General features: G+C 40.2%; 2 protein-coding genes across 4 annotated transcripts; both read left to right on the forward strand.

The window, feature by feature from the left end:
• The first annotated feature begins 7,373 nt into the window (after positions 1 to 7,373).
• On the forward strand, positions 7,374 to 63,705 carry ATP2B1 (ATPase plasma membrane Ca2+ transporting 1). Of its 3 annotated transcripts, none has more exons than XM_063133810.1 (22): positions 7,374 to 7,479; positions 18,806 to 19,238; positions 22,994 to 23,191; positions 29,168 to 29,422; positions 29,501 to 29,626; positions 35,279 to 35,422; positions 36,868 to 36,906; positions 38,428 to 38,583; positions 40,104 to 40,318; positions 41,322 to 41,564; positions 42,804 to 43,045; positions 44,586 to 44,823; positions 45,853 to 46,032; positions 47,067 to 47,154; positions 47,376 to 47,482; positions 50,377 to 50,568; positions 50,778 to 50,991; positions 51,175 to 51,386; positions 53,726 to 53,833; positions 54,274 to 54,456; positions 54,693 to 54,851; positions 60,641 to 63,705. In XM_063133810.1, the coding sequence occupies exons 2-22, from the start codon at positions 19,034 to 19,036 to the stop codon at positions 60,956 to 60,958; spliced, it is 3,822 nt and encodes a 1,273-aa protein (XP_062989880.1). In that variant the 5' UTR covers positions 7,374 to 7,479; positions 18,806 to 19,033; the 3' UTR covers positions 60,959 to 63,705. The 3 variants fall into 3 exon arrangements, with proteins under 3 accessions (XP_062989880.1, XP_062989881.1, XP_062989882.1); XM_063133811.1 differs by having other exon boundaries at positions 54,765 to 54,851; XM_063133812.1 differs by lacking the exon at positions 54,693 to 54,851.
• Positions 63,706 to 77,990: 14,285 nt separating this feature from the next.
• On the forward strand, positions 77,991 to 117,856 carry POC1B (POC1 centriolar protein B). The gene is made up of 12 exons (XM_063134701.1): positions 77,991 to 78,125; positions 79,779 to 79,863; positions 81,904 to 82,075; positions 82,795 to 82,974; positions 84,172 to 84,279; positions 84,690 to 84,805; positions 91,911 to 92,044; positions 95,732 to 95,800; positions 96,308 to 96,460; positions 98,814 to 98,906; positions 115,903 to 116,145; positions 117,611 to 117,856. Exons 1-12 carry the CDS (start codon positions 78,111 to 78,113, stop codon positions 117,707 to 117,709), a joined length of 1,467 nt encoding a protein of 488 aa, XP_062990771.1. The 5' UTR covers positions 77,991 to 78,110; the 3' UTR covers positions 117,710 to 117,856.
• The last annotated feature ends 26,323 nt before the right edge of the window (positions 117,857 to 144,179 follow it).

A 144,179-nucleotide genomic window follows, 5' to 3' on the forward strand; every position in this document is an offset into this window, starting at 1 on the left:
ATGGACTAGTAGTATAAAGACTTACATCTAGAAGCTACATCTTGAGGTTGAATTCATAGCCCATTTTAAAGTTCAGCGCATTCTGCATGGTGAGGATAGCTGGTAAATGAGGTAGCGGACTGCAAGAAATGGTTATTACAACAAATACTTTGAGGATTCAGAGATCCAATAGTATTATTGCATATTAGGATACAAGAATTGCCTTTATGATTCAGCATTTTTTCTTGAGCAGTCTTCCCCAACCTGCCCTCCAGAAATTGGTCGTGCTAGCTGGAGCAGATAGGAATTGAAGTGCAGAACATCTGGAGGGTAGCAGATCATCCAAGGCTGGTCTTGAGCAATAGCCAGAAGCTACAAGGGGGTTCACAAGGAAGCATGAAAATAAAGCTGCCCTCTGCCTATGCTACTGGGTTCTACTTTTTAGATTATAAGTTCTGACATTATCCTTCCCCAAACTGGTCCCCTGTAGATGTGTGGGTACAGCAACTTCCATCATCCCTATGATTGGCCATGATTGCTAGGGATCATGAGAGTTGTAGTCCAACACATCAGGAGGGTTGCAGGTAGGCTGTTTCATATCTATGCTCAATAAAACAATCCTTCATTTTGAGGGGAAAATATTTTGTTTGTCATAAGCCTGCTGTTGATTTTCCTGGATGACTCAGTGTTCTAGTGTGAAGGCAAAAATAGTTTTTCTCAACAAAGTTGACAATTTTAAAAAAAGTTCCACCCCCTCTGACTGTTCTAAACATAAGCCCTAATGTCTAAAGCAGTGGTTCCCAAAGTGGGAGGTACTGCCCCCTTGGGGGCGGTGGGATTGCATAGGGAAGTATTAAGAGGCAAAGGGACGGCAGGGGGGCGCTAACAGAAAAAGGGGCAGCAGGGGGGCACTCGAGGTGGTCTCTCCAGAAGGTCCTAAAACCCAGGGACCGAGCAGGAAAGGGTGGCAAATTCAGCTGCTCTCCCCACACCACTCCTGCTCAGGAAGGACTTTCTCACTCACGCAGCCGCTCTCTCCTCCTATCTCAAGCCCACAGCGGCCCCACCAGAAGTAGGGGGTGGAGGAAGCACCCACAGGAGGCAGCAGAGCAGGAAACAGCGGCGAATTCAGCTGCTCTGCCCACTCTTCTCCTGCCTAGGAGGGCCCAGGGCTTCTTTCCTGCTGGAGCCACCACCACCTGCTCCCCCCCTCGGCCAGAGCTGCTCCCTCCTACAAGCTGCCCCGGCAGACTTCTTGCGATAGTTGCTGCACAAGGTGGGAGCAGCAGCCCTGCGGCGAAGAGGAAGGAGCATGTGAAGGACAGAGGGCGGCAGAGCAGCTGCCAAGAACGGTGGGGAGCAGGACTGCTTGTGCTGCTGCAAGTAATCACCAGGTTCCCTTCCCCAGTCAGGAGTTGTAGGTTGGGCCATCTCCCCTCTGAGCTGCTGCCCTCCTGTCCTAATCAGTCCGGCAGCTATTGTGAAGCTTGGGGGAGGGGGGGTTGGGGAGAGAGAGAGAGAGAAATGCTGTGTGTCTCTGTGTGTGTTCCCACCACCCAAAAAATCTGGATTACAATAGGATTGGGAGAGAAAAGAAAAGGGGGAGGGAGAGAGAATTGCAATTCCCCAGGTCCTTCCTGGCTAAAGAAGATTCAGCAGCACCTTTTTCCAGAATGCTTGCTGAAACAATTCCTATCTGCCCTTGCTTATTTCAGGGTGTCCAACCCCTAGCACAATCCTAAGTATGTCTACTCAGAAGTAAGCCCACTGAGATCAATAGAACTTACTCTGAGGTAAATGTGCATAGGATTCAGCCTGAAAATGAAGAGAGGATGAAGAAAAGACAGGAGAAAATGAATTGTAGAAATAGAATAGCAAGGTAACTGTGGGATATTTAACCATATTTAAAGACAATAAGTATAGTAAAATTAGTGCCCCTCAACTTCACGTCCCAGCCAGGTTTTCCATAGGAAAACTCTGTACCAGGTGGCAGATAATTATTTTTAAATTTTAATTAAAATACATTATCTTTTCCTATAACAAAATGGTGCTTACTCCTAAGTAAGTGTGTTCCATGAAGAAGGAAATCCTATTTGATTCCTGTATTCATGCTAGTGTGACATGATAAAGGCACAATTTTATGCATGTTTAGACAGAAAAAAGTCCTTCAACTCCTAGAATCCCCTCTAAATGGGAAGCACCTGCCCCAAGCTTGCCGTGGGAGGGAAAAGAGAGCGAATGCCTCTGTTTTCAACCAGCATGGCGGGGCACACCAATTGGATTTTGAATAAAGCATTCAATTAATTGTTACTGTTTTGAATTTTATTGTTATTATCTTCCTTAGTGGGTCGTTGAAAGCTGCTATTCTGAATAATGATTTTTATAGTGTAGGGTAGGGGGTGCTGGGCATGAGTTTGTGGAACCAAGGGGGCGGTGACCTGAAAAAGTTTGGGAACCACTGATCTAAAGCCTTTCTTCTTTCTTAATTTTAGATGCTTTCTTTTTTAATATAATATTTGAGAAGGAATGACTCTTACTGTTCAGTGACATAATAAATGTGGCTGCATCATAAATTTATATAATGGCATCGTACATATTTTTTATCCCTTTTAATGACCACTGAATTGTAATTTTTACAGTTGCAGCCTCTGCAGAGTTCTTCCTCTGATCACCCTAACATCTTTCTTGGGTGGCTTTACAAAATTTAAATCCTATGACTGTTTATTAATTTTTGTCCCAGCATCATCACTCCACATGTTGAAGTCTCTACTTTCTAGTTTCAGTTGTGCGTTTTGTATTATTAAATTTGTTCTCTTGTGTGCTTTAGATATAAGTCAGAAAGATAAGAATCTAAAATAGTCAAGTTTGCAGATGATAGTTGTCCCTGCTGAATTAGCTGCTTTTAATGATTCACTGGTTTTAAACATTTGAATTAGTTCTATGTATTTTATGGTGTTTTTATTTGTGTTGTACCCCATCTCGATCCAGAGGGAGAGGCGAGTAACAAATAAATAAATAAATTATTATTATTATTATTATTATTATTATTATTATTATTATTATTATTCATAAGATTACAGATCCCTTTGGGACACAGCTTATTTCAGGTGAAACTAGGTCTCCCTGTCTTCTTAACCACTGATCTATCAGAGGACGTCCAATGGCAGTTAAGTTGCCTTAGGAAAATTAAAGTAAATTATGCTTCCTCACTAACTCATAACTTCTTGTTGATACTCTCCTAAGTTATGTAATGTACTTGAAATTCTAAAACATTAGTGAGGCATGACTGTTCAGCAGAAGCCATGTTGATTCCTTTCTTGTGTATAATAACATACAAGGAAACCCAGTGGATCAGACCAAAGGTCCATACTGTCCATAATCCTTTTCCTTGCAGTTATCAAGAAGCTTTTGGGATGCATGACAATTATTCTTCTCCCAATATTCCCAGCATTGGATGATGTTACCTAGCATTCAGGAGCATTCTGTTTCTGAAATGAAGTTCTGTTTAACTATTCAGGCCAATAGGTATAGCTTGCCCTTCATTTTCATGCCCTTTTAAAGCTGTCTGAGCTAGTGACAATTCCCATATCTTGTGGCAACACATTCATAAGTTATGCATTTTGTAGAAATGTAAACTTTCCAAAAACTATGAAGCCATGGGAAAAAAGTCCATCCAGCCTGCCCCGCCTCCCCGCCCCATTTTCTGGGGGGAAATTAGAATTTGGAGAAATAGAGTAATATATAATACTTATTTTCAAATGTTTTTTACAGATCTGAAGTCACTTCTTTACTTTAGGAACATGAAATGTATTATGTATAACTTTTGCTCATAAAATTATAATTAAAATTAAAAACATTTGAAAGTAAACTCAGGAAATTCATAATTATTGTCTAAATAAGCTATACTTTAAATTTTAATATACCAAACATGATAATGTTATGACCAAACCAATACACAATACATTTTTGGTTCCTGTTTTATGTCTGACCAGGGGAAACTTCAGCAAATAGTCGCTGAAATATCTGAATCATCCTAGAAGCAAGAAGAAGCAGATAGAGCTAGAGGCAGACAAAAGCTGGAGTGTTCCTGTTTAAGGAATTGGTTGAGGTGGAATTTAGGACAATATGGTCTGAAAGGAAAGCTATTTAGCTGAGGAGGATACCCCTACCTATTTAGAATGGTAACCGAGCATATTTAATTTAGGAACCTTTAAGCAATCCCAACCTGTTATTTGAAGTGACATTTTATTTCCAATTTTAAATAGTTTTCCTTAATAAACATCTTAATTTTATTCATTTTCAAAGGTTGTTTCTAGCGGTGATGTCGAGCCAATGCTCACATCACAGGAACCAGGCTATTGAGTTCCTTTTAGTATAGAGAGTTTCCTTTGCTGAGAGATGTTAAAGATTGTATACCTAAGGCAGTATTTCCTAATGGTGAGGTCTAACTGGGAACTTTATTAGCCAGTTTTTTTCCATGTTGGCAGGGAGGGGGAAGGGGATCGGATCTCTGACACACCTTTTGAGGTCAGAGCGCTGTTTCTGAACTCGGAGAGAGGATTCTGAACAGTCCTAAGACCCCATTAGATTACGACCCTAAATGTCCATCAGGAAAAGTTGCATTAGGGCGATAATTTTAATAAGGACTTGAAGAAATAATTTTGCTACTAATCTTAATAGTGAAATATATATATATATATATATATATATATATATATATATTTATTTCCCCCTCCATGATTTCAAAATTACCAGAAAATTTACATATTTAGTCTTGCATAAGTCGTCCTACTATATTTTTAGAAATCATTTTTGGGGAGTAAAGACCTTATCTTAAATATTTTATTCATTATTCTAAAGGATAATATTTCTTTATCCCAAGTTGTTCATTTTCTCCACATTTTTTAAATAAACAACAAAGAAAACTTGTGTTGTATTCTCATTTTTTTTCTGGTCTTGACATCTCTAGCATTGTGCAGAATAGTACATTCCTTTTATATGTCCTAAATCTACCGCTAGTTAATTTTCACCAGTCAGTCTATAGGCTAGAGCAGACAGAATGCATCTGAGCACTTGGTGGAAGCAGTCCTAAAGGCTGATACTTTTATTACTATGGCTAAATGCCTTTAATTACATCTGTGCAAGATGTACATATGCTAGAGATTAAGGTTACAAGTGTACAACTTTATGCAGTTGCCAACTTTATGTAACTGCCTACTGCACTATTAATTAAATGAAACCTTGGGTCATTGTAACTATGGGTATAGCTAGACCAGCCAATATCCTGGGGATCGCCCCGGAATCATCCCTGTGCATTCACATGACGCACAGGGGATCCCGGAAACAGGGAGGGATGATCCCTCCATTCCCCTGGGATATTGGCCTGCCCTTTTTTTGCGTTTTTTCTGCGGTCTAGGGATGATCCCGAGACTGCGGAACATGTGGGTGGGCGTCGTGGGTTGTTCCGGCTCCTCGTGAGTCACTGCCCTGTGCCGAGAGCTGGGCACGGGGCAGTGGCACAGAGCTCCTCAGGAGATCTGTGCCCATTGGGGGTGGGGTGGGGGGAGAAGGGATTTTTTTTAAAAAAAACACCTTACTGTTTTTCTCTCAAGCACTCGTGCGTGCGCTCCGTCTCCTTTAAAAAAAATGACAGGTGCGACGTTCTCTTTCTCCTAGGATGTTGCACGCCATGTGTAGACAAGGGGGAAATCTCGCGATAATCGTATCGTGAGATCCTCCCTCCTCCATCGCGCTAGACCCGGTAGGTCTAGCCATAGCTTATGTTTTGGCTGGAGGACTCATGATTTTCATACACTGTAGGTTGGATTCATTTCTAAGCACATCCTCTTCATGCACTTGGTGAAGACCACTCTCTTTCCCCGACCTAAAAAATAAATCCTTTTGCTGATACAAAAGCATCCTAGAAGATATCTGTGCTACCTCCTACTGTTTTTTCAGAACCTGATAACTGGCATATATTCACAAAGATATGAAATATTAATGAGCTTAAATTTTGATCATGCTTTGGGAATATAGCTAAAGGTATCTCAACCAAGAACATGTATTAGCAAAAGCCTAATAGAGAAGCTGTATTCAAAATGAGATGAAGTGTTAGGTTGTCCCATTCTGCTAACTATGGTATGATTTTTCAATGGAGCTGGGAGAACCAGTGCTGTGTGACAGCACTTGTTCTCTTCCACATCTTAACCGATGAAAATTGTTTAGAAAGCCTTGTGCTGTAAGATCAACATTTATGTCCACTTATCGATAAAAAAAAAATCTAATCCTTCAAGCCTGATTGTGGCTCACTGTGCAGACTATCACAACAGTTAAATTCTACTCCCAGATGGGCCTCTTAGAGTGTTAGAACATTCCCAATTCCGATGACTTTGATTCTTGTTTCTAGGAGTACATGAAGTGCCATTAGCAGATGCTGTTCATTTTGCTTAACATATGCTTACAAGTTCCCATTTTCCCATCTTATCCAAACAGACTTTGGAAGACAATAGTCCTGTTGCACCGCTCCAATAACATTTCCATTTGAAATGCCAAATGCATGCAATGGCTAAATACCATTTCAAGTTGGCTTATGATCCCAACTTGTTCCAAACTGGTAATTGTAGTTGCCCTGTTCGGACAAAACAGGAAACTATGGTTGTGGTTAAGTCTGCGCTGCATTAAGCACATTGAAGGCAGGAGTTCCTGGTTGTTTATGTTTGGGCATATTTCATCAAGATATGATGGTTGAACTGGACCATTGAGTAGTGGCTACTGTTGGCACTTGAGCAGTGAAAAACATGGTCAATTGAGTTTTTTAAAAAAGCACTTTATTATTATTATTTATTTATTTATTTATTTATTTATTTATATAGCACCATCAATGTACATGGTGCTGTACAGATAACACAGTAAAAAGCAAGACCCTGCCGCATAGGCTTACAATCTAATAAAGTTGTAGTAAACAATGAGGAGGGAAAGAGAATGCAAACAGGCACAGGGAAGTATAAATAGGCACCGGGTAGGGTGAACCTAGAGGAGCCAGACCCACCTAGAAACTTTATCAACGCCATGCTAGATTAGACACCCATCATCCCTACAACAAGCCTGTCAACTCAGTGGTGGTCCTGACTCCTAAGCACTGTTTTCTGCTTCTTTATGAATGTTATGTTCGTATTTTGTCCACAGATATATGCAGTTATAGTATATTCCCAATAGAAAAAGCTTGGTTATATTTCTTAATGACTCCTGCAGGGTTGAATAGTCTTCACTCATGCCACTTATTGACATTGTAATCAGTATTTAAAGTAGTTGTCAGACAAGGGTGTTCTTGATTTCATGGAATATCTGACGTTATTTGACTGTGGTCAATTGACACTATTTGACAGATGGCCTGTGACCCAACCCTACTGGTGAATCTGTCAAGTCACTTGCTTGGAAGGAATTATTACTACTTCAGATGAGTGGCAAACTATTATGACTAGCTTAATGGAGAATTCTTGGGTAAGTAGGCATTAGAACTGGAAATATTGCAGCAAATAGCTGTTCGTAGAATCTACATGCATTTAAAGGCGTTTCCCCATAGCATGTTCTTGTTCAGCCTTGCAAATAAGTCTACAAAAAATATTAGTATGTGTCCCCATGGTGCTAATTTGTAAACAAATAAATGGCCTGACAACATCTTTCCTATCAGACAATATATCTCCTGTATGGAGATGCTGTGAAAGAGTTTTTGAGAGGAGAGGTGCATAAATGGTTTTTTTCAGTGATATGCATTGGAATTTTTTTTCTGGAAAAGGCAGAGTTGTAATTAACTTTTTTGAGTGACTATTCCAGGGAAGAGCACATTTATACACACAACTCTTGAAAATGTATGTTTGTTTCCAGTGCCTTCATTTTTTTCTTAAAATCTAATGTAAGGGAAGTATGTGCTATTGCGTTGCCATGTGTTAAATAATATACAAACATTTCCAAATGAAGTTTTGAATTTGTCTGAGTATAACATTTAAACTACACAGGAGCACTCTGTTAATCCCACCCCCCATGTCAGTTGCAATGTGATGGTTCACAGATCTGTGCAGTTTTTTGAGCTAATTGTATTTAAGTGTAGGCTTTCCTAAGATACTTTGGGAACCTTTTCTGGAGCTGGATGTTAATACTGTGTAGCTGAGTGTCAAACCCTAAATTATGAAATGAACTGGTGGAGTAGCTCAGCTCTTGAAAGGCTGTTTTTTGGGTGGGTGGGTGTTAAACTCGGGGGTGTTTGAAATCTTGTAACTTCTCATCTAGTTGTGATGGTGTATTGGTTCTAAGCTCACTACATCATATTATTAAACTTCATATTGGGTACACAAAGCTTGCCACATCTGTGTTGGTTGAGTTGCAGCATGTTGATATGGCAAGGATCTTGGTTAGCGGTATTGACCAAATGTAAAAGTGATTTGAATTATGGTTAGCTACTACAGGACTGAGGGAAATATGCCTTGTTGATGCGTATGTCTGAACTAGAAATGCAATTAATTATTCTTTTTAAGACATAAACACTTTATTTCTACATGAAAAGAGACCTAATTTAGTAGAAAAAATATGCATCTTAAATATGGTATTGTTAAAATACAGGATAGTACTAAGAGAGCTGGTGTAGTGGCTAAAGTGTTGGACTGGGAGTCAGGAGATCCGGGTTCTAGTCCCCACTCGGCCATGGAAGCTCACTGGGTGACTTTTAGCCAGTCACAGACTCTTAGCCCAACCTACCTCACAGGATTGTTGTTGTGAGGATAAAATGGAGTGGAGGATTATATATGTGTTAGGTATAGGCTTTGTATATTAACCTAGGTAGTAGTTAGATTTATTAGGAAATGCTTTGAGAATGTCAGATGTTCTTTGTAAGCAGTTCTCATGGGAGGAGCTGGTTCACTCTTTTGCTTCGGCTTTGAAGTAGCTGGTTCTTTGGGAACTTCAGAGTGTTTTGGAAAAGGTGGGGACACTCTTCGAAGTGGGTTGTAACATCTTGCCCTCTTGGCACATGGGCATGGTTTACAGGTCAGAGGACCTGTCTGTTAAGTGACTTTGAATAGGCCTTAAAGGATGGTGCAAAGCTGAAAAAGCTTTACTAGGTTTCATCTCTCAACGCAACACTTGACCTCCCTCTTGCTTTGGATTCTATCTCTGCTTGGGACTTTGAAAGCACTCTGCACATGGATGCTTTGCTATTTAGACTTTGGATATCTAAGAACTGTGCCATGAAAAGTAGTGAAGCTTTTCATAGACGTGGACTTGCATATGCTGTAGATTCTGTGTTTGTGCCCAGACTCAGATGGCAAGGAGTTCCCAGTCCTTAGCAGAAGGATGGGACTGCTGGGCCTGAAGCTTAACCTTTCCTGAAGTCATGGTAACGGTCAGCCCAGTAGTGGTAGGCTGAGACTGACAAGTTCGTGACGGATCTCTCTGCCCAGCTCTGGTGGCTCAGAGCAACCTTTCCTGGAACTTTGTTTTAGGAGATTGGCTATGTCCCTTTGAGGAGCCAGCATATGCGGTGTCTGGAGAAGCTCAAAGCTATTATTAGCATACCTTATTCACACACACACCTCCAATCCTTTGCCTAAAGCTTCCTAACCATCGTTCAGCTTTAAGTGTGTTTTGGAGACTCTGTAACCATTAAGCTTGTCTACCGTGTGATTTCCTCAATAAAAGAAGTGAGTGTCTCGTGTAAGCTTGCCAGCACGTGTGAATGCCAGAGGGAACAGGCAAGAACACGACAGTATGCCCCCCTTGGTTTCCTTGAAGGAAAAAAAGGCGGGATATAAATGCAATTAATAATAATAATAATAATAATAATAATAATAATAATCCCCGATTTGTATGTAACAGCAGTAAATTGTGGGTTAATTTGCTCATTAATTAATTAACCTAAGATTTTCTGGGGTTGCATGTTGCCATCATTTTGAATATGCAATCTCCAATCAGGTTATTCCATGATCTGCTTATCTGGACGCTATTAAACAACCCACAATTAACTTAAGTTAGTTCTTTACTGTGGTTGTTTAATCCATGATTAACTCATTAACCCATGATTAACTCATAGTGTCGAGGTTTGCATGTAACCTGCAATCGGAGTTGCGTATTGAAAATGGTGGTGGCATGCCAATTAGCCATGATGTGCCACCATGATGTGCTAGTGGGCTCACAGACAACTTCTAGATTATTCTAAGACAACCTTCCCCTTCCTTCTATATCCTTTGGGATTCCAAGCCACGGCACTAAGGTAGGCTGCAAGGCAAAGCCTTGAGCATCCTTTGTGTGTCCTCTTTCCTTCTCCAAACTTCCTCTCCAGTGTTAGACGAGAAGCACTGACTTGAATGAACATGAATTCCTATAACTCGCATCAGAATAATTCCAAGAGCTGATGTATTGGCCCCACAACTAAGGTAAATTGACTAGTTTCTTTCCTGATGTCATAATGCACTGTCAACCCAGCCCTGAGATGTATGATTTTGGGAGACAGTAGCATTGTCACTTAAGTGATGTTGAGTTTATCTCATCCTTCTCTCCTGCATCCCCACCCAGTGTTAGGATTTTGGGTGTATATGAGAAAATAGTCCTGAGCCACTCATCGTCAACTTCAGTATTCTTCCCTCCCCACCTTTTTTTTTAAACAACTGCTCATCAATGCCAACAACTCTGGACCCAATGTGCTTTGTTACCCTAGTTTGTTTCTGCCAGTAATACAGGTCTCCTGGAAAATTTCCTGATGCCCCTTATAAATTAAGATCTGATTTTAGCATGTTTGATTTGTATTTAACAAAGTACATCATGTGAGAATTTATATAGCATATTATATTACATATATAAGGTTTCTTCCCCCCCCCCCCCAAAAAAAATACCCCTGAAGTAGTTGAACTGAAATATTTGCAGTGGGCTTCAGTATTTTTTACCATAAATAGAGGTATTCTAATTTGCAAGTAAAGCTCTGATTTTCTTTAAAGGCATAGCAGCTCAATAGCATACGCTCTTTCCCTTACATTGGTTATGTTTTAGGAGAGGAAAGCACTGAATATAAGTACACAGAATGAGCAATGCTAATTATATATACATGGAATATTGATTTGACTAGTTACAACTTTGAAACAACACAGTTTAATTAGCATTGTATCCATTATGTTTGTAATTAACTTCAAAGAAATACATCTTTAGAAATGCTATGATTTTCTGCAGAAAATTTTCCACTTCCAGAGAATTTTCCATTCCGCATCGCTTCCTATCAAGGATTTATAAACAGAACATAAGGCAGCTTCAAGCTGAACTAAAATATCTTCCAACAGAATAGTTTTATAGCTCATACGGATGCTAATGCTTTTCCTACCACCACCAACTGAGCACAGGAGAAATTCCTGTACACTGACCTTGTAAGATAAGTAGATCCCACCTGCTTTAGTAAACTGAACTTTTGTTTGTTTGTTTCTATGGCCTAAGCTACTGTCTGAAGCCTAATAAATTATTGTTGTGGTTAAGGCAGTTTGAAGTACTTACCAAGAAATGAGGTACTCTGAGTAATGAGTATCTAGGCAGGGATGGGCAACTTTTTCATTCCCAAGGGCTGCATACAGTGCCAGGTGGTGGGTCGGAGCACACACATGTACACATAATGTGTGCACATCTCAGGATGCAGAGATGGGAAGGTTTAAGCCTACTCAACCCTGCCCGATAACATCAGAGGATGCGATCACTGGTGTGGGATGGGTTTATAGCCTCTCCCATCTCTGCATTGATCCCAAGCCAGATGGTTGCAATTGTGCCTGATGCAATCACTGCATCAGGATTGCTAGAATGAGGGTAGGATTAAAGCCTTCCCCCAGTGACCCCAATTAAGATCGCTGCTATTAGCAGTATGTAAACAGTGATGTGTTCCCTACTTCCTAGCTGATAGCTGATAAGCTAGATAGTGGGAAATATGGGTGGGGCAGCTTAAGACCCTGCAAGTTGCACAGAGAGCAACCAAGAGCCTTATGTGGGCCAAAAGTTGTCTATATGTGATCTAGGGCATGCTTTATAGATCAAGGTCACATGGGAACATGGGATCAGGGACTGGTGGGAGACTTACCCAGGCCTTGATGGTTTACACAGCCTTGATGGTTTAACTGTAGATAATTTGTCTGGCATCTCATCAAACTAAGCTGAAATGGTACTAGTGGGAGGTGGAAAAAAATTTTAGTGACAGGGTGGGGCGAACTAGTAACTAGGAAGGAATGCAAGTCCCTTTATGCCACACATATCCTTTCAATGAAGCAACAAAGACTTCAAAACATATCATGTTATAACATTTGTCAAAGCATGCTCTAGTTAAGGTGCATTTGACCTAAACAAAACTTTTTAGTTTGTAGGAGAGTGCCTTTCATTGCATCGTTCCTCGGACTTATATGTACACTGCCTCAGAATAATGGTCATTGCACACCTCCATGAATGTGTCTATTTCTTTAAAAAGTCATCTAAACAACTGGCCAATGCCATAACAAGGGAGTCATTGTCTAAAGCAGGAGTGGACAACTTGTGGCCCTTCAGTTGTTTTGCCCTACAACTCCCATCACCCCTAACCATCATAGCTCATACCAAGGGGAGTTGTAGGCCAAAACATCTGTAGGACCGTGAGTTGCTCATCCTTGGCTTAAAGATATACTGCATGAAATAGTCTTTTTTCCTGTTCTGAATCTATTGCCCATCAATTTCATTGGGAGTCCTCAGCACTATTACAATTTCAGAAATCTTTTTCATGAGACATCCCACAGTCTTTAGCTGCCACTTAAAATAAAACTGTACCAGTCTCTTCATGATTTGTTCATTGGAGTGGTTATGTAACTCATTTATTTGTCCATGTTCTTTGCATTCTTGCTGTCCCTCCCAAATAGGCTAAGAACTATACACAATATTCTTAATGTGGCTGTGGATCTATTATGGTATTGTACTTTCTGGTTTTCAGTTTCTTTCCAAATAATTCCCAACACTGGATTTGCCTCTTCCCTGCTGCAGCACCTTAAGCTGATGTTTCCATTTAACTTTTCACCAAAACCTCTTCCTTGGTAATCACAACAAAAATATTTTTTTCTCAAACTAGGTTTTTGTTTTTTTTGTTTTACTGAACTTTGCATCTTCTCCTACCACTTCATTTGCCCAGTAGCATTTTGGAGTTCTTCAGTCTCAAATTGCATCCTGTACAATTGGTGTCTTATTGGCTGTCCTGTTGTTCTTGCCAAATTATTTGGCCTGGAATATCCATATTCTATAGATCCTTTAATTCTTAGACTTTTAATTGATTAGGTTTATGCTTATTCTTGAGCAGTACTGCCAGTGTTACTACTTATTCTGGCCTTCCTTGTTATCAAAGAACTGCTATAGCTATGTCACTTTTCTACCTGGTTTCTGAGCTGGCTGTTAAATCTATATTATCTTGGTATCAAGAACTCAAATTCAATCATCTTTAGGGCCCTTTTGCTGGCATATAAACGCGCATTTTGTCGTAACAGTTACTGTGAAGCTCTGCCCTCTTTTGTATCTGGTAACTCTAGTATAGCTCATGCAAATTTAACTATTGTGATGAAGAGGGAATTTCACCAGGTGCTGCATGCATACAAATGACACCTGCTGAAATTCCCTTTTCTATACAGGAGCCCTGTCCTCCTTTTCATATGGTCACCCTAATCTGTATAAATAAGCTGAAATCCAAATAAATTAAAATTGATTGTAGTGATAGTGAAATAATTTGTAAGGGATATGGGAGTTGAATCTTAAAATCTCCTTTCTTAAATAACCTTATTTAGAAATTTGAGCATTTTAACCTATAAAGTTTTAACCTATAAAGCCCTACATGGCTTGGGATCACAATACCTGATGGAACGCCTCTCCCGACATGAACCTACCCGTACACTGCGCTCAACATCTAAGGTCCTCCTCCGAGTGCCTACTCCGAGGGAAGCTCGGAGGATGGCAACAAGGGAGTGGGACTTTTCAATGGTTGCCCCCCGACTGTGGAATGATCTCCCCGATGAGGCTCGCCTGGCGCCAACATTGTTATCTTTTCGGTGCCAGGTCAAGACTTTTCTCTTCTCCCAGGCATTTTAACAGCAAGATTGTAAGCCTATGCGGCAGGGTCTTGCTATTTACTGTTTGACTCTGTACAGCACCATGTACATTGATGGTGCTATATAAATAAATAATAATAATAATAATAACAACGTTAAGTTTGTTTTTAATGGACCCCAGAATTGTTGTTTTTAAATGGATACTGTTGTTTTTATACTGTTTTTTATGTTTTTGATGGTTTTTAAATTTAGTATACTTCTAATGTTTACCATTTTTAATTGTTGTAAACCGCCCAGAGAGCTTCGGCTGTGGGGCGGTATATAAATGTAATAAAATAAAATAAATAAATTTTAGAACTGTATTTAACACATGGAAATTGTTATTAATACATGGCGCTTTAGAGTACATGGTGCTTTAGAGTTCAAGAGGACAGGTCCCAGCGCCAGGGGGTTTACAATCCAAAATTCAACACAAAGGAAACAATGGAGGAAGAGGAGGGAAATGGAGGCAGGGTTAGACAGAGAAGCAATATGTGGCCATTTCAGTTGTGCTTGATTGGCTGAGTTCCAGTAGGGCATAGGAACGAGGAAGTTGTGTCAGACACTTCACAGAAAAAGTGGGTTTTGAAGAAGGGTTTGGAAGTAAGAAGTGGCATTGTGCAAGTGTTGTGGGGGGCATTTCCAATCATATAGGGCAGGGAAGTGCATCTGGAGAAATAAGCCATGGTAGCTTATTTCCCCTTCCATGATCTTACAAACCTGGTCAGTTTGAGATGACGGTGAAGCATCCAAGCAGAAATATCAGACAGGTTATTGGCAATGCTGGATTGAAGTGAGGGGGCAGTTCAGTGGTGGAGAGCTTGGGTGTACAGGTGGTATTGAAAGCCATGGGATTTGATATCACCAAAGGGCAATGTGTAGAGAGGGAGAAGAACAGTTCCCTGAGGGACCCCAACATTGAAAGGATGATTAGACAAGAGGAGAACCAACTGAGGGCAAAATCATAGAGATCCAAGTCATTAAGGAAATTGAAGAGAGACTGATGAACAGCATCAAAGGCAATGGAAAATTCAAGGACCAAATGGTGCCTTTCAGTCTTTTAAGGTGAAAAGATCGCCTTATCTCTAAACTAAATCAATGCCTTTACCAGATACATTGCATGAAGGAGGTTTTTTTTCTATATAAATGAAGAGCCAATTTGATCATTTCCCAAATAAGAATATTTACAATCTTCCAACATAGGTATAACATTTTCAGCTGATAAAAAATATGCTGCTCTAGTCTGCCCAGTATTGTTCAGGGCTTATTTCTACTTAATCAGTTATGGGCCTGCAAAATGTATTCAGTGGGATAAAGAGATGCAGGGCCTGCTTGTAAGAATGAAATTGTGTAAACTATACTGTAGGTTAAATTAACATAGTTTAGTTTTCAGATTTGCACCATTATTTGAGAAATATGAAGATGAAGTGACAATGGGAAACTTGATTTAAATCAGTTGTTTTTCTTGCTGATTTAAATTATTGCTTTAAATTGCCTTGATTTAAATCTCCATTTGGAGTTTGCAGTCTCTTGTTGACAACTTGCTCCCTCCCTGCAAAAACTGTTTTCTGTTCTACCACAATCATTAACCAAAAATGGGTTTGTAGGCTATAGCTGACAATTTTCACAGCTGCAGAGGCATTTACACCTTTGAAAAGTTTCACAAGCAGGAGCAGTTCATGCTTTAAAAATCATTCCCTAAATAGTAACCGTTTCTGAAGAAGTATAGTGAAATCTAACGTTGGAAACATTAATACAATTAAAATGCAAAGAGCAATCCTGGTGATGCAATCCCAGTGATGCTAGACTGTTACAAAAGATGCCCATAACTTTTGGATGGAGGACTCATTTCTTTTCCTAGGCAATGTGATCCAAACTCAAACTAGTTGTATGCAATCAAGAACAAGAAAGGCAGTGGAGAATGCTTTTATTCCATAACCTCCTCTCCTTTCTTCTCATTAAGAAGAAATTATACATTAAGTAATTTAAAAGAGATTGAATTCTCCCAATAATTGTCACTATTGCATCTCTGGGAAGTCCAAAGAAGGGCATGAAGATCACAATCCTACCCTAATATTACTCTCCAGCATCTGCACTCAGGAGTGTGCAATCTCTTTCTAGTTCTATTTTAAACACACACACAGCAAAAACAAACATAACTCATCTGGTTGTGTATAAACTTACCTTTTGCAATAAAGAATGTAAGCCTCTGCGGCAGGTTTTTGCTATTTTATTGTTTTACTCTGTGCTATTGTATAGCACTGATGGTGCTATAAAAATAAATAAATAAATAATAAAGAAGAGCTGCCAGTCTTTTTACAGTCTGCTATTCCAAAACAGTTTAAAGCAACTCTAGTCTCTCAAAATTCTTCTTCCTTTTTGGTATCCGCATGACCTCTGAGTTTATGAAGTATGGCTAGATCCCACTCTTTGAAATGCTATGCTCTCAATCTCAGAATTTGAAGAGCCCTCTTCAGGCATCTGCCTGAACATGCGAGATCTAAAAGTGCGTAGGGGACTTGGGGTGCACACTAGCCGTATCCCCCTCCATGTCTTTACACGTGGGGGCTTCTCTTCAGAGCTTCATGTGTTCAGCCTTTGGATACAGTGACAGGGCTTCTTACCTAGGTTTAGCCCTCATGAGTTCAGGTGAACACCTGAATAGAGCTAGTGAGTTTTCAGTAATTGACATATACAATCCTGATACTCACAAGCAAATGAAAGATTAAGACTTTATCACAGAAACTTTACTTTTTAAGAAGTTAATAGGAACATATCAGGATCCATACTTAATCTTTCTCCTAGGATATTAATCATCTTGAGTATACATTGCCAATATTCCCTTGTTAAAAGGACCACCAGCATTGAAGGAAATTGCCTTATACTCTCCCACATTTTATGAAGATATTTAACACCTCTTATTTTTATTTTTACAACTTCATTGCCATTTGGGACCAGTGCATCATCTTAAAGTGGGTTTCATGTAACAATGGGGCAGTGGTATATGTATTCACTTTTGCTAAGATGAGACCATTTTTCTGTAGTAATCGGGATCTTAAATTAACCACCTATTTAGCAACATATAGCTTTCCTTTAAGAGTAATAAGATCTGGTATACTTCAGGTAGTGCCCTCCTAGGGTTAGAGATGAAAATATATTCAAACAATATGTTCAAACAGAGTTTTTACCCTAATTACATTTGGATGTCTCCTTAACTGTCCTAGCAAACAGAATATTACAAAATGTGAATACTAAAAAAGGGTGGCCATAAACCTCCTATTTCTTGATAAAGTTGCTCAGTGACCCTCCTGTGTCTAACCTTCATGAAGGGTGATAATTAGGGATCCCACTATTGAAAATTACTTCAAAAGCCTTCTTTGTTCAAAGTACTGAAAGTATAGGTCAGTTTGCAGGAAATAGACTTCTTCTAAACTAATCCCATGATTTCCAAAAAAAACCTATCATCATAATTTTTACTGTCTTTAATCTGTCCCTGACAGGGCTTTTGGGACCATCCTTCTAAAGCTCTGTTCAGTCTGGATTCTCCTAAGTTTGCGTTTTCTCAAAACAAGTTAATAGTCAGCTAAGGTTATTAGCATGGAGATTTAATATTAAATGCATAACAGCCCCCACCTGTTTCTGTTTTTATGCATAGTATTGAAAGTAAGTCTGTAGCTTATCTCTACATATAAAGGTACTGAGCCTACATTGCCAGTGCTTAATCTGTTACTACTTTAAGTTTTATGACAGAAAACTAATGTTTGGTAAGATACTCATTTTAACAGCCAAAGTTCTCCCAAACCTGAAGAGATTGAATAGGGAAGATGTGGACAGGGAAGATGGGTCGATGGATTGTTTCAAACAGGGGAGGCAGTGCCATGCTTGAATGTAGTAGGGAAGAAGCCAGAATAAGTGAGAGGTTGATTATGTGGAGGAAAGAAAGGATAATGGTGGGATGATGGCAACCAGGAAACAGGAGGAGATAAAGAAATATGGGATATTGCTATTAATGATAAATTAACATGTAATATAAAAGACGAGGAATGATAAAAACAAATGATTTTGAGGGAATATGGAAACAGTTCCTAGAATTTGTCTTATCTAAGGGGAGTGGGAAAGCACCTCCAGAAGAAGCAATGAGATTTTGGAAACAGGAATAAAATCCCGTGGTGGGGGGTGCACTTTTATGTTAAGTATGATTATGTTAACCGAATAAGTTAGAACATATGTTACCAAATGATATATAACAACTTATGTATTATGTAGTATTGTGTTTTTTTTTACTGTACTGATGTATGTATTGTATTGAAGTATTGAATAAAATTATTTTTTAAAAAAAAGGAAACCAGAGGAGAGGGGATTAAGGAGATGCAGGGAGGGGTTAGATAAGGACAGAAGGGTAGTCAATTCAAGCGAGTTGGGGTAGAGGGAACTGTAGGAGGAAGGGCAATTGGTAGAGAAGAGTGTGGAAAGAGGAAGAGAGCAGAGCATATGGCTTTGATTTTAGTATTAAAGGAGACAAGATCTTGGATAGAGACCAAGGAGTGGGAGGCACAGGGCAAGCCTTAACAAAGCATCAAAGATAGAGAAGAGTGCCGTGGATCAGAGAGGTGAATAGTGCAACTAAGCCAGGTAGATGGCAGACAAGAAGGAGGATGTGGTACTTATGTGAGCAGTGCTGAATCTTGTTGCTATGACCTTTTTTCTTTTGTTTGCAGATTGTATTTCCTTTTCATCTGAAGTGGAATGAAGGAACCGACTATGGGACTGCACTCAAGATAACGTTCCTGGAAAGGGTGTCTAATGGCTCTCTTCTTTTTGGGTGGTTTATATCTGCACTTTTGATGGTTTTCATATCTAAAGGATTTATTTTCCGTTTGGAAATATTTTGCGGAGGAAATTGGTCCTCCCTGGAAACAACTTCCTCCTTTTGAACACTGTACATCATGGGAGACATGGCTAACAACTCGGTAGCATACAGTGGTGTGAAATACACTATAAAAGATTCTAATCATGGAGACTTTGGAATCACACTTGAAGAGCTTCGTGATCTTATGGAATTGCGTGCTGCAGATGCTTTGAGTAAAATACAAGAATGCTATGGAGACGTGTATGGAATCTGTACAAGATTGAAAACTTCTCCAAATGAAGGTAAGGATCATTGTTCATATATTCCAAGTACGGAAATGTGTGCTCATCTATATATTGTAAGCAATTCAGGACTGGGTAGATGTAATTATAGTTTCCCTGATTCTAATTGTGTAAGACAATCAGTTGACAATATTTTACTTGTCAATTGATGAGCCACTCGACCGGAAACCATAAATAAATAAATAAATAAAACTGTCAAAGTAAGAAATAAAATAGCTATATTTTGTTTGGGCTATCACTGGTCTCTAAAGTCAGCCTTATCAAGTTAATGTTTATTAAATATTATACTTAACACCCTCATTTTTGGTTAATCATGTGTTTCATATGGCTGTACTAGGATTACAGTCTTGGCTAAAGCTAGTTTCCTTGATGTATGATAATTTACAAGAAGTGTATGAAGTTATAAATGTTAGGCAACTTTTAAGGTGTCAATAAAAATAGAAATATATTTAAATATATATATATATATATAGAGAGAGAGAGAGAGAGAGAGAGAGAGAGAGAGAGAGAGAGAGAGATTGATTTATTCAAGAAACAGCTTTGTGTACGATTTTAAGGCCTTGTTTGTAAACTTGTATCAGAGGTTAGGATTTGATAGGTTGGTAGACACAGTGTAACAAATTATATTGGGTATTTAAGGTTGTGACAGGGCATGAATGTCTGACAACTTTACCAAAGAATGTAACTTGAATGGTTTGTGTCTGCTGTTTGAGACTTTAGAGACTAGTTATTGGAATGACACCAAGGGAATGTTGATGGGAGTTTCAAATCTATTCCCTTCAGCCTTGTTTCTGTGCTAACTTTACAAACAAAGTAAAATAAGTGAGCATGATACATATGGAGTGAATTTGGATACTACCACAAAGTTGATTTACTCTTCTAGATTTCTTTCCCTTTTCTAAAAATGTGAATTGCATTTAATAGAAGGACTGATATAAATATAAAGATTAAAAAACATAAACTGTCATCCACCTGAGACAAAGAAAAGGTGCTTGTCAGCTATACTTTTTGTTTACTACCACTCCTCAGTACTGCCTAACTCGTCTTTCATAGATTATAAAGTAATACTTGTGTCTGGTACCAATCATTCCTATTTATAATTGGTGGGATTTGCACTGACTTTGTAAATCTTGGCAATTGAGATTTGAAAAGAAACCAGCAAGTTTTCAATCAAAGCTTTCAGTGTTTGCACAAAATGGGCGACAGCACCCAATACTGTTACTTTAAGATCAGTTTGGGGTTATTCAGCCATAATATTTATTTTTGGAAGCCCAGTATTTATTAATTGCTGATATAGAAAACAAATACTCATCTGCAAGATGACACTTCCAGCAAATCCAGCATTTAGTTCTATAGTTCATTTGAGTTTCTTTCACCCAAGTCTTTTACCAACAGTATTTAAGGTGTATGCTACTTGCACAAGGTAGATAACATTCTTAAACTCATTGTTCACAGACTGACTGTTTTTTCTAAATCTGACTTGGGTTTGTGAGTTTGAAAATTTGCTAAAAAAAAACTTTTAGCCAGATACAATCCTGAATGATGGTTTTGATTTGGTGTGCAGTACTTGAGATTTTATTTATTTAAAATGTATATATTGCCTTCACTGAATTTGATTTCAGGGTGGTACTGTTTAGGTTACTCAAGACTGCTGGAAAGAAAAGGAAAATACAGAAGTTGTTAAGCCTCCCATATGCTTAATTCAAAGATCCATGATAGTTCTGCTTATCTGTCAGATGAGACTTTGGGAGATTTTTGTGGGGAGCAAAGAAAATGCTTCTAATGAGACCTTCCTTCTGTGATACTTGATAGAAAAGAGAAAAATCTTGTCATCTTGAAATGCACAGGCTCCGAGCTCTGCAGGCTAGTATCTGTTTTCAGGATCCGCCAGCATGCAGTGCTTGAGTATCTGCTAAATCTTTCATCTGAGTAGAAGGAATGTTGCGGTTATGGGATGGTAACCAGAAAGCAGAGAAGTGTTTCCTTTTCCCCTGCTGATAAAGGGGAAAGTAAATAAGTCCTTCAGGTAGCAGGAAAAAGCTAGTGGCAGTTACTGTTATGGTTTTTATATTTTTCTTATTTATTATTCCTTAGAATTGTGATACAGTACGCTATGAATGAATATCACCCCATTAAGATTAGTATGAAGAAGCAGGGTGATGTAGCCCTTTTCTCCACACAGCCTGTAGTGGAGGCTACAGGCACACTACACAGCCTCCACACCCTCATTAAGTTAGTGAGAAGACTTTCTAATACCTGTGCTCACTATTCCTGGAGAAAAGTGGGGCAGAACTTTTCTGTAGGGAAGTACTTCTTCACATAGTTAAATTATGGAATTCCCTACCACAGGTTGTAGTGATGGCCACCAATTTGGATGGCTTTAAAAGGGGGTTAGATAAATTCCTGCAGGAGAAGGCTAACAATGGCAGTAAGCCTATGTACACCAGTTGTTGGGGAACATGGGTGGGAGGGCGCTGTTGCACTTGTGTCCTGCCTCTGGGTTCTTGGACAACAGCTGGTTAGCCACTGTGTGAACAGAATGCTGGACTAGATGGACCCTTGGTGTGATCCAGCATGGCTCCTCTTCTGTTCTTATGCTTAACGTTGAAGTTTTGCTGTTGAAAGTAGATTAGAAATTATCAAGTTTGGTTGAGTTGTCCTGATAGAGAGAGACTGTTTCTATTTACTTGGTAACAAATGTTGAGATAGAAATATAGAAATACATATTCCTATAGAAATAGGCAGTATAGAAATATAAGATGTGTTTCAGCTGAAAAGGAATTTAAAATATATAAGAAGCTTCCAGCTGTCATTGGTGATGGTTTCTTAAAGTGAAGCACGTAACTTGCTTGTATATACCCCTCTTTAAATTTGGATAAGAGGGAGGTCTGGTTGTTGCTGATTGGTGCTGATTATGAAAGACCACAGACAGGAAGTTATGACAAGGTCTAAAAAGGGAGGAATTTAGGCTTGTTCCAGTTGATAACGTAGAAATAAATTAGAAAAACAAAATCTGGTTGGCTATGTGTCTGCTTGTGATAAGTTGCTAAGTGATACTTTCTCTACAAGAGGCAGATTACTCAATGGTGAATTGGGTGGATCCAGTTCTTCTCAGGGCTAGATACACATACTAATGTCATTTCCACCATCCTTCAAATAAAGGAGTACTCAAAGCCAATGCCTTGCATTTTACTGCACCTGGCATTTCTGTGCGTATGGCCCCTTAAAATGTACAGACTCTCATTCATGATATTCAGTATAAAGTTCTGCGTAGTCCTTGCTTTTGTTGCCACAATAATCAGGTTTCTGTGAAGACTATGAATAATTTAGCAAATTCTGGGATGGAAAAGGGAATGGAAGTGCTTCTTTTTAAAATGCTTGGTTTTCTTGGGAAGCTAAATGAGTACTTCTAAACTTGACAGAATAAGAATCCATGGGACAAACTCAAGGGAACAAGGCGTTTATTACATGAATAATACTGAGTAGCAGATGTCTGCATGTAGCTGTAGCCAACTTTTTTGTTGTTGCATTAGGAATATATACAAGTGAGTTCTTTCTGATGTCTCACAGGTCCACAACTTCCTAAAAGACATGGGATATAAAAGTACCTGATATAGCAACTGGGAATACAAAAACAGCAATTATGTAAGATAGGGTTTTCATAGTTACCCAATGCAAAGATTTGTATTTTTTGTTAGATCATGTGTATATAATGACAAACTTCTCTAAAACGAATTTCTCTTTCTAATATTTAGGCTTAAGTGGAAACCCAGCAGATATAGAGAGGAGAGCAGCTGTGTTTGGGAAGAACTTTATACCTCCTAAAAAGCCAAAAACATTTCTTCAGTTAGTATGGGAAGCACTGCAGGATGTTACATTAATTATATTAGAAATTGCAGCCATAGTATCATTGGGCCTTTCTTTTTACCAACCTCCAGGAGGGAATGAAGCATGTAAGTAAACAATCGGATTTTTTAAAATTCAATTCATGTGTATTCTGACATGTATGTCATGGTGTAGGTATTGGAATTGTATTAGGAAGCCATAAATTTGGAATTGTATTAGGAAGCCATCATTTGTTTGCATCCCTAACAAATTCATGGCACTGATTCATTTCCTGTGAAAGAAGCAGGAGAAGTGAAAGCAGAGCAATGTTAACTCCTTGCTAATATCTGTTGCTGACAGTGAAAAGCAAATAGTGGGATTAAACAAATCTGGTAAACATAAACCTGCCTAATGCATTAATATTGTATCAAGGCTGACGCAGTTATTTCAGTACTTGCCACACCTTTAAATATGCCATGGATGTACGCTAGGTGCTGTGTTCTGAGACTTGGGTCTGCCCATCAGAAAGGCTATAGCAAACACCAATTCACCATAATATGTCTGGGTTGACATGCTAGTGATTTGGTTCAAATCTGTCCTCTTGCCACTTTAAAGTAATACTCTTCTTTCCTAAATCCAATGCCTACACCTTCCTCTTTGCCTTAAGAGGTGGTTTGAAATATCCATTAAATTGGGCTGCCTAAGTAGCTAAAGTACTTTTCTGCTTTCTAAGCAGAGCCTTAAGTTTATGTATTGTTACGTTCTGAATGTAAATTTATTTGACATTTTTATTTATTACATTTATATCCCACCTTTTTTCCTCCAAGGAACCCAATTTGTATCCTGCCACCTACTCAGAGAGCCACAATAAAACATGAATACCCAAGAAACTAAATAAAACCACTATACAACATCAGAAATTTCAAATAACAAACAAAATAAGAACCTAAAATGCACATGACGTAACATAAAAGATTATGGTGCGGTGGGGAGGAGGAATAGCAGCATGTAACTTTCTAGCCTGCTCATTGGAGGTCAGAGGCTTTGTGGAGCAAAGCTAAAGAGGTTATCACCCTTCTCAAAAAGAATGCTTCTTTGGCAAGCTTCTGTGTAATACTGAGTGTTCTTTAATACTGCTAAAAAGGCCCTCTACTCATCCATTGGTCAGATCATAGAATCATAGAATAGCAGAGTTGGAAGGGGCCTACAAGGCCATCGAGTCCAACCCCCTGCTCAATGCAGGAATCCACCCTACAGCATACTTGACAGATGCTTGTCCAGCTGCCTCTTGAAGGCCTCTAGTGTGGGAGAGCGCACAACCTCCCTAGTTAACTGATTCCATTGTCGCACTGCTCTAATAGTCAGGAAGTTTTTCCTGATGTCCAGCTGGAATCTGGCTTCCTTTAACTTGAGCCCATTATTCCGTGTCCTGCACTCTGGGAGGATCGAGAAGAGATCCTGGCCCTCCTCTGTGTGACAACCTTTTAAGTATTTGAAGAGTACTATCATGTCTCCCCTCAATCTTCTCTTCTCCAGGCTAAACATGCCCAGTTCTTTCAGTCTCTCTTCATAGGGCTTTGTTTCCAGACCCCTGATCATCCTGGTTGCCCTCCTCTGAACACGCTCCAGCTTGTCTGCATCCTTCTTGAATTGTGGAGTCCAGAACTGGACGCAATACTCTAGATGAGGCCTAACCAGGGCCAAATAGAGGGGAACCAGTACCTCACGTGATTTGGAAGCTATACTTCTATTAATGCAGCCCAAAATAGCATTTGCCTTTCTTGCAGCCATATCGCGCTGTTGGCTCATATTCAGCTTGCACTCTACAACAATTCCAAGATCCTTCTTGTTTGTAGTATTGCTGAGCCAAGTATCCCCCATCTTGTAACTGTGCCTTTGGTTTCTATTTCCTAAATGTAGAACTTGGCATTTATCCCTATTAAATTTCATCCTGTTGTTTTCAGCCCAGCACTCCAGCCTATCAAGATCACTTTGAAGTTTGTTTCTGTCTTCCAGGGTATTAGCTATCCCACCCAATTTTGTGTTATTTGCAGATTTGATAAGCGTTCCCTGCACCTCCTCGTCCAAATCATTAATAAAAATGTTGAAGAACACTGGGCCCAGGACTGAGCCCTGCGGCACCCCACTCGTTGCCTCTCCCCAGTTTGAGAAGGTTCCATTGATAAGTACTCTGAGTCCGATTCTGTAGCCAACTGTGAATCCACCTAATAGTTGTTCCATCTAGCCCACTTTTAGCTAGTTTGTTAATCAGAATGTCATGGGGTACTTTGTCAAAAGCTTTGCTGAAGTCAAGATATATGACGTCCACAGCGTTCCCATGGTCCACAAGGGAGGTTACCTTATCAAAAAATGAGATCAAATTTGTTTGACAGGACTTGTTCTTGACAAATCCATGTTGGCTTCTAGTGATCACCGCATTGATTTCAAGGTGTTTACAGATTGACTTCTTTATAATCTGCTCCAGAAGTTTCCCAGGGATGGATGTCAGATTGACTGGTCTGTAGTTCCCATGTTCTTCCTTTTTGCCCTTTTTGCAGATAGGGACAGTTAGCCCTCCTCCAGTCATCCGGCACCTCACCCGTCTTCCATGATTTTGCAAAGATAATAGGCAAAGGTTCTGAGAGTTCTTCCGCTAGCTCCTTCATTACTCTAGGATGCAATTCATCGGGCCCTGGAGATTTGAACTCATTCAAGGAAATTAGGTGTTCTTTGACCATTTGTTTATCAATCTCAAACTGTAATCCTGTCCCCTCAACTTCTGCTTCATTTTTTCCAGGGTGGTCATAGACCCGTTTTTGGGAGAAGACTGAGGCAAAGTAGGAATTGAGCACTTCAGCCTTTTCTTTGTCATCTGTTATCAATTTGCCATCCTCATTAAGCAGTTGAACCACCATTTCTTTCCTCTGTCTTTTACTACTCATATATCTGAAGAAAGCCTTTTTATTGCTTTTAGCATCCCTCGCTAATCTCAGCTCATTCTGAGCTTTAGCCTTCCTGACGCCATTTCAGCACTTCTGCGCCACTTGTCTGTACTCTTCTTTTGTAGCCTGGCCTTCCTTCCACTTCCTATATGTATCCCTTTTTGTTTTCAGGTCATCTCTAAGCTTTTTGTGGAGCCACATTGGTTTCCTCTGTTGTCGTCTATCTTTTCTCCTTGTTGGAATTGTTTGTAACTGTGCCTTTAAAATTTCCTTTTTTAGAGTACATTGGTAATAGGACCTCCAGTAACAATTTTCGTGTGGGGGATAGGGAGAAAAAGCCTTCTTTTACCCCTGCTATCTTGAAAACCCAGTCACTATGGAATTTTGCAGAATGTCATAGGACTTGTAACAAGGCGTGCCCGGGCTGGACTTGATAGTCAAGCGCTAGATCTACAAGCCAGCTGTGAGATCCAGTCTCATCATGAAAGCATAACAATATTATATTAATTTATCAACACAGATAATGTCTGAAATTATGTAACTCAGACTTTACGTAGACTGTTCTTTTACTTTTAACAAGATATTAATTCCATAGCTTTTAACTGCCCTTTTTCTTTTCCAAAATTAAAACTGATTCCTTCTCCACCCCATACATTTTATATAACTTCAAATATTAAGAAGTCCAACATCTGGAGGGGCACATGTTTCCCCCCCCTCTCCCGCAGAATGCCCAGCTTGTCTTCCTCTATCTCCACACCTTTTGAATAACCTGAATCCTTATCATATTTATTTGCCAGAGAAGGCAGGGTTTATTACCATAACTACCATGATGAGTAGATTTGTCAAAGGTTTTCTAGCCTTACCAGGTGATCCACACTATGGTGACTGATGTAAAAGACTGCTGAGAAGTCCAGGAGAATCAAGAATCATAGCCTTCCTGTGTATCTCATGATGGAGGATATAGATCAGGATGGCTCAAATTGATTTCGGTTCCAGTACTGGGTCTGAAGATACAGATGAGAAGCATTTCTGTGTACCTACCAGTCTCCTATTGGGTAGAAAATAATACCTCAGTGGCAGAATGTGTGTGTACCCAAAATCTCCCTGAACCAGGCATACTTGCACTGGAAAAGGATAACACAAGGGATGTACTGGACATCAGTATTCCATGTGTTTTACAACAACCAGAGTTCTTTCCCACGTCATTCAAGAATTCTGTATGCATCCTATTGTAGGTAGTTGGAGGGTAAAAAAAAATACTCACACATTCTTCCAACTTCTCTTCTTCCCTCTACTTTCTTAGGAATCAGCTAGGTCAATTCATCTGGCTAGATAGGTCCAGTCTTTATGTTGAAACTCTCCTAAATAATAGGCTTAATTGGATTGACTTCTAGTGGTATAACATATTCATGGTGGGTATTGTGATGCAGCAGTTGAGAACTTAAACACATCTCTTTGGTACTCAGCTGATGATGGCCTTCTCTTTAACCTTGGCTTAAAACCATTATGGCCAGAATAAGAAAAAATGTAACTGGGCAGAAGCTCATCAGAAGCTATCTCAATACAATGGAATAATTTAATTAAAAACATATCAAGCCATTCCTTTACTCTCAGAACACTGCCTTCTGTTCAGCTATGGGCTTGACTGTTCAAGAAGAAGCTTCTTATCAATCTCATTCCCTTAATTTTAAAATAAGATGGGCACATGCAACAATGTTCACATCAGCATTACTTCGTCATCATAGCTTCCTTACCTATGTTGTTAAATACCAGCTTCTGTTGCTGGTGTTCTTGCTTGCAGTTGCTTTTCAATTTGAGGGGATGAAATCCCTAACATCCATCAGAACTGGAGTCATCAAATTCTGGGGGAAAATTCTTGTGAATTTATCTAGAATGTGAATAGAAAAAAACTTCAAGTTTAGGAATATTGGTTTGCAGCTGGCAAGAACTTGACAACACTCATTCATATATAAAAGTTTTCTGTTTACATCTCTGAAACGAGAAAATAATGACTACTTGCTCCCTTTCCCTATCTCCAGACCTATGCAGACTCCAGCACAAATAACAAGAAGAGAGATTGCAAGGTGGCTACCTGACCTTTTCTTAGCATCCCTTTGCCAAACCTGTACTAGCTTAGTGCACTTATAACCCACGTATGCTAGTCAAAGAAGGAAGGTGAGGCAACTCTAGGCACTGGACAAAACTATTTGCTTTCCGTAGCTGCTTCTCCCTCACCGCCTGAGAGTTTCAAGAAGAAAGGGAGATTGAGGGGCCTTCCTCCAAACACCCCCCAACTCTAGACACACACACTTGCCTTGTTTACTGTTGCATTTAATCTGAATAACCATATAGCAATTGTAACATAATGATATGCTAATGATAACCTTCTAAGGAATGGTACATAATATGAAAACCAATTGAAGTTCTCTTAAAACAAGGATGTTTTTTATGGTTCACATTTGTATACAGCCCCATTCATAAGTTTGAGCAAAATCTCGATCTTGAATAAGCAAGCATACTCTTGATTTGGAGACATAAGGCATGTCTAGATGAGGACTTCTCCCGGGAATCGCCTTGGAATCATCCCTGTGCGTCCACATGACGCACAGGGGATCCCGGGGGCAGGGAGGGATGATCCCTCCCTTTCCCCGGGATAACCAGGACGGCTTCAATCCCGACTTTTCCCGCTGTCTCGGGATCGTCCCGAAGCCGCGGGACATGCGGGCAGCTGTCCTGGTTTCGTCCTGGCTCCTCGTGAGGAACCGGACATGGGGCACAGAGCTCTTCAGGAGCTCCATGCCCACCGGGGGTTGGAGGGGGAGCGGGGACTTTTAAAAACAAAACAAAAACAAAGCCTACCTGTATCACTAGAGCGTTCGTGCACTCATTTTCTATAAAATCCCCCCCCCCCCCGAAATGGTGGGCGCGGCGTCCTCTTCCTTCTGAGACGTCGCGTGCAGCGTGTGGCCTGAGGGGAAGGATCTCGCGATCACCATATCACGAGATCCTGCCCCTCCCCTCCCTAGGTCTAGACATGCCCATAGTCAATGTAATTGGGTAACATTTGTAACTGAAGTTTGAATGATTGCTGTTTCCTGACTAATACAGAAGCAACATTAAAGTTTGAATTTGGAGTGCTGATTATTTGTTTACTTCCTGCAGTATGTGGAACAGTATCAGCTGGAGAAGAAGAAGAAGAAGGAGAAACAGGCTGGATTGAAGGAGCTGCAATCCTCCTGTCTGTCGTTTGTGTGGTATTAGTTACAGCTTTCAATGACTGGAGTAAAGAGAAACAATTTAGGGGGTTGCAAAGCCGCATTGAACAAGAACAGAAGTTTACTGTCATCAGGGGTGGCCAAGTCATCCAGATTCCTATAGCTGACATAGTTGTTGGTGATATTGCACAAGTAAAATATGGTAAATATACCCAATTATTTTATTGGCATCTCTGCTAATTTATTGTGTTATATTAAAAGTAGTTTTTGGCTTCTTTAGGTGACCTTTTACCAGCAGATGGTGTACTTATACAAGGAAATGACCTCAAAATTGATGAAAGCTCACTGACTGGAGAATCTGATCATGTTAAGAAAACGTTGGATCGCGATCCTATGTTGCTCTCAGGTGGGTGATCAAATGATAGCTAAGAGCTGAGCATGAGGTACTTTGGAAACTGGACAAAGTTTCCTACTTCTAGAACTAGGTTATGTGAAACATTGTCTTTCCAGGTGACAGTGTGCTAAGATCTAGTGCTCTTATTTATTATGTATTATGCTTTTAACCTCCTCGGGTCCAAAAGCTGGGTCTTAACACAGGTAGAATTTCATACATACAGGCATCCTTTAATGTAATTAGTTTAAGCAAGTGTGCGTAGCTGCAGTGTCTTCATTTCCCATAAGATTAAACAGTGCTCCCAGAGAAGTTTTATTAGAAACTGGGAATATTGGTGCAGTAGCTCTCTGAATTTTTGCCTTTCTAGCCAATACACATTAATGAATGGTTTAGTACCTCAGCAGTGAAATAAGTAATGAAATTACTCAAAGGTAAAGTGAAATATGTAGTAAAAACTACAAAAGTACTGTAAAATGCTCCAGTCTACATTAACTGTATGAATAGCTGTCTATTGCCTAGCACTGAACTTCACTGACTCTGCAGATTATGCTGTTTTTGAATTGTAATTTGCTTTTGAGCATATAATTCACTACCAGATGTAGTAGAATTGCACTTCCATGAACAGCAACTTAACAAGAGGAACCTGCTACAAAACATTGCAATGTGTTCTCACCTCCTAATAGGAGGATGCAAGCTAGCTGTGCCCTGCTTCAGTAGGCCATTTCATCTCCCCATGTTTTCCATTTTCCTCCCAAATAAAATTCAATATTCAATGGCTACTGAGCATGGTTAGTACTCACTGAGCTGTTTCTGTGAGTTTTTGCACCTTTAGATGCCTGTCTCCCATTTTGTTGTGTTACATTTCTACAAACCTTAGGGTTCCTGTGAACATGTTGATAATCTCTGTTTTCTAAGTGACTCTGTTTTGGTTTCACTCACCACCTGTGTTTGCTATTAGAGGGAGTGATGAAACTATGTAGTAACATATTGCCCTGATTCATGGCATTGTTTTTACAAACCATAAGAAATAGAACGGATCGTATTGAAACACCACGCTTAGTAATCTCATCTTGTCTGGGGCTTGTTTGTATGCCATCACAATTGGCGATCCAGGTGTTTTTCATGGCCTTAGGGCATGTCTATACCTTAAGGGTGTAGAGGGAGGGAAGAGGAGGATTGCGGATTTACCTGCTTCCATGATCCTCCCCCAGTGTCCAAACAGCAGTGCCACGTCCTGGAAGTAAGGAGGGATGTTGAGACCGCCATTTTTTTTCTGTCAGCAGAAGAAGAGCTACATGAACGTGTGGCAAAAGAGAAGTTTAAAAAACAACCCCATGCCCAAACCACCCCCACCCCCATTCCTGGGATGTCAAAATTGCTGCACCCCCACCCCCGAAGGGCATGGAGTCCCCCCCCCCCCCCCGAACAGCTCTGTGCCTGGCTCCGCTACTCGTGGGGAGGAAGGGAGAAGGCGGGATGGGTGTCCATGCCAACTGTGGGCCTAGGGATGAATGCACAGGAATGACCTAAGGACGACCCCGGGAAAAAGGGCTGGTGCACACATGCCATAGTATTTGACTAGAAACTCAGTTTTGCTCCAAATATTTTTATTTATTTATTTATTTTTATATAAAAATATATAAGCCTGATTGCAATAATTATATGTTAGCTCAGATCCTTCTAGAAGTCACTTTAATATATTGAAGTCAGCAGGGCCACACTTTTTGGTTAATCACAGAAATGCATTTTTGCTTCAATTTTAATTGTGTGTTCAACCAATTTGTTTAGCTCTGCACACAGTAGCACTCTTACTTTCTCTGACTTTGGTTAACCATTCCTCTATCTTTGAACACCTGATAGTCTCTACGTACCATGTTACCAACTCACTTTTCTGTAGTTTATTTTGTTCTTTCTATGCCAGCACAGTTTGTCCAGGACCATGTCTATTTTCCCGCTCTCTCTGTACACCTTCCAGTTTTCTTTCCGTGTTTGCGCCTTTTCTTCTTGGACAGTCCCCCATCTCTCAAATACAAAAAATAATAGTTGAGGAATGGTTCCAGACTCACATTCTTGAAAGAATGTGGTCAGGAAGCATAATAAGCACATGCTTGATTTTTCCTCCACAGGTATTTTTTTAGTGGTGCTCCTCCAAGAAGATATTAGAGCACATTTTCACTGCCTGCATGTATGGAGTATATTATAGTATTTGAACCTCAAAGTTACCAAAGTGGTAATGACCTGATTTAAGTCAAAGTCACCTTGATGGGAAGCTCTGTGTATCCATTTCAGTCTAGAAATACTGTGTGCATGGTACAGGGTGGATAATACAGTGCGCGCATACCCAATTTACACCATATACATTGGTAAGCAAACAAGCTGGTACCCAACCATATATAGCTAGCTGCTTACTTTGCATGAACATGTGACTCTCCTTTTAACTGTTCCACATGAATTTAGGTATAGTGGTTCTATAATGCCACCAAATAGAAGTTGATTGACTGCAACACTGAGCACTGTTATTGCACCCTATTTTCAAGGTCTGCTGAACACCATTATATTGGTCTGTTCTCTCATTAAGGCTCAATACTGCAGACCCAAACTTCATCTAAACAAAGCATAACCACTAAAACCAGAAAAGCTGACATCCAAGATTAAAGCCAGGTTTTAGCTGCTGTATTCTCCTAGGACATTTGATTACCTCAGGTGCATTGACCAGGACTAGCCATCAAATGGAAGTCTGTGAGAATGCGAAAGAATAGAGATGTGAAGGCCCAGAAAAAAACTCAAAAATTGTGGGGGCAGGGGAAACCAGGAGGTTACCATATTTTTCTGAAGATCGTTTTTGGTTTTTTCCCCAAAAATTTGAAAAATTGAACATCTTCGGATTATGAAATATTTTCTTTTAGAATGTAAGACACAGTATTTATATATTGTGACCCAGGTTTTAACTCCCTTAAAATGATTTCTAAAAAACAATGCAATAAGAACACTTCTATGGAAAGACTAGAGATGTAAAATGTCTGGAAATAATGAAGCCTTGGGGAAAAATATTTCTTTAATCATAAGGACATAAGAGGCATTCTGATTCAGACCAAGAGTCCATCTAGTCTAGCATTCTGTTCACACAGTGGCCAAACAGCTATCAACTGGAACCCACAAGCAGGACATGATTGTAACAGCACCTTCCTGCCCATGGTCCCCCGCAACAGGTGTACAAAGGCTTACTGACTCTGCTACTGGAGGTAGCACATAGCTATCAGAACTAATAAGGCTCCCAGAATAATTATTTTTTTCATTCCTAATTGAAATTGTTGATCTTATTTATATTTTGCTGATACACATTTATACACATTTTCCGAACACGTGAGCGGAGTCACCAAATGTGCATTCTTGACAGCGTGTGTTTTGTCTGAAAGACTCCTGTGTTTCTGACGCTATAGTAGTCATTTAATGTAGTTCTAATCTATTCAGACAATAATTACACATTTACTGAGTTTACTTTTAAAAGTTTTAAAATTTAATTTTATGAGCAAACTAAGTTATACATTAAGTAACTTCAGGAGAGAAAGGCTATGTTATGTTCCTAAAGCAGCCCTCCCAATCTGGTGGCCTCCAGATGTTTTGGAATACAGTGCCCAGCTTTCCTGCCTCTGAGGCTGATGGGAACTGAAGTCCAAAATATCTGAAGGGCACCAGGTTGGGAAAGGCTTACAGCATCAATGTGATTTTAGATCTGTAAAGAGCACAATAAAATAAGTATTGCTTATTTTTCAATTTCCCCCAAAATTCTTTTTCTTTTTTCTGAAAGAACCTGGGCAGGGGTGGAGTGGATTTTTTTATGACCTCAAAATTTCTGGAAATTTTATCTCTCTATAAAAGAGGGAGGACCTAGATGAGCCACCATCTCTGCGACCCTTCTACTAGAAGCAGATAGAACCTGAAAGCACTAAAACAGTGCAGGTGTATGTCGATCTCATCTGCTGCCAATCCCTCATTATCAAGCTGCCAGAAGATTTTCCAGGCCTAGCACGTTAATCCTGAATCTGCATAAATCCTTGAACAGGGCCAGCTTGTGCTCTGTTCTGTGTCCAAGCTGGAAAGTCAGCTGAGTCTAGTGTATATAGTGCAGGGTTATTACCAGTTCAGCAACCTTTTTTCTGAGGTGGTGGAGGAGATAGGGTAGAAAATGATTGAGTTTCACAGTATCTCAAAATTATAGAATGCTCTGTGTACATTTTTGCAATGTTGTGTTAGACAAACCTATCCTTGTAGAGTTACTTAGGATAATTAAAATTAATTTCACTGGAGATGTTTGCCCATACACAGGGTAGATCTGTCTTCCTGCAGTGGTAGGAAAGAATACTTGCTTATTCCACAGTTCTGGTGACTTATACTATCAAGCTGCGACTGTTTCTGTAACTTAAAATAAGCTCCAGCTATGTTAGGAGACTGTGAAAATCTTCTGTACCATGTTTGAGGTATGAGCTATGAGCAAAGCACTTGTCCCAGTTCATGACCAGCTAGTGTGTCACCATGCAGGTAATTACAGTTTGGGGAAGTGCACTCACAGAAAGCATTTATATTACTGGGTTCTAGTCCTGTTTGGCCATGAAGGCCAGGGCCACTGCTGCAGTCATATAGGAATAGTGTGTATTGGGGAAGCATGCATGCATGTGTCTTATAAAAGAAACAAATATTATACTTACAAAGTGTGCAAGATCTGACCCACTTCCATTCCCATAGTGTACCTCTTCAACAGTCTGCTCCCAGTATGACTTTCTCTCGACTAGGCTGACATACAAGGAGACTGGATGAAGGATAAATGATTGGGGCAAGGCTGCATGAATGTAAAAGGCCAGGCATTCTGTTCTTGTGCTCTCCTTTACTCTTAAAATTGCACCTCTTTCTCCCCCATCCCCCAGTTAGGCAATGGATGACCGCTAGCTGAAAGTTGGCAGTTGCACAATCCTCAGATACTGTTTTACTGGTTGTGAATTGGCTCAAACTATCTGAGGGCATAGCTAGACAGGGCTTTATCCCGGGGCAATCCCTGGGATCGTCCCTGTGTATTCACATGATGCACAGGGGATCCTGGGATCAGACAGGGATGATCCCTCCCTTGCCCTGAGATATGGCCCTACATTTTAGGCCCGCTTTTTCCACGGTCTCGGGATGACCCCAAGACTGCAGAAAGTGTGGCCCACCGTCACGGTTGTCCCGGCTCCTTGAGGTTACTCAGAAGCTCTGCGCCCATCAGGGGTGGGGTGGGGGGAGCGGGATTTTTTTTTAAAAAAAATAAAAAAACCACTTACCTTTTGCATATGAGCACTCGTGCGCTGCTTCCTCTTTTTTAAAAAAATGGCAGGTGCAACGTCCTCTCTCTCTGAGGTCGTCGCACACCATGTGCAAACAGAGGGGGAGATCTCATGATAAAAAAAATTGTGAAATCTTCACCCATCCGTCGTATTAGACCGGTAGGTTTAGCTAAGGCCCCAGTATTCTAAAATTCTTTGTTTATATTTTCTGAATATCCATTAATGATCAAACCATGGTGCATATTATAATAATAGTAATAACTTTAATTGTGAAGGAATTGTGCAATTGTAGCAAGTTTTCCCAGTATAAACTGTAAAATTCACAAATATGAATACTTTTGCATTTTAGGTACGCATGTAATGGAAGGTTCTGGAAGAATGGTAGTTACTGCTGTAGGTATAAATTCTCAAACTGGAATTATCTTTACCTTGCTTGGTGCTGGAGGTGATGATGAAGAAGAAAAGAAAGAAAAAGAGAAAAAGGACAAGAAAAGTAAGCACATAAAAGTTTACAAACCTGAAAATATTTGGACAGTCCTTAGAAGCATGTTTTGTAGCTAGATTGTCCTTTATAGAAAGTCTCCATGTGTTGTTGCTGATAATGCAAAATGACTACATGGCAATCACGCTTCTTCCTTCAGCTGTCCAAGATAAGTTTGAAAATGGAATCATAAACTCTTCTATCTCAGTTATTTCATGTTAACCTTCCAGATCATTGTGAGCTGACAGTTCACTAGTCACTTCAGTACAATCAGTTTCACTCAAGTACTCTTAACAGTATAACCAGGATAGTATGTGTTGTGTGAAGTCTGACACATAAAAGGAAACTCATCAGAATATAGTATGCAAGAGGCAGCAGCTTAAAGAATAAACCCTGGAACATGTTTCTTATCTGTGAAGTAAGGCCATATTTTTCCGGGTAAACATACCTGGGATCTTTGACAGGATTCAGATTTTTGCTGAGCATTAAATATTACTTGGGCTTTACCGTCATAGCCAGCCAAAATGTGTGCTTGCCATGACCTTGCCTTCTACTACAGAGGGAGGAGCAGGATCTTATTTGATATTGTGCTGAGCTCCAGGCCCAGCATGACTGGAGGATGAACCCCTTGCCCCCTCCCTAACTATGAACTGGGGAGGGAGCTGGAGACTCAATAACAAAATAGCAAAGTTTCTTGCTGCTTTCTTATGTCTCCAAAAGTGAGTGCAAGGGGAGGGAGAAACTTGTCTTCTTCCAGGAGACCCCGTGCGCTTCCAAGACTCAAACTAGTAGCAACAGTATTGTTCATTTTAACCTAATAGATGCAAGATTGGAGTGAGACGTGAGGAGGATTCGAGGTTTGTGCACTCATGGCTGTACTTAGTCTGTCAGGGTAAACCAGTAAAAAGACAAGCTGAAGCATTCTGTTTGAAGAACTACAGCTGTAAGAGGAGCTTTCCTGTGTCCATCTGTCTGCCTCCCTCTCTCCTTCTCCCTCACACACAGTTTCTCATGTGAAACCAATTGCTTCCTAGCTCCTGTCTCCTACGAGTCCCTCCCAAAAGCCTCATTGCTTCTGAACACTTGGAACACCCTTACAATATTAGAATAAACCTGTAATGCTTTAAAGAGCGAACTAAGCCTAAGCATTTAACATGTCATTCAAAATACTGATCTATTCATTAGCTCTGAAGTCCAGAAAAGTATTAATTCCACTAGACTGTTCTAAACTGCTCTGAAAGAGCTTTGTGGAGCTTGATCTATCACAGCAACACACACATACAGACTTTGCAATTACAAGAAAAGTTATAAAAAGTAACTCTCCATGTTGTTAATATAACAGGGCCCTTTAGCTTGTATATAGATAAACAAGATATTGAATAGAAGATCTCATTATCCAAATCTAAAGTGACTTTTGCGCCTGTATTTCTAAATCAATCACTGTTTTTTGTTTGCAGGTAAAAAACAAGATGGTGCTATTGAAAATCGTAACAAAGGTAACTAACAGTACTTATTTTGTTAACTTTGATTTTTGAGTATGCTAGGTTTGGTGTAACATTCAAGCAAAACTTGTGCTTCACATTTTTAAACCATATCATACATAATCTTAGTTCTCACAATCTGATGTTAGGACAGCTACCTAGATTTCGATTAAATATAAAGAAAAAATCCTGACAGTAAGGTCTGTACAACAGTGCAACAGTCTTCCTACAGAGAATGTGGGTTCTCCATCTCTGGAGGTTCTTAAGAAGAGCCTGGACAGCCACCTCTGGTTGGCTTAATTGGTTTTCCTGCACATTGCAGAGGGTTGGACTAGATGATCCTTGTGGTCCCTTTCAGCTCCACAATTCTATGATTCTATGACACTAATATAGATGAACAGAGTGTACTCTTTAGCCTAGTTACGAGTGAGTATAGAACAGAGGCTCATGTGCTCTCCTGTCCCCGTCCCCCCTATATTACTTATTAGAACCAATCCTGCCCCACAACATAACTGTTCTAAAGCTTTTAATCAGTATCAATATTAGTGTTTGATCAGCCTGATTGTCTGTCGAGTACCGTGGGTTAGGAAGTGAACAACCAACCCAGCATAGCATATTTTTGGGGTGACTTACAATGACGTGCAAATTCATCCATTGCATTCTGGGTGACTGGCATAAAAAGTACTTGTCAAGATGACCTAATTGGTATCAAAAGAAAAAAATGCTGAGTTACAGCCCTTTCACTTGGGCCAAAGAATTATTTGAGTATAAAAGGTGTGAGACTGTAGTATTTCAGGTCAAATTTTAAGAAGGCGTTATCTTCTCAAAAGTATGATTCAGAATCAATCTTATACCACTTAAAAAGTATATGTATAAGGGTTTTGCGGTTGTTGTTGTTTTAAGAAATGCTTAATAGCAATAAGTTAATGTAGACTGTGAGCCCTAATTTATGGTTCAGTAGATAATATTAGCTGTGAGGTAATTTCTACACAAAAAGTTATAAGTATGTGCTGACTTTAAAATGAGTGGACCTTATTAGAAGCTCACCAGGCCAGTGTACCTGTCAGCTGAATGGCCTATTCAAAGTTGAATGGGAACCTTGGTAATTAGAATAAGATTTCTCCTTTTTAAGCTATTAGGGTGAGAAGTCTTAAGAACAAGAATGTTTAGATAATACCATTTCCTGTTAAGCTGTTAAAATCTAAAAATTCTTAGCACTGTTTAACAAGAAATGTTTTTATTTTATGCAAGATATATTTTTATGTAATGCTTTGAGAAAACATTTCTAATAAAAATTTAAAATGAATTAAAATATTCTCCCTTACTAATTATTGTTGGTACTTAACCAAAATTGAATTGTTCAGAATAATTTTTGGTGTTTGCTTTTCTTGACGTATATTAATCAGCTATAAATTAATATAAATTAATATCAGCTATAGATTAACGGGCAGGCAAAGGTTTCTTAACTACTCAAACTAGCTTGAAAACACTCAGCAAAGAACAAATCCGTAACAGGGTGTGTTTTGGTAAACTTAGCAAAAGCTCAAGATGGTGCGGCCATGGAAATGCAGCCCCTGAAAAGTGAAGATGGTGCTGATGGAGACGACAAAAAAAGAAACAATATGCCCAAGAAAGAGAAATCGGTTCTGCAAGGAAAACTCACTAAGTTAGCAGTTCAGATTGGCAAAGCAGGTATGGCTTTTTTATTTTATGGGCCTGAACAGAATACAATTAGTTGAAATGGCTTGTTTTAATTGTGGATTGCCACTACTGTGCTAGAGAGAATGCAACTGTCTAATTAGAGTAAATGTATAGTGCTTATTTGATTGGCAATGTTAAGCTGAATGGAATGTTGCAGCAATAAGTGTTAGCACCTTTGCTTCAATTAGGTTTTATTTAAAATACCTAATCCTCTCTTTTTCACAAGCTGAATTCAAGATGGCTTACGTAAGAGCACATCATATAATAAGTAAAAAATAGGGTAGAATATTTTTTGTCCCTGGCACCTGGGAAAGTGCCTCTAGACCCATAGTTGTCTGCCTTCTCTTTGATTGGCATTTGTACTTTGCCCTGTGCCATTTTCCAGATCTGCTCTTAAATATTACTTAAAGCTGGATCCCTCTCCATAATGCTTACCATTTTTCACCACATTGTTTGTCATTTCTATATATTCTGTATATCAGAGGAACAAATATATTCTGTTCGTTCCTCTGATTCTTCCTATGAGATATGTTAAGTTCTGCTTCCTCTTCCGTGTTCTTAGTTAGTTGCATTGATAGCTCTTGTGCTCATTCTTACTATCAATTGTTTGAAAATTTGATAGAATACTTAAGTGCCCTGCTGGAACAGACTGAAGGCCTCTCTAGTCCAGCATTCTATTTCTCACAGTGATCAACCTGATGCCTGTGGGTGAGCCCAAAAGCAAGACATGAGGTCAACAGCACTCTACATCTCATGTTCCCCAGCAACTGATACTCAGAGGCACATACTGCCTCTGTTACTGGAGGTAGTATATAGCCATCATGACTGTAGTGGCCATAGGAGTTATAGTCCAAAATTATCTGTAGCACACCAGGTTGGGGAAGGAGGCTTTATATTTAAAAGTCTGAAACATATTAGGGAGTTCCTCCAGTCCCCTGATCACTTTGGTTACCCTTTGCCGCATCTTTTTTAGCTCTATAAGATCCTTTTTGAGCTGCAGCAACCAGAACTGTATTCCAGGTAGGCTTGTGCCCTAGATTTGCATACAGACATTACGATACTAACTTTTATTACTGATGTAAAACATGTAATTTGCCTTTTTCAAAGCTGCTATACACTGGGTCAGTGTTTTCATTAAGCAATCCACCAACAACCCAAAATCTTTTTCCTGGTCAATCATCGTCAACTCAAAAATCATATGTGTATGATTTTTGTCCCACTTTTCACTTACTGTGAACTGCATTTACCATTTTATTGTCCATTCACCCAATTTGGGGATAAACGTTTGAACCTCTTCAGAAATTTTATCATCCTGAATAATTTAGTGTCATCGGCAAAACTGGAGACTTCACTGCTCACCTGTAAGTCCAGATCATTCATGAACCCTTGGGCAACTTGTGAAGCATTCAGTTGTAAATGTTTAATCAAACATGACTTTCAAATATATATTTGAGACTTATTTTTTAATCTGTATAATAAAGGATTAACTGGTTCTTTTCTCTTAATAAAAGGATTGCTGATGTCTGCAGTCACAGTCATCATTCTTGTATTGTATTTTGTAATTGATACCTTCTGGGTCCAGCAACGTCCTTGGCTTACTGAATGCACACCGATATATATTCAGTACTTTGTGAAGTTCTTTATCATTGGTGTTACTGTCCTGGTTGTGGCAGTTCCAGAGGGTCTTCCACTTGCAGTCACTATCTCTCTGGCTTACTCTGTAAAGGTATGTGTGAGAAATGCTTCTGTACACTGCTACATTACATGCCGTAGATACTTCATGTTCATAGACATTTTTCCTAAGCAAACTGCACTTTGGTGAAATCTATAGTAAGAGATAAGTTAAATGAATGGCTTGTTCTGTAAGTGCTTAAAAGCCATAATCTATGTTTACAAACAAGCAGCACCTCTAAAGTGTAAAGACATTTAATCAGGGGTGAGGAATCTTGTTCTTGCCAAAGCCCATGTTCTCTTGAGAATAGTCTGGCAAGGGGCTACATGCCAGCGAAAACACAGACTTTCTTCCACCATTCTGTCTTGTACACTCCCTACCATTATTATTATTATTATTATTATTATTATTATTATTATTTACATTTCTATAGCGCCCCATAGCTGAAGCTCTCTGGGCGGTTTACGTAAAATTAAAAACAGTTAAAAACAAATCCTGTTCACTGTTAAGTTGCAATAACTTACATGAATACATCCTACTGCTTGATGTTATGCTTGTTTGGGATTTATTTATCAATTTTCTATACCACCAAATTGCCAAAACTCTCTAAGTGGTTCATAAAAACCTAGGGCAGCATCCAACAGGGTGCAACTGCTAATGTAAACTGCAATGCGCTAGTGCAATGCCAATAGTGTTAGCAGGCATGCTGATTTCCCCAACTAACTGGCACACTGCTAGCTAATGCTATTGCAATTGGATTAGACTAGTTTTCACTAGGGTAACGTAATTTTTGTTAGCCGTTGCACCCCATTGGATATTGCCCCAACGCTAAAAGCAGCGTTATTGATTATTGATAAAATAATAATATAAAAATTAAAACAGAACAAAAACCAGCCACAGAGAAAAATCTAAAAACTAGGGATCTAACTTGAAGCTTAGATAAGAGATTTTCATTGTTGTCTTTATCTAGGAACCTGAACTTGGACATACACTGTGACAAGTAAATCCTAAAAATGCTTTAATACTGTTCAGTCTGAGTTTGTTTGTCTTTTTATAGAAAATGATGAAAGATAATAACTTGGTCAGACATCTGGATGCTTGTGAAACAATGGGAAATGCAACAGCCATTTGCTCAGATAAAACAGGAACACTGACAATGAACAGAATGACAGTAGTCCAGGCTTACATAAGTGAAAAACACTATAAAAAAATTCCAGAGCCACAAGTTATTCCTGAGAAAACTTTGTCATACCTTGTAACAGGAATCTCTGTTAATTCTGCTTATACTTCCAAAATCCTGGTAAGTGTCCATTGGCAAAAATATGCCTTAAAGCTGAACAGATGTGGCATGTTTCAGCTGAAGTTAAGCATTTTAGTATAATATTGGTTTTAGGGGCAGTGGTAAGCACATGCTTAACATCTTTCCCTTTGAAATCAGTGAGCCTTCTAAGTGCTTAACTTTAGTTGAGTTGTTTAAATTCAACAAGTTCTATAAAATCATTTTAAAATGTATGTTCTAATCAAGTAATATATACATATTACTGAAATGTTACTAAGTTTATGGGGAAACCTTACTGTAACTAATGCTAATAATATTGGACTGTTCTTTCTTGGTTATATAATTCATTGAAAATTGGCTTTTAAAATCTAAAAAGGCTAGTTATGCTTTTTTGAGTTCTAATGCATTTTGAGTTTCATACAATTATAATATGTTTCCTAGAACATGATAATGCTCGGTTCTGGCTGAAGTAGCGATAATGGATACTCTAACTGTGCCTTGACTTAATTCATGGCTTGGTACACTATTCACTTATTGAAAGATGCAAACTAATGTAGATGATTCTTTCCAAGAGCCACAAAGTTTAGAGATTCAGATTCTTAGAATGTAAATGAACAAAGGAGCTTGTGTTACTCTGATTGGCAAGAACAGCGAAATATGCAAAAACTGCCTTAGCTGATTCACCAAGCCAAACATCAGCCATGCTTGGTCACCTACTGAAGGCTCAACCACCCCTCAGTTTTTGCAGTCCCAGGTAGGCAGACAAAAACAGGTTTATTGAGCAGCTGATGGGCATGGTTAGTGAATTAAGTTTGTCTTGGTGTATCACATTATGCAGGCCTGCACAATTGCAAAACAGCAGTTCTATTTATTCAGGGGCATGATTACAAATGGCAATATCCTGTAACAAAATCACTTTGCTGAGTCTCCATTTAGGGAGGGGGGACCTCTTCATGCAAACAAAAAGGAATGTAAGAATTGCTCTTACTAAAAATATATATATATATATATATATATATATATATATATATATACACACACACGTATGTATTTAACATTCGATTGAATGTACTTTGCTTAATTTTAGTTAAGTGATCCATGGGAATTGCATGTTCTTTGAGGAGGTGAATAAGCTAAAATGAACATATAATTTCAGCACATAGCTTGTAAATCTTTGGGGTATGAATTTGGAGATGCTTAAATTCAAACTGCTTTGCTTGAACTGAAGCAAATTCTTTAAAGGGTTATTCTGTCTTTCAGCCTCCAGAAAAGGAAGGTGGTTTGCCCCGCCATGTTGGTAATAAAACTGAATGTGCCTTGCTGGGACTGCTTCTGGATTTGAAACGAGATTATCAAGATGTTAGAAATGAAATCCCAGAAGAGGCACTCTACAAAGTCTACACCTTCAACTCTGTTAGAAAATCTATGAGTACTGTGTTAAAGAACTCTGATGGCAGTTTCCGGATATTCAGCAAGGGTGCCTCGGAGATAGTACTTAAAAAGCAAGTTAGCTTTTGTACTTGTGGTCTCTGTCACGTAACAGTTTGATTCGATTCCTGAAATGGTACCTGGCATTTAAACACTGTGTTTATTTCTTCTCAGTAGTTCTTAGAACTAGCTAATTTAGAAATCTTCCCCACAAGGGATTGGAATCGGCATTACAACAAGTCTGTATTAGCATTGATGAAGCTGAACAAGCTTTTAGTGAATACAAGGGGCGGAATTCAATGGGGCGCTTCCGCCTTTGCTGATTCCCTTATGCACCGCCAGTTTGCATCCCAAAGCAGGACCCACACTTGTGCAACAAAGATTTAGCACTTCCAGAGCAACCGGAAATAAGTGAAAACGCTCAGTTCTGAAACACGCAGGTTGGCACAGCTCGCATAAGGGAGCCCTGCCGAGCTCTCCCAATCAGGAAACGAGCATTTCCATTCATTTCAGGGCTTCCCCTCAGAAGCGCTAAATCTCTGTTGTGCAAGTGGTGGGTTCTGCTTGCACAGTATAATTGGCGGGGCCCACTACTTGCACAGCCATCAGTGGGGCCCAGAGAGCTTTGTCTATGGGGCGGTATATAAAATAAATAAATAAATAAAGAGAATCAGCAGAAGTATTTAACTTGCATTAGTCAACATGAACGCTTTGCATAATATAATGCAGTGAATACTTATTGCTATATAATCTTCCTTTTTAACTTAGCTACCTAATAATGGAAACAGCTAAGTTTTCACTGGTATTTTTCCCCTCTAACAGTTTGCGTTATTTTCCTATTGAATGACTATAGTCTCGCTGAATGCGTTCTCTTCATGCTTTTCGAATGCAGAACTGGGTTGTTAGTGAGATATAAACAGTTGAGTTTGCATGGGTTGGAAGATTGTTTATGTAGCAGTGTTCTCCAAACTTATAGTGTGTACTTGTAGAATCTTACAGTTCACTCAGTTTATTGCAAACAGTATGCCAGTTCAGCTCCTGTACAGTTTCCTTATTGCTGTATCTTGTTTTGTGGAGACATGTAGTGTTAGCTATAGGCATGAAATTCTTGTACAGATATGAAAATACATTTTGAAGATCTGCTAAGTATTGTCTTATTACAAAAGTCTGACAAACAATGCATATGAGTTACCTTCATTCCTCCCAGGCCATGTTATGCTGGCAAAGGGGTGATGGGGAGTGGACTCCTCAGAGGTGTACCTAGAACATGGTAGTGACCCATAAGCCATATGATAAAATGAATCCTAGATCACCCACTTCTGTGGCTTCCCTTGCCTTCCCCCGCCCTCCTATCATCATCAAGCACTAGCACAAAAAAGTTTCCATACTGGAGAATGGGAGGGAAGCTGCTGTTACTTATAGTAGAGTTGGAAGGGCCCTATAAGGCCATCAAGTCCAACCCCACAGTCTTGTGTGATGGGGGCAGGCGTCTGTATCGAAATGCCATGAAACTTAGCAAGTCTCCATGTTAATGCTTGAGAAGACTGCCTTTGATCCAGAGGAATTTCATTGGGGGTCTTCTGAATCTTGAAGTTTATTATATTTTGCTTTCAGGTGCTTCAAGATACTAAGTGCAAATGGTGAACCAAAAGTATTTAGACCAAGGGACCGTGATGATATTGTAAAAACTGTGATTGAGCCTATGGCCTCAGAGGGTCTCAGAACCATCTGTCTGGCATTCAGAGACTTCCCAGCTGGAGAACCTGAGCCAGAATGGGACAATGAAAATGACATTGTCACTGGTCTTACATGCATTGCTATTGTAGGCATTGAAGATCCTGTGAGGCATGAGGTAAGGGGAAACTCTTTCTTCAAGTATACCTTTGAACATTCTTTGCTAAACTCATCAGTTGTCTTTTCTGGACTGTCTGCCAAACTTGACTTTTAAAACAAATGTAGGCATACCAAGACTTGTTACTTTGCCTTTACAGTTAATGTTTAGATAATACTCAGGACCTAACGTAACCTGGCTAAAGAACAGTTCTCATTTTCATGTTGATTGTGAGTTAAAAATAACTCTACAAATAGTGTCATTTTTAGGGAAGGTTCACACACCATCACATTATGAGAGGTGATGTGGGTGTTCACATACATTTAAGAAAGTTCCTTCATGTCTGCTCCAGTGTAATAGATGTAGACATTAGAAGACTTTTTTTACAGTATTAAAAACTTTATAATGGATTGGAGAAACATTCCATAAAAAGGGTATATGCATTTAATCTAAAATTACTAAATGTTTTCAGAAAGAAAAGTTTTGTTTCTATTCTTCTGAACAAATCTTAAAGTCTAGTTCTCTCAAACAGCAGATGAGGTAGCAAACCTTGAGTCCCCATAAGCACTGTGAAGCAGTATGGTTCATACAAGTTTATTTATCACATCTCTGTATAAGAATTAGGCCTAGTCTCAATACTGTGACAAACTTTTTGTGAATCAGCTAAACAGTAACGTTGGGTCCCAGTCTGTTTTTGCCTAAGTCTCTTCTAAATGTGAGTCATCTAAACATTTATAATTGTGTTTAATGAGTTGATTCTCCTCTGATAAGCTATAGGAAAGGTAGTTAAACAAATAATAGTTGCAGCACATCTATAGATTAAAACATACATAGATTTACTTCATAATATCTACATTTTATCCCTAGTAACATGAATGTAAATTGATTTATAGAACTGTTAAGGCATACTGTATCAACTGAAATATAATTTCAGAGGGGAAGATAAATATATCTGGGGGAATCTCAGAATTATGAATAAAAAAATTGAGCATTTCCTTGTTGAAAGCTACAATAGCAATCTCTTATATAAACAGTTATTTTTCTTCTTAGGTACCAGATGCAATTAGAAAATGCCAGCGTGCTGGTATAACTGTACGTATGGTTACTGGTGATAATATTAACACTGCCCGTGCTATTGCTTTAAAATGTGGCATTTTGCATCCTGGTGAAGACTTCTTATGCCTAGAAGGCAAAGAATTCAATAGAAGAATACGTAATGAGAAAGGAGAGGTGAGTCTGGTTAATTAATAAATATTCTCATTTTGATTGTGAAAACTTAGTAACAAAACCAGGGGGGTGCTTTTTAATGCTTTTTAAAAACAAATGTTAAAATCTGATTTTTAAAAATTTAAATCAGGTTTTTAATTTTTTTTTTAATCCTCAGTAAAATCCTGTATTTCTCTCTCACTTAAAAAAATAATAATGTAGTTACAATTAACTCTAATTACAAACATGGTAAACCCTCTTTCACAGCCTGTAACAATGAATTAATAGCTCTGTCACATTTGCATTGAGCTATCTAACAACCAAATGGGCATTCATTTCAGTTCTTCCTTTCATGGCTTTGTCCAGCCTAATACCAGCTTTTGCTTTTTGAAAGTTTTAGGCTTTGTCATTGTTCAGTGGTTGAGCACTTGCTTTGCATGCAGATGGTCTGAAGTTCAATCCCTGCATCTCCAGGTAGGGCTCGGAAAGAATCCTGCCTGAAACCCTGGAGAGATGCTGCCAGTCAGTGTTGACAATACTGGGCTAGATGGACCAGTGGTCTGACTCAGTGTAAGGCTGCTTCCCGTGTTTCTCTGAATATAAAGTCATATGTGCAAAGACAGAGGCTGTGCTTATGTGATGGTGGCGCTAGACAAAGCAAGTGCAGATGGTTTTGATAGGACAGAGAGTCAATATAGGAAAGAACAGTTAGAGGCAGAGTGGAAAAGATCAGTAGAATGAATCGGGGGTGGTGGTGCAGGGAGCAAGCCGTTATTGTACAGGCATAGCTTCAGGTTCCTATATCACTCCATATTTTTGTTACAGAAAACTGACATGTCTTCCGGGTATGAGAAAGACCCTATCCTTGAATATACCCTCCTTGATGTTATAAAATGCTTTATTGTAAATTAACATGTCTTAATTATCAGATTTGCACTTCGCTAGAGAAATAGGAACTATCAGTGGCAAACTGGCTTTAAATTTTGTCTTGGTAATTTAAATTGCTTCGATTTAAATCAGCCTACCCTGTATGATACTAGTCTAAATTGTCTTTACAGATAGAACAGGAGCGAATAGACAAAATCTGGCCAAAACTCCGTGTGCTTGCAAGGTCTTCCCCTACTGACAAACACACTCTGGTAAAAGGTAAATAAGCATTCTTTTCTATTGGATAATAAAACAAAAGTTTTCTAGAAAATAATGGGCCAAACGGTTACTCAGTTGAATATGCTTTAGGAAAAAGAAAGAGACCATACCTTGTAATATAACATGAATATTGGGTTTACACCAAACTTCAGGTAACTCATAATTTTCAGTTGCAAATTTATATTTTGATGCTAATACAAATATTTGTGCTTTCATTTTAGGTATAATAGACAGCACTGTTTCAGAACAGAGGCAAGTTGTAGCTGTGACTGGTGATGGTACCAATGATGGCCCAGCATTGAAAAAAGCAGATGTTGGCTTCGCTATGGTGAGGGGGTTTAACTGCTGTCCTGACTGTTAAATTATATTGGGCCTCTTCAGACAACAGGCTAACCCTTTTGCAGCAAATGCTTACTGAGCATGTTTAAGCCATGGTTATGTGGCCACCATGGTGAGGAATGGTTCATCTGACACGCTAAGTCATGGTTCACACGACACACTAAGCCATAATGTTTAGCTCAAAGTGCTTAACCACCATGGCTTAGCATGTCACAAAAGATTTAATCTAATTCACACACAGCCTTGCAAAAGCAGCACTAAATTTAGTTCTCCTTGTTTCCAGTCTACCCTATTCTCAGATAACCATGGGAGAAATGCCTGACTAAAGATGATAGTCTAAATCAAATGTTCATATCAGAATTACATTTGTTTGCATGCAAGAATAAACAGGACTGCTGTTAAATTCCAGAATATTCAATGTTAGATGCTCAGATAGAAATACATCTTGAACCTTTGGCATATAGTGTTGTGATTTTTTTCTGAGAGAAAACATAGCGAAATATTTCTGCAGTTTCTTGCAAATAAATCTGATATCATATGCAAGACCATAGAACTATTAGTGTGGAGCAGGCAGAGGAAAGTTATGAAAGTATTCTTATTTGTTTTTATTTATTACATTTCTACACCACCCAGTAGCCAAAGCTTTCTGGTGTTATTCTGATTATAGGTTAGCTATTAAAATAGGGAGACTCATGAGCTGTGAAAAGCGATTAGCCATAGTAGAGCTTTATGGCAAAGGTACCAAAGGATTGTGTGTGGTGGGGAGGGGGGATAGGGAATTTGAAGAAAACTTTGGAGAGAGAAACTTTTTTCCTGCTATTTGTGTTAAAGAGGATTATATTGAACTTACTCTTATTATTTTAAACTAAAGTGTTGTAGGTTGTGAGATCCTATTGTAATTCATGCTAAATTGATACTCCTTTAGTGTACCTAATTCTTAGATCAGGTTTCGTTTCCTTACTTTTCCTTGTCACTGTGGAATTGTGACACCGCAACTAAGATGAGTGTAGACTATTTTATCTCTGTAGAATTTGGTGTCAGGTAGATCACTTACATGACACTGAACCTTGTATGCTTCTACGTATTTTTCTCTCTCTAATGTGGAGTCCATAACATTGATGCTTTTTCCAAAGAGTAGAAACCAGTCAGTCTAGTTACTCTTGTGGCAGGCTGAGCTGTAGGTAACTCCCATACCACTCTTAGGTAGCATTTTAAAGTCAGAGCTTCCTATTAGCGGAGTCCAGCTAGAGGAAAAAAAACCCAGCTGTGTTACTACTTACGATACCTAGATCATGCTTTCTGTTCTCAACAACTAAACATTGGGAACTTTTCAGGTAGCATAGATGTAGGCCATTTCTACACCTGCCTTTTTTCCAGGGATCGTCCTGGGATCATCCGTGTGCATGCAAACGACACACAGGGGATCCCAAGAACAGGCAGGGATGAGCCCTCCCTCCATTTTCCTGGGATAATCCTTAGGTGTAGAAAGGGCTGTAATCATTTAGCAACAGTAACTGGCTTATTTTCTTATCAGAATGATATATAAGAATGAGAACTTCCCAGAGAGATTCAGCTATTGGTTGGTATAAAAATCAATGAATTAAATAAATAAATAAATAAAATAATGAGCCAAGCGTCGATTCAAAAACATTCTGCCTTCCTATTCTAGAACCTGCAGGGTTGTATTAATGTGAACAGAACGTTCATCAGTTGTGCTATTGTGCCACCTAGTGCTGTCAAAGATCAGCTACTGCCTTTGTGGAACAAAAGAAGCTTGATGTCAAGCTTCTTTGTGATAAGCTAAAAATGTACAAATACTGATGAAGGCAAATAAATCTTTAAATGCACAGCTTCAGTACTTCTGTCATGTGGAAGTAATGTAATTGAAACGACTTTAACTAGTTTGTGTGCTATGCATCACCAGTATGGGAGCAGAGAAAATACATTATTATTATTATTATTATTTATTTATATAGCACCATCAATGTACATGGTGCTGTACAGATAACACAGTAAATAGCAAGACCCTGCCGCATAGGCTTACAATCTAATAAGTTGTAGTAAACAATAAAGAGGGAAGGAGAATGCAAACAGGCACAGGGAAGTGTAAACAGGCACCGGGTAGGGTGAAGCTAACAGTATAGAGTCAGAACAAACTCAATATTTGAAGGCTATAGGGAAAAGAAAAGTTTTTAGCTGAGTTTTAAAAGCAGTGATTGAGTTTGTAGTTCTCAAGTGTTCTGGAAGAGCGTTCCAGGCGTAAGGGGCAGCAGAAGAAAAAGGACGAAGCCGAGTAAGGGAAGTGGAGGTCCTTGGGCAGGCGAGAAGCATGGCATCAGAGGAGCGGAGAGCCCGAGCGGGGCGATAGTGTGAGATGAGAGAGGAGAGATAGGCAGGAGCTAGACCGTGAAGAGCATTGAAGGTCAGCAGGAGAAGTTTATATTATTATATACATCTAAGAATTGTAAGCTCTGTGCATTACCTTTGGATAAGTCCCATTTGAATTCAATAGGACTTCCACATGCATATGATTGCACTGCATGTTTACTGTGTATGTTAATACTAATCATTCACCAGTCTATTAGCTGCAGTCAGCCTTTATGTACAGTGGTTTAAAAACTAGATGTGTCAGAGTAGTGACCCTTTTTTAACATTTGAGGTTGTTTGAACTTGATGATCTCCACACACTTAGAAATGTTGCAGGTTGCTGGAGGAATGGCAATGCTTTCCGACTCCCCTGCCAGCCCCGAGCTGGCTATTAAATCTGTACTTTTTCAGCCTAGTAACTTTCTTATGGGCTTATTTACCACGTTGATATATAACTGGAATGTTGATGCCCATTGCTGTTCGTGTTGTGACTTTTGTTTTGCTCTCCTCTTTCAGGGTATTGCTGGAACTGACGTAGCTAAAGAAGCTTCTGATATTATCCTTACAGATGACAACTTCTCAAGCATTGTTAAAGCAGTTATGTGGGGACGAAATGTGTATGACAGTATCTCCAAATTCCTTCAGTTCCAGCTTACTGTCAATGTAGTAGCTGTAATTGTTGCTTTCACAGGAGCATGTATTACACAAGTAGGTATTGTGCACTCATTTTCAAGTAATGGGGTTGAAAATGTTCCTCTTACAACTCTGATGTAATAGTTATCTTTTAGAGCTATTTACCAGAAGTATGCTTAAAGCACAATATCAAACCTCAATAGAGAAAATATTTAACAACTGCATAAATGGTTGGTTTTTAGGATATTTGTGTTTATATATTAGGAAACATATCGTTTTTATAGGATTCTCCACTTAAAGCTGTTCAGATGTTATGGGTAAATCTCATAATGGACACACTGGCTTCGCTTGCTTTGGCGACGGAACCCCCTACGGAATCTCTCTTGCTGAGAAAACCTTATGGTAGAAATAAACCTCTCATCTCTCGGACGATGATGAAGAATATCCTGGGACATGCTGTCTATCAGCTTGTGGTTGTCTTTACACTCCTGTTTGCTGGTAAGAATACTAAATTTCTGTGCTTGGGCTTTTCGAAAGCTATTTGCTTTATTTTGGCTGCTTCTCAAATGGCTATTGTAGTCTTCTAATACAGCTCTTCAGTGTTGAGTGTTTTTGAAAATGCCTTACATGAGAATATGACTTTAGATGAGATACTGAGAGTAATTAATCTCTCCTTCACAGGTGAAAAAATCTTTGACATTGATAGTGGAAGAAATGCACCTCTTCATGCTCCCCCTTCAGAGCACTACACTATTGTATTTAATACGTTTGTGATGATGCAGCTTTTTAATGAAATAAATGCACGAAAAATTCATGGTGAAAGGAATGTATTTGAAGGAATTTTCAATAATGTAATATTCTGTACTATAGTCCTTGGCACATTTATTGTACAGGTGAGTAGACTATTTAACTTATTTGATACATTTTTTTCTTTCGCCTTTTTAGTGTCCAGTGCTTTACCTGGGTACCTATAGTCAGATCTAACATAGTATATAATTTGTCTGATGTCTTTAGAAAGGCTTTTAAATTTAGAGATTTTACTGATAAGGTATCTAACTGTCACATTTGTCCATTACTCTTATGTATTCACAAATCCAACATTAACAGCTTAATAACATTTTGTTCGGAGATTCTGAAGTCTTTCATGTGTGGCTTTAAAATGCATAGAGTAACTGTGTGCCAACTGAAATATGTGAGTGTTAATCTTGCTTCTAATATCACAGTTAAATAGACATTATATTTGCATGTTATACTAGAGTGTACTTGTGCCCTTTGAGCTTTTACTGATAGTGGCCAGGAACCAAATCATGTTTCAGGCTTAATAATTAGTCTCAGTTACCCATGTTTGTGATCATAAGGAGCATACTTAATATTCTAACATCACTTTATGAAGGTGATTGCTCACGGAACTACAGTGGTGACTCGATAGTAAAACAAAGTGAGCTAGTTTGGAGAAGTTAAAGAAAACAGGCTTGTATAATTGCAGGGCTCTAAAACATGTGATAAAATAATGGCTAAACAACTTATTGAATATGTGGGTGCAGATATTTGATGCAATTTAACCAACACCAGTTTTTAAAATCTATTGGGAGTTAAGTCTTTGTTTTAAAAGCCCTACAGCTGAGTCAGCTACTGCCATGTAACCTTTAAAAGTATTTTAAAAATTACTTGATGAAGGAGGGAAGGTTGAAAACCTTTAAATGATGGTATCCATGCTTTAGTAACATCCAGGGAACATCTCTCACTAGTACTGAAAAAAACTTTACTAGGTCCAGGTCTGTTCTTCGTGGTCTCTGTGCATCACACATATGGGCTCTGCGCCTGTGCGGTGCTCGTTTCGGAAACTTCTATAGCTGAGGCAAATGTTTTTGGCAGGAACCCCTCCTCCACCGTCCACTGCTCCCTTATCAATGTGCCCATGTATTGAGGTCATTTTCAAAGGCTTTTCTGCAGGTTCCCTGCCATTTAAAGCGGGGGGGGGGGTTATTAGAGAGCGCTTTCTCAGTGATGGCACCCCATTTGTGGCATTCCCTTCTTAAAGAGGCTCACCTGATGCCAATAATCTTATCATTTTGGCACCAGGTAATGACATTACACTATTCCCAGGCCTTTTAAGGTATGAATGGATTTTAATATATTAGCTTTTACGTGTATTTTATCACTGCCCTGGAAGTTCTGCTAACAGACAGTACAGACATATTATTTAAAAATAATTCTTACAGAATTTCTTTACCTGGTACTTTACTGAACTATTTGGTAACTGAACTATTTGGTAACCTTGAACTGGACACCTAAATTGCTAATTTCTAAATCCAGACAAAATGGAGGTGTTCTTAGCAGGTAGTTTGTCTGCCCAGTTGAGTTCAACCTGTCCTGGAGGGAGTTGCACTCCCCCTGAAAGATCAGCTACGCAGCTTGGGGATGTTCCTGGATCCATTTTTGTCATTTGAGGCAAAGGTGGCCTTGGTGTCTAGAAGTACTTTTAATCAATTTACGTTGATAAGCAGATACAAGTTGCAAACCTGTCTGGACAGAGATAGCCTGGTGGCAGTTACTCTGATAATCTCCTGGTTTGGTTACTGCAATGAAGTATGTGGGGCTATCTTTGAAGAGAGCTTGGAAATTTTAGTTAGTACAAAACAGAGCTGCTAAGCTATTAACTGGGACTGGTCAATATGGTCATGTGATGCTGATGCTTTGTCAGCTGCATTGACTTCCAGTCTGTTTCTAAGCCAAATTGAAAATGTTGGTTTTGACCTTTAAAACCCTAAATGGCTTGGGACCAGAATGTCGAAAGGAATATCTCCTTCAGGATGTTCTTGCTTCAACCTTTAGGTCATCTTCAGAGGCTCTCTGCTGGATTCCTCCACTGAAGGAAGTTGGGCAGGTGCTGGCTACAAGAGATAGGGCCTTCTCCGTTGTGGTGCCCCATTTATAGAATGCCCTCCCCAAGGAGGCTTGCCTGAAACCGACATTGTTACCCTTTTGGTCCCAAGTGAAGACCTTTCTTTTCTCCCAGCATTTTGGAGTTTGAGGGGGAGGGGCAGGTTCTGTGGCTATTTTTAGATGTTTTATTCTTGTGCTGTTTGTTTTGTATTGTACTTTATTCTTTCAGCTTTTGCAATCTGCCCAGAGAACATTTGTTGTGGGGCAGATGAAAATTGAAATGAATAAATAGCATTATTCTTAGAAGTCAACAAACTACTCATAATTTCTTTTCTTTTTTTAACAGATAGTTATTGTGCAATTTGGTGGGAAGCCTTTCAGTTGTTCAGAGCTTACGGTAGAACAATGGCTATGGTCAATTTTTCTAGGAATGGGAACACTTCTTTGGGGCCAGGTAAATCACACTTCTTGTGCAATTCATTTGCTGAATTTATCAATGTTTGTATTCCAAAAATGTATGTATGCTTCTGCACTCTGTAGGACTGTGGCTTTTTCCATTGTAAGTAACTTTGTCTGTGCTGTATTACTACTTTAAAATTTCAGAGAAATTTTGGAAAGGAAACATTTGACTCAATCCCTTTCTGCTGCTGCCTCTATTTCATCCAAATGTACGGCAGTATTTTGATAATGCCATCTGCCTTACTGCCCCATCACCATCAAAAAAACCCTTTAATCAACTACTGCTCTGCCTTGTTACAAAAGAACATTCAAAATAAATGTTTGAAAAATAAATCTGCATTTATCTAGAATCATTTGAATGAATTCCTCAATGTAGCTTACATCTTATACTTTGCTTTTAGAATCCTGTTAACATCTTCTTTGTCATGATTCTAGTTGATATCAACAATTCCAACCAGCCATTTGAAATTCCTTAAGGAAGCTGGCCATGGAACACAGAAGGAAGAGATTCCAGAAGAAGAGTTAGCAGAAGATGCAGAGGAGATTGATCATGCTGAAAGAGAACTACGGCGTGGTCAGATTTTGTGGTTTAGGGGCCTAAACAGAATACAAACTCAGGTATGGTCTTGGAAAAGGTAGGATGGTGAGGGTTGAGGGGGTTGTAAATCTTTGCATTGCTCTTGGTATTGGTTTGGGTGGTCATAAACTGTGTGACTGAACTCTTTTTAACATGGGGAAATGGATGGCTCTTTAATTCCTCAAATTCCTTCTTTACTTCATCTCTGAATTACGTCTCTTGTCTCTTTACCTGCTCTATAAAAGTGCCTTTTTTCTTTGCTTTTTATGTGTTATAGATGGGATGCTCCTTTCTCTTGTTCTCTCTCTCTCTTGCTGAGCAAGCTGTCACAATCTCTGATTCCTTGCAGATGGATGTAGTGAATGCTTTCCAGAGTGGAACTTCCATTCAGGGGGCTCTAAGGCGACAACCTTCCATCGCCAGCCAGCATCATGATGTAACAAATATTTCTACCCCTACACATGTAGTGTTTTCCTCTTCTTCTTCTACTACTACTACTACTACCACTACTGCTTCTACTACTGTGGGGTGTGAGTGTGTGTTCCTAAGTGCATGAAATTAACATTTCCTAATTCACACACCTAACGTTTCATTCTCTCCTTCAGTCCTTAAATTCATCGTTAAGGCTTTTCATAATTTTTCTCACCAAATTGAGTCCTCAACATCCTTTTTTCTTAGAGGGCTACAACATAGGTGGAACAGTTGCAACAATTATTTATAACGAAAGCTGTGAATCTGCACATATTGTGTGTGCCTTCATGCTTGCACAGAGGGGACTTTTTTGAAATCTTCAGAACTGACTGTTAAGATATTTGAGTATATGCCTTCAAGTAGAACTGTTTACAAGAAGATATACATTATAATTCAATGAAATGTTTAAAGCTGATCCAACATTAGATGGCGTTTAGATGTTTTCTAATGGGAAATAGCAAGCTTAAATTGTCATCTCAATGCAGTTTGGATATATTCAATGTAACCATTTCAATTTGCACATGGAACTTAAAAGTTCTTCAGTTGGACCTAATTCTGGCCTAAAACATGAGGGTGCTTACTTTTATTTGAGATTAAATTATTACTAAGCTTTTCCTATGCATGGGATTCCCTACAAAGTTACAGGAACTAGAAGTAACTACTTAGAATAGTTTAGTTTTAAGTTAAAATGTTTATTTCATTCCATTAGATGCATTTTTGTAAGTTCTCTTGGCGACACTATATGAAATATTGTTTATTTAAATCACTTCTCTCCTTCTAGCGCATTATTTTTCTACAAATTGATCCTTTTCTGTGCTAACCTCTTTAGAATTAGTAATACTTTTAAGCTGGAAAATACATAAATTAGTGTTATAAATACTTGTGGTAAAAAAGCTTGAATCCAACGAAATGGGAAACCCAAAAAGGATTCCAAAAAGCAATGGGGTAAGCCAAAGAGATGTTTTATTTCAGAAAAATAAATAGTTCCAACATGTTTTGGACCTCATGTAGGTCCTTTCTTCAGTGAAATCTATAGAACAATTCACAAAATTTGTATTGTAAAATTTAAACATGTCCCTGTTTTTTTTAAATGTATTTATACAACATAACTAAACACACATTTATTTATTTATTTATTTATTTATTTATTACATTTCTGTACCACCCAGTAGCTAAAGCTATCTGGGCGGTTCACAACCATTAAAACCATAAAACACAAAATGATAAAATACAATATAAAATTTTAAAACTGTGGTATAAAAATAAATAAAATTATTAACAACATAGAAGGTAGCAGCAGTGCAAAGATTTAAAATACATTGTCACATTAAAAAGAGAAACTGAAAAACTAAAATGCCTCGGAAAATAAGGTCAGCTCCAAAAAGAACACAATAGCAATGCAATTATTTGTCAAAACTAAGAATCTGATGAAAGGGAAGCTCAAAGTTCCAAACTATGTATAATCATATCTCATGAGTAAATAAACTTAATGTGACCAAATTTGATGCTTGCTCTTCTAACTCCAGCCTCCTGGACTGGGGGGAAAAACAAGCTTATATGAACCCTAATTGGAAACAGCTTTGTTTTAGAATAGCATTGCATGGTCAAGAGAATCATTAAGGCCAAAGGGAGTCATATAACTTGTCTCTATTGCTCAGAAAGATCTCTTACTCTATGGGATTTGTCTCCCCAAAGTTGTACCAATGCTGCTTCCACAGTTTGATGTTTAGTATTGTGAATATGGTCGCTTATTGAAATTTTGAGTAGGTAAAGTCTCTGTGTTTGTAAGCTAGAATCCTGTTATGTGTGTGAATACAATCTTTAGTCAATCTTAAAAAGTACTTAGAATTTGAAATTCTTGCTAAATAGGGAAGGTGCCTGACTATACTGGCACTATGACCTGAGAAATGTTTCATAGAAATATTGATTCTCAGAGAGAACTTGAGTTTCATGAAATGAGAGAGGTAAGAATGATAGAGATGGAACAAACCTTCAGGCCTGTTACAAAGTATTTTACTAGTTGTGTCTCTGTGAGCTTCTGCAACAAATGTCTTAAGGCTGTTGGCTTTGTAAGTCTTTGGATCCCAGTACCAGAGTTACATTTACTTGATTTTCAGTCTGCTAAAAATAAATAAACATCTAGCAAATAAAGTACATCAAATATTGGGCTAACATTACATATGTCTAATAGAAGGTGATCATGAGTTATATTCTCATTTATAGTGTCTATAACCATAAAAGTGTACAAATCAGCAACATTTTCTTTCTGGCTTCTTATGAATAGTCTGGTAAAAGTCTCCTTCCCATACATAAGATGTCTTCTTTTTTCCAATAGACCAGTCTTTGGCTCAGTTCAGACAACACATTAGTCAACACAGTGTGAAAACTCCACTCAACAGTTGAGTTTTTAGGAGGTACTTCCCACACACAGCAAGTTCTAACTCCACCATTGAGTGACTGTGGGCTACCGTGAAGTTGAGTAAAATCCATCATGACATTTGATTGACAGTTCCTCTGCCCTCTCCCCCCCCCCAGTCCTCCCGATGGTATCCCATCAATCATTGCTGCAAAAAAAGCCCAATCCCAGCAGCTCTACTAGAGCGGCACTTGCTCCTTTCGTCACTCTTGCTGCAGAACTCCGTAGCCAGTGGGAAAAGTCAACTCAAAGCAACGGAAAGCTCCACGGAGCCCTTCACACAACACAACGGTTGTGGAAGAACTCTCCTCTGCAGAGAATGGATATTCTGTGTGAAGTGTTTCCCCCCCCCCCAAAAAAAAATCCACCATTGCATGGAGTTTTCCCGCCAGACAACACATTTCTCAGTGGTGGAATAAAATCTCCACTGTGGAGTTCTAAAACCATCATTGAGAAACGTGTTGTCTGAACTGAGCCTTTAAGTCAATTGGGTGGACTGTTGGCATGCATATATTACTTATTTCTACATAAATACAAATGTGAATGCCCAGAATTTAAAACACAAACACATGCATGTGTGCACACACCCTTGATCACTGCTCTTAATTTATTGAAAGGTAATGTCTCTTTCTAACATAATATTCCGCAGTTTGCTTCTAAGTAGTAATAAAGTGCATTAGCTCAAGAAAAACGTTTTGATGTATTCAGCAGATCAAGGGTTTCCCTCCACCCCTGTAATAGCAAAGTTAATCTGTTGCAAATACAAATTGGAGTAACATTGGTGAAGGAACTCGTATGAGATTGCAGCAGTGCTCTGGACAGGCATATCACAAGATTAGAAAAATTGTAGTAGTACAAGAGGAAATTTGCACATGTCTGTTCCCTGGAACAAACTGATCTTGTGATTAAATCATGTAAGCACTGTATTGTACAAAGTGACTGTCAGATCTTGACTAGGAACCCAAGTAATCAAAGTGGTGAGATGACAACATTACTAAATCCTCTGTTAGATGGGAGTTATTCTGGATAAATATTATGCATATGCTTCCAGTTGAAACTGGCTAATCTAGCGTTTTATCAGTAATGATATTTTAATAAATGTCAAAATTACATATAACATACATGCAAGTAAAAATAACACTAAAGGGTTTGTTTTGCCAAAGCACTTCCTTACATTTTAAGGAATATCAGTTTCTACGCTTAAATATATTCAATAGTAATGATCAGACAATTTCTCCCCTCTAATGGGGTTCCTTAATGGAAACTATGCAAGTGGAATATTTGAGAAAAGAGGGTGAGAATGCATCAGGGGCCACTTGGAATAGGATCAGAATTTTACTTATTTATTTAATTTATATACCGCCCCATAGCCGAAGCTCTCTGGGCATTTTACAAAAGTTAAAAACAGTGAACGTTAAAAAGTATACAAAATTTAAAACCATCAAAAATATAAAAACAGCAGTATAAAACAACAGTATCCATTTAAACAACAACAGCTGTGGGGTCCATTAAAAAACAACAGCATACATTGTTAAATGCTGTTAAATGCCTGGGAGAAGAGAAAAGCCTTGACCTAGCGCCGAAAAGATAACAATGTTAGCGCCAGGCGAACCTCATCAGGGAGATCATTCCATAATTGGGGGGCCACCACTGAAAAGGCCCTCTCCCTTGTTGCCATCCTCTGAGCTTCCCTCGGAGTAGGCACCCAAAGGGGAGGACCTTAGATATTGAGCGCAGTGTACAGGTAGGTTCATGTCAGGAGAGGAGTTCCGTCATATATTGTGGTCCCAAGCCGTATAAGGTTTTATAGGTTAAAACCAGTATGTTGAATTTGGCTCGGCAACGTATAGGCAGCCAATACAAGCAGGCCAGAATCGGTGTTATGTGTTCGAACCTTTTGGTTCCAGTTATCCATCTGGCCGCTGCATTTTGCACAAGCTGCAGCTTCCGAACCATCTTCAAAGGCTGCCCCACATAGAGGGCATTGCAGTAATCTAATTTGGAGGTTACCAGAGCATGGACGACTGAAGCTAGGTTATCCCTATCCAGATAGGGGCATAGCTGGGCCACCAAACGGAGTTGGTAGAAGGAACTCCGTGCCACGGAGGCCAGCTGAGCCTCAAGTGACAGAGATGATTCTAGGAGAACCCCCAAGCTATGAACCTGCTCCTTCAGGGGGAGTACAACCCCATCCAGAACAGATTGAACACCCACCATCCAGCAAAATTCTTATCTGAAATGTAACAAGGGCACTAGAATGTTTAAGTTAGCATTAACTTCAGAATATTGTAATATGTTGACAGTATTAACTTCATTTGACCCACCGAGATGTACAAATTCTCAATTCTGTTGTTGAACTAGGCAAGTAGCCTGTTGACTATAGAAAACAAATGAGCTTATGCAAAAAATCTCAGAGGTTTTATATTGCCTTTTTCAGTTGATATTCAGAAAATAACTATACTGTTTTAAGGATATCAGGATTACAATCTGTATTTACAAAGTCACCGTCTGCATGTAAAATCTGTCTGCATAAGTCATGAATCAACTGTTGCATATGTTTTTTGTCTTCATTTGAGTGTGAGTATTTACATGTACATACAATGTAGTTAAAGTGGTTCTCTTCATAATGTGTAGGAGAACAAATTTTGTATTTTTATTTATTTAAGCATTTTTATGCCACCATTCAACCAAAAAAGGCTGTCACGGCAGCTTACAAAAGTATTTCTTGTGCAGGAGGTATTTTATTTTGTATCTCTTCTTGATCTTACAAATTACTTGATCTTACAAATTACTATGAGAGTGTTCTGTGTGGTATATACTCAAATACTTAAATTTGTAGAGCTATTTTTTTCCCATGATATTAGAAACAATGTCCAGCAATTTTAACACTGTTTATACTTGTTTGGGTTTTTCATAGTTGGATACATACATCCCTGCATTTGAAGACAGTAGTTCTCACTTTCAAAACTCCTGCCATCTTCAGTCTTCCAAAGTTCTAACATTTTACCCTGTTCATTAAATTGGAGAAGAGTTTTTCAGATTGGCTTAATTTTCTTTTTATCACTTGACCCATGATAATTTATAAGAGTAACATCAATTCAGTTTTGTAGGGCTTGGCATTTTTTCCAGTGCACTTGACATTTTCGTTCCTACTGTAGCCTGGCAATGCTCTACTGAAATGCTCTTCATTTTTTTTACAGTTTATTGCAAGTTCCACTGCATTACATACAAATTCAGTTCACTCATGTCTAGCTGTTTGTGGATTCAAACTCATAAAACCGTATTCCCCTTAAAATAACTTTGCTGTAGGTTAACAAGTATGCTTTTCATACTTGCAGATCCGAGTGGTGAATGCGTTTCGTAGTTCCTTATATGAAGGATTGGAAAAACCTGAGACACGAAGTTCAATCCACAATTTTATGACGCATCCGGAATTTAGAATAGAAGATTCTGAGACTCATATTCCCCTTATTGATGATACAGATGCTGAAGATGATGCTCCAACAAAACGCAACTCAACTCCTCTACCACCCTCTCCCAACAAAAATAACAATGCGGTTGACAGTGGAATTCATCTTACAACAGACTTAAGGAAGAAGTCTGCTACCTCTTCATCCCCAGGGAGCCCACTACATAGTTTGGAAACATCACTCTGATTGTAAGCCGAATGTTAACGCATTAGCTGCATTGTAAAGAAGCAAATTGAAACTGGGTCTCCTCACTCATTGTGATGGACAAGATGGTATTCTTGTCTTGGACTTCAACAAGAAGATACACTTGTACGAATGTAGATTTATTTTTTTAAAAAAAGCTTTCTGCCAGACTTGAGGATGCTTTTGGGGGTGGGTGGGAGTAATAATGAACTCTGACAGATAAACAGTAACTTGGCTTAAGTGACCTGTGGATCATCAGCTGTACTTAAGAATGGCCCTTAAGAATGTCTTAGCAGAGCTTTAGTTTCTCATTCCTTTTGAGGAGAGGGCTGGAATGGGCAAGGGAGCCCTGGATCACTGAATTGATAACTTTCATTTCTGCTGTTGGCTGTTAATAATTTGGATTATTTATGTTTATAAATGATACAGATCTGTTTACAAGGTTTGTAGATACTTTTTTGTTCCTGTTCATAGATGGGAAGCTTCCTTATAAATGATGCAGAAAAAAAATTAGTCCATCGAATACTGCTGTATTTTCAGGAAAGGGTGTTTCTATTGAAACTGTACTAAATTTTTGCCTGCAACTTACCTTGTTAAATATTGTAGATAAAAATTGCTACTACTAATAGCCAAATAGGTAACACTAATGCTTTGTAAAAACAAACAAAAAACAAACCATGAGCAGTGGTGTTCTAATGAAGTTATGGCCTCTGTCCTAATTAGTTTCTTAAACATTTACTACTTAATGGTTTTGAAACAACTGTAACATTTTTAAAAATTGAGAAACTTACTGAATAACTTCTGTTCAGAATTTAGTAGAGGATTGTTTAATGCAGGACAATGTGATGGAACTTGCTTGAAATACTTTTGTTATCTCAGGCAAAATGGATTAAATCAAAATACATCAGAACCTTAGTCCTTTCTGTTTTTGTGTAAACACAGTAGCTTATTGCTGTCCTGGTGAATTGTGAGTGGAGCTGTTTATTTTTCTGATCTTTCGTTATCCTTACAGCATGAGGGCTGTTGGCATTTGGAAAGTTATGAATAGGTAGCATACATGTTTTCTTTTTGTTTTGAAATTCATTTGTGTAAAAATAAATCAGCCCTTTTGTTAAAATAAACATGCAGCAATGATTTTTACAGGATTCAGCACCTTTACAAAGATTACTTTAATAGATTTTGGTGGCTTAGTGTAGAAGGGAAGTTAATAGAAGTTTTTTCTAACAATATTTGTTCTCATAGATGAAACAAATGAGACATGCAAATAGTTCAGGCTGTAAACTTTCTGAAGGTTAAAAGACAGTGGTTTAGGTTACCCTTGACTACTTCAAAAAAATAATAATTCAGTAGTTGGAAACGTAGTTAGGTGGAAAATATTGACTATCCTTTTAAGTAATCTTCTGGGGGCCAAAAACAGACCAGATAGCAAGAAACTGAATAACATACACTTGAGTCTTTGAAAACTGGAGATCTTTCTAAACAAACTTTTTTGTTACAGTCCATTCGTCCTTTTAGTATTTTTATGCCTCTAACATTTTCTCCTCCTCAAAGGTCTCGGATGCTTTTTCCCCCTTTTGCTGGCAGAGCCAAACAAAGGAAAAAGAATAAGTAGCTCAGTTAAGGAGTTTGATGAAAGCACAGCCGAGTGGAAAAGGGAAACTGCATCCTCAACAATAGCGCCATGTGTTCTGAGTCATGGCTGGAGGAGCCTAGGTTTCATTCTTCAGAATGATCTGTTGTTTTTATAATCCTCTTCTAAGAGCTGGACCCATAGGGAACCTGGCATGTAGAAGCTGTGAAGGTAGGCATTGACTTTCCCTAGCTGGAGGCATACAGTTCTGGGAAAGTTGGGTTAACAAGGGAGAAGAGAGAGAATGCACCATAAATGTATTGTGCAGAGCTAAATGTATCAAGAATGAGATGGCCGCACCTATGAGTGTTGGTTTGTCGTCTGGAGAGGTAATGCCTGAGTCAAACATGCATTGTCACAGTTAGATGTCATAATACAAACTTGAAAGTAAAATATTTAGGAGCATGGTGTTGAAATAACTCTCTTCAGTGGGCAATATATATCCGTTCTGCATTGTATCCCACTGCCAACCATTCACTGAGATTTCAGGGATTGTTTCCACCAGTCCGGAAAACCCACTCTTTATAATCACACTATACTTGTACTTAATATGGCAGTTATTCCCAAAGTTCCATCTTGTAACTGGAGAAGAAACATATTTTGGAACTAGGTAACACTCTTTGTAAGCAGGAGAAAAGTGTGCCTGTAAAACATGGATTAATGGAATGTAACTGTTGAACTATCTCAGCTATGTGAGGTTCATTGTAATAGTACATGTTACCTTTTTACCTTGCCATTTGAACAGAAACCCTTTTTTCCTTCTGTCTTAATGGTATTCATGACTACACTCTGCTGCCCACAATCTACTGTGAATTCTACATTTCAGACCTCTGGGGGAAATTTAACTGCAGACTTTGTGCACAAATTATCCTTTTTGACCCTGTTGACAGCAGTACAATACATTGAGTCTTAACAGCAAGTGTAAGTGTAATCTGAAATCAGGAATACTTGTTCAATAACTTTACTGTGAAAGCAAAATACCATGACATCATGTTAGCTATCAAAACAATCGTTATTGCTTTTCAGTTGCTGAGCCACGTATTTGCATTTGCTGGTTGTAAGGCTTACTTAGCTTGCTCAATGTAACTTAAATAAATAAATGTGCTGTTTATCTGTCTCTGGATGGGGACTGGAATTTTTGGAAGTATTTTACTTGAAATATATAACTTTATTCTAAATAAGCAGACTTCCCTGCATCTATTTCTTAATTGTTGTGTGTGATTTATGCTGTATTGGATAAAGAGGAATATTGTTTGTACTGAATTATCATTTTTTAGAGGTCTTACCCTAAATGTATGAAAGGTTGACTCAATATTGGTACCAAATTAACAGATGCTAAACAAAAATCAACAAGAAACTTCAACTTAGAATAGGTGCCCATATGAGGTGCCTAAATCTCATTGCTATGAAATTCACAATCAGTAATCCATTGTGAACTTCCGTCTTCAACTTCCACTCTGGTCCTGCTTGATTTATTGGTTTATTTACCCCAAAATGCAATTACTGTTGGATCCTTGTTTGCTATTGTTGATATTCCATAGTACTTTTGTCATGTTTCCCTTTTAGACTTCTCTTTGAAAAAGAATGTCCATACCTCCTAATGTCTGTATTTATTTATTTGATTTATAACCTGCCTTTCTACCAAGAAAAATGGCACTCAAGGCAGGTTTCTCTGCTTTCTCTGGTCCAAGTGTATACTGGACAGGGGGAAACCAAAACAAACATAACTGGAGTTGGAGCTAACTTCGTTCTACATAGTTCCCCTCAGTTTGCATTATCAAATTTGGAGGTTCATTAGACAAGAGTTTTATCACACGCTTGCTACTGCCCACTTACAGATATGCACGCATCCCTTAGATGACGGCATTTGCCTCCCATACGCCTCCTGCTCCTTGTTTTTCCGTTGCAAAATAGACCCCTTTTAATCCGACTTTTTTTTTTCAAACGGAATGTGCCACGATCTTCTGCTGTGTGCAGGGAAAGCAGCATGATAAAAACAGCTCCTGAATGGGCCATGTGGTCTTTATTTACTTCCCCTCTCTTCCCAGAGGGGAAAAAGGAAGTAATGAGGACTAAAGCAGGGGCAGAGAAGCGACGGTAAGGAAACACAATTTTCCCCATCTGATGATGCCTTTGGTCACATTAATGTTTAACTCTAGTTTCCAATATTGTGATCATGATATCGATGAAACTTAATTTCAGTTAGCAAGCTGGTATGCGCAGTATTAATCAGTAATAACTTCCCGTCTTTCCATGGGCTCATCTACACCAAGCAGGATATTCCACTATGAAAGCGGTACATAAAAGTCAAGAGCCACACTACTGCTTTATAGTGGTACTGAAGTGCACTGACAACTGTTGGGGTCCATGACACATCTACACCAAGCAGGATATAACACTATGAAAGTGATATGAAAGCTGTATATGGTATGTATCATGGGCCCCAACAGTTGTCAGTGCATTTCTATACTGCTATGAAGCAGTAGAGTGGCTCCTGCCTTGTATATACTGGTTTAATACCGCTTTCATACCGGTATATCCTGTAGATGAGCCCCATGATAGTGTGATTGTAGAGCAGTAAGATACCAAGAATGGAATTTCTGCCTAGTTGCAGTTAGGGGCAGAGAACCTTAAGCATCAGAATTATGGTAGGTGCTGTACTTAAGTTCTAGCCAGTCTTAGATATTTATGCTTATTCATACCTATGTGCAACAAGGCAAACAACCTCACTGTAGTATTTATATCTTCAAGGGCTAAACTAGTAATAGAATAAAGAAATCAAAATATTTTTAACTCCCTTATTCACACATTACTCATGAAGGAGAAGCAGGGCCTACTTTTAGATTTCTATGTTCTGAGTGCAGTTGTTCGAAAAGGAGCCTCAGCATGCAAGTGGCTGCTTGGTGTAGAAGTCCCCTGAGCTCAAGAAACCTGATTTGTGTGGGTGTCCTGATGGAGCCCCTTTATGTGAGCAGCTGCTTACGCATTGAGGCTCCTTTGCAAACAACTGTGCTCAACATGGGTGGGCTAAAAATGGCTCCACTCCTCCTTGAACATGGTATGGTCCTTCACATAAGTAATATATGAATAGGGCTCATATGACTACTACTTAGTAGCCACAAGCATCAGTTCAGGACATTGGGCCTAGTACGGTTTTGTATTAAACAAATTTTGTTCAAAACAACTAGGTTGTATGTTCAAGATGAGTGTCTGTCTTTGATACTGGCATGGTTTAATTTCTCTGAGCAGCTGGGGATTGTGTTTCCCTTTGTGAATAAGGCCTACAACCTAATTGTGTACATCAAGAACCAAGTGTAAATTAGTTCCAAAAAAAAAAAAAACCGGGGGGGGCGAAGAATGGGAGGGTGGGTGGCACGGGGGGAGGGCGGGTGCGAGCACACCGCCGCCGCCCGAGCAAGCAGCCAAGCGGCGCTTGCCCGGGCAATGCCCGGGATGGGGCGGCATTGCCCGGGCAAGCGCCGCTCGGCTGCTTGCTCGGGCGGCGAGCGGCACGATCGCACCCGCCCTCCCCCCGTGCCACCCACCCTCCCATCCTTTGCCCTCCCCTCTCTTCCTCCCCCCCGATGGGCACAGCGCTCCTATGAGTGCTGTGCCAGGTCCGCGGCTTTTCGCGGCTCCTCGCAAGCGAGGAGCCGCAAAAAGCCGCGGAAGTCGCTAGACGTTCCCCAGCTCCGGCCTGAGGCCGGAGCTGGGGAAAAAGCGCGCCATAAGCGACTTAGCTTATGGCGCGTTGAAGGAGGCCTCAGCGCGGCCTGCCTCCGGATTCCCCTGTGCGTCATCTGGACGCACAGCAGGGAAACCGGGTCAGAAGGCGCGCTAAGGCCTTGTCTAGTAAGGCCCAAGGAATCAGCAAACTCTGGGGAAACCCAAGATTGGAAATAGTACTAAGAACTTTTGGGGGAAAGGCCTAGGGGGCAAAGACACAACACAGATCAGTGATGACTAAACATGGTCAGTGGCCATGGAAACCTGATTGACTGGGAGGGCATGGAGTATCTTGGAAGAGGCTGTGAGCCTGATTGGCTGGCTGGAGCCTACACTGCAAAATTCTGTTGCAGATCTCTTGTAATTACTAAACACAATTAGAGTTCCCACTACAATTGCAACAGTATTTGAATTCAGGGTATCTTTTAACAAATAGACCAAAAGTGCTTGTGTTTAAACTTAATATACAAACGTATTTGGCTATTCCATTGTCAAATGATGATGTTTGTTTGAGCATAGCTATTGCTCTTTGATGTCTTACTAGAAATTATTCTTTTTATTTGATACTCCATCTTGAGATCTGTCACTTTTATTTTGTGTACTTTGCTATCCATAATTTTTAAATAAGTTGCCTTGAATTCTATATAATATTAAATTGCCTCATTTGGTCAGATGTTTATCTTTATTTTTATTTATTTTTTTAAAAAACTGATCTTTGTTAGGTTTCAGCTAAAATTGTCAGGTTTTGATTGTGTTTGGGTTAAATCCATGTTTATTATTGTCTGGCCGACTTAAGAAATAACTACTCTTCTCCAATTCTCTGAATCTTTTCTCACTTTAGTTGTATTCCTGTTTTCTAGAAACATTTTGGCGTTGCAAAATATTCTGTTTATTCAAATACTCCAGGCTTTGCAATACTTCCTTTGTAATCACTTTTAAATTAATCTTGTCCTTGGAAAGTACAGCCATTGGCCAGCCTTATTACATTTAGATGATGTACCTCCTCACTGAGCAAAATCAAGTCAATTTACAGCAGCTTGAACTGGTGTGTCCAGGTTTGGGCTAGTTCGCCAGTCTTAATTATTTGTGGACTAAACTCATGTCTGATTTGAGAAAAACTGGAAAAATTTGGAGAGTGTCGATGTAATATTCATATTTGAACAATAAGAGTACATCATACCACTAATTGCATTGTATTAAGGAGCTAGTATGAAATTGGATTTTCATGGGAATACTCATGGAGTATTTTTTTTATCTTGCTAAGAGTTACCACTGTACTGCTTTTAAACCTATATTCATTATCCTCAGCTTCTCCCCACTCTCCCATGGAAGGCAAGTGTTGGTCTTAACCAAGAAAATATTCTTGAAGAGAAAATGTGTAGTATAGGACACAGAAATCAACATCAACTTTCAAAGGAGTGGATGTGGATCTCTGCTAAAGACGTACAATTTCAGACATCTTTTGGCAATACTTATCAAAACTGAACTCGTTTTACTGATTTAACATAAAATGCATAATTTATAGCTTAGCATATGAAATGGTACCATTTTACATATTTCTGAAATTTACAGTGTAATTTATTTTATTTAATATTTTCAGGCTGACACCCCACCCCCACCCCACCCCGGTAGCTTACATAAAATAATCCTATGCATGTAAACTGCTGTTGGACAGAAAACCTGCTCTGGTTAGGGGAGTTTGCTCCCAGGGCATAGGATTGCAGTCTCAAAAGTACTGTTGCCTTATAGTACAATCCTAGACATCTTAGAATATCAAATAGTTTAAATAAATAAATAAATAAAATATGTCTATTCAGAAATAAACCTCACCAAGTTCAATGGGATGTAATTCAAGGTAAGTGTATATAGGATTGCAGCCTTAGTTTGCTACAGACAAAATGGCAAATATACACAATACTAGAGAGAAAGTGAGAGAGACTGCACCCTATGCTACCCAAGCACATGTATTTTCGCTGGTCAGAAATATAATAAATGTTGAAACTAAACCACAAATTGTGTAGTTAACAGAAATGTATTTGCACAGCCTTGTACAGTCACAATATTAAGAACTAGCACCATATTTAGATACGTTAAATTTTATAATGCTGAAAAAACCATTGAACTCTAGTATACACAGGGATTGTCATTCTCTAATGTAGATTGTTTTACACAAAAAATCTTCACACTACACATTTTGAGTGAGTAAAACCTTGCCTTTAAAGAGCGTTTCGCTCATTATGAAAGAGAAAATATTTCATAGGAGTTTTTTCAGGGTTCCCCAAAATTTCCAATTTTTTTCTGTTGGAAAAATGGGAGGTGGAAGTATTTGGGGAGAAAATTGGAAAAAAATGTGTGTTCTGAATTGTACAGGTTTTTTTTCAGGGCCATCACCCGCACTGTCCATTAGAAGATATTGGGCAGCATTCAAGTCACCATAGTGCTAATGTAAATTACATTGCACTAGCATAAGTGCTACACCAGTAGTGCTAGCTAACTCATTTAATGGAATTTCCTGGAAAACCAATCATGCCAGCTAATGCTGTGTTCTGTGAACACTTCACTTACAATTGTATTCTGAAATCAGAGGCCTGATGCTTAGATATACAGTTTTCTGGTTGGAAGTATATAGTCAGTGATCTGACCAGACAAGTTTTATAGGCATTGCCTCAGATACTGCTTTGTCTCTGTTACTCATCAGAAATCACAAGAGTAATCTGTCTGGCCTAGTCTGAGTTTGTCTACTGTCTTCACGCAGCCTAATTAGATATAGCACTGCGTTCTCCCTTCTGAGAACTTAGGGACTCCACCCATGTCTACTTCCTGTTAAGAGAGTGATATATCGTGCTGCATTTTGCATAGAAGAAGGCTGAGGGCATCTATGTGTCTGTAATGGAGAGGTATGCATGATGGGGTTGTTTCTATGCTATTATATTTTTATTTATGCTGTTATCCTCTGAGAGCACGTGTAACTGCCATCTTCCACCCTGGTATAGTAAAATAGGTTCATGAGTGAGTGTCTTGAATTTCCAAACTGTCCACTTGTTTAAAGCACTTCAAGGAGCTTTAGGCAAGCCCAAGAGTTTGTACATGCAGGGCTGTTCTTCTTTACTTTGAAAGGCATAAGATTAAGCAAAGCTAATCAGATCAAGGGACTATTTACTCCGGCATCCTGTTTCCAAATATGTCCAGCTGAATACTTCTGGAATGCCTTCAAGTAGAACATGAACACAACAACCCTCGCTCTACTGGGTTCCTAGCATCTGCTATAGCAGGGGTATTAAGCGTCTTTCAGCGAAGGGCCGAATGCAATTTCAGAGAAATTCTCAAGGGCCGCATTCCAGTGGTGGGTGGGAACAAAGGTAAAAGAGCCAAGGCCAAACTACCAGCACATTTCAGCTTAAAGCTGTTATTGCTAGTAACAGCCTTAAGAGATACATTTTAGAATGGAGGAAAATGGGACAAAACCCAGGAGACCACCAAAAGGGAGGAGTGGGCTATCTGAGGAAGCAGGTCAGATCTGGCCCCTAGGCCTGATGTTCGACACCCCTCTAAAAAGGTATGCTACTTCTGAACCTGAAAGTTCCATTTGGCTGCATTGGCTAATAGCTGTTGATTTTTATTCTCCATGAATTTGTCTAATTCCCCTTTAAAACTGTTCGACCTGATGGCTGTCTCCACGACTTGTAGCACTAAATTCCCTAATGCAATATATGAAGTACTTCTTTTTGTCTGTTTAGAACTTAATGCTAATCAGTTTCGTTGGGTGACACTCTATCCTAGTACCCTGACAAAAGAGAAAACGTATTCACTCCACATAACATCATAAATGGCATATCAGGTGCGAGATGGCAGGGTAATTCAGATCTGACTTCCTCTATGGCATGGGAACTGCTGTCTGAGACACATGCAGAAATAGGTTCTTCAATCTTTCGACTGCTATAGTGGGCATGCAAACTTGGTTTCATAGCTCTCTGGATTCTGGCCACAGTAGTCTTCCTCTGCTCTGGTTTTGTTTTCTTAAGTCCTTTCCTCATTGCACATTCTTACTCCCATTGAGGTACAGACCACCATTCTGCAAGCTTGTATTAGTAGAAACCTGTGACCCACCAAGCTAAATGGAGTTTGCCATTATGGCTCACCAGTGTCATCATAAACCTCCTTGGTTGGCTGCCTTTGTTAGGCTGTAATAAGGAAATGTTGTCAAGGTCCTGGCAGGTTACAGTGATAGAGGCAGGGAGAGATTTCATCTTGTCTAAGAATGTAATGTGCCAAGAGTTAAAGATGGCTTCTCTGCCAAAGGGTGGCAGCAGGTTGCTACATGCCAGATTTGCATTCCTTAATGGTGGACATCATGTGCTAGCAGACAAAGGGAAAAACTTTCAACCAATAGAGCATCAGCTGTAACCTATGACTTATTGAGATTGTGCACCTTAACTTGAAAATTGAATGTAACTTAACTTGCTAATCCAGAACTGACCAATAGAAAGGGTTAGAAAGAAACTAACACCCCTGTGTAATCAGAGCATATATATATACTGTAAGATTCCTTTGTCCGGGGTGCCTCCGTTTTGTAGAACCGGAGAGCACCCCCATTCTGCAGTATCGGAAGTAAATGGATTAAGAGCATTCTCCAGCCTTGTGTGTTTGATTGGCTACTAACGCGCCGGGGTAGCGAGCCTTTAACACCTGGTTGAGGGGTACATAGCAGTTAGGCTGCATTCTGCTTGGGAATCGAGCATGTGTTGTACAGGCCTGTACTAATATTTAAATTGTTTGGGGTGTGAGTGTGTGTCTGATCCTGAAGCTTTTTTGGAATTTCTGTATTTTGCAACCTCAGTTGCGCCACACTTCAGAAAAGAGTGTGATTAATATTTAGACCTTATTGTACCTCGTGTTAGAACCTCTCTATTTTGTTCCCCAGGCCACCTGTCCATTTGTGTTGATGTAGCTCATCCTTGTTCCATCTATTAGCAAGCTTGTTAATAGGCTGGTGTTTAATCTTATTTATTTTATTTAAAAATATTTTTAGGCTGCCTTTAAAGGTAATCAATATGAGCCAATCACTGATGTTTTCCTGATAGTTGCTAATGTAATATCCACCAAGCTGAAAGGAAGAGACAGATGAACTATTTTTGAATTCGTTGTTGTGGTTAAAATTTGGGAAGAAAGAGATTGAAGTGAATTTGTTGGAACTGAAGTGTTTTCAGCTGCAAGGACAGGCGCTGGGTATCGGCTGTAGGGCTAGCAGACTAGCTATTTGCTGTAGAAGTGCATCCAATATCTTCTACTTGTATATTTGTAAATAAAAGAAATATAAAGATGCCGTAAGTCTCCAGTGTGCTCTCATCCAAAGAAAATGAACCTCTGTAGCATTGGCTGTGGAAATTTCCCCATCTCACAAATATGATAGCATGTAAGATTACATAATCCAGGAAAACTATATTTTTTAAATACAGATTTTAATAAAAACAAAACTTGTATCCTTGTTTGAATCATGAGTGGACTGCTGAGATTTTTCATTGACTATTATAGTGGGCTCTAAAATAGTGAACAAATCTCTGTTCATAAGGAAGGCTATTGCATCTCTTCATAACTGAGCTGCATTTCTTTTTCCTGAACTTTTATTTTGCAGAAATCAATGAGTGTTGTGTATTTTGCAAGCCAAGTAAATCTTAATGTATCTGTATGTAAGGAATAGACATTATTCTTGAAATGCTGCAAACATTTACAAAATGTAGAAGTTGATCTGTTTTCATTATACAAGGATATTGTTTAATTGGTTTATTATCCAGAGTACTTAATTGCAAATGGTGGAAATCTATAGCAATAATGGCCTTTGAACACAGGTTCCTCTAGTTTCTTCATCATTATTTGGTATACCAGTATTGTGAATATGCAACAAATTACATCAGAAATGAATTACTAGTCTGCATCAAAAGCTATTAAAAGGTAGCTTCACCAAGAATGAAATCTGAAGTCTGAAAATGGTATGGCATTTTAAGATAGTGATTTGGCAGGGTTAGCTCAAATGCAGACAGAGAGAAGCAGGCAGGCAGGCAGGCAGATGTAGAACAACCAGGCTCCTGCTCCAGCTGGGTTAGGTTTATTTATTTTAAGTGTAGCTTACAAAATTGTGAACCACTTCAGCTCAAAAGTGGGATAAAAATCCAGTGGGTATGCTCGATACACACTTAAGCAGATCTGTCTGCATGTTTTCAATCTTTAGTATGGCTTTTCAGCTATTCAGCAGTTAACTGGCTCCCATTTTCTGATATAGAGTATATTTGACTTCATGAGACTTGTTTGAAACACTGGTCCTGGCCTTGCAAGTACAAATGTTAGCTTTGCTGAAAGGCAGGATACAAATATCTCAGATGCACATCTTGACTCATGCCCATGTAAGAACATAAGAAGAGCCATGCTGGATCAGAGCAAGGTTCCATCTAGTCTAGCACTCTGTTCACACAGTGGTCAACCAGCTGTCGATCTGGAACCCACAAGCAGGACGTGGTGCAACAGCCCATGTTACCAGCAACTGGTGCATATAGGCTTACTACCAGGCTAATTATTTTAGGGTTCAGTAGCTGGCATGTCAAGTGATACAAAGAAAGGGAAGTATTGATAGTGACAATTAAATCCCAGGTATCTGAACAAATGTGAATAAAGCAGAAGCTAGGTTGGATAGTAATGGTAGTTCTTCTAAACCCACCAAAACTTGGTGTGGTGAGGGTTTTTTCCTAAGCATTTGGATACTTAATAAGTTGCCTGTATTTCATTTTCAGAAATCTGAAATTTGCTAAAGCGAAGACATTCTGAGAACTACGAATAGATTATGAAAAGAGCATTAAGTTAGCTGTAATATGGACACTAGGTGGTGCACCTGAGCAAATTTCATTAGCATGTTGGTGTATAATTTTGCCTAAACTAACCAATTTAAGATACTACTTGAATAGCCATAGTGGCCACATTGCAACATGGTACTGTAATATGGATTTTTCCAGATAGAGATGTAGAGGGAAATGAACGGCACACTAGAAATACTCAACAGCTGTGACAGCCACCTGAATAAACACAGAAATTCAGGAACTTAAATCTGCAACAAACTTGGAAGCCAAGTGTCCCCATATGTGCTAAGGAAATGAAATGGGATCTAGTATCAGCCATAACATCAGGACCTTATTCACCTATTCATCTTCCAGTGTGATATTCCATCACCTAGCGACAATGCCCTTCTGTTTTATATAGGTTAAATAAGCCAATCTATGCAGAAAAATAAATGGACAGATTTAACATCAAAATTGGGACAATTTCACAACCTACTGTAAGAATTTCCCAGTCTCCCTGGGCACTCTGGTGCTGATCCAGAAGTCATCATTCTCCAAGCAAAGAACTTCAAAGGAACAGCTAGAAAGAATTGTAACACTAATAACAGTGTCCTTGTGAAGGGTTGCTGTGCTTGGCTTGTATACTTTTAAGCATCACATGAATTCTTGTATTTCATTGTGTTCTGGCAATGATGATGATTTTATGTAGCACCATCTACGTACAGAGTGCTTTACAGGTACGACAGATCCCCCTACCTCAAAGGGCTAAAATAGTCACAAGGAAACAACTGTGGAAGGGGAATGGATGCATGGGTAACAAGGAAAGAATATGAGATTATTTCAACAGCATGTAATTTGGCTTAGTTACAATAAGGACCTACCTATGTGTGTGACCTGCCAGCTGAGAACAACATCAAAATGGGCTCCATGAAAGTATGTGCCACAATAAATGTTAAGTCTTTATAATGTGCCACAGGAACTCCTTCTGGTTTAGAAATATTATGAAACACACTTAAACCTAGAGTCTGCTCAATATAGCGTAGATATTATTTGTTAATTTCTCTCCCAGTCCCATTGGCCTCAGGAGGAAATACAGCCATACATTCAAGACCTTATGCTGAATAATACAGTGGGAATTCCATGGTGGGAGTTTACATAAATTTTGCTACCTTCTAATTGCATGGAATACTGAAAAAACTGCCTGCTGAACTGCTTTCTCACTGTATCTTATATATGGAGCTGCTGAGAACAATCTTTTGAAGACTATCAAGACGCTTAATACAGGGTAATGAAAACTGGGAGTCATCTCATGCCTCCTAATTTTCACCTAAGAGTCAAGGTTCAATGTTATGGTTTGGAACACTATCAAAATTCCTAGTGGGTTGGATGTGAATGGGATGTTCTTGAACAGAACTACTGCATTTTGAAAACTTCTTGGATTAATACTGTTGTACACTGAATACTGTTATACATGGCTTGGAACCACAATACCTGATGGGACGCCTCTCCCGACATGTACACTATGCTCAACGTCTAAGGTCCTCCTCTGGGTACCTACTCCGAGGGAAGCTCAGAGGATGGCAACAAGGGAAAGGGCCTTTTCAGTGGTGGCCCCCAAATTCTGGAACTATCTCCCCAACAAGGCTTGCCTGGCACCAACATTGTTATCTTTTCAGCGCCAGGTCAAGACTTTTCTCTTCTCCCAGGCATTTAACAGCATATGTAGAGTTTTTATCTGACCCCAGAATAGTTGTTTTAAATGGATATTGTCTGGTTTTATGCTTTTTAAATTTTGTACATTGTTTTTTAATGTTCAATGTTGTAATGTTTGTAAAGTGCCCAGACAGCTTCGGTTATGGGGTGGAATCATCATCATCACCTGAATTTGTATGCTCTCTGGTGCCCTTTACTCATAAGGGGGGTTCCAAGCATCCTGACTTTCTCTGGACCCAGTCTAAGCACTGGACCACTCTGAGCAGCCTCCTTTTTTTTTTTTTTTTTTTTTAAGATTTCAGTACAGATGCAAAATGGAAGGTGAGAATATGGAGAAAGTGGGATAAATACCTCCCTAAATCATGCAGGAGGATTGTGGACAGTTTGTTTCCTCCAGATTTTGGTTTTCATGAAAGGGAAGCATATTTCATGGATATGTATGTCTCTTAATTCGGTGGAGAGTTGGAAGGTTGTTGTTTTTTACTTCAAGTGTTTTGTTCAGTATTAATGAACCAGCTCCCTTTTAAAATGTCAGATTTTAAAGTTGAAAACTTTACATTGAATTAGATTTTAACAGCAACAACAACACTCCTGAAAACTATGTTTATAATCAGGTGTGGTAAATTTCACTACTTGAGGATATTTACTAACATGCATACTTAGGGTTTCGGCTTCTTCGAATAAAAGACCTGGGAACTACAGATATAGATTTGGGGTATATTGCTAATATTATGGTTATTTTAAGTAGAAGACCATTTATTAAAATGTTTAAGTCCAGTTTTCCAATTGGCAAGACAGTCAAGGAGGCTAATAACAATTCAGTTCATTGGGCAGAACTAAACAAAAATAAAAAAGAGAAAGCAGAACTTGTCATGTCAAAATTATGCCTTAATGTTACCTGAAGCAAGGCTCAGTTGCTATCACTTTTTTATGATATCAAAATGCTTGTTCCTTCAGAAAACATGCTCCCCACAGTTGCCTCTACCAACTAATTTTGGAAAACGTGAGTTAATTATATATTATCAAATAATGGTGGGTAGAATTTGGAGAAGAGTGTTGCCTCCTTTTTTGCTAACACAGCTTCTGTTCCAGAAAACTCAGCAGTTGATTATTTTCTGTTCAATTTCTGCCTAACTTATAGTTGTAGATGATACACACTAGGTACTCTGCTTGGAGATATAAGTGTACTTGAACATAAAACAAAATAGGAAGCAATTCTTATACTAAGTCAATGGGTCACAATTGCAGTTTTTAAGCTAATTTCAGTTTTCAGCCAGCATGGATCAAGGTGGGTTCTTTTCTTTTCTTGTTTGGTACCTTTGCAGACAGCTGAAGTATTTATTGCGGGAGAAGGGAAGTCCATTTGGACAGTGATTTAATTCTAGACCAGCCTTTGATGGTCTCATAGGGGAGAGGCTCTCTTGATGGTAATATTACTTCAAAATGTGGTAAATCAGCCCTGCTATGTTTGCTGCTGTCCACATACACAGCCCTGATGCGCTTTCTGAGTAGGACCAAAGTCTTGCCCTGATACCACCACTGGGGAAGTCCCTGTACACAAGCTTTGTTTGTATTTGTTCTGTTTTTATTATTACTCTTAACTTTTTTTTCTGCACGGGGCAAATTGTTTTTGAGTGAGCCCAGAGAAATTATACTCTCCCTGCCTGTCTAGCAGCACAAAGTGGTGAAACTGAGACACTGCTTTACTACTTGCTAAGACAACCAAAAGTATTGTGTGATGTTAAAGATGAATAATTTTATTCTGGTGCCAGCTTTTGTGGACACCATCCCCTTGATCAGTTGCATGAAGAATTAAGTTGGCAAATCTATATAGTCATGCTTGGGAAGGGATGTTGATTGTAAACAGTGAGGTTAACTGGAATTGAAATGCAATGGTTCAAGTAATAACCACTGTTCCTAAGTTTTTGTATAGCCAATGGTGAGAGATCATGGGAGTTATAGGCCAAAACATCTGGAGGGCCACAGTCACCCTCCTCTGGTCGAAAACCCACCACATGTATCTAGATCTGCCAAGCTGAGGTAAATGTTTCATGCATGTGGTGGAGTAGCCAATATTTATTTATTTATTGCATTTCTATATTGCCCAATAGCTGAAGCTCTCTGGATGGTTCACAAAAGTTAAAATCATGGAAACAATTCAAAGTATAAAACAAACATCAGTATAAAAACACAGTATAAAAGCTGATGCCAGAATAAATATATTGGTCTTTAAAGTGCCATAAACAGGCTAACACAGGTATTTTATTTATAGTTATTTGCTTAAAATAAAAAGATAAAGGCATCAACGTGGGGAACAGTTCAAAACAATAAAAACGTAACACCTTGTTTTTTAAAAAGTTTAAAAACATTACAGCATTCCAACTTCATCGGGGATCTTAGGAGGGCTACTCCTCTGGAACCTACTATGGCAAGAAGTACAACCCGTGCCAGTTACCTACATCTACGTCCTTTGACCCCAGAGCGCTGGTTGCTTTTCCAGTCTGAAAAACACTTCTCTAGCAGAGAGAATTAAAAATTGCGTCTGAACGCTTTCCCGAGGCGCCAGTGGAATTTAGTAGGAGACATGATTACAGGCATTTCTGCAGTCGTTTTTCATAAGCATGCACAAGCCTATCTGCAGTGTGTGTGTAATCTAAATATTTTGTTCTTTATTGCTGAAATTCTATGCTATTTTAGTACTGTGCTTTCTTGTATTATTTTACAGTCCCCTGAAGAACAGTCTGAAAAGAGTTAGGCTTTTTTACAACGATTTGTTTGTTTGTTTGTTTGTTTGTTTTGGTTCCAGCATCTTGTGACGTTTCTCTGCGCGCTGTTCTGACCCAAACGCGCTCGCTCAAATCCCATTTCGACAGGTCTCGGCGGCCCTATCTGCACCCGCCCCGGCTCTCCGCTCCTCGGGGAAGGGACGTTCCCCTTGCCCCTCCTTCCGCAACCCCAGATAGAACCTCCGCGACGCGCGCCGTTGCTAGGCAACAGCCTCCTCTTTTCCGGCACTCTGCAGCCTTTTAAGAGAGTATCGAACGCCGATGGCATCGATCCACGAGCTGGGCTTTGAAAGGGGGCGGTGCGTAGCCTGACTTTCCTGCTCCTCCTTGCCTTCTAGCGTAACCTCCTCCCCTCAGCTCAACGGCCGTCCGTGCTCTGGAGGCGAGGTCGGCGCTCGACTGAGATGGCCTGGAGCGCGGGGGTTTTGACCGGGCCGTGGAAGCTGGCGGAGTGAAAAGAGTTGCCCGGGATACTGATGGCGGCGGCTCTGGTAGGCGCAGGGCGGGCGAGACCCTGGAGACCGACGCGACGGGGGCCCTGCCTGTGTCGCTGGTGGGGAGGTCGGGCCGCGGGGCCACCCGGGATGTTGTTGTTCCCCTTTCCCGTCGTCGTTCCCTCGTGTGCCTGCCCAGGCGCCCCGATAACACGGGGAAGGGCGGTGGAGGGTCCCGAGGCTGCAGTCCTGGGAACCGTGAGGCTTCTTAGGCCATAGCTAGACCTAAGGTTTATCCCTGGATCTTCCAGGGGTCAAACCTGTTCATGTAGGTGACACACGGGGGATCCAGTGCTCAGGCAGGGGCGAACCCTGGATGATCCCAGGATAAACCTGAGGTCTAGCTGTGGCCCTAGTCTCGGTTCGCCGCCTGCGACGGAGCAGCTGCTCGGAGCCTCCCAACCTGCCCACGAAGTGATTTCTAAAAACTATGTTATAAAAACACCTTTATAGAAAGGCTGCGGGTGTAAAATGTCTGGAAATAATGAAAGCCGGGTGGAATGTAGTTTTTCTTTAATCCTTTCTGTAAGATTCCCAGCATAGTTATTTCTTTCATTCCTTAGTAAAATTATTGATCTAAAGTTTATTTTACTGATAGAAATGTATGCTTAATTTCCGAACATGTGAATAGAATCTCCACTGTGTGTATTCTTGACAGGAAATTTGCTTTCTTGACAGTTTGGGTTTTGTTCTATAGTGTCCTGTGTTTCTGGGCTTGTTCAGGTTAAATACAGTATCAGTTGCTGAGTGTAGTTCTGATCTATTCAGACAATAATTACAAATTTATTGAGTTTGGGATGGTAAAATCACCATATGAATTGTTCTTCATGAGCACAAGTTTGCACATCACCATTCAGTCATAGTATGTGATCATGAGAAATGGTTGAAGCAATCTATGCACAATGGTGGAATTTATGCAGGGGGGAAAGCCACAAAGCCTCGCTGAATCAGTAGCCAAGTGGCCAATAAGTCAAATCCAAAGAATGAGATAGTGCCATTCTAGTATGCACTGCAGTAGAAATGCAGCTCCAGCTCCTCTTGTTTGTTCATATGTTGAGATGGTTTTGTCTCTATTGTGCTGGGAAGCAGACAGAAATGTCACATTGGAAAGGCAAGTAGGAGTATAGGCTTCACTGAGACGCTTTACAATATATTTAAAATACAAAACAATATACAGGAGTTACTAGGGAGAGCAAAAGTGTACACAAGTCCCTCTCTCCCCCTCTGATGTTCCAGTTACCTCTTTGCTTCTGAATCTGTGGGCATGTCTTGGAGGAAATAACCCCGACCTGGAATGTCTGTCACAACAGCCAGAATGTTAGTTCTTCACAGGGCAGGACTTCCAAATACATGGAAGTCTAAATACATGTTTAGAGTCCTATACATGTCTACTCAGAAGTAAGACCCCTTGAGCTTAATGGGGCTTACTCCCAGGTAAGTGGGCATAGTGTTAGGCTTGTAGCTTTACATAAGATAACATTCCCAAAAAAAGTTTAGGGTCAAATTGTACAAAGCAAAGATTTCAAAGGCCATCATGAATTAGTAATTTACACATAAAACTATAACAACACTATAATCTATGAGAGAGTCTTGGAGCAGTTTAAAGTCTAGAAGATTTATTGTGGCTTTTCATTTATTGATTTCTACTAGGAGGATCCTATCTTGATCCGTCATTTTAATGGCCACAAAGATGCAGTCACTTGTATTGACTTCAATCCAACTACTAAAGCACTTGGTGAGTCATTCTTTGAAGTCTATATGAACAAATTATTTGCATGGTCACATATTGAAACCTTCATAGACAAAAAGCCCTCCACCAGCTTTCTTTTGCAGGGTTATTTATTGAAGTTCTACCAGCAGGAAATTGCAAACCCAAGGCATGAGGGCTCAGTCTGTGGCTCCAAATAATATTTGGGCCTTTGCTAGACTAGGGGTTAGCCGGGTGCGAGGCCCAGGCTCGTCCCTGTGTGTCCAGATGACGCACAGGGGATCCTGGGCTCAGGCAGGGGTCAAACCTCCCTGGCCCTGGGGTAACCAACACTACTTGTGGCCTGGTATTTCCCGCGGTCTCGAGAGCACAGGTGTGTAGTCCGTTCTGCCCTTTCCCCGGCTACCGCATTTACTCGTGAGTAGCTGGGAAAAGCAGCAGACAACGCGCACCGCTCCGCAGGAGCACTACAGCTATCAGGGCAGGGTGGGGAGATGGGGGGGGGGCAATCGAAGCCGGGGGGATGGGGGAAACGGAGGTCGCGGGGGGGGATCGCAGGCGGGGGGGAACGGAGATCACGGGCGGGGGGGAAACGGAGATTGCGGGATCGTGGGCGGGGGGGAACAGAACCATGGGGAGAGGGGGGAACACATCAGAGCCAGGGGGGAACGAGGAACCCTTTAAAAAAAAACCCTTACCTTTATCATTGGTGCGCTCCTGTGCGCTCCTCCCTTTAAAACTTAAAAAAAAATTAGTAGAGATCCAGTGTAGTTGAGGTAGGAGTGAAATGTGATAGGAGGATAACTCTTGCCTTGATTGGACCACAGGTACTCCACAGATAGCAGATTTTTTGTCTAGGGGCTCTTCTGTACTTTAATTGTTTGGAATACTGCAATATGAGTCCAGCTTGTTTCCTGCAAAGAGCATTTTGAACATTTCCAGTGGATCCAGAACATGGTTTCCTTATCAAAAGACAGAACAGCAGTGTACAGGTTCTTAACTAAAGGAAATAACAGACTACATTTTTTAGCCTGGGTAGTATGATGAACATAATGTTTCCTGAACTACAGATTTTATGGATGAGGCAAGTTCAGGAAGACTCATAGGGGATATTGTGGGTTTTGTATGTGATTTTTATTTATGTATAATGGCTCATGAGAGAGAGAGTGTATTCGTGACAAAAGAGACCCTAGAATATGGCATAGGGTCCACATCTTTTTCAGTGTGGTTCTCGAGGCAGTACACATAATATTTGAGTGCTGTTACAATGCATTCCTTAATTTTTATTTTTTTTATTTTTTTACTTATTACATTTAAATTTGACCTTACTGATGACACGTATAAGTTTCACTTATTTCAGTTGGGCTTATTTCTAAGGATGTGTAGGATTGTCATTCTGCAGTGCATGCCTCTGTATACTTGGGAGTAAGCCCCACAGAATTCAACATCTTGCTTATATTTATTTATTTTATTTATTTAAGCATTTTTATGCGCCCATTTCCATTCTTCTAAGGACTAAATAGGCAATGTATTTAGTTATGTTATTGAACTTGCTATGAAATTATTGTCTTAGATAACAAACTAAAATGACTTTATTTATATGTTAATTTTTGTCCATGTTTGCATATCACAATAACCCAAGGTTGTTGTTTTTTAGACCCTGGGTTGTTGCGAAGGAAGTGGGAGCATGCTGATTTCCACTGCGTAACTTGTTCTCACTAGGGATAAACAATCCAGGCATGTTCCACTCCTGGGTTGTTAAGAATGATGTACAAACAAGGATTTCTGGGTTGTTGGGGGGACAGACAACCCATAGTTAAACTAGCATGCTAACTCACTCCTACTTTGTTCACAACTCAGTTTTTTTTTTAAAAAAACAACAACCTAGGTTGCTGTGACATCCAAACTGGGCCTATGTCTTATTTCTACAGTAGCTCATGAAACTGGTAATAAAAGTAAATGAAACCTTTGACTTCTATGTCAGATTAAAAACTGATCTGTCTTAGAATAAGGGTGGAAACAATACTGCATTTATATTTTTATAGCTTTATTTTTCTTTCTTGCCAGCCACCTCTTCTTTGGATAGATTTCTTATGATATGGAATTTGAGGCCAAACTGCAAAGCCTTCAGATTTGTGGGTCATTTAGAAGGTGTAACCAGTGTACAGTTTTCACCAGATGGGCACTTGCTGGCATCTGCTTCTCAAGACAGAACAGCTAGGTTATGGATTCCTTGTATGTAAGTATTACTGAAAATTAAACATTTCTGGTTGTTTGTTTGAATTATGTTGGGCTTAGGACATTTTATTGCTTCTTCTAGTAGGATGTGTAAATGGAAATATTTCTTGTTCTTCCTCTACAGAATTTTCCTGTGTTGAAGATATTTTTGTCACAAAGAATGCTTTTCCTCACTGTTTGTCATAGGTGTATTGTTTGGTATCAAGCTGGTGTCCTTAAGATACTTGAAAATGTAACTTGAATTCTTACCTGCTGCATCCTCACTATACACAGGGATTTGGAGTGGTGAACAATGCTACAAAAATAACATCAGAATTATAAACTGGGTTCTAATCAAGAAATAACCCAAATAATTATTCTATATGGTCTATAAGCCTAAACAAGAAGGGCATAACGTACTTCTGGGAAATGCTTAGGCTATGTCGGCACTAGCTCTCTATCTCACATTTGTTTCTGGGTCGAGGAGCAGTAGCTATCATTTCTTTTCCCAGTAGATTTCTAACTAGAACTAACCAGACCTGTTTTTTGAGCAAAAGTTCTCAGGTTTTGCACAGAGGCATGCCAGGGCAGTGAAGCAATGAGGGCTCTCCCTTTGAGAATACAAACTAGGTTTCAACAGTAAAGTTGAGGGGAAAGTGGATTAACTGTAATATTTTAATTGGTTTTGATTATGTTATTGTTGAGTTAATGCATTTGATTTTTTTTTGTTTTAATTTACAGTCATGGTGAATCCACGCCGTTAAAAGGCCATACTGCACCAGTTCGCAGTGTGAACTTCTCTCATGATAGTCAGTTTCTAGCTACTGCATCCAATGACAAGTCAGTAAAAGTGTGGAGTGTCTACAGCCAACGCCTTTTGTTCACCTTATCCCAGCACACACACTGGGTGCGCTGTGCCAAGTGCGTGTTTGTATGCTTTACCATCTCGATTCTGAAAAACTGGCTTCTTTTGTCCTTCTAGCTAGCAGATATTTTCCTTTTTAAAGATCACTTCACATGTTGGCCCCAGGGCATGGACTGAAGGCACATGTTACACCAACTTGAGAGCCAGTGTGGTGTAGTGGTTAGTGTGTTGGACTGGGAGTCGGGAGATCCAGGTTTTAGTCCCCACTCGGCCATGGAAGCTTGCAGTCACAGACTCTCGGCCCAGCCTACCTCAGAGGGTTGTTGTGAAGATAAAATGGAGAGGAGGAGGATTATGTACACCACCTTGGGTTCCTAAAGGGGGGAAAGGGGCGGGATATAAATGTAATAAATAAAAATAACTTTAAAAACTTGACTGAAGTTAAGTAGATTTATGCCTCGTCAGAGCCTGGGCGGGAGGCTGCCTGGGAATCCTATGAACACCACTTTGAGTTCCATCATGGAAGGAGGGCAGGGATGTAAAAATAGCAAGGCTAAGGGCTGGGAGGACAAAGGGAAAAGTAGCAGGACAAAGAACAAGGCTAGGGGTAGGAGAAACAGTGAGGTAAAGAGGTGTGAGAAATAGTGAGGCTGGGGACTGGGAGTAAGGGAAAACCAGCAAGGCAGAAAGGAGAGAAAGTGAGGAAATTTGTGAGGACAGAAACAGTGAAGCTGGGAGTGAGGGAGAGAAAGAAGGGGAAGAGGCTGGGAGCCAAGGAGAGCAAAGAGGGCAGACAAAGTTTTTCCTTCTCTTCCTGCCCACTCAACCACTGATCAGCAGTAGGTTCAGAAACAAGAAGGAGAATCTGGAGTCCTAACATTTTTCAAGTTTATTAAAATTAAAACCATTTTTGTTGAAGTAAGCATGGAGTGGAATGCTTTGTGGGCACCTTGAAGGTCCCCACTGGAGGTCTCCTTCCAGCCCCTTTCTTCTCTCTCCCTCCCTTCTTCCCCTTCTTTCGCTCCCTCACTCCCAGCATAGCATTGGGCACTTTCGTCCTAAAGAATAGGACAGAAGAGAATATTGAAAGGCAGAGAAGAATACTAGTGTTCTGTTCAGGATAAGATGGTAACTATGTCAACATACTGACATTGATTTGGACGCTATTTGTTAAGATGTAGATTAGTTTTTATTGTAATGAGGAGCTTGTTTGTTTGTTTGTTTTTACAAAAACACATTTCTTTCCTTTCTAGATACTCACCAGATGGAAGATTAATAGTATCTTCCAGTGAAGATAAAACTGTTAAAATTTGGGATTTGAGAAATAAGATATGCATTGATAGTATAATAGACTATGATGGGTAAGCACTATTAATATAAGAAAAAAGCAAAAATGTTTTAGCAACTTTTATCAACAGTTGTATTGGCAGGAGGTTATAAGAGAGTGGTAAAACTGTTGTCATTCATTTTGGAGATATGTTATAACTGCCTGAAAAGAGGTTGTGTTGCTGGTCCTGAGAGACAGTGTGGTGTAGTGGCTAAAGTGTCAGACTGGGAGTCGGGCGATCTGGGTTCTAGTCCCCCCTTGGCCATGGAAACCCACTGGGCACAGACTCTCAGCCCAACCTACCTCACAGGGTTGTTGTTTTGAGGATAAAATGGAGAAGAGGAAGGTTATGTATGCCGCCTTGGGTTCCATGGAGGAAAAAGGGCAGGATATAGATGCAATAATAAAAAAATAAAATAAAATATTTATAATTCTCCGTTGTAGATTTGCGAACTATGTAGACTTCAATCCTGATGGTACATGCATAGCTTGCGCAGGTTCTGATCACACAGTGAAGATATGGGACATTCGAATAAACAAATTATTGCAGCATCACCAAGGTAAATGTGTAGGCAGCTCAAAATGACTAAATCTCCCTCTCTCTCGTAATTTCTCTAAAAGCTAGCAGCAATCTTAATAACTAAAAACGATCTTGAAGCCTCTGTTACCAGTTCTGCAAATTCACTGGGTGTTACTAAGTAAGACATTATTTTTTTCATCCTTGGTCCATCTTTAATGTGGGCTTATTAAAGCAGGCCTATATCACAGATCGCCTAATTATTATAGAAATAATGCATATCTGTCATTTCCAGCATTAGAAAACACTGTATAAATTCCAAAGGTTAGAAAGAGTATTTTGAAAGCGGTCAACTTAATTAATGTATGGAAAATATAGCTATCTTTAAAGAGTTTTGTTTATCTTCCATTTATGTTGTTCTTTCACATCTAAATCGTAATAAATTATTTTATTGGTAATGATAAGTCTCATTTAATCAGTATGAGCTTTTTATTGACCTCAGTCTTCTTAAGGAGAAACAGCAGTTCAGTGTGTCATTTTATGCCACAATCCTATGCATCTTTAGACAGAATAAAGTCCTACAATTCTCAGCATACCCCAGGCAGCCTGACTGTTTAAGGCATGCTGGGAATTGTGGGCTTTCTTCTGTCTAAAAGTGTGTAGGATTGCGCCCTTATGAGACTAGAGATGTGAAGGCCCGGAAAAAATCCGGAAAAATTCAGGGAAAAAAACGTTTTTTTCCTGGTTTTTTCCGAAGCCTTTTTTGTTTTTTTCCCAAAAAATTGAAAAAAATGAAGAAAAAACAGATTACGGGATGTTTTATTTTAGCATGATGAATAAAATGTTTAAGATAAGGTGTTCAGATATTTACTTCTCCAAATGATTTCTAAAAACTGTATAGTATCAGATTATTACAGTGTCTGTGCACCAAGGACAAGCAAGTCCTAGGTTGCAAACTGAGACTACAACTCTCAAATGCAAGAGGAAGATGCAGTTCTGCTTCTAGGGGACACTTCCATGGAAGCAGAGACTGAAACTAATACTGATAGCTATAGGTCAGAAAATTAGTCTGATTAAATTTCATGCATATTCATTGAATTTTGGTGTCCCCTCCCCCCCATTTTTCTCAGTTCTTTTTATGGGAATGGGGGCTTTATGTCTTGACACTGGAGGACTAGCGGAGACATAAATAATTTTCTTTGTTACTAATGTTGGTGGTTTCTTCAGTTGTTGTTTTTTTTAAATTGTTTATTTATTTATTTATTTATTTCACTTATATACCGCCCCATAGCCAGGGCTCTCTGGGCGGTTTACAGAAATTGTTTTTTGCCTGCTCCTCATAAACCGGCAGAACCAAAGAGGTTCCTTACTGTTCAAGTGTTCCTAACAGTTCAGGAGCTTGTAGCTCCATTTGTTACCAAAAAACAGTAACAACAAAATTAAATTTGTAATAATTGTTTGAATACACTAGTTTTAATATACCACATGTAATAATTTTATGCCAAACCAACTTGGACATAATTACATTTTATGTTCAAAGTGACTTTCAATCTGTAAAAAGTGCTAATATTGCATTATTTCAATTTTCCCAAAAATTTACGTTTTTTTCCCAAAAAACCTGGGAAAAACGTTTTTTTTTCCATGGCGTCCAAATTTCTGGAAATTTTACATCTCTATCTAAGACGTTTGATCAAGATCAAAGTGCAGATACGGTTTCCTTTTTAGACCCATATTAATGAAGATGCCTGTAACAATGAATGGATCTGAAAAGAAGGCCACTCTACACTACTGCTATTGATTGAAAACTATGATGATCACAGTGACCAGAGAGCTTCAGCTATGGGGCATTATAGAAATGTAATAAATACATAATAAAATTCAAATTCCTGTTCAGCCCTTAAGCTCACTTTGTGGCCTTGGGCAAATCACAGCATCTCAGTCTGATTTTCCTCCTCGCAGGATGTATGGGAATAAAATGGGATAATCCTTACTTAAGTGTCTTAGACCAGTGGTCTTCATTGCAAGGCCCAATGGCCACTTGTGGTTCCCAGTCACCTTAAGTGTGGCTCCCACCCAGCCTCTCTTTCTCTTTCTCTCTCTGTCTTGCTTTGCAGTAGCTGCTCACTCTCAGAAGGGCCTCTCTAGCTTTGTTTTGGTTTTTGCTTTACCAGTGGGCTCCAAGGCCAGGAAGGAGGTGGGGGCTTCCCTATATTGCACTGAGCTTTGGGAAGGTCTTAGTGCCTCCAAGCCATAGTATAGTTGGAGGGACAAACTTTTCATCCTCTTCTCTAAATTTAAACTCGGGAAATACAGAAATGTGTCACACTTTCCAGAGCAAATTTGTGGATTCCAAATGTTTTTGCGTGGAAGGGCAGGAGAAAAAAAAAGTAGAGAATAGATGTTCACATTAGCCATCACACTTCGTTTTGCTGATGTGGCCTTGTGAATTAAGTTGTCCATCCCTGGGTTATACCAAGGAATTTATAGTTGGGCAACTCTCCACACTGTCTTTCCTAACGTCCTGTGTGTGCATGCAGCCTCTGCTCTGCTGCCCAGATTTATGTGATTCACACATGCTGCATAGCATATTTCTGTGGAACTCTATATTCATGCCTCTTAGCCTATTGATACTTAAATTCTACAGCAACATTTCAAATAAGTTGATAGTTTGGAGGTAAAGAAAATATTTCATAAAAAGGCTTTTACTAAATCCAGTGAGAGCTTGAAAGATTTTTTTAACTGCTCAGATAACTCATCCCATTAGGAAATAATGCTATTCCAGCCTATGTTCCTTGGAGATTTGGTGAAATGCATGAACAAAATAGTATTTTGTGTTGTTTTTTAAGTTAGTAATTTAATTATTTTTTATCTTGTTGTTTCAGGGTTAATCAGACACTAAAAGTTTCAGTTTTCTTTGGCATGTACTGAGAAAAAGTGCTTAGTTCTAAGTTCTTAAAAGTTTTCTTTTTTTTAGAAACTCCTATTTTTTTTAGCTGTCAGAGCAACCTTTCTTTCCTTTTTTATCTTTTTTCCCAAAATATTGATGTTGGATTTTCTTATTATGGTATTGTGGTGGAATATTAAGGAGAAGGTACAACAGGATAAAAAAAATTTATCTAGCACTCACTTGCAAGCTGACTTCTTCCAAGCTATTAAAGGATGCTGTGGAATCACACAAAAAATATTTAGTAGACTGCAAAATAATCATAGATGGTGATTATCTAGTGCAAATGTCTACTGTAGTGTAGGAATATCTAAAGAGATTTCTGCAACTACTTTCTAAAGGTTTTTCAGCTATGCAAGGTTTTTTCTGAGGGGTTTAAAACGAGGACTCTGTGAGAGGAAAACATACTAATTCCCTGTGAAGATTCTTTTCCTAAATGTATATGCTAGATGTATAGGTTTTCTTCTCCCACACAGGCTCACTCACTTTCCTTGTATATTTTGTTTAAATAGTTTGTTTGTTTTTAACATTCTACAAAAGACTGAGATCTTCCTGGAGCAATACACAATTTTCAGCCAGGGCAACACTTTGACTTTTTCCAGTGAAATATTCTATTCAGTGAAATATTCTATTCAGCCACCCTAAGTGACATGTCTTTATAGTCTGCATACTGTTTCTATCATAAGAAAAAAGCAGGAACTTTTTAAAAATCTTATAACCAAGTAGTAACACGATTTTGCAAAATCAGTAACAGAACCATTGTTGTACATTCTTGTCACAGTTTGAAGTATATATTGCTTTAATCATTTTAGCAAACCGTTCCTTTCTGACAAAGTGTTTTGCAGCTTCAGTCATGATGCAGGTTTAAAGATAATTATAGTTCCCCTTATTAGAACTGAGTGGCATTGCTACTTTAAGCCACAAGATGGCAGCAAAAAAGTGTAGCTCTAATCACCACTAGTAAAGAAGATGGTTTGAGCATAGCCTAGAAAATATAATATATACGATATTGATATGTTTCCATGTTCTGTTCTTCTTGCATTTGGCTGTTACTGGGGTCCAATTTTCAGCCTCTTCTTTCTCAGTTTCCAAAGACTGATTCTTCTGACCCAGGAATCTTCTCCTATAAAGGATAGGTGATTCAATTATTTCAGAAATTGAAAAACCTCCTTCACTAATATTATATGAAATATGTTAATTCTGTATTATCTGAAGGTGAAAGGGAAAACCCCCAAGAATATTTAATTCTAGTTTCCCTGAATATGGTGGTCACCTCTTTTTGTTTGCTCCTGCGGCACAGTTTCTGCTAGCTGATTCTAACATTCTTGGATATTATGATCCTGGTATCATCATGTCACTCTGTATCATCATGAGACAGATTTAATAAAAGGGCTTCGTTTTGGTAATCATAAATTGAACCATGTTGTCACTCTGCTGTTGCCCATTCTGCTGTCCAAAAGGGCTTAACTAAAGGACTCATTCAGTTAATAAGGCATTAGGAGTATTGTCAGTTGCCATTCTTGTTGAAATCTCTCCATATCAGATCCTTCCATGTGTTTCAGAAAGTTTCAAACAAGCATTTATCCTGCAACCACAATTTACCAAATCATCAATTTTAGTATACTGTTCCTTTTTTCCCTTAGAAATTTTCTTGACATTGTGGGTGTTGTTGTTGTTGTTGTTTTGGCAAACATTTAGCTGTTTTGGGGACTTCATTGGCAGTTCCCCCCCCCCCACACACATACACACTTTTCCAATGGTCTGCTATTTTCTGTAGTCTTTTCTTAATTGGAGTTAAATGAGCTGTAAATTCTAACAATCTTCCCTGAGTACTTGTAGTGCTTAAGAATTCAGCAGCAAGATCTGGAGACATACCCTGAAGTATAGCAGAAAAGGAACCATCTCCTCCCCTGAGGCCGCCTTGTGTGCCTGGGAGCAAAGTAGCTCTGTACCTTCTGCAGGGCTTTAAAGATAATTTGTGAGTGTTCCAAGCCTACCCCTGGGTATCTTGGACTGATCTGGTCATATGAAGTTGCGACTGGCCTATTGCTTTTGGATGGGATTCACTGGTGTGAATCATGGGGCTCACGTTCTTCACCTCTATCTTAGGTGGTAATGTCTTATAACTCTCTCAGTTTAGTATTTTAACATATTAGTTGGCATGTTTTTCATTCCGTAGAGCCAGTGCAACTGTTAACATCCTTGTATGCAATTCTGTACCTATTTATATGTAATTAATCTTGCTGAAGTCAGGGGATCAACACATTCAGTGGAGCATAGGATTCCTGACTCAAGCAGTTCCTTACAGGCTGAATTTGTCATTTTCTAAAGCAGAAGACGCCTGACTTTGTGGCCTATTGTTTATGCTGCTGTAATTGTAGATATTAAAGAAGGAGGTTGTTTTTTAAATCCTAAAAAATGTTACTTAACAGAAAAGAGTAATGTTGAGAGAACAGGAAAAGTGGTATTTGAACCTGCTGCAAATGAAAGATAGCAAGATATATATCTTCAAAGAAGAGTGTCAGGCCGTTGCTAGACGAGGGTTTAGCCCGGCTCACCCCTGTGCGTGCAGATGACACACGGAGCCCGGGGTCAGACCAGGCTAAACCCTCCCTTGACTCGGGATAACCGGATCCACTTGTGGCCCGGTTTTTCCGCAGCCCCGGGCTGAGCCAAAGGAGCGCTGTGCCCATCGGGCCGGGGGGGTGTAAAATCATGGGGGGGAGATGGGGGGGAGAGCGGAGCTGGGGGGGAGATCACGGACGGGGGTGCGGAGGAGGCATCAGACACGACGGATGGGGGGGAAGATGAATGGGGCCAAGGCAAGGAGATCAGGGACGGGGGAAAGAAGAACGGGGCCAGGGCAAAGAGATCAGGGATGGCGGGGAAGAAGAACGGGGCCAGGGCAAGGAGATCGGGGATGGGGGGGAAGAACGGGGCCAGGGCAAGGAGATCGGGGACGGGGGGGAAGAAGAACGGGGCCAGGGCAAGGAGATCAGGGATGGGGGGGGAGAAGAACGGGGCCAGGGCAAAGAGATAGGGGATGGCGGGGGGGAAGAAGAATGGGGCCAGGGCAAGGAGATTGGAGACAGGGGGGGAAGAACAGGGCCAGGGCAAGGAGATTGGGGGGGGGGGAAGAAGAACGGGGCCAGGGCAAGAAGATTGGAGACGGGGGGGGAGAAGAACAGGGCCAGGGCAAGGAGATCAGGGGGAGGAGAAGAAGGAGATTGGGGTCGGGGGGAAGAAGAACAGGGCCAGGGCAAGGAGATCGGGGTCAGGGGGAGGAGAAGAATGGGGCCAGGGCAAGGAGATCGGGGTCAGGGGGAGGAGAAGAATGGGGCCAGGGCAAGGAGATCGGGGTCGGGGGGGAGAACGGGGCCAGGGCAAGGAGATCGGGGATGGGGGAAGAAGAACGGGGCCAGGGCAAGGAGATTGGGGAGGGGGGAAGAAGAACGGGGCCAGGGTGGGGAGATCACGGCTGGGGGGGTGGAGGGGGCATGGTGAGTCGGGGACGGGCGGGCGAGTGAGCGGGGGGGGCGGACATGGAGAGTGGGGGATGGGCAAGTGAGTGGGGGCGGACGGGTGAGCGAGCAGGAGGGGGGCATCAGACATTGTTGGGGGGAAATCAGGGGGAGCGGGGAACCCTTTATTTTGTTTTTAAAAAAGACACCCTTTTGTTGGTGCGCTCCTGTGCACATGGCCCCTTTAAGGTTAAAAAAAAATGGCCGACACGACGGGGCTTTCCCTTACCCTGTCGCGTGTTACATCTAGCTAGGGGCGACGGCCCGCGCTAGCTGCAGCGCAGCCTCACCCCTTCTCCCCACCTGATTATCAGGTAGGTCTAGCAAGGCCCTTAGTCTTCTAAACTGAGTCCAATACTAAAAGAAAGACAGTTGATCAGGAGCTATAGGGATAAGAGACTAGCAATGGGTCAGAATGGTTAGAGATTGGGCAGGTCAAAAATCGCTTTAAGGCTAGTTAAAAACTAAAACAAAAAGTGTTGCTCATTTGAGAATGAACTGCATTTAAGAAACTAATCAGCCTTAAGCTTCCATCCTATGCTTGCTTACCTGGAAGTAAATCCCATTGAAAACAAGGAAACACTTCTGAATAAACAATGCTTAGGACTGTGCTGTTAGTTTAAAAAGATACTGCTGTCTCCTATTTTTTGCAACAAAATCTGAATTACTTTTACTTAAATCAGTTCACAGAGCTGGTGTTAACTACACATCTTTCCATCCTTCTGGTAACTATCTCATCACAGCCTCTAGTGATGGTACCCTCAAGATTTTGGATCTTTTAGGAGGAAGACTTTTGTATACTCTTCATGGACATGAGGTAACATATTGTTATCTCTTCAATTCTTTGACTATGTATTTGTGCTATGAGTACACCAGTTGCAAATGCTGTATATATTATGTGTCCAATTGGTGTATTTGTGGCATTAATGATAGTTTCTGTTTTACTTCATACATTGTGATAAAATGAAATAATTCCCTATGCACAACATGCACGACTGGATAATTTTGCAACTTAGCTTTTCCATGAAAAAGTGAGGATTTAACTGCAGGTGAAATTGTGGAAACCTCACAAAAAGGGAGGTGAAAATACTTTGGAGTCAGAGACAGAGCTGAATGTGGGAGGAAACAACTTTGCTCAAGGTTACTCTTCGGCTATGGGGCGTTATATAAATGTAATAAATAATAATGATGATGATGATGATGATGTTACTCTGCCAATTACACACTGTGCGAATGAAAGCAACTTTACAACTTCGGTGACCACATCACTGAAGGAGGGAGTGGGAGGAGTCGAGCAGCAAAGGGAATGGAGTGGGCAGTGCAGCCTCTTACTGGGCAGATCGGAACCAGTGGTGCAGCAGCAGCATTTTGACCACTCTTACCGAGCAGCTCCATAGGCAATCTCCATAACCCATGTAGGCATGACAGATGACACACTAACCTACCATAGGTAAAATGGGTGTTAGGATCAGGTCTAGTCTCCCTGGTGCGGTTCCTGAATCGGCCTTGGAGGCTGAAGAAGACGACCAGCCGAGATAGGAAGCTGGGGAGGAATTTTTCCAAGGCTCTCCAGCAGTCAAGGAGGAATCTTCCCAGGAGCTTATCGAATAGGAGACCTGGGCTCTCAGATCATCTTCCCTTTCTCCCCCTCTCTGGAAACTCAGTCTTCGTTGGACAGGGAGGGAGCATCGGAATTGACAGATCCCAGCGTCTGCCAGAGTCAAGTTGGCAGAGTTGAGAGGAGGTAGGAGACAGTCTGCTAGACTAGCCACACGGCAGAGGCTACAGCTTGAAGACCTTCCCTGAAGGAGGGTGCAACACAACCTCACACACAAGGCTTTGACATGCACACCTCCCTCAGGCTAAGCACCACCACTTAAATACCTGAGGAAGGGGTAAAAAGAAAAGTATAACCTTTCCCTTATAGCAGAGGGAAAAGGTAAGGAGATTTGGAAAAGGCTTTTCTGTGAATATAGCAGGCTGAAGGTTTAATGTAATGTGTTTATTTATAAACGAATAGAGCATGAGACACAGCCAAACTGACACGTGGTTTTATGGTAGCAAAATAAATAAAATGTTTATTGTTTACAGTTCTTAGTTCCTTCGAATTATATTGCAGTCCTGCCTGTTCTTAAGAATACTGGTAGTAAACAATCTGATAATAAAAATCCTTAGTCCCTATGATCTTATTTTCACTCACTCCTCACACAACTGACAAGAAATCACATCTACCCTCCAAACCCAATCACCAACCAAACACCTCAGACCACTCAGCTCCCCCATATATATACTCCTCCCCCTTTTCCACAGCATCACCAGCCACACCCACTCAGTCCAACGTTCCGTACTCCCTAGACATACTCACGCAGACTAAGTGAATAGAAATGTGGGTAATGCCACAGAGGGCTCCAGTAAAAGCCTATCAGGCACACTGAGAAACTGTCCATTTAGTTGATAGACAAATGCCTTGCTTTGTTAGGCTAATTAAGATAGATTAGAAGATAGCTCCTAGCATTCATACTGCCTTCAGGTGTGTTGAGGTGACTACTGAATAAAGCTTTGTGGATTGCACAGAGACCTTTACTGTGTCACATCTCAGCGGGAATGCTTGGAATCATGACAGGCCCTACTGCGTGAGTTTCAGGATGGGGTGTTTGGGGGAAGCAAGCCACCAGGGGTGGGAAAAACAGCTCACAGATGACATGCTTAACCTATCATGAATTGTTCCAGAAAACAACCCATCATGGGTTAGTGTGTCATGTTAACCCAATCATTGGCTGTCAGGGGTTTCAGGCAGGATTCTTTTCTAGCCCTGCTTGGAGATGCCAGGGATTGAACCTGGACCTTTTACATGCAAGGCAGTGCTTCTACCACTGAGCTACGCCCCCTCCCCTTGCCTAGGAGTTGGGATCCCTGACTTTTTAATGGGATGGCTTGTCTTTAATCTTCAGGAGCAGGTATGCCAAGAGCAATCCATGAACATCTCGTGGTTTAAAACAATCTATAACTTTAAACAAGGAAATTACAGAGTTGGCTGGCTCCATCAATGTCTGCATGTGACATTTATTTATTTGTTTATTTATTTTATTGAAAATATTTCTTGGCTGCCTTTCAGGGTAGAAGCCTTCCCAAGGTGCCTTACAGCAATAAAATACATTAAAACAGTTAAAATATTATACAATTTATATCCGCCTTTCCTCCAAAAGATGGTGTTCAAGGTGGCTAACAATAAAATCAGATTATAAACAAAATGTTACTTCAAACATATCAAAAACTAGTTAAAAATACAATTGCGAACATCAAAATAAAAGAAATAAACAGCACCAACCAATTAATAACCCCTTCATCAACAGACCATCTTCAATGCCAAAGGCCTGCCTGAATAAAAATGCTTTTGCCTGCCAGTAGAAGGCTAGGTTAGATGGGGGCTAACCTAGCCTTCCTCAACAGCGAGTTCCAAAGCTTGGGAGTACCCACCTAGAAGGTCCTGTCTTGTGTCCTCAACCAAACGTGCCTCTGATGGCAGTACTGATAGAAGATCCTGAGGATCTTAAAATTTTGGAAGCATTTTTTATAAACTGGATCACAAATTCAATGCATATAAACTTTATGAACTGGATCATAAATCCTGTTTCTAACTTCCAAACCCATCAGTATAGCCAGGCTATCATGGTCATTTCTGTTTACCAAGCACCACACGGCAGTCATAGTCTTGTTGCACCGTGATTTCATCCGAGCAGGAGCTGATTGTCTTCACTGTGTGGCCACACACAATGTTGTCCTGACTGCTACTGCATACTTTTGCATGGCTTCTGGATTGCATCAGTCTTGCCTTTGCTGTGTGGTCTGTTGGTGTTGGTATTTTTTTTAATGTCTGTCACACTTACTAGCCTATATAGAACTCAAAAGATGAACATATACCATGTGGATGCAGCTAGTGTACACAGAGATGAGTCGTACTTGCTCAGTTAAAACAGTCCTGAGACTACCCACACTGAGTTGGATGAATAGGAAAGATGGAGTTGGATGTTGTCAACATATTTATTTCATTCCCAAGTTTTTGTGCAGACTTGCTTAGTTCTATTTCGGCTTTGAAGTCCTGCAGAATTTCATTCTATCTCCATTCCTGGTTCAAAGTGGATGAGATAATGAACACCACACACTCTCTATTTGGGCTTAAAAGGGACAAAGGGCTCCTGAAAGGTTTTAATATTGTCTTTTATGAACAGTCTTCTGTATTGCCTCAATATATACTGCATAGTATTACAAATGGAGCGACTTGGAGTGGACATTCCTTCTTGTAGCATATGCAGTATGAACCAAAAAAACCCAATTTTTGCTTTGAAATTACCTATTGAAATGAGTAGGAATGAAAAGAAGTAAGAAATGTAAAGATCGCTAAGTGGGAGCAGGAGAAAAAAATACACAGAAGAAAAGCACTAAGCTGTTTTTGTAAAAAAGTGAACATTCTTTTTCTTTTCTTTTCTTTTCTTTTTTTAACTAGGGGCCTGTCCTCTCTGTCGCCTTTTCAAAAGGTGGGGAAACATTTGCCTCTGGAGGTACGGATGGACAGGTTTGTTAAATGTTTTGAATTATTAACATAAAACATTTCTCATTAGGTGCTCCAAGCAAACATGACTCTCTTTGTTAACAGTTTCTCAAAAATCTTGTTAAAATTATTGTAATTTGAGCCTTCTCTGCATGTCTTCCACCAGGGTGGAGGGGAGGAATGGCTGCTGTGTGTGTGTGTGTGTGTGTGTGTGTCTGCCATTTTGAATATGCAGCCTCTGCTCAGAGGTTGTTGTGTCGTATGAACCTAGCAAGCATGAGTTATACAAGGGTTGTTTAGCTCTTGCATAACCTGTGTTCGTCAGGTTTGCACGACACCCAGTGGGAGTTGCATAAGCAACCTAGCATCAGTTGGCCCTGCAAGTTGTCCAAACCTTGTCACAAAGTCCTTGCTAGGTTAATCTTGCTTGTAATTGAATAATTTAGGATGCCTTCCTGCTTAAATAGAATGACTGCCATTTTTAAAGTATGAGTTGAACATGAGCAGATATATAGTTATGACTTCTTACAGGTACTGCTGTGGAAGACTATTTTTGATGAATTTGAATATAAAAAAGTTCTTAAAAATTATATGCAAAAAATACATGTTGATGAGCCTCCTCACCTTCTTGATATTTATCCTCGCTCGCCGCATCGCCACGATGGAAAATCGCAGTCAATTGAGGTAAACTATTATGGCTTCTAACATTAAATTATTTATGAATTAACAAATAGTTGTCTACAAATGTGGCTTTCAGTAAAATATTGCAATATTTATTTATTTATTTATTTATTACATTTATATACCGAAGCTCTCTGGGCGGTTTACAAAAGTTAAAAACAGTAAACATTAAAAAGTATACAAAATGTAAAAACCATCAGAAACGTAAAAACAACAGTATAAAAACAACAGTATCCATTTAAAAACAACAGTTCTGGGGTCCGTTAAAAGACAAACTTAGCGTTGTTAAATGCTGTTAAATGCCTGGGAGAAGAGAAAAGTCTTGACCTGGCGCCTGAAAAGATAACAATGTTGGCGCCAGGCAAGCCTCATCGGGAAGATCATTCCACAGTCGGGGGGCTTCTGTCCAAGGTTCCAGACAGATAGTTATGCCCTTTTCCAGACTACTCCTTTCTGTTGTTTCCACAATAGTTACTCAGCATGCAGTACTAACATATCTCACTTGTGTTTGGATACTCTGTTTTGGCTACATAAGGAGAATGAGTACTCTTAGTACATAGGATACAAGAACTATTTTTCTGGGACTGGCAAGCAGTTCACTATATGTAATGAATAATACCTTGTATTTGTGGAGCCCTGCATATGCAAAGGTGTTGAAATATTGGAACATTTATATGCCTCCCAACTAGTTCCGGGGATTATCTCCAGAAGTGCTAAAGCTCCATCACGCAAGCTGTGGGTGCTGCTTGCGTGATGGAGTTGGCGGGGCTGGCCATGCACAGAACAAGAGCAGTGATGGGCCCCACGCACAGATGGACAACACTGGGTCCTGCCCACTGATGGCCAGTCATGTGGTTCTTCAATCCAGACCATGTCACATGCATTGTATCACTATGCATAATACGGTATTCAAATAGATATTACAGTTGTACCTGCTGTTCATAGGCATTTTAAACCAATATTTTTTCTTCAGTGAACAAACTTCTAACTTTACACTAGGTGGCACTAAAATATAAGAACAGTTTGAATGGTGGAAACCAGCCCAGTATGAAATAGGATTTTCAGATTGAATACATTTTTAAATATTGGAAGTGGCACACCCCACTCTGTCCTTTCCATCTAGTCAGGACAATACATAGAGTCATAGAATAGTAGAGTTGGAAGGCCATCGAGTGTGGTGCAGGATCAGGAGTAATTTTACAGTTTTAATCGAAGGATTACCTGAGGAAGTTAGCATTGCAGTTTTGTGAAATCATTTTTAATACTGTCCCATGGAAGAGAGAGTTGAAATACTTTAGTTCAGGAGTGGCATGCAGCTCATGGGCATCAGCTGGTACAGAATGCCACAGCCCCTCTTCTGACAAATAGCAGGAGCACATTCACCCTGTTTGGCTGTTATTCACCGTTACTGCAATAGATTCCACATAGCAACTGTTTCCATTCAAATTACTATATTATTTTTAAGCCCTTTATAGAACCCCATTCCCTGTTCCCCCACTTGCCAAGGTCTGCTTATGGGGCCTTGCTTAAAATCCCGTCCATAAGAGAAGTTAAACAGTGATGGGAGAGCGGGGCCTTCTAAACAGTTTCCCTCCTGTTGCAAAACTCAGTTCCTAAGAAGATGTACATGTGCACATAGTTGTTGATATTCCAACATTTATTCCAGCAAGCTTTTCAAAGGTTTTCACTGGGCAAAGGAATATATCAGTGCCATGACTTTACTATGGCTGATCTGTTCACTTTCTATATAAATTTAAGTGAATTGTTTGTGGTTTTAGCATTCTTTGTTTTATTTTTTATGATGGTAGCTATTTTGGCCTAGAAGTTGGCCTAAGCATGGCTTGAATTAATTATTTAGATACACTTCACCAAGATTTGTTTCTGCTCTAGATGCAACATAAAGTCTACCGCTCTTTTTCATTTATCATCACGAGGCCCACTTTCCCCAGCACTCATTATTATTGCCTCTTTCCACGTGATCTGCTTGTGTGTAAAGTGCCTCTAAATGTTCATCAGTGCAGGATCCAGATATTATTTTCAGGGCATCGTCCAAGGATTATCTGGATGTTGCATTGCTGTATTGAGAATATTGCTTTTAGTCCTGTGCAAAAAAATTTAAAGAACACATTAGTCTAAGGACATAATTATGCCCAGTTATCTAGGCATAATCTAAACAATATGAACAAAGTAGAGATGCAAAGGTGTGTATTAAGCGTCACTAAGCAGTACTAAATATCTTACTGAAATATGGTATTTAATAGTTTGCCAAGAGGTATATTATCTTATCACATGTAGTCTTTTGAGGGTTCAATACTATACCCATTTTAATAATAACCTCAAATCTAATTTTCAACAGATAAATCCTAGCTATGACGTAACAGATATGCAAACTTTTGATCCTCCTGTTGTAGATGTTAGTTCTTCGTCTTCTGTTTCACCAGTATCTCCGGTAAGTTTTTCAAAGGAAAATGGCACACTGTATATAAACCAAGTGTTTTCTCCAGAGCAATTAAAAATACTGTAGGCAAATTAGGATTCTCTTGGCTAGCTTGTTTCCACACAGCTTTTGCGCCTGAGTGGGAGGCCTCAGACCCGCAGGCCAAATCCAGCCCTCCCAGAGGTGAAATTTAGCCTTCCAGAATTCCTCAGATGCACATGTCCCCATCTCCTTCCCCATGACTGCCAATTGTCTGCCATTTTTTTGTTAGTTTCCCTGGTTTTGTGCAGTTTTTTCCAATTCTATAAGATTGAAATGCCTCTCCCAAAGCTTACTAACTGGTAGTAAGAGTTTTGTGCTAAAATATGCTGGTATTTTTTGTGTCACCCCACCACCACACACACCCTCCAATTCCCTTTGGCTCTGCCCATCACTGGAATGCAGTCCCCAAGAGCTTTTCCGAAATTGAATTTGGTTCGTGAGCCGAAAGAGGTTTCCCACTTCTGCTTTAGCTTCAGCCAGCTTACTCTTTAAATCTTAAGTTGCACTGAGAGACTTTCCCTACGTTTTTGTTTGAATGGTTTTCATCCTCCACTATTTCAACCCAGGTTTTGCTTCTCAGTAATTTTCAGATGTAAAATTTTCCCATTTTCAGACTCTTTAGAAATCATTGTGTCAGGCTATATATGTACCAAGTGCCAGCTTTTTAATTATTGTTGAATTCAATGTTTTTCTAGTGGTATTTTATGCTATAAGTGCACCAAATTTCAACTTCCTTGTTCATATGGAATAACCAAAACAGTGTGTGTCAGTCAATCCTAAGAATTTATATAAAGATACTAAGAATTTCCATTTTTATTCTACAATAGTTAGCTTGGACTTCCACATCCTACTTTGCGTCCCATGTGTGGTTTTCTTGCTCGGTACTAGAGTGTGTTGTGAGGTAAAGTTAGGGACACTTCATGGGTTGCTATAGCAGTTCATGAACCACTTTCCTATGGCTTTGTCATAAGCCTATGCGGCAGGGTCTTGCTATTTACTGTGTTATCTGTACAGCACCATGTACATTGATGGTGCTATATAAATAAATAAATAATAATAATACACCACTATAGCAATGTGGGAAAGCCTGACATCATGTGGATGGGGCTAATTGTACAAGTTTTTCCTAGGAAGGACCTACTTGATTAGCCTCACCAGTGCTGCACTTGTAGACACAGCCAAAAGAAGTAGCTGCTGTAGAAAACCTGAAGTGTTCAAGTTTTAGATTTTTCCGTTGATTGAGGAGTCTTTGGCTGAGAGCCCAATCCTCTAGCTTTCTGGATGATATGGGGCATATTTAATGCTCACCTTCTGAATAAGAGATGTACTAAGAAGGGACTTTTGCCCTTGCCATATCATGAATGCCCTTAAAAAAACCTCCTGCACCTCATGCAAGATAAATAGATTTTATGAGAGGTTTACACGCACCCCGGTGGACTTTCTCTCTGGGGCTCAATAGGCTTGAAATCATGGCAGGATATGGCAGACATGAGGGATGTGTCATCTTCTTAGATAATCTGCCCTTACTACAGCTACTAGTTATATATTTGAGAACAGCAGTGTACTAGGCTCTTCCTCCTAAAGAAGGTGTTTTTTTACTTATTTCTGTCTATGGTGTTTAAAATTGGTGTACTATTTTCAGAGTTCCTACTACATATTCTTTTTAAACTGAAAATATTCACAAATTAATGCTGTTAAGTTAGGTTCTTTATTCTTAACAAAGTGTTAAGAGTGTTAAGCCATCCAATGTATTTGAGCATCTCCTTTTAGGAACTTCCACCACCATTGTCCAATTTGCTTCTCGCTTTGTAGAGTTCTATTGAACATGTATTAGCAATCACAAAATGGGCTCTAGAAATCAATTGTGTGACGTACAGAACTGGAAACAGAGATTACATTAGCAATGACATGTTGAGCAGGTAGACAAATTTCAATCCCTTTTTCATTCCAAAAATACAGAAGCTTATATGCTTACTACCTGTTGTCTTTCCCTTCTTATATTGACTACTTTATATAGTTAAATACAAAACAACAACTCTGCTTTCCGTGGTGTTGTAATTAAATTGGGTTCGTGACCTGCCAAAAAAATAATACTAATAGGGCAACAGCGCTTGGTGGCTGTCCTGGTGCAATGAACTATAAGCAGGACCAGCTCTTATTTTCTGAGCAAGACTCCTGAATTTTCTGTGTCCTGCAACTACAGAGTATTTTCATGGCAAGACATATCACTCTGAAAAGACAAAATAATAATAATAATAATAATAATAATAATAATAATAATAATAATAATAATAATAATTCAATATTTGTAATAGCAGCAGCTTGTCCTAGCATCAGTTAACTCAGCCTTCCACAACCTGGTGCCCTCCAAATGTGTTGGACTACAATTCCCAGCCTGCCATGTAGTCCAACACGTCTGTAGTGCTCTAATTCCAACACTTGTGCAAGCAGAGATTTAGAAAATGTGCTCTGAAACGAAGCGATAATGTCGCTGTGTTTGTTAAATGGTCTTTGCTGGATGCTTCATGTGAAAAAGGAATTCCTTTGTGGCATGTGCATTGGGCATAGATATTGTAGGTGTTCTTCCTCTATTGTGATGTCATCTGACACTTTTCTTGGGAACTGTGACCTCAAACCCCCATCAGCAATTCTTTCCTCAACACATTTCCATTCCCCACCCTCACCCTCTTTTTAGATATTTCTGGGAATCTAAGCTATGACCATGATTCTCGCAGCTGATTCTGAGGGATGTATAAAATGCCTCACAGCCATCAGCCCACGCATCCACTAACAACTGGTTCCTTCCTCTTCCTGTGGAAAAGCAACATTCTCTGAGAGCTGTACCCTGAGGAATGTAGAAACAGCGGCAAGCCTTTCACACAGGAAATTGCTCCTCTAGCACTCTTAGAAAGTGCTTCTGTCACTTCGACTGTCTGCCCATAATGAGCTTCCTGCTGACCTACAAGATGATTTACTACTGATCTAAATGCCTTTGCCAGTCTGTAAGCATAACGGCAGCTAATGAAGCTGGCAATCAGCAGTTCTGTAAATCTGTAACTGCCCTTTTTAAAACTTGCCTGTGTTTGGTACATATATATTTGGCTGAGCAATTTCATATTCCATCAAGTTTGGTTGGATAGCAAATTGTGCATGCTTTACAACATGGAAAGTATTGTTGCAAGTCACTGGGCTATGAACAAACAATTTTAATTTTTTTAAAAAATAAATAAATAAGTGGATCATTGTCATGTAAGCTTTCATTCTTTTCTTTTCTTTTTTTGGGGGAAGTCCTTAAAGCCTGTAGCGCAGACAGCTAACACCAGGAAACCAAATGCTGAAGGCTTCAGTGAGTCCATCATCTTGGCACATGCCTGATTGAAATGAATGGAGGTCACAGAGCAGCAGAGCTTGATGGATTGTGACCTGGAGCATTGCACTTGACTTATTTTTATAGTTAACTGTATTAGGCATCTGTAAGGGCCATGCTGTATGAGAAAAGTATTTCCCATTCCTCTGCACTATGGCTCATACATTCTTTTTTCAGTGACAATAGCATGATATCCTATCCAAACAAAGTATGGAAAAGGGAGAAATTACCATGTAGTTGCAGGATAGCTATGTGTCTGTCCACCCCTTTTTAAAACCTAAATAGATGTACGCTTCCATGCAGGAGAGGAGAACTCTCACAGCCTTCAAGGAATGTAACAAACTAATAGAAAACTCCTGAAATAAGAAAAGAAAAGAAAAAAGCAATAAAATGGGATTGAGAGTTGTTTACTCATTACTTATTATCCATCCTTTGATATGTGCACAATGATAACACCAATGAATTGACACTGGACTGACACGTATCACATTTTTCCTCTGCACATGTTCCAGACAAAATCAAGCACTATGCATGGGTTGTTTATCCACCACCTTTAATGAGGATTGCAGCCTATGTCTCACTGTTTTCTTCTGGAATGGAGTATTAAGTAACAAGCTAAATTTAGCACTATGGAGGGGTTTGCTGTCTGACTGCACCAAAGCCTGGGGTAGGTTTCCTCTGGGGGACTGAGAATGGTCCCCACACCTCCCACAGTTGCCCACCCCACTTTAATTTTTTTGGTTGTATCATGTCTATTTCGCTATGACTGCAGCTGGGAGGCAAGAGACTGCATAAGCGAAATGCATTTATTTGAGCAATTGTGCCCTGAGGCTCAGTATAAGAAGTACAGTATAAGAGCCCCCCCCCATTATGGCCCCCACTTACATAGTAAAGTTGCATTGAATTGTAATATTTTAAGTCATAATAAAGCGAAGAGACAGGAACTCGGTAGACTTAAGCTAGAGCCATTATTAAGATTGAATACTCTGGCTCAGGCAAACTGCAGTCTAAGGGTAGTATCCAGTGTTAGACCTATGTAGAGTAAACTCATTGAAATGAATGAGACTTAATAAGAACATATTTTCATTCCATGCAGACCTGGGGACCGTGCATTGTGAGTTATGCAACTTTTGCATAACTCACGGTCACCAGATTCGCATGACATGACAAGCTGTGGCCAGGTGTTGAGTATGGAAATCCCACCCAACATGTGCCAGAGCCCACCGTGATTGGTTTGTGCGATCTCAGGAAGTTTAGTAAGCCATGGTGGCTTGTTAACCACCCTGCAAGTGCTGGTTGTGTGCCAGCCAGATTTACATAATTACCCTTGCCAGTGCAGCTCATTGTGACATCAGAACCTGGCAAGGTTGGTTGGTTGCATTGGTTAACAAACCACGCAGCAACCCTAAAACAGGCCATGGTTTCTCGGTGGTTTGTTAATACTCCAGACACCCACCGTCACCAGGTTCTGAAGTCACAATAAGCTGCACTGGTGAAGGTAATTATGTATATCTGGTCGGCACACAACTAGCACGCGCAGGCTGGTTAACAAGCCACTGTGGCTTATTAACCACCCTGCGATCTTGCAAAGCAGCTCCATGGCTTTGGAGCTCCACAGTGGGCTATTTTAACCGTGTAAACCAGATCTCTGAGTTTGTCCAATAGAGAGAGTTATTGTTGTTTTGGGTGGTAAAAAAATCAGCTTGGCTGATTTTTTTCCTAAGATTAAGAAGCAAATTTCTGACATATCACTTGATCATTATTCATCATGTTAATGGATTTTTAATTATAGCATTTATGCCAAGGCAATTAAATGCCATTAGCATCTTGACATTACTCTCCCATTAAATTTTATGTGAACTCTGCCTTAATCTTTAGTTAAAACTTGAGTTCAACGCAGGCCAGCCCTTCTGTCTCTGGAGAAACCCTTAAATTTAGAGACATAGAGAAGTATATAGATGATATAGGTGAGGGAGAAAGTGCACATGACGGGGGGCAACCAAGTGTCTTTTCAGGTGGTGCATTGTTCGGGGTGAGGTATTATTATTTTCATCACATGGGATATGTGGGTGAGGAGAAACTGAACCGCCACCTCCCTGTGATTCTTTGGCCCCCAGATACTTTCCCCCCAACCTGGCTCACTGCTGGGGTGCTTCTGGATGGAGGGTGCCTTGCACTAACAGTTAAAAGGTATTTCATCTTTGCTTCCTTTATGGATTTTTTTCTGGTAAGAAAAACAAACAAACACGATTTGACAGCATAGGTGGACTACAAATTGAAAATGACAACTTCTGGACCCGCTGTAAAATTCCAATTGCACAATTAAAGCCCCTTTCTTTCCAGGTACCATTAGTGATACTTCATATTTAACTCATTCTTGGAGTCTGTATTGATTGCTGTCTTACAATGAAGAAATCATAGTACAGTGTTTTATTATACACAGTACCTTGGATCTTTGGAATTTCCCCCCTTTTTTACAGCATCTTGTACATTCTTCATGACTGAGCAGGGGATTGCATTTCCCCTGAAGGGCCACGTATGCAGCCTGGGATGCTATTCGATCCAGCTATTTCTCTGGAAGCTCATGGCACAAGGAACCTTTCACCAGATAGGGCTGGTGTGTAAGTTGCAACTTCTGTGCTGAGAGAACCGGATCAATTATCTAGTTGGTATTAGTGCAAGGTTTGAAAACTGTAGTTCATAAAAAAAAATGTCAGCTACAGACTACTGATGGGGACTAGGCATACAGAGCCCAGCTTTACAGTCTTAAGACAACTGCACTAGCTTCCAGTGGGGCCTAGTTCAAAGTGCAGACTTAACCTTTAAGACATTAAACTGTTTGGAACTAAGGAATCTTAAGGACAATCTGCGCCCGCATGAAACTGCCTGGTTATTAAGATCTGCCTCAGAGATCTTTCTCTGGGTGCCCTTGCCATCAGAGTTGAGGTGGGTGGTGACCATGAGAGGGCCTTTTCAGTTGTGGCACCCTTACTTTAAAATGTTCTCCCCATGGAGGCTCACATGACAGTGACTTTCAGCATTGGATCAAATTGATTTTATTTGCCCAGGCCTTTTAGATCCAAGTTTTATGTACTGCTTTTATCTGCCTTCAGCTCCTGTTTCATGTTATGTTTTATATGATTGATTTTTGTGATGAGGATGAGGATGAGGATGAGGATGAGGATTTTATTTCACGTTTTATTAGCCACTTTGGGAGGTGGCTGCCTGAAGAGCAAGGCGCAAATCCACTATATAGATAAATACATAGACATGATTATGGTGGCTTTTAAAAATGTCATGTGCTCTGTTAATACAAGAGACAGATGAGAAGGAGGACCAGATTGCTGCAATGATGAGGGAAGCCACGACTGCAGGATCTCTTCATTTGGAGGCATATGCCCACTCTTGAAGTGATCCACATTTAGAGCATAGATGTGACTAGTAGAAAAGAACCTGCATACATTGGAGCTGCCCCACTGGGGATATTTTTTTTTACTTTTGTAGTATCTTCAAAATACTGGGTGAATATAACATTTTACTAGCGTAACTACTTTAATTGGTGTTTATCATTGTAGGAACAAGGATAACTACTTCTTGAGTTATTTGTTCTGTCACAGCAGCTGCAATTAACCATACGCCAGAGAGGTTTTGTAACTTGTTCAAACTTTGGGTAGGCTTTTGATCAATATGTTATGGAGGCCATTTCAATTTGTTGTCGGAAGCATCTCTTTACTTACTGTTCTCAGACAGTTTCGTACATTCCTGTGTCGTTCTATCCCTAGCAACATCAGCCTGTCCATAAGATGGCCCTTTTTGTAAAATAGCTAAAGTGTGGTTCAGTTTCGGGTTAGGGTATAGGTAATGTACAGAAGGTCACTGTTTGGAAGAAATAAGTCCAAAGTCTGCTTGGATAGGTATGGAAATGGTTGTGTAGCAATAGTTGTATGACTTTTTGAATCCCAGCTGTTGCATTTTAAAAGCATTGCTGTGGAGAAAATGGCCTGTCATTTTGAGAGTGCAAGATAGCTGCCCAGTATTAAGCATATTTTGAATATTGAGCAGAGGAAAACCACAGCAAAATGCTGCTGCAGGGAAGTGCCTGTTCAGGCAGTTCAGATGAACTGCTTAGCTTGGAGGAGATTCAGGACTTGTCAGTTTTGCACTGTTAACAAATTAATTATTTATTTTATTTATTTATTTATTACATTTTTATACCGCCCAATAGCCGAAGCTCTCTGGGCGGTTCACAAAAATTAAAATCATCATAAAACAACCAACAAGTTAAAAATACAAATACAAAATACAATATAAAAAGCACAACCAGGATAAAACCACGCAGCAAAATTGATATAAGGTTAAAATACAGAGTTAAAACAGTATAATTTAAATTTAAGTTAAAATTAAGTGTTAAAATACTGAGTGAATAAAAAGGTCTTCAGCTGGCGACGAAAGGAGTACAGTGTAGGCGCCAGGCGGACCTCTCTGGGGAGCTCATTCCACAACCGGGGTGCCACAGCGGAGAAAGCCCTCCTCCTAGTAGCCACCTGCCTCACTTCCTTTGGCAGGGGCTCACGGAGAAGGGCCCCTGTAGATGATCTTAAGGTCCGGGTAGGTACATATGGGAGGAGGCGTTCCTTCAAATTAAAAACCCAGATGACAAAGATAGTTTATTCCTGTGTATGTTCTGGACATGAGGGTGGGAGAGGGGATACGGGGAAAGCAGCTGTGTCCTCCTGAGCTTCAAAGGCAAGGTAAGGAAGACAGGAAGCTAGAGGGAGGCGGGGGGGTGGGGTGGAGAAAGGGAGTAATGCTGGTTTTGGAGAAGCTACTTTGGCTAGAACTTCAGCCAAATAAGGAGAGAGGTAGCACTTCACTGCTAGATCTAGCTGTGAGGTGTTCCCTGAGATATGTACACATGTGGTTTGAAGAAACTTGGTACAAATTAAACTTGGCTCATTTTTTAAAATTTTGCTTGTAAATAGTGGGAATGTTTCAGTGGTTTCAAGTTAGTTGTCCTTCTCATTTTAAGAGCTTCCTGCTGCAGCTGTTTACAGAGATGCTGAAGACCAGTCTTCATTGCATTTCTTTACCCCTCTCTGTAGAACTCATATTGTTATTTTTGGCACATGTGGTGTCCTTAAGAATATTTGTAGTTTATGAAAGCACTTGTATATGCTCCTTCCTGCAGCATTTATATTTAGAGTTGACTTCCTGGCAGGGAATTTCTCACCTTTGGGAGCCCAGAGACTCTGATGATTTTAGTCTCTGGTGGTATACTCTCTCTCTTTTTCCCTCCCCTTCCTTACTTGTTTGGCTCATCAAGTGAAAATTGAACCATATTCTGTTTGCATGCCTAGATGTGAATTAAGTGTGGCATTCTTCTCCAACCTGGAGCCATCCAGATGTGTTGAACTACAATTCCCAGCATGCTGACTGGGGGAATCCCAACACATCTGGAGGGTACCAGACTAGGGAAGGCTGAAATACAGTCTATGTAAAGACTGTGGGAAATAATCAGATTAATATAAAACGGCACGTTTTAAAATTAAATTTTACTCAGAAGTTTAATTTACGTAATGACATATATGGGACGAAATCAATAGCTCCGCTTTGCTTTAATGAATGTGCTGTTCTTCACGGAATTATTCTCTCAAGTGTCCCACAATTGGAACACATCCTGGCACTGAAGGGGATGGGACAGGTCCTGCCACACAGAACTCAATGAGCATCGGCACCTACTTTAATAGACTGGGTTTTTTTTTCTGAGTTAAAAAATGCTAAGCAGTAATAGCTATGGCTTAATGAACAATGCTGGAAGCTTTCCTAAAGCCTGTCTACAATGGCAAGCAGAACACTCATGGGGCTTTCTAAGCATGCAAGTACTTTTTGTCCGCAAACCTTCAATCTGTTCAAAACACCGTAGACCCACTTATTGCTCTGGGTATGGCTGAGAGGCAGCTGCTACTTAATGCCATGGCTGTACAACATTTAACACAGCTGTCATCCTTCGCAAATAAATAAATAAATAAAGCTTTATCACAAGCACAGCTGCAAAGGCAGCAACTGAGAGCCAGGCTTATCTCCCTCTGCCTGTGTTATAATGAAACCAAGTCACTGGGATTTTTTTCCTTGTTCCGAAATAACCTAGTGCCCTCTAAATTCTTGGGTAGCTTTAGGTTAAATTAGTAAGAATAACATTGAGCTATAAAAACGTTGATTTCACTATTAGGGGGGAGATGGTAATCCTGTTAGTCTTGCTGTGTGCATTTTGGGGGTCCCTGCATTGCTGCAGATTTACCACCCATTCTTAAGGCTTAAGCTGTAAGAGTACACGTACGGTAGTGACTTCCACTGTTGCTGAAGCATAGCTGTCTCCCTGGGAAGCTTCCTGGGGATTACTTCTCCCTCCCCTGTCTTCTGCAGCTCCTGTGGATTATTAAGAGCGTAGAAAACAATGCAAGTTGCAAACCTTGTTTGTATTCGGTTCTTTCCAAAGCAGTATGAATAGTCTTGTGCATAGTAGTTATGGGGGCTGCTTAGATGGTCTGAAAGCCACATGGTGGCTGCAAGGTGGCGCTGCGTCGATTATACAAGGCAGCAGCCATTGCGGGGCTTTCCCACAAAGCTGTGACTTTAAAAAGTCGGGGACTTGCCCCAACTTTGCCCCCTGGAGTGAGGCGAATATGGTGCATTTGCTGTCTATCCTCACTCTGGAGTCATGGTGGAGGCATTCCCGGGTGGATGGTGACCCCTGATTGGCTGCCAGAAATCCCATGCAGCAGGATTAGCTGCCACCACCCCACTGCAGAGAAAGTGTGAGATTTTGCTAAAGGTGACGGCGACTTGGCACCATATAGACAGCCCCATGGTGTGCAAGGACTCCTGACTCCTCTGTTTTTCCACCTTTCACGGTCTAAGTAGCATAGGACCCTGCTCTCTTGTTAAACCCTAGGATCAGGTGAATGAACTACAAACTGAACGTGTGAAGATATTTTATCTTAATCAGGATACAGAGCCTCTTTCAGGCTGAGGGTCAAATTCCTTTTTGGAGAAGCTTTTGGGGGTTATATTGCAATTAATGGATGGGACAAAAGAGGCGGGGTCAAAGGTACCACAAATCCCATCCCATTTTAGCTTCAAGCTCTTCCTGCCAGTAACTAAGCCTTAGGAGAGGCATTTTAGCCTTTTAGAATGGGAGGAAAATTCACCACACCCAGGAAACCACCGGACTATTGGGGGGGGGGGGTTGCAGAAAGGCGATGTGGTCATTTGGGAAGCCTCGGAGGGCCAGATGGTGACCCTAGAAGGACTGCATTTGACCCCCAGGCCTGAGGATCTGCACCCCCTGATCTTAAGAGACCATTAAAAATAGCTTCTGTTTATAAAATACAATTATCTGTGACATTTTATGATTCTTAAATATATGGAGTCTCTATGTTCAGCTGGTTTGGGAGCATGCTATCAATCAAGTGGATAGAAACTCTTAATTGAAAACACTGCATTGCACTTTAGGAAGAGAAGCGTGTTTAGTATTATGGTCTATGCCAAGATTATTATTATTATTTATTTATATAGCACCATCAATGTACATGGTGCTGAACAGAGTAGAACAGTAAATAGCAAGACCCTGCCGCATAGGCTTACATTCTAATAGAATCATAATGAAACAATAAGGAGGGGAAGAGAATGCAAACAGGCACAGGGTAGGGTAAGCAGGCACTGGGTAGGGTAAAACTAACATTGAAGATAACATTGAAAAGTTAAATGGTATCGGAAAGTCCACCAGAAAGTCTGGGCATCTGTGAGAGAAGAAATAAAATCTGCATAGTAATTGGTTCTTTCCCCCCCCCACACACACACACACACATCCACCTATGGCTTTTCTTAGTGATACATTAGGGTGACCATATTTTGGAAACCAAAAAGGAGGACAACATGGTCAGCCCCCAAGGGGGCGTGTCCAGCACCAAGGGGGCGTGCCCACCCTTACATAGCCTTGGTCACATGTCTGATTTTACAGCACACATTTAAGAGAAATTTGTTCTACATAACATCTTAATGTTAAAATCACTGAAATAAAGAACAAGTGAGAGACTCAATGAATCTGAAATTAACTTCACTCACTTCTACTTTTGTAGGTTTTGCTGTACTTTGAAGCTTTTGCTATACTCAGTGTGTTACATTCTCCCCTTCCCTCAAATATCTTTTCTGACTGTATCTTCACTCATTGCAAGCTGCTGCTGTTGTTGTTAACAGGGTTTGCTACTGGCCGGCCAGATGGCTGGCTTTTTTTAATTTCAATTTTTTAAAAAAGCTTGTGTATAATTGTCACAAGTTTCTCTACTCTAACATTAGGGTGGGTGTTGTGGGAGGCAGACCCTACTTCTCCCATTCACACTTCTCCCTTATATACATTAGCTTCTCAAGGCTTGTGTGTTGGCACCACTTTGCACATCCAGACTTTGAACTCCTGTCTACTTCCTGCACAAACATGCGACTCTGAGACCCTCTTCCTAATGCCCTGCGTTTCATGCCAGCACCATGGGGCTAAGTTACAGTAGATGTCTCTGGGTTGTCTGTGCAGCCTCTGTTGTCTCTCACTCTAAGTCATTGCAGACAAACCAAAGCCTCCAGCCTCAAACAATCTCTCTCTCTCTGTTCCCCAAAGTCTACCAATGGTCCAGCTAGGCTGCACACTTATGGCTTGGGTTATTGCTTATTGCAGGTTATTGCTTGGTCATGTCTGGTGACTCGTACATCATCATCATCATCATCATCATCATTATTATTATTATTATTATTATATCCCGCCTTTTGCCCAATACTTTAAAAACCTCTGCCACCAGCCACCTCCACCTCCTCTCCTCCTGCACAACTTTGATGCACTCTTAAAACACTCTGCGTGGCAAGCCAGCCTCAGGGCCAAGCTACAGGTGCATCTGGGTTGCCTTAAGCCTCTCTCTGCCTTATGCCAGCCTGCCAACATTTCCAGCCTCAAATAATCCCCCACCCTCCTCTCTCTCTGCCAAAGTCTCCCAACGGTCCAGCCAGGTTGTGCACTTGTATCCTGTGGCTGGGGGTAGGGCAACTCTTGTTTTTTAAAAAAAAACTCTACTGCCAGCCGCCTCTGCCTGCACAAAAACTGGACTCTGAGACACTCTTAATAAGGCTCTGTGTGGTACAGCAGCCTCTCAGGGCTCAGCTACAGCCATCTCTGAGTTGTGCCTTCAGTCTAACTCTGTCTCTAAGAGATATGCCAGCCAGCCAAAGCCACAAATCTATTTTTCTCTGGTATGCACTTCAAATGTTCTGCATTGCATCCCAGCAGTGCAGTCAGAGCCTAGCTCACAAGTGTACAAAGTGAAGTGGAAGGGAAGTGGTAGTGAAGCAAAGCAATGATATGCCAGGTTCCAACATTCGCAGCAACAGGGCATCCACTAAGAAGAGAGCCTCTCTCTTGACTGGCACCTTACTGTTGGTCATGAGAGTTTTTCTCTAAAGATGACCCTTCATCACCCATGATGTGGAAATTTGAGGAAAAGGCCTCTGGCCCATTCTGTTTTGCCCTGTGGGCTGCTTTGACTGACCTCTCCTTTCCTACATTTTGATTTGTGGATGCCTTGCCTCTGCTGAGCTCCAGGTACCGAACTGCACACTAAATCTGCAACAGGAAATGTGCCCTGCTTGCCCAGAACTTCTTACTTAAAGACTGGAGATCCCCTTAATGCCAAGGGCTGAAACTGCTCAATGTGCAACACCCCAAAGAGGAGGTTTGACAACCTGAGTTTGAAGGATATGGCTCTAGCAGTTTTAAAAAACGATAATTTAAAATTTTTGAACTTTTAAAAAAATTCTAAAAAGACAATGGATGAACAGATCTGATTCAAACTTGGCATGGCTAAATCTCTTCTTAAGAGCTATCATGGTGCCAACTTTCAGCCCTTTATCCTTAAAAATGTCATTTAAAAATAATAATTTTAAAACCTCAAACTTTAAAAACAACCCTAAAACTCAATAGATGAACAGATCTGTTTCAAACTTGGTATAGCTAAAGTCCTTGTTAAGAGCAATCATGGTGCCAAGTTTCATCTCTTTATCTTTAAAAATAACATTTTTTAAAAATTATAATTTTAGAACCTCAAATATTTAAAAAATCCCCCCAAAAATCAATGGATTAATGGATCTGTTTCAAATTTGGTATGGCTAAAGCTCTACCTAAAAGCTATCATAGTGCCAAGTTTCATCTCTTTATCTTTAAAATGACGATTTTAAAAATAATTTTAAAACCTCAATTTTTAAAAAAATCCTTAAAAATCAATGGAAGAATGGATCTGTTTCTAACTTGGTGTGGCTAAAGCTCTACCTAAAACCTATCATAGTGTGAAGTTTCATCTCTTTATCTTTAAAAAAGACAATTTTAAAAATAATAATTTTAAAACCTCAATTTTAAAAAAAAATCTAAAAAATCAATGGATGAATGGATCTGTTTCAAATTTGGTGTGACTAAAGCCCTACCTAAGATCTACCATCATGCCAAGTTTCATTTCTTTATCTTTAAAAATGACAGAGTTATAAGCATTTTTGTTAATTCCCAATAGAGCTGCTCTTTGGCTGGGGAAGATTGGGAAAATCCGGATTGCCCCTCCCCCTCCCAGATTTGTCATCAAAAACCTGGACAAATCCGGGCAAATCCGGTCATATGGTCACCCTATATACATTCAAGTCACATGTGCCATCAGTTTAGGGGCCTGTCCTCTCATCCTTTGCAAAGTGCCGTTTACATAGATGGCTACAGTAGCTCTTGACTCTTCAAATATTTTTAAAGGAAGTAGCCATTTATATTTATATTGCTTTCCATACTTACATTGAAAGTGGGTTCAACCAACAAAATCAAATACAGTTATTGTAATCCAATTCTGTGATAATTTAATGAAATATTTGATTATCAATGGGAATACAGGACTTGTTGATCTCTTATTCTAAGGCAACCACTCAAACCTTCTTCCTTACTATCAACGCAATCAAATGTACTAATTATTTCAGCAAGGTCTTACAGTGAGATCCTCTATGTTTCTGCTTAGGAGAAAGCCCCATTTGGTTCAATAGAACTTAATCCCAGGTAAATGTGTATAGGATTGCAGCCCTAGTTCTTAATGAATCTGTATAATAAGTTCCAGTATTATGCCTGTAGTTTACTGTTAAATAAGAGGTAGGTTTTTGTCACCTTGTAGGCTACAAGGTGATACAAAAAAAGTTCAACATATGTAGACAACCGGGGAATTGGCCATCCTATTTTTAAAGTGCATGCCTCACCTATGTCATGATTCATTAGAAAGCCTATTTTCAAATCCTTGTTAGTCATGAGATCATTCTGGTATTCCACAGGAAGCTATCAAATATGCTTTATGTGTGTGAAGGCTAGCCAAAGATTAAGGGCAGATGGTTTTTGAGTTGAATCACATGGCATGAACTTTCTGCAGAACACCACTTAGTTTATTTTCAGGCAAAATGAATGCAAACTTTAGAGTTAAATAGATACAGGTAAGTAGATGTTTTTGTCTTTGAATTGTAGCATATTTGATGGCATTATGGAGGAATCTCCTAGAAAGTGACGGCTACATAAAACATGAAAAACCTCTTCCATTCAGAAAGAGCAATGGCCTCCTTTTATCTGACGAATTGCAAAGATGCTATCTATGGAATTCCGATCTGTATGAAATGGAGGAGTGGGGGTGCTGCATCATTCCAATCTTATAAAATGGGAGGCCTTGCTCCCATGCATTATGGGATTTTTGCTCTTAGCTTTCCCTGTGTCTACTTGTGAATATAACCTACTATGTGTGAAGAACCTAGCCTTTGTTAAAGAAAGGGAAAAGGTTTTGTTCTTTGGAAGCCTCACAGTAGGCAAAAGTGATGCTTCGTAACTAAATATTTTTGCAGGGGTTTTTAGCTGTCATTTCATTTTAGCTGTCATTATTTCACTGTTGCTACATCCTGTATACCATTCTACCCACACACCCTTGTTTAACAGTATTCCTAAAGTATAAGCCACAGTGTACTTGTTTATATTGACCTAGAACCCATACTCATGTACCGTTCCATGTAACGCCCTCCAGATGGTGCAACTCTCATTTGGCTGGGGCTAATGGGAGTTAGAATCTGTTAACCTCTGGAAGACCAGAAGTTGCCCACCCCTGATGTAAGTGCTCTAACACTTTTAACTTGGATGCAAAGAGCTACTTTAGGTGCACCCATCAGTTTTGTACGCCATGGTTCCCCCCCTTTTTTTTTATTAGAACGACAGACCATACCCAGGACACATCATTATTCTCTTAAATGACCCCCCAGATTTCAAAATCAGCTTGCTACATTGCAGGATCAAGGAACACTTTTCAGGGCAAGGGGCGCATTTGACGTTGGGAGACCTATTGAGAGCCACCTGCCAAAAGGAGGCAAAGTTGGCATTGTGATGAAGAGATCTACTGATCCAAAATCATTTCTTTCCTTATTTTTGCTTTGCTCAGATTTAACAGCACAATCCCCCACCACTGAGTGAAGTAAGTGAGATGACAGTGTAGAAATGGCAACCAGGGTAAAAGGCATTTTCTCCCCTTGTCAGCTTCTGTATCCAATATTTATTTCATCTATTTCAAGGCCACCTTCAACAACAACAACAACAATAAAATCGTCAAAAAGCAGCAGTAAAACATCTTGCTTAGACAGTACTCAAATCTAAAACACAATTGCAGCTAAAAACCCAGAAGCATCTAATAAAACATAATCAAGAAAAGCCCAGAGAAAACAAGTAGGTTTTCAGGGTCTTCCTGAAACTTTGCAATGATGGGGCCTGATGGACCCCTGATGGCAACCCATTCCAAAAATGTGGGGCCACTATGGAAAAGGCCCTTTCTCATGTACTTATCCACTTAACTTTCCTTAAAGGCTGGTAACTGAGAAAAGCCTCTGTTCCTAAAAAGGAAGGGCAGGCCCAACACTCCCAATGAAAGACAGGCACTTAAAGATTTTTCCCTTTTCTTTTCCCCCCTTTCCTTTTCCTTCTAATAACCCTCCAACTCCTCTGAGGACAGCTAGTCCAACTACTTTTGTTTCTTTAAATTCCACTCCTTTCACTTTGGGAGTACCTGTCAATCTTGCCAGCAGCAGACCCAGTTGCTGTATACAGCATGGAAAACTGATGTTTAAGGGCAAGAAGAACTAGTAGGGTGGGTCTTCGATTTCCAGACCATGTGTGCTTCTGATCATATGATAAGTCATTATGTCTGTAGCCACCAGGACCATTAAATGTATCTGCGATAGCAAAAGTCTACAAGTAAAATACTATGGGGAGTAAGCAAAACAGCAAGTGGAAGAAAAAATAAAATGAATTATTCAAACAGAACTTGAAAAATGTAAGATGGGTAAGATTGAGGTTAGAATAAATCTTGTATATATTTTTGTGCAAACGTGTGGAAGTAATTACTGCAATAATTACTTTCAGGTTTGCTTCTCCAAAAAGAAAAATGGTTATTCAGTGACTAAGAAAGTTGACAATTTTGAAACTTATCCTAGGCATATTATCTCCTTTCCCTTTACATGAAGACAAAGGCAAGAACCCCTTTGGCCCATCCTTCCACGTACCGAGATGGAGTGAACAATGAAGACTTGTATCCTCCTCCTGCTTTATCTTCTCCAACAGTGTCTAAAAGGAATTTGAAGGGTGAAAACAAACATGTTGTGCGTAGTGTGGATGAGACAAGCACCGTGGACGAGCCTGTAGGCATTTCACCAATTCTGACTAATGCCTTGGAGCACATTGTGGAGCAATTAGATGTTCTGACTCTTGTAAGTGAATTCCCAACACCATCTTATCTAATGGATTGCCATTTCTAAACTGACCCTTTTATTAATCAGTTTATTTCTTTTTATGTTTTTCTTCTAACAAACAAGTTGTTGTTGTTTTGTGGGTGGAGGAAGGATAAGGAAAGTCTATTTGTGTAGGAGGGGCTGCCCAAGTACTAGGCTTCTGATCCAGACTGGAAATCCCCAATTCAACATTTATTTATTTAAAAGATTTATAGCTCATCCTTCAGAACTTGTATCAGGGTGGTTTATACCTAACTCAATTCATCCATTAATTCATTGGCCTGAGGCAAGCTTCTCTCTCTCTCTTTCTCTCTCTTTCTCTCTCTCTCCTTCAACCCTTCATCTGCAATGAATAGATGTTAATACTGTTTATAGTGTTGTAATAATTACCAAGACAATGTATGTGAAATAAGGCCTTTTAACAAGTCAATTACATTTTTTTGCATATCATACTTCTTTATAGATGCCTTTTTGAGATTCTGAAGAAAGAAAGAACTTCCAATTTAATCAAAGCTGCTGCTCTTTTAGAAGGAAATGTCATCAATATTTTTATTCACTATCACAGTAACATATCTGAGCCAGTGTGGTGTAGCAGCTAAGGTGTTGGACTGGGAGTTGGGAGATCCGGGTTCTAGTCCCCACTCGTCCATGGAAACCCACTGGGTGACTTTGGGCCAGTCACAAACTCTCAGCCCAGCTTACCTCACAGGGTTGTTGTTGTTAGGATAAAATGGAGAGGAGGAGGATGTACACTGCCTTGGGTTCATTGGAGGATATAAATGCAATAATAATATAGTCTCAAAAAACAAATGTTCTCTGAAAAGAAAAAAAATCTTATCCCCACTGATAAAATTGCTCCCCACTAATTTGTCAACTAAAGCTTTAGTTGATTGATCTATTGATTTAAGGAAATCAGTGTCACATATGAGCACTTTAAAAAGTATGTTGTGTGATATTATCGTTATCTCATTATTAAGATAATTTCCCCAATTCTAATTGTGTCTGTGAAATGCAGAACTTGACAAGTTCTTTCAACTAACAGTATTTATGGGAACTAAAGAGCCCTGTGTAGAAGAAGAAACCACCTTCAAGTGTAAAGTGGTGAGTGTCAACCAAGCCCTCCTCAGCTGCAGTCTCCATGCCACACCACATATAGTTCCTGTAGTTGTTCCTGCAGCAGGAATGGAAACCCTAGTGTGTGTGAAGAACACTCACACATGGTTCTGGGAGCTCTCCGCATTTTAAAGGAAAACTTTCCACATGTTTATTTCCAGTGTTTCCCACATGTTCATTCCCAGGCTTACCTATTGTAAAAGAAGATAGAAGTAGAGCCTCATCAGATGCGGGGGGATCGCATTCGCTTGCCATTGCTTTGCCTCCTGCTTCTGTCCCAGCGTATTTAGCTGGTCATCAGTAATAAGTATTTGTCCTTTCCTCCCAACAGACTGTCTCAATCTTGGAGCAACGCCTGACTTTGACCGAAGATAAACTGAAAGAGTGCTTAGAGAACCAAGAGAAAATGTTACTTTCCATCAGACAATGAGCATAAGCAATACAAATGCTGGTGAACATTTTTTAATACATTCTCAGGAAAGTGAAAATTAGAAGTCCTGACAGGAAGCAAAAAAGTGCCTCTTTTTTGTAAGAGATTTTCTAAGATCTTTGATAATATTTTTAACATGTATTTTTGTCATTTTGTTAAATACATATAGATTTCTATGAATATCCTGTCTACCTATCTGTGTTCTGATATAAAGTGTTTGCAAGTTTATTATGTGGAACATTGACCCTAAACTTCTACATCAGGTGACTGAGGTGTTGAGAAGAAGTGCATAAATTATTGTGAACTGATGAATAATAAGTGTATAGGGTAAATGAAAAGGACCTTGGGCAAGGGAGAGAGGTGTTTTCCTGGAAAGGCTATAGGAAGTATATGGGAATTGTGCTGCCTGATTATTGGAAAACCGAATCATCATCAACTTGATTATCAATGGTTTTTAAGACCAAGATTTTTTTATTTTTTTAGAAATCTGAAATTCCTTACATATTACATCCATGCAATATGCATGGATATTTTTGTTTCTTTTTGTCAGAAAAAGCAGGAAGAATTCTACAAAAAAAGAAACAAGGCAAAAGATTTATCAGTAACATAAATTTATCAATAACATAAAACCAACGAATCCAATAAACTACTACGGAGCTGTCAGAAAGGGCAAATAATTGCCAGGAGAGGAGAAAAGAGTCATCTTTTCATTCTTTTGTGTTTTATCTTGCAAAGGAATGGTACCTCCAGCTAAGGTTGTTTCCCAAATCCCAAATAAAATCCCAATTTCGTTTGGAGAGATAAAACAGAATAAAGGGAAAGGCTCAGGAACTGCCTGGTTGCTGGCCTTGATGTTACAAAATTTCTATTGAAGCTTTTCCAGCCCTTGATGATAGAAGGTGAAAGCTTTATTGCTTCACCTGTATTGGATATCAAGGTCTGTGGCAAGATGAATCATTTAGAAAGCACAGCAGAGCATGTTTGCACCAGGCAATTGTTTCTGGGAGCTGTTGGATCAGGAATAAGTTGTATGAAGTTCAAAAGGTGCTAAAGCATCTGTAAGCTGGGGATTTTTCAGTAGGTGAACTCCAGCTGAGCCACATGCAACAGGCCTGCCGCTTCATGTCCCTCCCCCCCACCCTTCTCACAATTCTGTCAACAAAACATTAAAGCTGCCGTCCCCTTTCAGGCAGGAAAGAGGGCAGACTTTTGCAGGTAGAATTTCTCCCTTACTGAAAGCATCTGTCAGGTTTGCAGTGTGTGTCTGGTGGTGGGAAGTTTGGTGTGTTTAAATCTAATTTGGGGCATATTGTTTGATTAGAAAAATTTTCAGACTAGGGTAAGACAGTTGTTTAAAATTTGGGTGTATGGTGGGGACGCATGACTGCTTCTACCACATCTTTGTTAGATGTGTGTGAAAATCATGAATACAGACACAAGCTCCCTTCTCTCCACCCCCACCCATTTTCCTTCATTTTTAAGGCCTGCAGGGGTCACCCATACACATGGCAGTGTTGCACATGCTTCCCCATCAGCCTTACAGGTGGGGCGCTTTAGGCAAGTGTATGAACTTGGCCTCTGTTCTTGTTTTCAGACTTGCAGAATATCTGTTTTACCATCCTAAATTGGAATGACTCAGTATTTATTTTTATTTTTTTTAAATCTCTTTTAACATTGAGATATGATAGGAGGAAACAGGAGTGTGCTTTTTAGAAGTAGTTATGGAGGAAATTCAGAGAGAATGTGTAACATCCCCTCCAGTGGCTCTGTACAAGGTTGAAAATCTGCTCAAAGAAGTACAAATTCTGCATATTATTATTAGAACCACTTGCTCACTGGAGAGAGAAACAAGGGAAATGGCTTTTGCCATCTTTCAGAAGCAGATCTGTTGTATGAAGAATCGTGGCTGGGAGATGCTGATAGTCTAACACATCTGGAGGGCATGTGGGAAAGCTGGGCCAGATGGGTCTAAATGTCATCTGCTCTTGCCGTAAAATGGGATCATCTGCATTTTTTAAATTTTTTATACCAGACCCCCACCAGTCACGGATTAATCAGTACAATCCAGACTATAGTTAACCGAATTTATCCCATAAGGGTACTAATGCCCCATTGGGTGACTATTTAATCTAATTTTCTGTATATGCTGACTGGGGGCTGCAGAGAGTTGAAGTCCAACACGTGTGGAAGATGCCAGGTTGGAGAAGACTGAACTAGTGTGTGGTTTGGCTTGCTAACTTCAGGCACATGGAGTTCTAGGTTGTGCAAGCACCTTACTATGTCACACTTGCAAACAAATGTGGAACTGAAGATGTCCGTTACACTGGGCTAACCAAGTCAGAGATGTGTTCCTTCTTAGATAGAGAAAATTACCATAATGAGGTAATTACCTTAATGAGAGGCAGGTAAGAAATAATAATTCTGAAGATGTGTGTAAAGTTCTGCACTCCAGGTTCATTTACATGTATCAGATCCACCAGTGGCTCAATAAATACCTCATTTTTGCTTTCTGCTGTTGCAAACATAGGGGGCGGGCAGCTGTGTCAAGGGCCTGGCAAGCCATAAGATCTGGCTGTATTCTTGATGGGTCACAAGTTGTACAAGCCTGTGCCATTGCACTCCCATACGTAGTGTCTGGAATTCTTGCTTTGTCTTCAGCATAGAGGAGTAGAAGATGCCGACAAGCCTCCTTTTGCTATTGTAAGATTATTAAAACCGTTTAGAGACCAGTTTACTCCAATTATATTTCTGTTGGGTTTGGTTAATGAGAAATAATCCTTTAGTTACGTGTAGTGTTTGTTGCGCTTTCCTAGCTGCTTCCATTGATGGACACAGACAATAATTTGATATGGGATTCTCTAATGTAATAGAATGCAGTATTTATTAAGTCCCATATTAATAAAGCTATGGCAGCAGAATATTTTCTAGTGCTCTCCCATGAGTAGTTTTCTTGCCTAAGGCAATGCTTTTAAACAAGAAAGGTATTTTTAGGTTCAACAAAATGGACCAAGTCATGCAAAGTAACTGATAGAGGCCTGTTGAGTGCAGTTGTGCTAGTGGTATTAATTAGAATAATACCATTTAATTAGCAAGAATCTTCCAGGCAAGTCTGTCTTTGTAATTTAATTCTTAAAGCCTTATTTTGATTGTTTAAATTTTGATAGTCTTATCCACAGCCCAATGAAATGTAATTATTATGTGTGTGTTTTTTAAAAAAATCCTATTCTATCCCATAGAAGCCAATGGGACTAAGTGGTAATGCTTCACATAACAATATTGTTAATGGAGAAGCCACTGTAAGAAGCTTTGGCTTGATAATTAGACTTATACTTTTCATACATCAGGAGCATGGTTTGCTAATATTCATAGGAATGAATCTGTTGTCTCATATGATTCAGGACCAATATTTCACATAGCCCATTTCTCGTGACTGTAGTGGTAGCTGAAGTTTATTTGGCTCAAACAAAAAGAGCTTGGAATTAGAGGCTGAGTTACCAGAAGACGTATGATTTTGGTTTGAGTCTTTGCCAGAGGAACTATTTGAATAACCCATTATTGACATAAAGCCCTTCAAAGAACAATTATTTTGAAGGTAGTTGAAGACCATAAACTGGATTGTTTAATATAATGGAGTGTCATCATTACTATCAAATTTGTTTTGGAATTGTAGTATTATTTATAGTATTGGTGATTTGCTGTTATGAACATACAATGTTGCCTTATAGTGAGTCAGACCGTTGGCCCAGCTAAATTAGTAATGCCTATTCCAGCTTTCCCCAGCCTGGTGCCCTCTGGATGTTTTGGGCTTCAACTTCCATCAGCCTCAGCCAGCATGACAAATGGTTAGGATATTGTCCAAAAACATCCGGAGAGAACCAGGTGGGGGGAGGCTGGTCTACTTTGGCAGCCATTCTCCAAACTCTTGGGTAGGATTCATTTCCAGCCCTGCTAACCATCTCAGAAGATAATTCTTCCATGTAAAAGTAAAACCTGTTCTAGGACACATCTGTATATCATCTGAAAACAAAGAATCCTTTGTTTTTAGAAGGATATTTTCCTCATATGTGATCTTATGCTAAGTTAATTAATTAATCAACTAAAAGTCATGATTCATTGAGTAGTAATGCAGTCCTAAGTGCTATTCAGAAATAAATCCTACTAATTGCTATAAGCCTTTAGGTTAGGGCAGACCATAAGCAAAAATAAGCTTTTGAGCATAATTTTATTGTACATTTCAATAGTGAATTCAGTTCTCCAAATGCTGTGCCTTTTGTAGTCAAAACAGCACTATCCGTGCACAAGAGAGAGATATCAGCAAACTTGGGGGAGTGCAGAAGCACAGAAAAATATTTGGGGGGGGGACCCTAAAGAAGGTGGAAGAAATCCCTCCATTAAAGCCCCATGAGGACTGAGCATGCTCAGTGGGCATCACATGCTGAGCACTGCGAGGGGAAAAATGAGGAATAGAATGGAATACCTTGGGAAAGGGTGTGACTGGTTGGAACTCTGAACAGGAGCACTCTACCCTGCAAAATTTTGTTGTAGGTCCGATTTGCATATGTAGCAGTGGTCAAGGATGAAATGTTCCCATTATCCTTTGACACTCCAATCCTATACATTGACCTTTAAAAAAATAATAGTTAATGGGTTACTAAGGTTTAGCTTTTGCCTTTACTTTTAAAATGTGTCAGAGCTTGAATATTAATGACATTGTTTCTTGTGGTCTAATGAGGTAAATAAAAATCTTCCGCGTCCTGCAATAGCGATCAGGCTATTAGGAAGAGGAAATGAGCAGCCTGGTTACACAGAACATATTGTACCTTTCAAACATTAACCATTGTTAAGTGTCTGTTGCCCCAGACACAGTGGCTACAAGGCACAAAATGAGAGGCAAACCTGACCCACAGGGAACATCAATTTAACAAGACATTGTTTCAGAAAAATCTGCTTCTTCTCCCACTGACAGATGTCTCCCTAATGTTTGCTACCTGAATGCCTGTTAAAGAGAGAAGGATCTTGAGAAGAGGAATCTCTAAAAAAGAATTTGGAAAAGGAAAATATGTCAGACCAATTTTTTATCTCCAGAGAACTCTGTAAAACAAATCTACTGTATTACTTTTCTACTGTAAATGGTTAGTTAGAGAGTTGAGCCAGCCCAATATAGTAAAATATCTAAACACCATACTTAACTGAAAATAGGTTAGAAAACCTAATGACTAAATTAAGGGACAACCCTAAAAGTGAATGTTCAAATCCTGTGGCCAAGTTATGGAGTAAGATCCTATCTTTATCTGTTTAGAAAGAGAGAGAGGGAGAGAAAGAGACTTTTCCTTTACCAACCTGCCCGGTCACTGAGGTCATCACAGGGCATGCTCCTGTTGGTTCCACATGGACCTATAGCCCGACTGGAAACCACCAGGAGAAGAACCTTCAGCGTGGTGGTCCCCTTTCTGTGGAACTCCCTGCCCCTGCAGGTCAGGCAGGTGACAACACTGTTGTTTCCAGGAAGCATTCCTTGACTGACAGCCAAGGTTTTTATTGGCATTCTGTGAGGTTTTTTTTTTTTAGTATAAAGTATAATAATGGTGTTTTAATTTTTGTACTGTTTTAATTCTTATGTTCACTGCTCTGGAATCTGTTCTAGATATGGAGCAGTGTGCAAATTTTGTAAATAAATATAACATTAAAAAAATATTTTGAGGCACAAAATGAATGAAATATAGAATTTTAACTTGATTTTTTCATTATCAATATAGACGAGAGGTGTAGAACCTCTTTCAGCCTGAGGGCCAAATTCCATTTTGGAAAAACCCTCAGGGGCAGCATACCAGTGGAAGCCGGGGCAAAAGGGGCGGAGCTAAAATACCAGCATATTTTGGTTTAAGATATCTTACTGCCTGTAAATAAGACTTAGGAGATGCATTTTAACTTTTTAGAATGGGAGGGGGACAGCACAAAACCTGAGAAAACTACAAAACAGGGACAGGCTGGCGAGACCACATCACGCCAGTCCTTCTACAACTTCATGGGCTGCCAGTCCAAGTCTGATTCAAAGTGCTGGTACTAACATTCAAAGCCCTAAACGGTTTGGAGCCAGGTTATTTGAAGGAACGCCTCCTCTCATATGTGCCTGCCTGGACCTTAAGATCATCCACAGGGGTCCTTCTCTGTGAGCCCCTGCCAAAGGAAGTGAGGCAGGTGGCTACTAGGAGGAGGGCTTTCTCCGCTGTGGCACCCCAATTGTGGAACAAGCTCCCCAGAGAGGTTCGCCTGGCGCCTACACTGTACTCCTACCGTCGCCAGCTGAAGACCCTTTTATTTTATCTGTATTTTAACACCTAATTTAATTTAAATTTAAACTTTGCTTTTTTAATTCCATATTTTAACCTATATCAATTTTTGCTGCGTGATTTTATCCTGGTTGTGCTTTTTATATTGTATTTTGTATTTGTGTTTTTAGATTGTTGGTTGTTTTTATGTTCTTCATGATTTTAATTTTTGTGAACTGCCCAGAGAGCCTCAGCTATTGAGTGGTATAAAAATGTAATAAATAATAAAAACAATTTGTTGGCTGGGGAAAAGGGGATGTGGGCTTTTGAGCAGTCCCATTCAGGCCAGATTTGGTTCCCTACTATAGACATTTATCTTTCTCTGACATGCTCATTTTCTGAGAGTTGGAATTCCAAAGTGCTTAAGAACAGTGACCACAGCAATATCAATTTCAACATATATGTGAATGGAAAATTGCCTAAAATTCCAATCCAGACACATGTAGTTTCAGGAGAGGGATTCCTATACACACACACCCACACACCCCAAATGAAGGGATTTGTTAAAAAGTAGCTGAAGGGAAAGTCAGGGAAATTAATTCCCTTTAGGAAAGTTGGAAGCTATTTAACGCTTCCATAATATCCTAAATGGTTATGTCTACACTTAAAATGTTCCATAAAATACAAATTGCCAAATTTTCTGTAATGACTGGATTATGTTTTTCCCTTGAGAAATATGAAAATAGTTTATTCATGCAGATAATATCCCAGATCATAGCCAAGCATTTTAATTGACCTAGAATATGTCTAGATTTCCAAAGGGCTTGCCAAATATTGTGCTGGTTCCTTTAAGTATATTCCAGATTTTTTAAAAAATATTTTCTCTCCACTTGATTTTGGAAAAGTACCATTAAAATAACTAATAGACGTACTTCAGTCATCTTAATCATATTTATGACATTTTTCTACTGACATACTATCCTAAAACATTTCCACCAAATATATAGAAAATTCATATTTTTACAGTTACATATCCAACAAATATTACTTGTTTGGCAAATTCTACTTAATCTAGCAGGCATATAGGCCCAAGTATAAAATGACATTCCAATTCTCTCTCTCTCACACACACACACACGCTCTCTCACACTCATACTCTTTGGCTTGACTATGACTACCAATGAACAAGATCTTGGGGTTGTGGTAGACAGCTTTCTGGAAACATCAGCAGTAGCAATGATAAAGCAAATTTGATGCAGGGAATTATTAGGAAAGGCATGGGAAATAAAATTGCCATTATAATATTAAAATGTATGGTACCACTGCATGTTGAATCTTCTATATAGTTCTTGTTGCCCCATTTCAAAAAACAAAGAACTATAAAAAGTGCAGAAAGGCGAGCTGGTGCATCTTGTATGCGGGGGGGGGGGGGCTTCTTGGGCAGTAATTCTGAACACACTAAAGAGTCACCCCTTTTCTAGCCGCTGAGGCTGATAACTGATTCATGAATCAGATAACTCGACTACCGTTCTTTGAGCTGCAGAAAATTGATAAACTCACTCTATAGGTTTATTAATGCAGAGCAGCCAAGTCACAGTCATTTTAATTTTAAGTTACTTTTAAAAAATACTTCTCCCTTATGGATAGTTCGCCTACTTTCTAGCCAAACACACAGTTCCGTTCTGGGTGTTCTCTGAATTTCCTTAGATAAATGTCAAGTCACTGCTTATGATTCACAAAGAAAGTCATCTTAATAGTTAGCACAATACTGAAATAACTTCCCCGTGTTTTCTCTCTCTAAAAATTTCTCTCTCACACCATTCTGCTGCGATAGGAAAAATAGATCTTCTTTCACCCCCGCACCCACCTTCTCAGAAAACCTCAGGGAGATAATATGTAATCTCTAAAATAAAGGTTATTTGGATAAGACCCGCTCATGGACAAATAAAGTTATTGAAATACCAGGCCTTGTATAGGTAAGGACAAGATTCATGTGTTTAGAAACCAGTCTTAATTTTGATTCCATTGAGCCTGTGCACCATAGTGAATGTTTAGAAAACTTGCTGCAAGGCAGCTTCTGCCAGCCTGGTGCCCCCTAGAGGTGCAGGATTGGAACTTTCATCATTCCTAACCAGTATGCAGTCAAACACCTGGAGGGCACTGGGTTGGGGAAGGAAGCTGTAGGGTGACTACAGAGAGGTGATATAGGCCACATGAACTTCAGGCAAGCATCATGGCAAGGGGGATACCAACCTGGCCCTCGGTGTCCACGGGATATTTTTCTGGGGTGGATGGGTGGGGAGCACAGTGGTATGTATTATTTGAACATGTACAACACACCTGTGCATTTTTGTTGTGTGTGTGCTTTGTTGCTTATATGTTGCATTCCATGACATTTAGATGCCTACACAAAAGTGGCAGAAAATCCTGGAAATGTATCCCTAAACTAGAGAATTACTGCTGGTGCTGCTTTCTTTCTTTTTCATTAAAAAAAAATCAAAGCTAGGAATCCAGATTATGGTTTATTTGGAAGGAGGCAACTGCCCCTTTGCTCATCAGACAGAGAAGGACCAGTTGCAAGGAGGTGGCTCTTGCTTACGTGCCAGAAAAGAAGAAGAGGAAGAAGAAGAAGGCCCACTCAGCTTTAACTGCCAGTTGCCCTGGGACTGGAGAGCAGAAGGAAATCACCCTGTGGACTCTGGGGATTGAGAGTCACTGGGAGGTTGCACCCCTGCCTTCAAGAAAGAACATTATGGTATGTGGGGCTTGTAAGCCACCTGGAGAATCATTTAGATAAAAGGCAGGGGAAGGGCCTGTCTCAAGGATGAGCATGGTTGGGCACCTGTTGAGGGCACACCGCACAGCAGAGGCCCACAGACAAGAACTCCCTGGAATTGATCCTCTTCACTATGGCAACCTGCTTCTTCCTCTGGCTCTGGCTCAGGCAATGGTGGTGGTGGGGAGAAGGAGGGGGAGGAGGAGGAGATGCCACTGCCAACTTGCACATTGGCTGCCTGCCAAGCAAGAAAGTGGCAGCAATGAGCAAGAGGAGTTGGTGCCAATGGCAGAGAGATGGTATAGTCATTGAGAGAGGGGGCCCATTGGGGGTGTCTTGCCCAAAGCCCCTCAGAAACCTGGAGCTCGCAACGGGCTGGGCTATATATTTTCACAATAAACTTTGAATAATAGTGAGCTGTTTTTGGTTTGGAACACAGGAAGCTGCCTTAGACTGAGTGAGACCATTTATCCATCTGGTATTGTCAACCCTTGACTGGAAGCAGCTCTCCAGGGTTTCAGGCAGGATTCTTACCTAGTCCACCTGGAGTTGCTTGGCATTGAATCTGGGACTTTCTGCATGCAAAATAGGTGCTCCCCCCTTCTCTGAACATTGCACAGGAGTGAGGAAGTTCTTCTCACCACTCTTCAGCTTAACTGAACTTAAATGTTTTTGTGTGGTCTGAAGACTGATCAATACATCTATGGTAATTAGAAGCTGCCTACTCTCTGTTGTACAAATCACAGGCTATTTTAAACCCAGCAGGATCCAATGAATTGGATGCTCCCTAGAGAGAATTATGGGGGGGGGGAACCACAAACAAACAAAAATATACCTATTTAATCTAGTGACCTTGAATACAGGGTCGTTCTTAAGAGCTTATGAGAATGGTGTTCTTCTATGGTTGCATTTTGTAAACATGTATGAAGCTCAATGTCTCTTTAATAAGGAACTGTCTAACGTGGCTAATGCTGGCGGCGCAATTCAGCTCGTGTTTCTTCTAAGCATATGTCCAGGCAATGTCCAGTAGTTGCTTCTTTTTGATACGAGGTTATTACACAGATAAATTTTGTACTGGAATAGTCTTTAATATTCACTGATGTACACACTCTTTTAAATTATTTACCTGGAAATTAAGAAAATGTCAGCATAAGTGGATTCTTTGCACCCTTTTGGCAGCTAAAAGACTGATACTACAACACTGGAAGGATAAACACTCACGTCCAATAATGCAATGGCCTGAGGACCATACAGTACTTTCAATATTTGAACAGGTGGCATATAGATACCACCTCCAAGTGGATGCATATTTGGATATTTGGTCCACTTTTGGTGATGCCTATGTATAATTGCTACAAAGTTATATGCATTTCATATGTATTCATTGCAACAGATATGTAGAAATCCATGTATGGTGTGTGTGTGTGTGTGTGTGTGTGTGTTCGTAGGTGCCACATTGGGGACCCCTACTGTATTTTATGCTCCTATCCCCATTTTCCCATTTTGTCACACACACACACACACACACACACACACACACACACACACACACTGAGCATTCTGTGGCCGGTGAGCATACTCAGTCCTCACTGGACTGTTTTGCAGGATGGAGGGCGGAGGATAGGGAAGAGGCAAAGCAAGATGAGACATGAGGCTTGCAAGGGCTTCCTAAAACCATACAGCGGAATGCACAGGGAGTGAGCCAAAAACAGATTGAACAACAGTTGCCCTTTGTCTTTTGGACTGGAAATCATGAGTGTTGTAAAAATAAAATTAAAAAAGCACTCACAGAAGATTCAGTGTGATTGGAGAACTAGATATCCACTCAAGGCAACAAGAGTGATGACTCTCATACATTAAATCTTTTGTCCTGCCATACCACTAAACCCACAAATTATGCCCTACATGTTCAAATTGAGAGGTGCCTGAGGCATCCTCATCCTGCTCCTCTTTTCTGCTGCCTTCTGACACCCCCTCCGCCTTGATCCTTACTAATTCTTTGAATGCAAACATTTTCTCCTGAGTTGGTTCTCTTCCTTATCAAAGCAACCTTTCCTCAACTGGTGGCAGCTCTTTCTCCATTAAGGCTCTGTGGGGATTTATTCCAGAGGTGGGCAACTTGTGGCCCTCCAGATGTTTTGGCCTACAAATCCCATCAGCCCTCACTATTGGCTACACTGCCTGGGACTGGTGGATGTTGTGGCCTTCCAGATGTTTTGGCCTACAAGTTGCCCGCCCTTGTCCTATTCTATGGTCTCTCTGCACTCTTGTTCTGGGAAGCCTTATCAAGTACATTGTTGGTGCTAAATAAATAAATAAATAAATAATAAGTCTAATAATGTCCACTTTTCTGTCTATGTGACTCACTAGCACTTCAAACTCAGTCTGTCTGCCTGACCTAATCTACTCATCCTTCCTCCTAAACCTCTCTTCCTTGTTTGCTTGCTCAGCACCACCACTTCCTGCTTTTGCAACCACATTGTCTTATTTTTGATCCCACCTCATCATTTGCCCTCAACTGAAGGCATACCTATCTCCCTGCAAAACTCCGCAAATAGCCATCATTTCCTCTCTTCTTGCAGCATTATTCTGGCGCACCTACAGACTAATGCAAACTTTGCTTTCATCAGTGTCAGACTCCCGATCTCTATTTCAACCTCTGTGGCTAAAAGTATCCACTTTAGCTGATGCATTGATGAGATGCCGCCTATCTTCTACGTTACCTCCTTGTCCTGTGCGCTCATCTTGTGTCAGCTGCCTGGCACAAAAGAGTATAGGAGCATTGCTCTCAGCTCTCCTAGCTTTTAGGAAGATTGTTTCCATTTTGGCAAAGCATCCCTAGCTCTTTAGTGGGCTTCACCTATCATTCTTTCCAATGTGTAACCTCCATGTAATATAGTAATCATGTGTCAATGTCAATTGAACCTCCTTGGGAAAAGCTGTTGATCAGATTATTGAGCAGGGGGTTGGACTCGATGGCCTTGTAGTCCCCTTCCAACTCTGCTATTCTATGAATCTATGATCATTTCCCTTCAAAATAAAAGTAGTAGTGGCGAGATACAACAGCAGTCTTTCCATCATAGTCTCAAATGCAAAAGTCAAAGCATCATTTGATTGGACAATCATTTTTGGCTTTCATGTACATTTCAGTTGTGCAGTTTCAGCAGTCTCTTCCCCGCCCCCCCCTCTCTCTGACTGGGCTCGGACATGCTGGTCAATGGTTTGGCTTCAAGAGGCAATTTCCCATTGGGTTCCTAGTGAACTAACTCACAGGTAGATCCATTGGCTTCATGACCTGCATCCTAGAAGATTTCATCAAACAAGGGAGAGGGCCTTTTCGGTGATGGCCCCCCAACTGTGGAATGATCTCCTTGATGAGGCTTGCCTGGCGCCAACATTGTTATCTTTTCGGCACCAGGTCAAGACTTTTCTCTTCTCCCAGGCATTTAACAGCATTTAACAACGCTAAGTTTGTTTCCTAACGGACCCCAGAAGAACTGTTGTTTTTTAAATGGATACTGTTGTTTTTATACTGTTGTTTTTATGTGTCTGATGGTTTTTAAATTTTGTATACTTTTTAATGTTTACTGTTTTAACTTTTGTGAACCGCCCAGAGAGCATCGGCTGTGGTGCAGTATATAAATGTAATAAATATAAATAAATAAAAAAATAAATAAAAAAATAAATCCAGTCATCAGGCAAGCAAATGTCTAGCATGAATTCTATTTTTGCCACTAATATATAAAGCACCCACAATGGGGAGGCGTTTGCTGGGAGTTGTGGCAGGCAGACCAGGAGAGGAAGGGGATTACTTAACCTTTTCCTGCTTTCCTGTTTTCTTACTTCATTTATTTAAAGTATTTCTTCCCCCTGCTCCTCAGCCAAAAATAGCTTCCAGAGCAGCTTACAATCAATCAAGAAAAACAAAACAGTCCCAGCCCCACAGGCTTACAATCTAAACAGACACAACACATAAGAAAATGGAGATGGGGAAGGAAAATGGGGTGTGTGTGTGTGGGGGGGGGGGATAAGTACACTTTCAGTGGGACTGGTGGAATAGCCGTGCTTCACCCTTCATCTCTTGGTGGGGAGAGAGGGCAGCCCAACCCTCCCACCACTACCTGCTTTTTCCTCCTTGACCAGCTAATGCACCTGGAAACACCCAGCTGAGGGAAAGCAGTGGGGATGGGGAGAGAGGGCTTGTAGTGAGAAAAGGGGCTTAGTATTTGTCGGTTAGCGATTCGGTATCTGTTTCTAATAGCAAACCCAGATGAAAAACACAATACAACTAGGTAATGAGCTCCATCAGATGGAAGGAAATCACGCTTCCCTACCGTTGCTTCTCCACCCCCGCTTTCATTGCTGGTTACTTCCTCTTTTGAAAAGAGGAAATAAAAAATGTGCATGTGGGCCATTCAGTCGCAGTTCTGATTGCACATAGCAGGAGGTAGCAGCAACTTTTGTCTTAATTTTAAATTGGACTTACTGGGGTGGTTTTGCTTTTTTTTTTGTGATGTGAAGAAGGCAAGATGGGGCGGGAGGCAGACGATGCGAAAATCCGTGAGTGCCTAGTAACAAGCATGCAATAAAAGACTTCTGATGGAGCTCAATATCATGTAAGTTGTGCTTATCTTGACAGGAAATGTGATTCTTTCAGTGTGGCAACCACATAGGAAGCTGCCTTCTACCAGAATGTTAATTCATCTAGTTCAGTATTGCTTACCCTGGGGGTAACTTCAGACTTGCAGGGTCGATTTTGTATCTTATCTATCTATCTATCTATCTATCTATCTATCTATCTATCATCTCTTTTCTATACCACCCAATATGTGAAGCTGTCTAGGTGGTTCACAACACTTAAAAAACAGAAAATACAGCAACCTGCTCAAACATAATACACATTTTTTTAAAAGTATAAAACTACAGTATAAAACCAGAGTAAAAACCGGCAGCAGTGTAAAGTTCTAAAAATACAATAAACAATACAATACATATAAATACAATGCAAAACTGCAATAAACAGGTTTAGAACAAAACCTGAAGAACTTAACATGTCTGGGAGAACAGAAAGCTCTACACCAGGCATCAAGTAGACTACCATGTAGGTGCCTGGTGAGCCTCTCTGGAGAGGTATTCCACACTGGAGTGCCACTACTGAAAAAGTCTTCTCCTTAGTAGCCACCTGCCTTTCTTGATTTGGTGAGGGCACCTGCAGGAGGCCCTCTCAAGGTGACCTTAGGGTAGGAATATATGGGAGCATCTGGTCCTTTGGGCAATCTGGATCCAAGCCCTTTAGGGCTTTGAAAGTTAATACCAGCACTTTGAACTGGAGTCAGAAATGGATTGGCAGCCAGTGCAGATCACAAAGTAGTGGCATTAATATCTTCATATTGGCCATCTTGCTGAAGTTTCTGAACCATTTTCAAAGGCATCCCCATGTATAATGCATTGCAGTAATCCAGACTGGAGTTGGATGTAAAATGGTGGCTCAAGAGATTGGAGCCAGATGCAAAATAAATAATGGCATGAGGCAAAGGCAGTTAAATAATCACACCCCATGAGCCAAGCCCCGGGATAACCTGTGACTGCCAAGTACGAATCAAAATGACTACAGAATGACTACCCAATTAAAACTGATTATTTTACTAGTAGGGAACTCTGAGATGGAGAGATCAGCAATTAGCATAAGGTCAGACATGGCAGGGATTTTTTAAATTATTATTTGCCCTTTTACTTGCAAATATTAGACTATAGCCAGAAAACCTTGCCAGTCTACTACAAATCCTCCAGAGATGTATCAGTCAATCCTGATCTGCCTTCTGCCCATGCCTGTTCTACACCAGAGTGGCTCTCCAGAGTTTCAGACAGGGGAGTTTCCCACCCTACCTGGACATGCTGGGGATTGAACCTGGAACCTTCTGCATGAAGAAATGTAAGGTATAACTCTTAGGGAGGAAAAATATAGGGTATACATACAAGATGGGGGATTCATGGCTTGGGAGCACTATGTTGGAGAAGGATTTTGGTGTGGTCATCGACAGCAAGCTGAACATAAGTCAGCAGCGTGAGATGGCCGCTAGAAAGGCTGATGCAGTTCTGGACTGCTTTGAAGTCTTTATTCCTCTCTCCTCGGCACTAGTGAGACCACACCTGGAGTATTGTGTATGATTCTGGGCACCACATTTCCAGAAGGACATTGACAGGTTAGAACAGGTTCAGAGAAGGGCAACAAAGATGATACAGGTGCTTGAGGATATGCCCCTTGAGGACAAGCTGAGAGAACTTGGGATGTTCAGTCTGGAAGAAGACTGAGGGGAGATATGGTGTTCAGGTACATAAAAGGGTGCCACAAGGAAGATGGTCAAGAACTCTTTTCCATTACCACAGAATTTATGACCTGAAATAATGTGCATAAATTACAGCTACCTAGATTTCGATTAAATATAAGGGGAAAGTTCCTGATGGTAAGATCTGCACAACAGTGAAACAGTCTAGCTACGGAGGTTGTGGGTTCTCCATCTCTGGAGGTTCTTAAGAAGAGGCTGGACAGCCACCTCTCATGGATGGTTTAATTGGTTTTCCTGCACATTGCAGAGGGCTGGGCTAGATCCTTGTGGTCCCTTCCAACATCACAATGCTATGATTTTTCACTTAGCTTTAGCAAATGTTGGCATGTTTCTCATATGAAAGCAAATGAGACCCATGAATTCCCACATTCTCTTCCAGCAGATCTGGATCTACTTCTGTCTAGCACAAGTGCCTTTGCATTTGGAAGGCAGAGATGCTTCTCACTGAGGTCATGTTTGTGCCAGCAGTTTTTGTCAGAGTGCACAAAGAAATCTTTCCTTATCATGCTCATAGATCAGAGCTCTTCCCAGACTTTTCACCTCCAAGCCATCTCACTGTGCTGAATGTTCTTTTCCTGTTTATCCTACTGTGCCATTTTATTACCCAATGGGATGTTTTCCCTTTAAAGCTCGCCCTGCTTTGTTTCCCCCCACCCCCACAAGCTCTCCTGGGATCTGCTGGCGTCTTTTAAGGCAGACCATCCTGTTTTCAGACAAAGTTCCTGCCTTGTTGAGAACAATCATTTTTAGATTTTTCAACAGCCCATGTATTGGAACTTAAAAAAAAAAAAGCAAAACCCCACCATATGACATCCAATCCATCTTACTCCATCCACTGAAAGTTTTCTCTTACTTTTGTATGTTTCCAAATAGTCAGCTTTCAAGATACAAGGCAACCCTAAATGCATTGCACTGGCAGAAGAAGACCACTAAATCTATAAAAATATAGATGGTCATGTGGTAGTAAGGTCAGCAAGTCAGTACTTGAAGCCTATCAGGCCATGATGTTACACTGCTATAATAGGACATTAAGTCTGTGTTGCAAAAGGACAGGTGAGGAGACTGTATTAAGTGGGCAAATTCTTGGAATGGCTTTCACCTTTTTCTAGCAGGGCTGTTGCACCTTTGAAAAATGTATAATGACAAAAAAATATAATCTCTGCTGCTTTTCTCTGCATTGGAAACATATGGAGACCCTAGTTCTCTGTACTTAAAAGATTGCACTGAGTGTAATCCCGACCACATTGAATCACTTGTCATTCTCATTTATTTCAATGGGAGACATTTAAGCACATTCTAATCTCTGCCACTGAACAGAATGGGATTCAGAGGCACTTTGACCATAGCATAGCCCTTCCTCAAGCTGGTCCCTCCAAATATGTTGAGAGCACAACTCCCACTATTCTCCGCCTGCATGGCCAAAGTCCAGGTTGTCTGGGGATGATGGGAGTTGTAGTCAGACTCATCTGGCAGGCACCAGGTTGGGGAAGGCATCGTAGGTGTACAATCTTTATTTCCACTAAGAGACTGGAGTTCAGCACTATGCAATTCACAACTCTAAACAATATATAGGCCTATGTTCATAAATCAAGATTCTATTCTCTGATAATTAACAGGGGAAAGTTACACAACCTACCACTTAGATCTTCTCAGAGTCAATACATCCTGCTGAATAAATAAGGCCAGCTAGCACTTCCTCTGTAAATGATACAAAGCTGATAGTGTGTCTTCATCTTCTAAAAGCACAAGTGCTACAGTTCAGGGGAGTTTATAATACCAACTGAGAGTCCCTGTGCAAAGCAAAAAGCATGAATAGTTTCATATTGCCTTAGAATTCATATGAGATCCCCACACACACACTAAAAAAAAATGCAAACATAAAACTGATGTAAATGGGCATGGGTCCACAGCCTGAGAATTGTCCTCACAGCTTCCCTAAAACTTAATGGACTGTTGGCATCCATGGAGGCACTCCTCTCTCTTTCTCTCTTGGGCCCAGCATCCTCTTACGGGCCGGCTTCCTGCTTGCAATTTTTCTCCAGGGTGCTCTCTCCCAATAATGGAGCTCTTGAAAGCTTGAGATAAATACCCTGCTACAAAACCGATGATTAAGCAGAATATTATTATCCCTTTTTAAAGCATTACTTGAACAGAAGCCAAAGTAGTCTGTTAATCCTTATGGCTAGTTCTGCATAGCTCAACCCAGGACCAGGATACCTGAGGCACCACCTTCTCCTATATCAGGGGTGCAGAACCTCACGTCCAGGGGCCAACTATTGCCTTCCTCAAGTCGGTCCAGTCCTCAAGCCATGCCCTCTTTCCCTGGTCCCTTTCTCCCGATCATCCATCATTTGGGAGGGCTTCCCAACTTTTGTGCAGCTTTTCCTCCATTCTAAAAGTTTGAAATGCCTGCCTAAAGCTTAGTTACTGGCAGTAGGAGCATTATGCCCCAATGAGTTGGAAATTTGGGTCCGCCCTATTTGCCTAGAGCTCCGCCCACTCAACTACAGCCATGAAAGCGTCTCTGAAATGGAATCTGTCCCTCAGCCTGAAAGGGATTCTGCACCCTTGTTCTATATGAAACTACCTGCGTGTCTCCCCTCACTGTTAAGGGCACCAAGCACCAGCATGAGACACAGGCCTTTCTCTGCTGTGGGAGCTCGATTGTGGACAATTCCTCCAAGGGAAGATCTGCCGGGCTCAATTTTTGCTTGCTCTCCAATGGGCAGCAAAGACCTAGTTCTGCAGGCTCTTGACTTCTGATTCTTTGCCAATTTTAACTGATCTCTTGGTGCTGCTGTTTGTTTTTTATTAGGATGTTGTAATGGCATGATTTTAATTTTGTATGTTTTACGGCTGCTCCTGAAATGAGATGGTTATCCACTCTGAGTATTTTATATCGAAAAGATACATATTTAAATATACGGGGTTGGATCCAGATTTAGTCATACTTCAAGTCCACTCATTGAGACACTGGGATTTAAGTTAGGTGGGATTTCAGTGGGGCAGCATCTTGAGCGATTTTATTACTATTTGTCGTATGAATACTGCAATTCCTTGCCAAATTAAACAAAACAATCCTTCCTGGTGGAGCCCTTGGCTTCAGTTATCTATTTTATAAAATGTATGGTTCTGTTAGGCTACATGTATTAGAGGATGGATTGGCAAGAGTCTTAAATTCGTTTTAACATGGCAGTAGTCCCTATTGTTATTTGTGTTGTATGTATTGTTGACATACGTTTGTATAATTGTGAATGCTCATTTTGCCTCTGAAGAAGAGCATAGGTCGAAATGCATTTGGGTTTTAGTGAGGTGCTTATAGTTAAAGATAGTTTTTGAATATTACTATATAGTGTGTTTATTGGTCTAATATATATCATGTATTTGTTGCCTCTATATGTGTGTGTGTGTGTGTATACATATATATACTAGACTGAAAAAATAATTTTAAAATATTACTATTGATATTACTATTATTACTATTGTGTATATTGTCACCAGTGTACCCAACCCAATTGCTCTGTTTCATTGTTGCCTCTCTCAACATAACTAGATCTAGCTCCAACCCATTGAGATATAGATAGATTTATAGATTTCTTGTAGAACACAAAAACTCAAGTTCTCCTTTTCTGAATAATCTGTGGACTGAATTTATCCAAGAGGATTTACATGATAATTAAGATTGTATAGGTCCATCATATCAGCCTAATATGGTGTTTTGGTAAGGCTGGCTCCAGTTTTGGGGGGCCTCCCAGTAGGGTCCCAGTGAGTGCTCCTGCCAGGCTTACCCGGCATGTTTTAGACTGACCAGAAACCTACAAGGCTCAGTTCAAGGCAAGCCGGGCTTTAGAGCTCCTGATGTGATGATGGTTCTTTATAGAACAATCTGAGATAGGTATTGGACAAATTCCAGCAGACATTGGTAAGCGTTAGCAATGTTTATAAAAGTTAAGAGAACTACAATTTTTATGAACGTTTCAGCAAAACTGAAATATCCCTAGTATCCCTGTAATTTCTAACCCTTTATCTATTGTAGCAGTTTGCTTTCTGGCTTTCCTGGTCCTTGAAGATTTCTATCTTGTTCTATAAGACAGCGGGTGATCTGCGTCGTTCTCTGTCTTGTTCTTTAGCTGCAGGCCTCCCAATCATTCTGCTCCTCACAGCCATTCCATCCCCCGTCATTCTCTACAAATCTTTCACTGTCTGCAGGCCTGTCCAAATCCAGTTTCTTGCCCCGTCCCACTGACCAATGCAGCCACCTCTTCACAGGACCAGGCTTAATTCCTCCCCCTTCCCTAACTGCCTCTTAACTGTCCCTCCTGTCCCTCCTCCTCCTTCCCAACAGTTTATTATTCAAAAAGAAGAAGGCAGTAGTGTGAATGATTCAATATATACAAAGTGCCCAAAGCACACAACTACACAATATACATACAGTGATGAATATTAACAAATAACCTTATTTATAACACCTGCACAGTCATTAATGGCCAACTACCATTTGCCCAACAAAACTGTGCAAGAAAAGTGCTCCTAAATAATCGTCACTTTACAATAACTGTTATTATTTCCATGTATAGTATACAAAATCACAGTCACAATTACGTAACATGACACAGCGCTGGTAATGACATCAGATAATACCCTTTTAAACATATATTTTTTAGAATAGAAGGTTATATTTGTTATTTTCTTGTTCTTATACGCGTTGTAAACTTTATGACAGGTCTCTGCGGTTTATTATTCCTGTTTGCGCAAGAGCTTCGTCAGAATGAACACCGTGATGACTCACCTGTAAACCCTAAGGTTATTGTGCAGTAGACCCCTCCAAACATTATTATGGGATAAACACCTCCAGAATGAAAAGCAGCCGGACTGCCTGAAGCCTGGAAAAAACGTGAATGACAGCCATTAACGACCGTGCAGGTGTTATGCATCAGTTATAGATTGTAAATAAATAAGATTATTTGTTACTATTCATCACTGCATGTATATTGTGTAATTGTGTGTGCTTTGGGCACTTTGTATATATTGAATCAACAGTTTATTATAGTTATATTATTGTATTACTTGCCATACAAGCAAGCAGACAATGCAGGGCGTTTTCCACAGATTGGGTTATTGTGTTGTCCGAATACAGCGTTTTTATGCAGGGTTGCTTATTAGCCAAGCAATGTAGCTTGTTAACCACCCTAAACAACCCAAGAACAAGCCATGCTTCCTCAAGGTGGCTTGTTCAAGAAAAATAAACTACACTGCATAATTAACAAGCCACCTTGTGGAAAAATGCACTGCGTTCAGACAACATATTAACCCCCCCTATGGAAAATGTGTTGTGTTCAGACAACACAATAACCCATGGTGGGCTAGCATGTTGTGTGAGCCCAGCATAGAATGTAATACAGTACCTATGGCTCAATGGTAAAGCACATGCTTTGCATGTGGAAAGTCCCAAATTTAATCCCTGGCATCTCCAGGCAGAGATAGGAAGGAATCCTTGGCCAGATCTACACTAAGCAGAATATAACACTTTGAAAACATTTTGAAAACTGTATCTGGAGTGTGTCCTGGGCCCCAACAGTTGTCACTAATGTTATAAACTGTTTTAAGGCAGTAGTGTAGATCCTGCCCTGCCTGAAACCCTGTTAGTGTCACCAATACTGGGCTAGATGGACCAATGGTCCAACTCAGTATTATTAGGCAGCTTCCTGTGTTCCTAGGTTCAAATTGCAGAGCAATGATGCATTTTCAGCATGTCACTATCAATCCTGATAGTTACAAATAACTCCTTCTGTAAGGCCGTACTGAAAGGGACATTGATGAGAGCAGAAGGCCAAAAATGGGCGGAAGGATACAGCCTGGTTTTGCTATGCTCGTCTGAACTGCAAAGCTTTCAGAGGTGGATCCAAAGAAATATTCAGTTGTGTAAGCGACACCCTTTTGAATTCAGGTCAAGCATCAAGCCTATCCCACCAGGCCACTCACTCAGTGTTAGGCTGCAGGGTGGGGGCTTCTCTGGAACAGTTTCAGCCGGTGAATGCTGAACAAGAGCTAGAGCAAAGCAGTTGAAGTTAGGGTGCCGTAAAAAATGCTTCTGCACCTAACAGTCCTAGCAGTCTTGTCATCTTTTATCTGCATGCTATTCGAGGAACTAGCATCAGTTCTGAAGTAATGGTGTTGAGGGTTTCACAAATGATCCCCAGTAACTTATCTCAAGAAGTGTTTTGCTTCCAGGGTAATGTTTATTTCCATCTGGCTCCACAGTCAGCATGAAGCTAAGGCTGCAATCTTATGCATGTTTAGACACACAAAGAAGTCCTTTAATCCCAGCATAGTCTTTTAAGTGCCGCACAGCCCTCTGTTGTCACAGTCATTGTCTCTGCTTCCTCACTATAACTAGCAGCCTCCAAGATTATTTCTGTTTTCATGAAGTTCCCATGCAGAATTAAAGGGGCAATCCTATCCATATTTAGATAGAAAAGCATGTATACACACGGCTGGCTGGGACATGCTGGGAGTTGTAGGATTCACCTGCCCCCCCCCCCAACATGCATAGGATTATGTCCTCAACCTGAGTGCCTGGATACAGAGATCAAACACTCTTGCCCGGATCCATCTCTTCATGCCGACATCTGCCAATTGATTCCCCGTCCGCTGCAGGATGCAGAGTTTATCTGCAGCAAGTCAGGCAAATATGCAGTTCTCCTAGTCTTCTAAAAGAAAGAGTACAGCGAGACTGATATGACATTTGCTAGATGTAGTCATAAGAAGGCTTTAACTACCATGTTGAAAGAAGGATAAAGAAGCTGCCAGCAAGGGGGGGGGGGGGGAGAGAGAGAGAGAGAGAGAGAGAGAGAGAGAGAATAAAGTCCATGAAATGCCCCAAAGACTGGATAATGAATTCACCAAGGCCTAAAAGCAGCTGTACACCACCTTGTTCTGTTGGCCGAAAGGGGGCTTTTGTACACAAACAGGCTCACAGTCATGCCAGAGTTGCAACAAGCCAGAGATGCTTGGCAACTGAAGGCACTTGGATTCATAGAAACAGGGAGGTGGAGGCAACCTGGTAAGTTAACTGGTCCATTTCTTGATGCATCCCCATCCATTTGGACAACTAGTCTCTGCTTGAAGACCTCCAGCTGGGGAAGGGAGCCAGCAGCCCTCTTAGTGATTGGTTCTACTAATGAGCTGCTCTTACCCTTAAGAAACCTACCCTCCTGTGACATAAGCTTATGGGATCTAAGTCCTGTCCTCTGCGGCAGCAGCAAACCATTTTTTATTTATTTATCTGAAGTTTTTTTTTATCCTGCATGTCAGCCAAAATAGGCCCCAGGAGCAGCTTTCAAGCAACCAGCAAAAAGACCAGTCCCTGCCTGCAGGCTTACAATCTAAAGAGACATGGCACACAAGGAAAAAGTGATAGGGAGGGAAGAGGAAAAAAATAAGTAGATTGTCAACACCGCTGGTAGAATGGCCCTGCTTCCCCTCTCATCACCGGGTGGGGTGGGGGGTAGAGGCAGTACAACTGGAGTAGGCTTTGAGGTTCCCTTTGTCTGCTCCTGTCTCCCTCACTCTCATCTTTGGAGTCCTCTATGTGATAGCCCTTTAGATATTGTACTCTCGTGTCCCTACTCAGTGTGCTCTCATGTCCCTTCCCAGTCTTCTCTTCTCCAGGCTAAACATATCCAGTTCCTTCAACTTTTCCTCATAGGATTTGTTCCCATACTCCTTGCCATCTTTGTTTTCCTCCTTTGAATCGGTTCCAATTTGTTTTGCATCCTTCTTAAAATGTGGCATCAAGAACTGGACACAGTGCTCCAGTTGCAATCTGGTTAGTGTAGAGCAAAGTGGAACTGTTGGGCTGTATTCAGTGTTAGTTTAACTTAAGTGCCAATCATTTTGGAGGGTCTCCTTGAAGTAGGACTAACACTGAATACAACCCAATCCTTCTCATGACTTGGAAGCAATGGTTCTTTGAATGCAGCCTCGAATTGCATTAGCCTTTTTTGCAGCTGTATCACACAGCTGATTTATATCCAGCTAGTGCCTGACTACAATCCCTAGATCCTTTTCACATCACATGTACTAACAGGAGGTATGATTGTTCAGTACATAGAGTGGCGTCTATCTGTGTGCCAGCTGCAAATGAAAGGCAAGCCAATCTACTTTTGTTCTCCTCACCAAAGTGTTTGTCAGAGTCAGCAAAATTGGTCTCTACAAGATCGAGGGGAGCACTGTGCAGTTTGATGGGTCTGTATTTTGGCTTTGATGGGCAGTGTTGAAATCATGTGATGTAATCTGCCCTAGAAACGTGGTTGAAGGTTAGCATAATGAATTAATTAGTGCAATTAGGTTCAGGGTGAAATAAGGCTTCATTCTAGTACCAACTCAGTTTGACATCTTTTTCTCAGTGAATGCTGCAAGTCCTTTGAAGATGGACAGTTGCCATTTAGCATGCTCAGACAAAGATGCTCACAGAAGACAGAACAGTGCATAATACACATGGATGAGAGTGAAGATTTAAATGGAGTTATTATTCAACAGAGCTTATATGGTATCATACATCTCATTCTAAATAGTTCTTTTTACAGAACTGTCTTTCCACTTCTTCTGGTCATCTGCTTGGTCTTTTCCCCTACTTTGCAGGCCATATTAAATGCTGCCAACTGATAGGGACAATTATTTTTAGGTGAGCACAGCTGAAAGAAAAAGAATTCCTTTCATATGCAAGAAATATTAAAGCCTTTAATGAAGAAGAAAGGTTAAATCCTAGTTTATTAGAAGCTGAACGGAAAGGATTTGTCATGCTGGTACAAAAAGTGAACCTAAGAGAACTTGCCTGTTCTTGTATATCAGACATAGTCTGGCATGCCATGTACCTGACCTTTCATCAAACCACAGCGCCTGAAACACAGAAAAGCCCAGTCAGCCAAACAGTTAATTTTGTGATGTCTTCACAACTCATAACTAGGCTTTGGAAGGGTTGGATATAGAGATCCCTATTCGGAGACTGGGTTCACCCAATTTGATCGCCTTGTTAAATGCTGGTATGAAAACCTGACCTGACATTTAAAGTATCCATTTTACATTTTCAACAACTGTCACATCTTTTGCTTCCACTTGTCTACATTGCTACAAGGCCTCTCAAAGAGGAATTTGCCTCAACCTCATTCCTTTGACTGATTACACCAGTATAGCCTGGGGGGAAAAAAAAAACCTTCCATTGTTACCCCCATTTGGATGTTGAGTGCAAATAGCAATTCCCAAGGAAGGAACATTATTGTGTAGAAGTGCACATCTCAGAACATGGCTGTTTTTTGATTCTGCTAAGTACGCACATCTCAGAACTCCCCAAACCTGCAATGTGAACAGGCATGTGGTGCATGACTTTCGGTGGGACTTGTGGGAATCAGATGCACAGTATGTGTCATAAATCACCAGTGTTAAACTCAATAAGTAGGAAGGAAAAGTCAACAAACAGTCCATGGTCAAAAGCTGAAGTATCTGTCCAAAGCCAGGTCAACAATATTGGAATCACAAAAGCATCAAAGCACAGTCAGGGTCCCGTCCAGGCAAGATCAAAGAGCTGGTATGAAAGGACAATAGTTGCTTCCAGGGTCGCTTCTGAGTTCTGGCAGGTCTTTTATGGGGAGTGTGATGATTAGGAATTGTTGTTAGCTGCATGGGCCTTCAGCTAGCTTCTGCCTGTTCCTGTGAAGGGCCACTCCCCAAACACTTCCAGGCTCAGCTGTTCCTCTTTTCTGCTTAATCCCTCAAACTGAAGCACCACAGTATGAATGCATCCTTATTGGCTTGCATTTGAAACTGCTCAGGTGTGTGTGTGTGTGTGTGTGTGAGTGTGAGTGTGAGTGTGAGTGTGAGTGTGAGTGTGAGTGTGAGTGAGTGAGTGAGAGAGAGACAGAGAGAGAGAGAGAGAGAGAAAGCATAGCAAATGCCTAGCAATGATAGAGTACTGCAAAAAAAGAAGGAAGGGGGACCAAAGTACCTTACAACTGGGGGGCTGTCTTCACAGTACTGAGCTGGTGCTGCTCTAGTGCCACACCCTGCAGTGTTGCTGGTGAGGGGTGGAGGCAAGTTATTTACACAAAGGGAGGCAACGTGGGCTTTCCGGCAGCCATTAGACTTAATGGGCCTGGCTCCTCCCTCTCCTGTGGCTTCCAGCAACTAATGAGGGGGTCGCCTTTCACCCAGGAATGCCCCCTGGCACAGCGCCCAAGCAAGGACAGATGAGGAAACGCCGCTGACCTCACTTGGGCAGGAAAAGTTGGGGTAAGAGTCTTTGACTCTTTGCCCTGGGATGGCTCCGAATTGGTGGCTGCGTCTTCTAACCAATGCAGCATGGATTTGGAGCCACCCTAGGGCTTCAAGAGCATATAGGCAGCCCTTAGGACAGAGTATTTGTCCATTTGGCCCAGGAATAGAACTAGTGGGATCCCTGGACACCTTTCTTGGTACCCGCTGAGGTGGCGCTGTGTGTGTGTGTGTGTGTGTGTGTGTGTGAGAGAGAGAGAGAGAGAGAGAGAGAGAAAGAGAGAGAGAGAGAGTGTCTATGACTGGTGATCTAGAGTGAGAGAAAGAGATAGGGGTGGATGTGTTTGCTGGCAGAGGGGTGGGTGGAGAGAAAGAGTTTTGCCTTCTGTGAAATGGGTTTCTGTTGGCACTGAAAGCTGTGTTGAGACCTAGATCCCACCTCTTCCTTGCACCCAGTCTTTTGTGACTAACCACGCCTCCCATGACACCATTTTGTGGTGGTGCCCATGATAGTTTCTCAAATGGCCAAATGTGGCCATGGCCCCAAAAAAGTTGCTTACCCCTCTTCAAGCTTGATATTGTCTACTCTGGCTGGTGGCAGGAGGATCTCAGCTACATCATTTACTATCTAATCCTTCTCAGTAGGAATGCCAAGGATTGGGCTTGAGGCCTTCAGCCTGCACATTATATTCTCTTCCACTGAGCTGAGGTCCCTTCCCCAAAGGCTCCTGTTCACTCCCTCCTCAGTGGAATTTGAACCCTTGTCCCAGGTGTGGTCTCTATAGAGGCCTCCAGCAAAGGGCACTATT

This window comes from Elgaria multicarinata, chromosome 9 (genome assembly GCF_023053635.1).
Source record: "Elgaria multicarinata webbii isolate HBS135686 ecotype San Diego chromosome 9, rElgMul1.1.pri, whole genome shotgun sequence".
NCBI lineage: Eukaryota > Metazoa > Chordata > Lepidosauria > Squamata > Anguidae > Elgaria > Elgaria multicarinata.

Excerpts from the sequence above, each read along its gene's own strand:
- ATP2B1 (XM_063133810.1), top strand. The coding sequence starts at position 19,034 with ATGGGAGACATGGCTAACAACTCGGTAGCATACAGTGGTGTGAAATAC. Across the intron at positions 44,824-45,852 it reads AAGATCCTGTGAGGCATGAG|GTACCAGATGCAATTAGAAA; the intron begins GTAAGGGGAAAC and ends TTTTCTTCTTAG. Across the intron at positions 54,457-54,692 it reads TAAACAGAATACAAACTCAG|ATGGGATGCTCCTTTCTCTT; the intron begins GTATGGTCTTGG and ends TATGTGTTATAG.
- POC1B (XM_063134701.1), top strand. Across the intron at positions 92,045-95,731 it reads ATACTCTTCATGGACATGAG|GGGCCTGTCCTCTCTGTCGC; the intron begins GTAACATATTGT and ends TTTTTTAACTAG. Across the intron at positions 96,461-98,813 it reads GAAAATCGCAGTCAATTGAG|ATAAATCCTAGCTATGACGT; the intron begins GTAAACTATTAT and ends AATTTTCAACAG.